General features: G+C 47.8%; 4 protein-coding genes across 14 annotated transcripts in view; 2 read left to right on the forward strand and 2 right to left on the reverse strand.

Annotated features, from left to right (window-relative positions):
* Positions 1–6,334: 6,334 nt before the first annotated feature.
* On the reverse strand, positions 6,335–45,150 carry YLPM1 (YLP motif containing 1). Of its 6 annotated transcripts, none has more exons than XM_080396320.1 (21): positions 44,010–45,150; positions 38,395–38,637; positions 37,277–37,471; positions 35,297–36,027; positions 29,097–31,505; positions 26,262–26,367; positions 23,963–24,206; positions 22,698–22,790; positions 22,176–22,350; positions 21,890–22,035; positions 21,350–21,537; positions 20,650–20,712; positions 20,228–20,347; positions 19,771–19,947; positions 19,475–19,558; positions 19,130–19,213; positions 17,571–17,657; positions 14,485–14,536; positions 9,114–9,244; positions 7,123–7,302; positions 6,335–6,757 (listed from the first exon to the last, which is right to left on the reverse strand). In XM_080396320.1, exons 1-20 carry the CDS (start codon positions 45,063–45,065, stop codon positions 7,156–7,158), a joined length of 6,531 nt encoding a protein of 2,176 aa, XP_080252446.1. In that variant the 5' UTR covers positions 45,066–45,150; the 3' UTR covers positions 6,335–6,757; positions 7,123–7,155. The 6 variants fall into 6 exon arrangements, with proteins under 6 accessions (XP_080252446.1, XP_080252444.1, XP_080252443.1 ...); XM_080396318.1 differs by having other exon boundaries at positions 21,350–21,504; positions 23,963–24,443; XM_080396317.1 differs by having other exon boundaries at positions 23,963–24,443.
* Positions 45,151–49,430: 4,280 nt separating this feature from the next.
* Positions 49,431–54,001, reverse strand: FCF1 (FCF1 rRNA-processing protein). Its single transcript, XM_080396329.1, has 8 exons — positions 53,913–54,001; positions 53,757–53,824; positions 53,568–53,639; positions 53,218–53,366; positions 52,706–52,778; positions 51,710–51,797; positions 51,169–51,263; positions 49,431–50,062 (listed from the first exon to the last, which is right to left on the reverse strand). Exons 1-8 carry the CDS (start codon positions 53,913–53,915, stop codon positions 50,014–50,016), a joined length of 597 nt encoding a protein of 198 aa, XP_080252455.1. The 5' UTR covers positions 53,916–54,001; the 3' UTR covers positions 49,431–50,013.
* AREL1 (apoptosis resistant E3 ubiquitin protein ligase 1) lies at positions 53,974–93,168 on the forward strand. 5 transcript variants are annotated; one of them, XR_013929621.1, is made up of 22 exons: positions 53,974–54,084; positions 58,319–58,566; positions 59,714–59,773; positions 60,433–60,656; positions 62,319–62,556; positions 63,557–63,726; positions 63,806–63,986; positions 64,704–64,951; positions 66,483–66,560; positions 67,074–67,215; positions 67,623–67,744; positions 69,495–69,570; positions 69,940–70,049; positions 70,492–70,671; positions 70,844–70,969; positions 71,160–71,289; positions 71,371–71,429; positions 71,620–71,709; positions 72,676–72,851; positions 73,037–74,086; positions 87,760–87,893; positions 92,852–93,168. XR_013929621.1 is itself a non-coding variant. In XM_080396325.1 (20 exons), the coding sequence occupies exons 3-20, from the start codon at positions 59,758–59,760 to the stop codon at positions 73,137–73,139; spliced, it is 2,469 nt and encodes an 822-aa protein (XP_080252451.1). In that variant the 5' UTR covers positions 53,974–54,084; positions 58,319–58,566; positions 59,714–59,757; the 3' UTR covers positions 73,140–76,224. The 5 variants fall into 5 exon arrangements, 3 of the variants coding, with proteins under 3 accessions (XP_080252451.1, XP_080252452.1, XP_080252453.1); XR_013929622.1 differs by lacking the exons at positions 87,760–87,893; positions 92,852–93,168 and adding an exon at positions 77,641–78,541; XM_080396325.1 differs by lacking the exons at positions 87,760–87,893; positions 92,852–93,168 and having other exon boundaries at positions 73,037–76,224.
* A 3,489-nt stretch (positions 93,169–96,657) lies between these two features.
* LTBP2 (latent transforming growth factor beta binding protein 2) overlaps positions 96,658–141,038 on the forward strand; it is a 73,201-nt gene continuing 28,820 nt past the window's right edge. Inside the window, exons 1-8 of one of the 2 annotated variants that reach the window (XM_080396323.1) lie at positions 96,658–99,067; positions 107,252–107,322; positions 110,776–111,019; positions 129,973–130,154; positions 131,436–131,606; positions 133,198–133,398; positions 133,753–134,021; positions 135,686–135,788. In XM_080396323.1, the coding sequence (XP_080252449.1) occupies positions 98,622–99,067; positions 107,252–107,322; positions 110,776–111,019; positions 129,973–130,154; positions 131,436–131,606; positions 133,198–133,398; positions 133,753–134,021; positions 135,686–135,788 (1,687 nt within the window). In that variant the 5' untranslated portion in view covers positions 96,658–98,621. The remainder of the gene's footprint in view (positions 99,068–107,251; positions 107,323–110,775; positions 111,020–129,972; positions 130,155–131,435; positions 131,607–133,197; positions 133,399–133,752; positions 134,022–135,685; positions 135,789–141,038) is intronic. The other variant, XM_080396324.1, reaches the window with a different exon arrangement.

Here is a 141,038-nt window from a genome sequence, read left to right on the forward strand (position 1 = left end):
ACACAATAGCGCAATGTTAATCCACTGAATTTTTTTCCATAGAAAAGTGGTGACTTTTTCTTTTGTGAAATATAACTTAAGAGTTTAAAACTGTATTGCGCAATATGAAACCACAACAATTTAATTATAGTGGAAACAATTTCAAGCTTTTGTTTTTTCTCCAGTGTAATCCTCCCGTGAAATCAAAGCTTTAGTGCCATCTGCTTGTCATTACCTGAAAAATATTGATTTCTGTGTGACTAATTGAAGAGTATAATGAGATCTGCTACCAGACGAGTTAATCTGTCCACGTCTTCTTCAAAAAGAATCTGGCAACTTTGGTTCAAAGGAAATGGAAAACCAAACACCTCAAACAATAGCAGTACAGACTCATTGCTGGCACAAGAGTTCTGAGCATCCACAGATGAGTAAGTTGAAACAGTATAGGTGTTTGTTGGTAAAGCTGTGTTTTCTATGCTCCAAACAGTAACACAGCATTCTCAAAAACCAGAAGCTACGTGTACAAAGGCTAGCAACAGCGGTCGAACAAAACTTTTATTACTACCTGCATCAGACTTACCAACAGAGAATAAAAAGATAATTTTTAAACGCTGCTTAAGATACCTTGTCATCCACATATGGTGTAGTGCCAAATTAATTGCCTGTATTACCTACCTGTCAAAACAAGTATTTAGGTTTTTGCATTTTAAGGCCGTTTACATTCTGAAGCAGGCAAGAACTGCAGTTCTGTTCTCTTTCTGTGCTAATTCCCCAGAGAAAACTAACATCCTACAAGATTTAAACAGAAGAAATCTTGGTTTTTGAAAGATGCTTGTATTTTTGGGGGGGCAGTATTTCAGTTTACATGCAAACTGTTAGCGGCTTGTACTTTTAAAGAGAATTAAAACATACTTTCAAATCACCCTTAACAGGCTTTTTCAAGAGGAACTGCTTTCTAAATCAGTTTGCTCAACTGTACTTTTGACCTGCAGACAAAAACCGGTAGGGATTAATTTCAGATTCTCCTCCGTAAATATATATGCAGCCAGTTGCTAAAGCAGATACCCCAGGCAGTGGAATTGCTAGCATATTCTAGTCACACAAGACAGAATCCAGCTCAGGTAATTAGAGTAAAACGAACTGAATTCCTATTTTTCATTTCTTTCACTTTGTTTTTTCTTCATTTAGATGGCGAGTTTTCACTTCTTAGGAGTTCTCAGGTTGGTGGTCCATGCCCCACCTCCTTGAGCACTACAGTTATGATTTCTCTCCAAAGACAGCAACATCACAGGAATTGGGAAAGTGGTGACAACCTTGTAGTCTTCATGTGCTCCCCCGAGAGTACTAACTGTACAAACACAGCAGCTTCATACATAAATATACTGGTCACAGCAGTCAGTTCAGATGCCATCCTAATAAAAAGTATCAGGAATTTCTTGTGTAAAGCTGAAGATCCATTCATGTGTGTATATCTTCAACAGTCAGGGAAACAAACTTTGTCCCTTGTACACACACACAAGCGAAGCAGTATGGAGAAATATTTGAATGACTGATGCTCCAGAGCACAAGCCCTAGGGAAAGGCCTCCCCTCCCAAAGAGATTCCATGCTCGAGTTCCACATGTCCAAAAAATATTAGGAAAAAAATAATGAAACCATGCCATTTCCACCCATGCAGCTTTAAGGTTTTTCACATTCAGATCTTAAATCCTACAATCCAAAGAGACCAGAGCCTCCTGGCTAGAAACCTAACACAGAATGGAAAACGTGAACGACTTCAGAACACACTTATCTCTCCATTCCCAGTACTGTACTTTTTGTTAGGTAACCGGACTTGCGCTTACCTGGTTTAAGCAAAACCATGAATAAAAGAGCACATTTTGCTGCCAAACAGCATTAATCAGCTAGAAAGTCATAATCCACCTGAACAAAATTGCCAGTTTTCCAACCTACATGCACACAGAAGATTTAAGGCTCCAGGTCCATTACCATCCAAATCTGGCAGTGGTAGAAAGGGACACCGAATTGCTGTAACACTCCCCTGGTAAGAATGAAACAAAACAGTTCCACCGTGAAGAAAAAAGTGATTAATCTTGAGCAGAATCCAGTAGAGTTACTTGGTGTTCCTTTAGCTGGTTGAAAGATTTTGACTCGCACCTGTAGGAACAGATGAGCAGGAGAAAACAATTTTGACTCAAGTTCTATGAGAGAATAAAAGATGGTTGCTCTAGACACCCAAAACAGAGAATTGTGCCATTCATATTTTGAATTTGAGGAATTTTCTGTTTTTCTCATCATTTCTACTATAAGAAACCCAAGTATAAACAGTCTTACACCACCACATTGTAGGAACTTGAATTTCTTTTTACCCCCTTATAGTTCATGCTGCACATGGGCAGATCTCAACTGAGATGGCCACATCTGCTCCTCAAATACGTTATCTCATAGTATCCAGGTTGTCCTGGTGCAGTTTGATCCCAAATTGTCAGTGGACTTCAGGTTCAGTATTGAAACCTCATTTTCCAGAAGTAATCTGGGAAACATTAAATAACAAAGAGAAGCATAATAAGAAGGAACCATGCACCCATCAGTATTTGACTTCCTGAAGAGGCAGACCATGTGAACAGGTCCACAGGTTCCACAGGCAAAGATGCTTTCCCTTTTTAGTCCATGTACACCAAGTCACAATATTCCAAGAGAGTTCCTGGTTTTCAGTTCAGTCAACTCATGGTTAGCTAGCTGCATGCTGACAAAGACATTAAGAACTTCATAGCAAAACCCACAGTTTGCCTCCAACTCAGATAAACCACGTTTTCTTCAAGTCCCGAGAGTCTGTCCAATATTGTGCGGGCTTCCCAAATTTGGTTGCAGCAGTATTAGTAATAAAGGGGCACAATCTGCCAAGGGAAATTGTGTCTGAAGGGCATGAAACGATCCACCGTGACAGCTGCATTAAATAAATGGACAAAGAATATTTTTTTCTTCTGGTAACAATAAATTTGTTTAGGTGGCAACAAGCTGTTCCACAGGCTGAATGACTTCATTTCTTTGGTAAGGAATCTCAGAGCATTCCAATGATGTTGAAATCTCAGATTGGGAAAACCTGATTTTGGCTGGTGAAGTCATGGTGTTCTCTCTCATTTAAAAGCACACTAATGACAGATTATTCTTCTGCAGGAAGCATACTTTCTGATGTGACTTGCAAATCACGATTCTTCATAATTTTTAACTATTCAATTGGATTATATGTAGGCTTTTTGGGGATAAGTTAATATATTTGTTTCAGTGTAATATTACAACTCTACTTTTCCAATTCAATCCTTTCATAAAAGCCACTGCTGAAATCCTAATCAGGATCTCCACAGTATCTAAAGGATTGTTCAGAGACTAACAGGTTTCAGAAAATAGTTAAAACAATGCCTTACAAACAGACAGTAACAACCATGTATTTTGTTGACCAACAGAGGCGAGGAACAATTAATGGTCAGGGTTCACAAAGCCGACTGAAGCAAAGTCCAAAAAATACCAAATCCTACCTGATGGGTGAAAGATACAACCCTAGCTTTTACCAGCACCAAATCTTCCCTTCTAAAGACTGGGAATTAATAATGCAAGTTAAGTCGTTTATCTATGTCAACGTAAAGATATAAGAAAAGAAAAGCCATGGCATTTCCAGAACTGACTTCACATTCTACGCTGCTTTCACTCTTTCACACCATAGTCAGACCACCATGCTTAATGAGCAATCCTACAAACAGCAGCAGCATGTCTTAGGTTACACACTCCCTTGCAAAAAGCATGTGTACTTCTACTGCAAGACAGTTTCAATATTCTTAAAAACAGCAGGCCATCTTGAGAAAAACTGAAGTGCCATGAGAAATCATAATTCACAGAAAATATTAACAGTCAACTCTGCTCAAGAGGTAGCGGTTCCATCCTGCAGCAGCTGAAGATTTTTTCCGAGTTCTATTTTTAAATGTGATGCACTGCACAGAACAGTCCAACTTACGACTCAGCACAACTTAGAGTTAGCATGGTCAAAGACAGATCATTATCCGAGCGCTGGATGCACACTTTCCTATTTAGCCATCAAAGAAAGCGGGTATTCTTTCTGTTCAGTGCTGTGAAAGATTCTACGGCCAGTATCGGCGAGTAGATGATGAGTAAGAACTAAATCAAGATCAAAACTTAGTTGATTCTGTAGTGAAGGCTTTTCCAGACAAAAGCAAAATCACTGATCACCAACCTCTGACTACGAGCCAAGCATGGGACTACCCAGCTACTCTCAGTTCTGTCGGCAGCAATGATGAGTCTTTCCTTTTGGCTCCATTTCTTCATTCACTGAAGGACTAGAGTAACTGTTACAGGCTGTAGTTACGGCATAAGTTACTTCGAGAACCACTTCCCATCAAACAAGAGGAGACCGACCTGCTAAACATTCAAAGCAACTGCAACAAAAGGCAAAGATTATGGAACGATATTTTTGCATTACAGAAATGGGTAAGTTCTGAACCTTCAGGGAACCAGGAAAACAAAAACAACAACAAAAAACCCCAAGGCCTTCAGCCTGTTCTGATCAGTCTGACAGTCTGAAACACTATATTTTTGTAACTGAAAATTCTCCTTAAAACTTGAAGATTCATACATCTTCTCTCTGTTCTCACCAAAGTATAACTTTACATGTATTCTCTGCTTATCTCTAATTCTACATGCACCATGGAATGAACAGTGTGACCCCTCCGGGTGTTATCTACTAACGTAACTTTCAAAATCGTTAAAACCAATAAACAGTATAATCAGTTCTGCAACACACTCTCCATTTGCATGCTGCAGAAATATTACTTAGCCTGGAAAGGAAAACGTTAGAAAAGCATCTGGTTCAGGTGCATTACCAAAAATACAGACAAAATCATTATCAGTTCTTAGAAGTCAAGAAACAGCATCAACTCGTAACAATGGTGTGCCACAAGGACTCCCGTTTTGTTATGGACCACCGAGGATAGGCTGAAACCCATTTTGCACATACCTGAGAGAGTAATTTCTCCAAACCAAAGCTTGCCTGATTTCCACAGCAATACACATACTGATTTCGCGTTAATTCGTTTCCCTTTGTGAACAATTTTCAGTCAGAATTCAGAGAGTACTTCGCAACATTAAAAAAAGTATATATGCTACATAGTAGTATGTATGCACAGAAAATGCACATTTATTACCTTCCATTTTAAAACCACTGCATTTGGGGAGCTTGACTTTCTTGTATTAAACACATTCAGAGCACAACACAAGTTCAGCTATTCCCCTCGTTCACCAGTGGGCTTTCAATCATGCATCACAGACGAGGCTGAGAAACATCCAGTAAATCAAAATACGAAGAGTGACAAACCAAACCATCCATTAGCACCACGGCTCTCCTTTAGCAGCATGAAGTACCACCAGACCAGAACTAGTTGATTTGCCAACCTAAATGCAAACCGTACTGCAATCACTCAGCAGAGCAACAAAGAATAGCAGAGAAGGAAATTCAGGACCTCATTTTCTTCCCTCAGAAAGATCAGGAGAAAAAATTTAGTTCACCAGTAAAACGGCAGCCATTTTCGGATTTAAACACCTTGCCTGGTCACAACATTTTTAACACAAGGCATTTGCTTCAAAACTCGAGAGGACAAAAGAACGTTCTCACCAGCAAACCTGATGCTGTGCAGAAGCCATATACCAGCACCTATGAAGAATTTGTACCACTTTTAATAGTATGGACTGCTATTCATTTATATTTTTTAGCAAGCTTAAACACATTTATTAAAGGAATAGAAGGGTATAACTTCTGGTCTTTGCTGCTTCTTTTCATGATGTTTCTCTAAGAGACAGTAGACTTAGGAATGGAATGAAATACCCTGATAGGGATCAGTGTTGACTAAAAGACAGAGTAAGACCAAAATGAATTTTCTAGGCTACTCTCCAGAAAACTGTGCAATACCCGTTTTCAAGTTGAGCATTAAATAAATGTTTTTCACACATTACTACCTTGAGTATTTCAGAGCCATCCAACAGAATTTATACTCACGTAGTAATGGAAATTTGACATAACTGAGAAACTAGGATCCAAAAAAATAACAATCATTCCTGCTCTCCAGGAGGAATGAGAACGGTATGACTCCTAAGAGCCAGCAAAACCTGGGGCCTTAATGGAGCTCTCTCTGAGAAGAGCAGAGGTGATAAACCTAGAAGACAGGACACATTCCAGAATATGAAGCACAGCCTCTTCCAGGTAAGGACGGTTCTGAGTACTGCCAACATGTGAACACAGACCACATTTAAAATGTCAAAACAAAAATCATGCTATATGGTCCACCAAGAACACCGAGTTTATAGTGAAATTTATTGTTCTGCTTCCTAATACAATAAGCTACAAGGTACATACAGTATAAAACGAGAACGGCCACGAAGCAAAGGTGATAAACATTCTGTGATGGTACAGTGGAGGTAACATCTGTCTAGTCCTTCCATTTTATCCCACAAACAGCAGCTAAAACTAATGGCCCTCCCCCTCCCTCCCCTCCAAAAATATTAAAAAGTAAACTGTCTCTCTCACTTAGGAGCAGTGGGATTCGGTGTGGGGTTTCTTTTTTTTTTTTTTTTTTTTTGAGAGCACTGGTTATCTGCCAATATCTCAAGAAAATTGCTGAAACTAAAGTAACAAAGAAAAACTGTGAAGGTGGGAGTGACATGACCCATGCAAGATGCTCATGACACCTTGGTTGACTTCTCCTCAGAGCAAATGGCCTGTAAAGAAAGGAAAAGTTTGTTACACCAAGTAAAACAGCAATTAATGTGGTCAGAGTTAAGATACAGTAAGCCAAATCTGAACTAGGTAGGACTAGGCACGCAGTTAAACTACTCTTTTAATGAAAACATTATTTTCCTGATAATAAGGGTTGGAGAGAGCTGACAATCCTTCACCTTTTATTTTTAGATGCTGTACAGGAGGGTGCACATTGAATGGGCACAGCTGATGCCTATTACACAAGGTACCAAATCAAATACTCTTGTCTGGGAGAACTCTAACAATGACAGGAACTGCAACCTTAACTCTTAAAAAATCTAAACCCCATGAAGGCTATAAACACGCAGGAAGAGTGAATACTTACCTTAAAGGCACAAAATTCCATTTAACCACTTTTTCATATATACTTGGTGCGGTTGAGGGCTCTCTCAGCAAGATGACCACTTTCATCTGTTATCTTCTCCCAGTCTGTTTGTCCAACAACAAAACCAATGGCCCTTTTCCTGTCTGCATCTTTTTTTTCTTCTAGATCTGCCCACCGCACCTATGGAGAACACACTATCAGTAAGACAACCTCTTAAAAAATCCTGAGACAAGTCTAGGCTTTCCACTGCAGATAATACAAGAATTCTCTAATTTGTACTCATTTTCCTTTGAACATGTAAATATTGATTTGTTTTCCAATCGGTAAGGATGCAGACTACAGGAGTTATATTATTTCTAATTTAGTATCTCAGGTGTTTCATGGGGTAGAAGAAAGGTACAGATGATGAGCCTTTTCCATTTCAATGCTATAATTCTGAGAGCTGAAGCGTAATTACTACAATTATTTCTCCGTTCAAAGCAACGCTTTCTGCAGGAAGAACGATCAAAGATTCATTTAATGTCCTCATTTTTTGTACAACTTATCTTTCAGTTGCACAATGGAAACATCTAGAAGATGACTAATGAAACTACAGACAGACAGTGTTAAAGAGCAACTCAGCACTGAATGAGTGATTGAGGGACAATTTTCTTCTCTATCTTCTGTGATACGTGTCTATTTACATCTTCCTGCTATTTCTTTACACTAAAAAACTTCATGTGTTTTTTATCTCCCATCTTTACAGGTGCAGCCATCTCCTCTGTGGCTCTTCACGGTCACACAGATGACTTGCATTCCTCCCCCTCAGACATACACTCCCTCAACCCACAAACCCAGCCAGCAATGGGAGGGAGTGCAAGAGGGAGGAGGGAGTGAGGGAGGTGATGATGAAGGAAAACAGTCCAGAAACTCAGCTGGAACACACAGTTGCAGGACGAGAAAAAACAGTAAGTGAAGGAACTCTTCCTTGACATCCTAACTGGTTAGTCTCACTTGGGCTGACTTCTTATTTGGGGACATAGGCTTGTCACCTTTCTGTCAGCACCTCCCTATTTCACAGTCTACTTGGATCTCCCCAGGCATTCCTGCTGATAACTAATGTCTGCGTTCTTCCACCAGCACTTTCTCTGCCAGTGCCTTAGTATTTCCATTTCCCTCACGCATGCTGTTTTGTGTTTGACATTACAGAACAAAACAAAGTCTCAACACCAACAGTTAACTCAAATTACTTTTAGTAGCAAAAGCTGGTCTTTCTGTTTTGGAGGAGAAAAAAAAAAAAAAGGCATTACCTCTTCCTATTACCTCTCTCATCATCTTCTGATTTTTTGCCCGTTTTTTCACAATGGTATTTGAAGAGGTAGCATTTTGTGTTCAGAACAGAAATACATATAAAGTGGTTGAAGCCAACTTCTTATACACCATCCCCCAAGCTATATGTAAGGTATATGCAGGAGGTAACATCTACAAGACTTAACTGATATAAAACCTACATAGCTGATACTTTCCTCAGCTGAACCTTTTTGAACATAAGAACAGCCTACCATTTCTCTGCCTACTTATTACAAAACCTGACAAAAAATCAGCTTAATAAATTCATCACCTTATCTTGGAATCTGCACTGTATATCACACTATCTCATGACAAAACATACAGCATAAGAACAGGACTCTGTGGGTTGCTCTGAAACAAAGCGCATCATCTCCCCTGGCAAGAAATGGGACATGATTCCATTCTCAATCTCAAAAGCCATATCATGCATAGTTAATCTTTACTATTTACAATTCCTCACTTCGTTATAATGAATCTGTTTACCTCTGGAAGACCCTACCCTCAAGAATATTCTCTTACAGAATCTAATGGAATAGCAAAATGAAAAGTGAGTCAGTGAAATTGCCATATTCATAGACACTGAACGACTTGACACAAACTCTTTTTCACAGAGACCGTTAAATGGTCATATACAGACGGTAAGTCATTTGAAAATTTATTACCCTTTTCTTTCCAGGTTCAGAAGCACGTGTATCATAGTCATCCGGAAGCTGTAGATAATCTTCCATTCTGCTGGCAATTGCTTCCCAGTCACGTTTCCTTTTAGTGCCAGTCCGCAAACCATCCAGCTTGTCTGAGAACAAACACAGAGCCTCAGAGTTAAAGGAGAATTTTTTTTTCCATTATTCACACAAACAAGACGAGAGTGGAAAAATTTTCAAAAGAATGAGCAGCAGAACTTGTACATCCAGCTTGTCTTGACAGGTAGAATGATGACAGTTGAAATAAACTAGAGAAGACTCAACAGCATTTTCAAGTTTTATTGATCTTTCACATTAACTGTGTGGCAATAACACTCAGTCTTGTTATTTGTACGAGGGAAAAAAGCTTGTTCTTCTGGATATTCACACTATATGGAGTCTGTCCTTACAGGTACAAAGTAGCCACAAATAGCTAGGAACCACATATCCACCTTTCTGTATTTGAACACAATACTAAAGCTGCAGCATTTTTCCCAAATTTGGGGTTTAATACTGTGTCAAACACGGCATACATGCAGTATCAGGGAACAAGTGACGATCATAGAAATTAATGCATCAAAGACAAGTTTTTTGAGATACTGTTTCTGCTAAACAAAAAGCTCCTTGGAAACCCTGATCCCCGCCCCCCCCCCTACTTTTTCTCTCCCCACAAGGAAAACACACTCAAAAAAATCCTCCAGGATCGGAAAAAACCCCTCTCAGAATCTTTTGTTTCATGGTGTAAGAGGTCAGTCATGAATATTTGAGCAGTATGTTTGTCCCACAGTCATAATTTTCTTCTTTTTCTTATTGAATCGATAAGGCATGAGAAGAAACAATTCCATTCCTAGGTTCTAAAATTTTGTTCCTCTTTGGACACTTATTTTCAGTGAAAAAACAACACATTCTTGAAATAATGTGGCAAACTGCTTTTAGAAAGATGAAGTATTCATTGTAATATTACGAACAATAAAGCCTGAAAACGAAAATCAGCTTTACAAGTCAGAGGAAATCCTAGTACTTCTGTCGATGTATGCTACCATTTTATAAGACAACAATTCAAGTATATGCAGAAGGAACACTAAGCTTGGCAGTTATATTCTGTAAACCATTTCCAGTGATGTCAGTAACATTGTTTCAGAAGTCACTGATGTAATTAAATTCACCCACAAAAGGCCTCAGAATTCAACCAAATAGAAGGCAGCATATTTTCTGGACAGCAGAAGAGGATGTTCAAAGGTATGTATTTAAAGAAGCTCAGTTCAGAGATGAGGTTTTTTTTTTTTTTTTCTTAATATGAGAGAGAAAAGAGCAACAACGGAGATAATGTGAGGCAATGGTGATGCAGACATGCCAGTATAATTTAAATGCCATAAACTAATGAAGTAATTTCTCCCTCATACAACTCTAGAGTTTTTAAAGACTCCACCTTTGCCCCATTTCCCTGGAACAGATAAAGAATTTCTGCTAAGAAAACGTTTTAATCCCCCTCTGCCTTTTATAAAAGTCAACATAACAGTGCAGGATATTTGTATCTGTTACGTGGTATCTTGTGACACAACTCAGTTAAGGTTCTTCTTTTGCTCTAAGTTATATCTGCCAAATTCGAAGCTCAATCTCCACAGAAAGACGGCACTCGCTCTAGAAGACAAAATTAATTTATACAATATTCCCCTATTACTCCAGCATGTAACATACTTGCACTGCTCCTCAGTATTACTCTCAGAACAATCAGCACAGACCATTCGTAGCATAAGGGTTTCCAGAAAAAAAACCAAACAACAACCCAACCCAAAACATTGAAAAGGAGAGCAACAAACGCATTGGGGAGCATTTAGGAACATGAAGAACTGAAAATTCAGGAGCTCTCTCTTGGCAAGTATCTGTACAGAGACATATTCCTGTTGGAAGGCAATGTGCTATGATGCAAGCTCATCTCGTCACCAGTGTGGAAGAAAAGAGTTCGGTCTCCCCCCTCCCTGCTGCACACAGGCCAACTGAAAATATCGCCAAGAAATGTGTAGTTCTCACACATCAACAGAGGAGTTCAGGAGGCATTCAGGGTGTGAAGTTCCCCTCTGTTCCTTTTTGTTACTGCTACACAGAATTTATTTTAAAATGTGATCTCCTTCCATGTATGAAGTTGGATTGCCTTTCCAGAGGGATCTGCTTCCATCCATACTATCGTGGTTCAAAGCACAGGTGCCATGCAGCAGACACACTACAGAAGTGTCAAAAGCCTACCACAAAGCATCATTTCAGAACATTCTTTTCTGAAAATAAGACAAGGTGTCATTTTGTAACAATGGTACTTGTGAATATATATGGAGGATGATTGTTGTTAAACTATCAAACATCATTTTACCATTTCAATTTTAAAAACAACGAAGCAGCAGCATTTCTAGAAACCCGCAGAAGTTAAAAACTCACCTTTAGAATTTTAATAATAAAGCATCAGAAAGTAACTGACTTAATTAGCTCCTTCAAAAACTAAATGAATCTTTTGCCCTTCTTATACAAAAGCCACAACATTTTATGTAAAAAGTTATTTGTGTTCTAGAGTAAATTTTACAACGGTATCAAAACTTCAGCTATGCCAGAGCTCATTTCTCCTTTCCTGAAATTTCGGAGAACTCACCACTAAGCCACAATTGGAAACAGAGTATTGTGCTAAACACTTTGAATACAGTCAAATTTTTAAAGTGCGAATCCACTTCTGTAAATGCAAGAACCAGTGTGCATTATGCACTGAGACAGACCAGTAATTAGACTTTAGAATAAAAATGTGGCCGTGCACTCACAGCACTTAAGGAAATGATATACCACACACATACTCAGGGTGAGGAATGCATCACCTCTGCCAAAGTAAATCTGAACTAAAACAAGAGCTCTGGGGCATACAGTATGGCGATTGTCACAAGTCAGTGTCACAGCTAAAGAACTACAACTTTTCAGAGGCTTATTACAATCAGTAAGATCTTATTGTGATTTCCTGTAACAACGCTTACTCAGAAAGAAAATAAAAGCAGAACAAGACTTAGTGTTGTTTTTGGATTCTGCACTTAAATCACTTCTGCAAATGTGTGCCTTCTGGGACCAAGGCAAAAAACCTAACGGGAAGGCCAGCTCCCAGGAAATAACAAATGCATACCACAGTTTACATGCCTTTCAGGAGGTAATTTTAATTGGTAATCTACAACAAAGTCTTATTGTGAAATAAATATAATAATTCTTACTCACAGACTGCAAGCGCTTATAATGCGTACCTTGAGCTAAAAGTTGCCTGCCTTTGCAGAGCAATTTCTCAAAGAAACATCATTCTTTCTATATGAATGCCTGGCTTTTAAAAAAATGTATGTTCTTTCAGAATTTACTTTTAATCTATGGTTCTATATATTTATAAAAATTAATCTAGAAGGTAGTTATGAAAGCAAAACAGTGAATATAGATTTAATAGAAAGACCTTCTTGGCACCTGTATCTGTGTCTTGCAGCATGCTAACATCCAGTTTGTTAATGGAGTTTTTGATTGTTAAAGGATTATTGCGACAGCCTTGCAAGTAACTTACATTAACATAAAACTGACCCTGCTACCTGCTCCTCCTTTTTACACTTAAGTGGAGACCATATAAAAATCCTGCGTTTTATATTACAGGGTTTTCATATGCAAAGAAACACAACACAGTTCTTCATTTCTATTTTTTAGCAGTATTTGATCATGCGAGAGGTCAATTTTGAAAGCTATCTACTGTAAATTTCTACTGCAGTCACAGTCTCCACACTGCCAGAAACTACACACAAAACTTCAGTATTTTTAGAACACACTTTGGACTCCTGTGATATCTGTAAAACACACGGGATGACTTAAAGTTCACTGCATCCAGTGCAATGCATCTGTTCCTACTACTCAGTATTTAAAGTAGTCTATGTTACTTGGAATACAACACAATGTATCAGAGCATTCTTCAACAATACAGTTTTCCAGTACCATGATTTCATACATAATTGGGATAAAAATCATTACAAACTTGAGAAATAATCTTAAGATATTAAAACAATCAACTCTTAACAAAAATGCAGAGCAATCCTGAATTAATTCTAACTGCCTAGCTGTTTGATATGCCAGAATCATTGAGTACAAGGCTCCTCCAGTGGTACTGCAGGTGCCACAGTGTCAATATATTCCACTAATATTTAAATGACTTAAAAGAGAGCACAGCAGCAGAAGAGATGGTGCAACTAAGCAGTTAACAGCAAAGGACGAAAGGCTGCTTTACGTAAGGCAGAACTTCTAATACTGTTTCTATGGTGCAATTGTGGTTTTGGTTATTGGAAAGTAATGATACACAGGGCTGTACCACACATGCGGAAGCAAACCTCAAAAAATGTTAAGACATGCTGTGTCCCATTCATATATTTGTTACTTCTCATAGATGTGACAGAAAATAGCAGTTTTATGCAGATTGCACTGATAAAATCTTCGCTTAGAACCATTACTATTCAGTTGGGAAAAAAAACCCCAAACCAAACAAACTCCCAAACTGATCATAATGACTAAAACCCCCTTTCCATGTGTAGACCTTCCATCACAGACATAGTGCATGCATTTCAGCCTGAAAGTTGCTTTTGACTTCCACAGAATCCTAATATTAGCACTTACATCTAACGCGACCACCAACACTAATCAGAACAAAGAGTGCAGCAAAAATAGTGCCCTTGTGCTCCTGGAAAGTCCATTTTGCATCCTACTAAGAAGGATTATTCTACTATTCTGGAACTGAAAAGCATAACGCACTTTAACTTTTCAATACCCAAGTTGTTGATAGGATACACGGAGGCCTAAACGTTCAGAACCAGCTTCAAAACACGGCACTACTTTGTCCTCACACGTGTCTATTTTGGAAAGCGAGAAACATCTTCAATACAGTTAGCTACTAGGCATGTCTCCAAGAAAGTAAGTTACTGATGACATTAAGGCTTGAAGAAAAGGTATGCAGTATGAACAAGAATGCAAGTGCAATGTAAGTTGACTCTGCTTTTTATAATACGGAAGAGATGAATAAAGAACAGAAATACTGCTTTTTTTAAATTTTAAGACAAAGTACGTTCCTTGAACAGATGGAAGAACAATTAATGAATATATAAAAACAGTGATGGTTAGAAAGTCATAACTCCCTTGCCTTTGGCAGAAGACACATTCCTTTTCCACACAAATGTTTTTGCAGTTTCAGACACATGTGAAATCAACACATTTATTTGGTTTTGGTAAGGAGGCACAGTAAAAATAAAAAAATCAGGTTTTGCAAACATCATCAGATACCAACTATAAGAAACAGGAAAAAATAAATACCCACCTAGCTTTGCCTCAGAAGTGTCCATCTCCCATTTGCTTTTCGGAATGTAACCCTAAATCATACACAGAGAGAAGCTCGGAGGATTAGAGAGAGACACACATGCATATCACTTTTGAACTGGAAACAGCATTATAATGGGAGCTTAAGGTATTTCTTTTTGTAAGTCACAATTCTTGTTATCAGATGAAGGAAACAAATTACTCAGTATTTCAGAACTTCTGCATCCATTTCCCATTCAGTGATTTTAGCAGCCCTTGCAAATCGTTACAAGAGTGCTGCCCTCTGCAAACACAGAACTCCGGAAAGAGTCTAAAGACAGCAATGGCACTGTATGCACAGTTACTATATTACATTTTCCCAGGTGGCAAAGTTATTGTAACGCAACTTATCAGGCATAAAGAATATTCAAAGCTTTACAAATACAAATGAAAAAGTTACCACAGTCATGAACTTTTAACATTACATCCGAGATTTACCACATACAAACTTTACTTAATCCTTTCGAAGGGACATACTAAATTCATGTATGAGTGGTTAGTCCACAACTAAACAAAATTCTTTCCTTAGTTTAAATGCGAGTATCTGTGAATTACTAAGATTTCAGTACTATTTTTCATTTTAATATAACCCTCTTAGTTCAATGATTTTTTTAAAACACTTTTTTCCTACAAATAATGTCATCATGCATTTTACATGTAATGATCTTTAGCCAGTTTATTCCTTGTAAACGAGCATAGTGATACTAAATTCAGTAAAAACTTATTTATTTTAGATATCTTCTTGTTATCTTTTCATTTTATACTCTTGGACAAGTGAATCCTTACTAAGCACCCCTTAAAACTCATATCAGCTGTTCAGATTCAGTGTAAAACTACTTATGTTTCTCTGGAATCACATAAAAAGTTCAACGTAGTGAAATGGAACCCCTGTGAGAATATCATTATTTTAAGAATGATTTTTAATAGAGAGGGAAAAGAACTACTCTAGAAGATTTCAACAAGAAAACAACAATCCACAGACCAGTTTTATTACACTAACTTCTTTCCTGCTCTATTTATAGGTTGCCTCAGTGTGTAAAACGTGTATTTGTTCATGCTAAAGGTTACTCAATCAGTGTACTACTCCAGAGAGCTACACTGCTTTTGATTACATTCAGCACTGCTGTTCCAAAATCCCTGAAAGACCTCTTTTCTATCAAGCATATATCAGTGACTTATCAGATCTCTGTATTCTATTGTTTTTAATCAAGTCTGTAATTAATACAAACTACTACAGTTTGTGCTGCAGTATTTCCTTGTAACAAATAAACTTCATGTATATATATATGCATATTCATACTTTTTAAAAAAGTTGCACATTAAAGTTTGCTCAGTAAGTTTACACCACAGCTAGAAGCTTGTATTGAACAAAGTGATGTGATACACTGGTGAGAACACTAAGTTAAAAGCATCAATAATTCATACCATCAAGCACAGAAAAGCAAGAATTGTCTGAATGCTAGAAACAACCCTATGGGAGTTGATAATAGCAACAAAAGAGTGACTTTGATGGTGTGAAATGGCCTATTGTGTGCTGAATCTGTACAATATCCCGGTCCTCAAATAGGATAAGAAAAGATTCAGACTTCATGCTTTGGTACGAGACAGTTGGATATTTCAAGGACATCTGCCAGATAGCAGGAACTGCAGACCTCTCTTTTTTCCACAGGATTAAATGCAGCAAAACGAATTGAAGAACCCTTACCAACTGCTCTCAAGAAGGCATATACCAAATACAGTGTACTGTTCCACCTTTCTGTCTGACATAACCCTCTCCGAGATTAGCCATGTGACTGAACAGCAGAGATTACATATGGCAGGTATTTCTTTGCTATTTTTCATGTCTTGTGAATCTGAATAGAAAACGTTCTTATAAGTAGATTACTTTTAGTTATGAATAATTTGCATAGTTTTCACCACCAAGATTTCTCCTTTGTCTCATAAAGAAAAGGCCTATTGTTTTATTGGCTGTACATTAGGACACTCCCCAGAGCCCATAAACACACACATACACACACACTCTCTTGTGCACAGATGTCTCAAAAACTAAAGACAACCTTCTCTTCCAGGTATAGCTCATTTCCAAGAAACGAGACTAGCAGCCATATTCTTGTAAACATGGATGCGCCTTTGAAATGTTCTAACCACACTTTATGCAGTCTCATACTCTGTGCCAAAGAATAACGTAGTAAAGAGAATAAATAAGTCATGTTGCAAAAACCCAGATGTTTATTAAAATCCACTCTTCCTAAGCTTAATTTTTTTTATTCTGTACCTTCAACTGCTTTCTAAACTGTCACTCCTGAGGAATACTGAATTTCCATCAAGAAAAAGGACTTGCTCGTCTCAGACATTTTTGGTTACTTCCTGTTTATTGGAGTTTAACTGCTTGGTTGTGGGAACCAGGGTTTGACACGTTCAACTCATCAAGCACTGAGCAGCTGCAGCTCCAACACATACCAAGAAGTTACATTAGGAAGCCTCTCGTAGCCTTTTAAATACATACCTAAAACCACCAGCCCTCAGGGCAATTCTCTAACCTTCATTTACCCAAGAGACCTAATCCCTCATCTTGGAGATACCTACTGACAAACAAAGTCAGCGAGCCTTGGCAGAGAAAGCATTCTTCTTCAAAACTGTTGTCATATACTGTGACAGTCAAGAAGAGGTCTTTAGACACGTGAGAGGAAATAAGCTAAATTAATCTTTGCCCATTCTTCCCATCCTCAACTTAGTGTAATTCTTAGATAATCTGGAAGACAGTGCTATAGTATAGTGCAACTTATAAATGGCTGTAAGAGGCATGTTGCCACTCTCCACTGATAATGGTTTGTGGCATATACTCACAGATTCTTAAAAAAATCAGTTAGGAATAGTATGATTTAACATTAAAGTTCTCCTAGAAGTGTTTAAGGAATAAACAACTAGAAATGTGTGTATTAAGATCACACTGCTAAGAATGGCAGTGGGTTGGCGTTTGTAAGACTGAGATTCTCCCTCAGACACATTAACAAACATTTTGTTAGAGATGGTTGATGTGTCTCCTACCAGTTCACTTTCTTCCTCCTCTGCTGAATCCTTCTTGACTTCTTCTTTCTGGTCTTCAATATTTGCATCAAAATCCTCCATCTCCACCTGTTCCAAAGCACAAACACAGACTTACAAGGCACTGCTTGACTTGTAATCTTCTACTTACTCTGCTAAACCCCCAATATTTACAAGTTCAAATAAAAGAGGAAAGAAAGGATTCATCTTGGAAAGTATGATGATGCAATATATATGAGTACTGGCTCCATTTTAGCTTCCCTCAGAAGCATGCTCTGCTCTAGCTAGTGACAAACTGTGTGGGAAAGTAGCAATTGTTTAATCTCTTTTTTCACATGCTTTCTTTGTGCTATCAGTGTCTGTAACAGTAAGATCCTTCTCTTGCTTCCCATGTAATCACATCTCAAAACTTGAAATCTCAGAAAAAGATCTTAAACTTGCCATTTACATATCACTGGAATGGCGTGTTCTGCATAAAACATCTCTAATCGAGCTCTTATCTTGTATATATTTAAATATCACAGTGAAGAATAACAACCACAGAGGTTAAAGCATCCATTTTCTTTGTTATGTTAAGGCATACATCTAACCCTACCCATCTAACAGAATTCTTTCTGGGGTCCACATCTCTAATAGGGATTCATGTGTATACCATAGAATACCTAAAACTCTCCAAGTACGTACAGTTCTTCATACCGTTAGTAAAACCTCGATACAAACAGAGTAAATCCCAAATCTGCCCTTCTCCGCGTCTACATGAGAGCTGAGCTTTTTGCTGTCCTCTTGAAGATTACTATTTTCTGACACGAGGAACTTGGAGATTCAAAAATAACCTGCTGATCTCACCACAAACTGCAAAGAGTAAACTCTCTTCCTACTTCAGCAGTTCACTGCTTTCTACGACCACGGCAAGAGCTGTTCTGACAGCAACATACAACTATGGTACATTTTCAATGACCATACGATTAACATACTACTTTATTCCCAGAGCACCTGAAACACCTGCCAAAGAAAAATGCAACAACAGAGAAAGCCAACACACCAAAGATGCATGTCATGGCAAACTGCAGATGGAATAAAAGAGAGGCAACCGTCTACAGCAAGTGTAATTTTCTGCTACAAGTTATTTCTTCATTCTCTGCTACAGGTCTGTATGTCTCAAAGCAGGGATTGAGAGTAGTTCAAATTTGTTTATTTATTTTATCAAACTACTTCTTCAAATTATGATCCAACTAATCCAGTAATCTGAAAAAGTCCTGAGTTTCATCTGAGAGAGCAAAGATCCTCTTTAACTGGTACTCAACAGTTGCTAAGAGCAAAGTGGCTTCAACTCTTGCTCAAAGATGTGTAAGTCTAGTCTCCAGAAAGGTAATATAAATGTAACATGTACTTTCATGTTTGGGTAATTGGTAGGAATAATGGAATACACTTGTCTGACACAGTGATTCTGGCTTTCTACAGTGCCAAGTATAACTGCCCTGTTGTGATCACGCTTTGCTTTGTATTTTCAGTATAGTCACATGTACGTAATTTGTAATTTTAATGAGCACAGAGATTCTCACCTCTTCAATAGCAGCATCTTGCAATAGAGAACGTATGTCCAGGCGCATCATGTGACGTGGTGCTGCCTCCCAGTGATCAGACATCTAACAAAAAAAAAACAAAAATGAAGCAACTCTAAAAATATAATAGATTCAATGGAAAACTGAGTTTCTATTAATGAACAAGATTTATCTGTATTTAAGAAAATTAATTTCAGTAAATCCCATGAAATAACTACCAGCTCTTCTTAGAGAAGTGTGAGCATTACGTAGTCTAAAAGAGGTCTACAGTTTTCCAACAACAGCAGGGCTAAAAATACAAGGAAACCTATCATTAATCCTATGACTCCAGATGTATACAGTTACCCTGCTGATTTCCTTTAGCTTGCGTCCATGAATATTCCTCTTGGAACACGTCTGGTTATCTGCACTCATTTCAGCTAAGTACACCTAGAAAGAGAAAGACAAATGTTGTAAATCAGTATTTAGAGCTATTTTTCTACCTGGCGATACACTCTGCAGTTGCACATTCTAAGAAAGGCAAATTTGTAACTGTAGACCACAGCATTTTTCCTGAATGAGGGAGGGACTTTGCATTCAAAAGTTTAGAAATACCAGCATATGGGTGCTAGGAAGTTCAAATGCTTTTTAGGCTCCATTACCTCAAACCCCTTGGTTTTTGCAGCACTCCAAAACTGTTCAAAATGTCGCACTCTATCATTGATAGCATCAAGGATAATGAAGGGAAAGAAGCCATCATCCAAGGTCTTTTTGAAAGTTTTAAACATGCTGGTACGATAGGTCTCTTCCATATCAGCTTCATATTCGTACTCCATCACCTTTATCAAGGACAAAAGCATTTAAGAAAGAGGACACCTATTAAATTGCTAATGTTCCACTGCTGAATGTCATGTCCACAAAGTACACTGGTATAAGAAACACATTTTCCAGGTCAACGTTTAAGAAATTGCCCATACTGCCCTTCAGTTACATTGACTTGTTTTGAAAAACAGCCCACAGATCCCTGCACTCTTACAAAGCCACAGACTGAAATCCTGATTGCCACTGTGCTTTTCCAGAATGTTTCTTTGTCAAGATAAGCAACTGAACTAAGAGTACCTTCTTTTTCACTTTTTTCCCTGTATCTGGGTCTCTCTCTTCTTTTTCCACTTCAGTGATGAAATAGTCGTCAAGGCTGAGGACTCTTGGTGCAGGTCCTCCACACTCTACTTCCTTATCCTGGAAAGAAAGCAAAAAGAAAACATGAACTCTTGCTGTAAAAATTCCATCCTGCTAGAGATGATCTTCAAAACATTTTTGGCAAACAGCAGTCCCCTGCTCTATATTCAAAACAAGAAGCAAGCAGCATCGTTCATGTTTGGTAATAGTGCAAGGGATTCACAGGCCATATGAAGACACAGAACACTGAAGAACAACAGGCTGAAATTCCAGACAAACAGAAAGCTGTTTTCCTCTGCTGTTTTGCAGAGGAAGCACGTAAAGGACAAGCAGCACTACAGACTGAGCGGTTGTTTACATACCCTGATGAGTTTTGCTACATGTGTCTTTCCACTGCCAGGCAACCCTCTCATTATGATTACAATCTGAAACAAAGAGCACGTAAGAAGACATGATACTGTACTACATTTAACAGAACTCCTTTTGCAAAAAATTTCTTCTAGAAAATTATTTGCTCTGGGCTTGCAGATCACCAAGCAAAGCCAGTAGCATACCTTATTGCCAATTTTACAAGCCAGGGCGTGAGGAGTGATAGCAGTTCTACAGAATAAATTACACTAATCATCTCAGCAGCTTATACCGTGTAAGACGTTACAGATCTGGTTCAGGTAAAATTAACTGACTGAAACTTGTCTAAATGTTTTATAGCCTGAATCTTGTTCTTTCTTATTTTATATGGTGCGTTGCCAAATTTCTGATTCTGTGTAAAGCCAAGTCTTTCCTCCGCTACATCAGAAACCCAAATGAAGATCTCAGAAGAGTAAAAAATACATTAACGTTATCCACTAACAGGAATTTTATCATAAGAATCCCAGGAAGTTTACATCTCCTGTAGACTCCTAATAGCTGTGCTACAACACTGTAGGCATTTGCAAAGGAACCAAGAGAATTTCCAGAGCTTCCTCACATATAGGCTTGTTCCCAACATATTCCCCTTGTGAGCATTTTATCTGAATAAAGACCTCACAGAAACCGATCACTGCTTTCAGAATGCATACTCACCCTCTCTGGCCTGCTATCCCGTCCTGGTGGCTTCAAAATATCATCTACATTTTTAGATTCTGGCTTCCTCTCCACTCGTGGAGCAGGTGGTGGCTGACGGGGCATTGAAGGAGCAGAAATAGGAATCCTTTCCTCAGGGTAATTTCTACGATCACCTTCAAATTCCAGTGTTTGGACAGAAGAATTTTCTTAGTTCAGTAAAATAGAAAAATTAAGATGTTCATACCCAGCTGAGCTGATTTAAACAGACCTTCATTATTTTAGGATAAATTCACAGATTTGTCCTCAAAAGAATTCAGATTTCTTATCTTGAACATATTACAATCAAAGACATTTTTTAGCAGATTATAAAACTGTTGTGCTCCTGATCACATCACCAAACAAAACTACATGACACTCCCTAAATAAATTTTCCTGAATTATGTATTCAGAACAAAGAAATACTGTAAATAAATTAATTTTCTCCTGATTAATATTCACCTCTGTGAGTCCATATTTTTCATAATATTCTAGCATGGTTTCAAGACTGAGAAACTGTACCTCCAAACATGGAAGGACCATGATCATATGCTGGACGATCTGTCTTTCGTTCATATGGTGGTCTTTCAAAACCACCCCGCCTGGAGGAGGGATGGTCTTTCTTGTCACGGTAAGACTGAGTCCTTGAAGGTGTAGGAGGAAGAACCCTGCCAAAAGAGTATCTTGCATATTTCTAGAATTTCTGCTATGCATTCCAGAGAGAAATGAACATGTATCTCATAGGCAAAATGGACAGCCTGATACTTAGCACTGCCTGAATTGTATACAGTGTTCCAAAACCACATACCTATCATCTCGGGGATGCCGCTCTTTTTCAAATCTCTCTCGTTCATAGTCCACAGGACCACGGTCTCTGTGTAATTCCCGGTCTCTCTTGAAATCCCGATGATCTGTGTTGGAATTACCTTGACGCTCAAAATAAGGCTCACGATCTCTTTCTCTGTTGTAACGACCAGGGTGCTCTGAAAGGAGAAACCCAAATTACTAAAACTTACTCTGAATTTCTTACTATTTTTGAAGGAAAAGCAATAAAGAAGAGTGCAAGAAAGGTATACAGAATGGACTTAATCAGCCACTGAATCTCTTTCCAGACTGTAAGAGACAACCATAACATACCATCCTACTTAAAGCTACGTTGCTTGCATTACTCGTCTTGAAAATACGAACCATTATTTTTATGGGCCTCTGAAAAGCAATGAAGCAGTTCTAGCTTAAACAAGAGTTACTTAGTTTAAAATACTCTTTTAGTGCCTTACAACTTTTCTTAAGAGCTAACTAACTTTCTGAGAGCTAGCCAAGTGCTCCCTACCTTTTTGAAATGTTTGTCTCTCTGGTAGAGGTTCTGGTCGCAGGGTCACCCTCTCCCCATATGGAATCTGTTCCACTTTACTGGTGGTTATATCTGGTTAAAAATAGTAATAAAAAAATTAAGGTCTTAAGATACCCCTCTTTCATTGCCTTTCCTCTGTCATGAAAAGTAATCAATGGCATTAAAAGTGACTGGAATCATTTACCAGAAATTCTTTTAAAGGATAATGCAAAAAGAGCTATACATAAATACACAACAATACGGTTTTGAAAGTCTGAAGTGGGTTTGTGTGTTTAAGTATGTATATCACTGCCTTAAGAATGGGACTTCTGCCTTCTTACATGAGTTTAGGCAGCACGCATGGTCACAAGATTATAAACATTAAAATGCTCTGAAATTTCAATAAGTGATAGAACTACTGTAATGTCAAGAATATTAACTGAAACGCTCACTTTAGATTCCTAACAGTGACGATTTTTCTAACAGCTTTTACTAAAACATCTACTTGATGAAATTGATAGGGCTTCAATTCATGTTATGGCACCCTAGAGAGAGAAAAAACACTCTTTAAATGGCAATGCACAATTTAAGAACTTCTTTATGACATGATTTCACTCCTGTTAAAAAATGAAGAATGAAGGAAATTAATTCTATTAAAAAACTAGTGTTGAGTTTTAGCTTTGATAAGCTCAACACTAAAAATCAGAGCCCTTGACTGTTTATATGTTAAAAGCTTATCTAGGGCACACACTCTTCAGAACTAGGACTTCTTCTCCCTCCCTGCCTAGAGGGTACCTCACACTCATTAAGCACTATATAAATAATGCAAACATCAGTCAGATTCTGCTTTAAGTTACAAAGTCACACCTAAGAACTGTAACAATCCAAAGTACCTTCTAGCATAGTTATTTCCATACTCAGCTGCAAAGGTATTAAGGGAAAGTATCAATATCAATCTAAATATAGCACATCGATGCCATCACGTCAGTTGGTGTTTATTAGAAGCAGATGTAGCTATACACCAGTCAGTTCACATGAAGTAGCTCATTATCACAGCATTGAAGAAAACATTGAACTCAAGACTGGAGGTTACAGACTCCTTAAAACTGCATGGCTTAGCATTGGATCGCAATGTACACAGCCTACAGGTCAACTCCAGAACATCTAAAGCCTGGCCTGCTTTGTGTGGCACACTCCTTAGAAAGAAGCTAGGAGGACTAGCTAGCCCTCTGTCACAGATCGAACAAATACACTGTAATACCCACCTCGCCCGTGGCCGTAATCCACAGTCTGCTGAATTACAGGTGCTTTAGGAACCGGTGGAATAACTGGAGGAAGGGACACTGGTACGGCTGACGGAACAGGGGTGTGAACAGCAGGTACTTTCACAGGCGAGGAGACAGGTGGAGGCATCATTGACTCCTGTTTACACAACTCGTACTCCATATTTGCTCCTTTATCCTCATTTGTGTCCCACAGTCCGTGGAAAGAATCCTCATCCCAGCGTTCCTGTTCCACAGTAGAAGGTGATGGTTTTAAAGACTGACCATGACTTGGGGTTGTAGTTGGAGTAGAAACTGGAGCATGTGGCCTTGTCATAGGTGTAGCAGGCCTTGTCAGTGGGGCACTTGGTCTTGTCACAGGGGTGGGCTGTCTGAACAACACGGGAGGCTTTATAATAACAGCAGGAGAAGGTTTAATAGCTTGGGCTTCTACTGGTGCCTCTGAAGATAGCTGAGAAGAGACCTAGATGCAGAAAGCACTTTTAATGTAGATCTGTAAACTAACCTTCTCTCATCCTCTGTAAGTCAGTAAGCACAATGGCAATCAGTAATCAAATCATAAGCATTTTCTAGTACCTCCATCAAGGTGCTATAGGTAGGAGGACAGTATTTCAAGAACGGGTGGCCTGAATTAATTCAGCATTTGTTCACTATGTGAAGGCTTAAGTACCATTTATTTTCTCCTTCAAAATAACCTTACCAATTTAAGCTCCAGTAGGCCTATCTCAGTTCAAAAGTGTCTACGGTTTTATGCCCAAAGACTCCTGCTGTCTGCAAAGATTCCTGCTGTCTGTGAGGAGGCTGAAAAAGTCTGAAAGTAGGGCAGCTTGGTGAGGCACAAAAGGACTGATAAGGCCAGCTTCTTTCTGGAAGTCACTGGAAAAATTCCCAGAGAGCAGAAAACCTGGAAATCCCTTAATGAGATCAACATCAGATCAATGTAAGAAATGGGGAGGTCTTGCCTAGTGGAAAACCAGAACAACAAAAAAAACCATCATGGACCAAACATCCCTGTGGAACCCCGCATGCTGCATCACAAGAGTTTTCAGCATCGCAGCAGATGCCAAGTTACAAGCAGCCTTGTTAGTAACATGCAACAAAACTTGAAGAATGGTTGTAGATGCAAAGCTGAACTTCGTAAAAACAGTTCAAAGTCACAGCAGAAACCTGAAGGCAGGAATCCCAAGAAAGACAAGAGTTATTTGAACACCTTTAGGCAGATGGCTGAAGTAGTCTGAGATACAAAATATCAAAGCTGAGTAGAGTCACTTCCTAAAGGGATCCACATACCTGCAGTTCTTGGTAGTATATCTGTTCCATTATTTTACTCTATAGACACTATAAACAAGGTAGAGGTTGGTTACCCAGGCAAAAAACCACAACAACTTGCAGTGCCTCACTCACTGCATAACACGTCTCTGGAGGGAAGGACAAACGAAGCTTGGTCTGGCTAAATGTCAGACCCAGAGTTCATTACGGCTAAATTCATTAGTAGCAGTAACTTTGGGGTTAATATGGGATGAAGAATAAAGACTGTGCATCGATCCAGGTGTCTCCTCCAACAAACATTTAAGAAAATTGTTTGTTCTAGGAAGGGTTTATAAACCTCAGTTAACTGGACTGCAGAAATTTAGCTGGTTTCTGACTGGGTATGAATAATCAAAAAAAAAAAAAAAAAAAAAAAAAAGAGCTGAGAAGAGTCCCCAGAACCAACCAGGAGATTGCAGCAGAGGAATAACTTGCATCACAACAGGAGACGAAGTCACGGAAGAACACAAATGTGAGCTTCCATGCACTTTTATAATGTTCCAGAGGGTAATGAGAATTCCCAGTAAAGACAGCAAACAGAAAGCTAATGCCCACTCTGTGTTGAAATATTTCACTTCCGGATGGACCTGTCCTCAAATTTCTCTAACTTCAAAGAGAAGAGTGCTCTTACAGTAGGAAAACCAGAGCAAGATGTCAGAACCTAGGCAAGGAACAGGAGGGTGTTCTCATAAGCCTTACGCCCCTGTTTTGGAAGAGCTCACCTCTTCTTGCATGTGCTACTGTCCCCAGTGGGTCATGCTCAGAAGACACGGTGGACTGGAGGAGTAGAAAAGGCTTTTGAAAATCTAAAGAAACTAAGAAGTTGCTTTGCCCCGACAGAAGATTGATGAGGTCGTAAGAGCTGCTGGGGAGGCATTCCACAGAGAAGTTTGACCATCACAGCATGGAACTGATTGGACATACACATTAGTAGTAATTACTAACATCATGTTATGAAGTAAGATGAATTTACCTGAAAGGCACCTGGCCTTGTGCTCGTGTTCTGTGATCTCGGAGAGTCCTGCGTGGAAATGTCAGGTTTAAATTCTTTCAGCTTCTGTAGCTGTTCTTTTTGCTCTCTGCACATGAATCACAAGAAAGCATTATCAGTCTGTAGTTTAAATGAAAAATTAAAGAAATCAACATTCACGGTGAAAACTACGTATTACACTAGCATCAGGGGCCAAGAAGAAAGAAGAAAAGGACACACCATGCTTTGCATGGTCAACACTGTGATTCAGAAATCCCCGTTCCATATCCACCTAACCATGGTGGTATTTAGTGTATTAGCTGCATCCTTTTTTGATCAAAAGTTTCCCCGAGAGATGCAGCTATGCTTCTGCGCTTGGCCAGAACCACTCCAATTTGACAGCAAAGAGCAAAGCTGGAATTTTGGCTTCTGCCAACACCTGTTGTAACAGGTAAACAAAAAGCCCATCGGAAATGTGTGCATAAATGCTCTCAGGGATTTGCTCTGGTTTGCACACTAACAGGATCGAGGCCAACAAAATACAACACAGATTCCAATATTTAAAACCAAATGGTGATTTAAACTTTTGTTTCCTTGTTTTATATATCAAAATGTTATTTAATATACAACCAATACATAGTATACGAAGCAGAGACCAAGACCAGGAGTGAATACGACAATCACCGGATGACAAAGTTGTATTCAGTATGATTTCCTTTCCTTCCAGTTTTTGTTAACATTTTTTAATCTAGTTTTTTTTATTGCTAATAACTTTGTTCATATTAATTGTATGCATTAAATCAGTTCCCAAAGACCAACTAAGAATGGGATCCCTCTGTACTAGGCACAACGGAGACCATCCTGACTAGTAATGAATCTGTTCAGCATCCAGCACAAGGGGAACTTGGCTCAGAGAAAGGGATCTCAATTGCTGCATTAGTACAGAGTAAAGTGAACAATTGCTACCATTCACATCTTCTTTACACCTGGCTTAGGAAAAATACACCAGATGACAAATACAGAACAGCATGCAACTCAGAGTATGCTCTTTTATACACAATAAAAGCAAAGCCAGATGAAGGCTTTACTTTTGGAGATGAAAGCAGTTAGGCACCACACTATCGGTATAATAACTCTTTGCTCCAAAATACCCCAAAACATAAGCAGTCTCCTTAAAGTTGTTCCTGCTGTTCAGACTGGAGTCATCTGCTTATCAGAACCTCAGGAGAAGTACCAGTGCAGCTCTTTTTAAAATTACCCTCATATTCAACTAAAATATCAGTTATCAGTATCATGTTTATATTTCCCCTTCTTACTGTCTTAGAAAGAGGTGTATGTGTCTACTTTCTTACATAAAACATTTTAGTTCCTATGTTTCAATATTTCAGCCCTAATAAGGTAGTCACTTTGGTAGTGATTCCCAAACTCTGGTCATTAGCTTAAAGTCTACTGGCTTGCAGCTAGTCACATAAAACAGCAAAACACATGCCTGGCAAGCTGAGGCAGTGGGGAAGTCAGGAAGCTGAAGATTATCTGTTGCTCCAAACTTTTGGCAAATATTGCTTTATAACACAGATTTCACCATTACTAACACCTGTTGAATTAATCCAATTGCAGTGAAAGATTAAATTATTCAGAATAAAAGTTCTCCGGTTTTAAATTGATTTTTTTTTTTGGCATTTTGGCATGCAACTAAGGCCTTCCATATGGGACAGATGCTTAGCAATCTTATGAGTCTTAAAAACAACAGTTTAAAGGAAAGTGCAAAACATCTCTGTATCTTTCAGCATGGTTTGATGTAAATGGAATAATGATAACCAAACATTCATTTTAATTGCCCATTATTTTAGCAGATCTTGTTTGTGAAACTAAACCCCTGTCTTTACTAGGCACTAAGCCTTAGCGCTCTCTCACTAACTCATGAATAGGATGAACCGCGTGAACTCCTGTCTCTAAGATTCTTCCTCTTTTCTCTACAATCTCCTCAAAGATCCCATTCACTGGAAATAGTCAAAAGAAACTAATCTTCCAGTGTTCTTTTTTTTTTTTTTTTTTTTTTTAAATATACTTAATGCACCTAAACCCATGCACCACATCACAAAGATAGCATTTGGATAGATGACATGTACTCCATTCATTCTAATATTACTAAATTTACCGAGTCCTAGGATGTTTGTGATGTTTAAGAGGATATTCCATTATTTAGTTTGAAATAAACACCTATTAAAGCCTTAGGGAGTCTAGTAGCTGCTTTCTAAAATGTGGTCTTGGTGACTTTTGCATTCATATCTTCCTGATTGTTACCCCTGCTGTTATGCTGATCCTCCGAACTGAGATCAACTGAACTTGACAAAATTATTCACTGACTATGCTGGGTTTCAAATGAGGGAGCATAGTAAAAAGAAAAAACCCTCATATGCTTTAATTAAAAAGTAAGCAGTATCAAAAAATTAAATAGGTCCTATTGTGTGAATTAAGAACCACACTAATGTAAATCTTGACAGGTAACTATTAAAAAAGCAATTATCAACGAGCTCACTTGAGGATAACAGTAAGACTGGTCAGGTGATGTGGACAGGCGTCTTCCTGGAAAGTAACAAACAGGGAAACTCCATACTCAGGGCAAAAGGAACAACCACCTATTTAAGAAAAAAGTCCATCCACAAAAGCTGTGATGGAGGTACTCCAAATAACTTCTTCCACCTGAGTTCCTACTATCATGCTGTGGTGAAAAGAAATTAAGCCATTACTGCGTAAATCAAGGAACGAATTAGGAAAGGAGCACCATTCTCCACAGAATGGGATTCCCACCTACAGTGACAGAAGCAGGCAACTCACCTAAGCATTTTGAGCTCCTGGGCAGCCTTCAGAATTATCTCATGCTGTCTTTGGCTAAGGACCATCACTCCTCCCAAGGACTGGTCTGAGTCCAGGTTTGAATCTGCTCCCAGCATATCAGAGGAATGTGAAGGTGGAGGAAGGGATGAATCTGAATGATCATCCAAAGACCGCATTCTGTCTCCATCATCTGGGTACCACCTATCTGACAACCGTTCCCTCTCCCAGTCAGTCCTTTCAGGAAGGTAGTCTTGCTTCTCCCGCCATGTGTCGTATCTTTCTGGATATTCTCGAATCCTCAGCTCCCCCCTGTCTCGGAGGTCTCTGTCATAATGATCTCTGTTCCGATCCTCCCTCCACCTATCTTCACGGTATCTGTCCAGAGGTGGAAGAGGTGGTAATGGTGGTAGAGGGGGAATATCCAGGTCACGATTCCCCATTTCTCTGTCATCCATAGGTCTCATGTCCCAGTCTCTATCCCACTCTCGGTCTATATCTTGATCATACATATCTGAGGATCTTCCAGTCCTATCTAGATCCCTCTCTAGTTCCCTCTCTCTTGGCCTTTTCCAGTCATCCCACCAAGAATCTCGTCTGTCACGATCAGATGATAAAGGAGGTAGTGGTGGTAGGGGAGATAATGGAGGCAATGAGTGGTGGGATTGCAACCTGTCATCTCTGTCATATGTATCTACAGAATCATCCTGATAATCAGAGTTGTGATCTCTCCAGTATCGTTCTCTTTCCCAGTCATCCAATCGTTCATGCTCCAAAGAAGGGTCATCTTGACTATCTAAAGGAAATTCCTCCTGCATTCTATCATCTTCATGACCCCAAGAACCTCTGAGCGTCTCATCTCGATGGTATGGAGGCAATTTGTCAGGGTCATCTCCTAGGTGAATGGGTTTATCTATGTTGCTTGTGTCCGATCTTCCCGCTTCCCTCTCACAGCTCCTGATGGGACCCCTCTCCCGGTTACCTGCCTGCCTGACCGGGCCCCTCTCCCGGCTACCTGCCTGCCTGACAGGGACCCTCTCCCGGCTACCTGCCCGCCTGACAGGGACCCTCTCCCGGCTACCCGCCCGCCGCATGGGCTCTCTCTCCCGGCTACCCGCCCGCCGCATGGGCTCTCTCTCCCGGCTGCCTGCCCGCCTGACGAGGCCTCTCTCTCGGCTGCCTGCCCGTCCCCTGTCCCGGCTGCCTGTCCGTGCAGCTAGCTCTCTGTCTCGGCTACAGAACACCCTCTCATGGCTATCTGACCGTCCACCCAGTCCCCTCTCTCGGCTGCCAGACCGCCCGTCTGGCATCCTCTCCCTGCTGCCTGACCGCCTATCTGGCATCCTCTCCCTGCTGCCTGCTCTCCTGAACATCCCTCTGCCACGGATGGATGCCTGCCTAGCCTGCCCTCTGCCTCTGTACACGTATCCTCTGCCACGGCCATCATCCATCCTGCCCATCCCCCGGCCATGGCCATCGTCCATCCTGCCCATTCCCCAACCACCATCCATCCTGCCCATTCCCCGGCCACCATCCATCCTGCCCATCCCCCGGCCACCATCCATCCTGCCCATCCCCCGGCCACGGCCCATTCCCCAGCCACGGCCCTCCCCCTGCCCTCTGCCACGGCCATCATCCAGCCTGCCCTGGCCCCTTCCCCTGCTTACTGGTCCCTTGCCTCTATCTTCATGTATAAAGGGCCCTTTCCCTCTGCCTTCTGGGCCGGGCAGACCCTGCGTGCTATCTGAAGCAATCAACTGGTCATCTGGTGAATCCAAATCCTGATTTCCTGTAACGGGGGTTACCGCACCGCCTGTTCTTGCAATACCTGATTGCAAAGCTACAGGGTTACTAGAAAGGGTTGCGGATTTCTGGCTCTGAATAGGTGAAGTAGGTGCTTTGGACTCTTCTACTTGCTGGTTAGGATCGTGAGAACTCCACGTCCACTTTTTGGGCGGGTCTGAAATAGTTTCTTTAACTTCGGGTTTGGATGGCTCCTGTTGAGTGCTTGTCAGGTCCTCACTTGGCTCAACGGAACCTGCACTCTGTGCATCTGGAGTAGACTGTGTTCTGCTTACGGACTGCTGGTTGCCAGCTACATCTGTAAAAGGTTCTTTGTTTTCTGACTGTGAGTCTGCCTGTGACTGCTGCTGCTGTCCCAAATGAGGCCTGGGCCCCATCCACCGTGGGCCGCTAGGTCGGGAACCATGTCCGTGTGATGCATTTGTTGAAGTATAAAACTGTGCTGCTGGTCCTCGTGGGATAGTCCCCCACCTACTTGAAGACTGTCCATCTGTATTCTGGCGGTCAAAACGCGACCGGTATCCTTCTGAGCGCTGGGAGTCAAAACGAGGCCCTCTCTGTCTGGAGCCTTCAAATTTGTCATATCCTCTTCCTCGAGGTCGATCAAACCTATAGATGACATAATGGCCATTTTAGTCACATGAACACATCAAATTCAAATCCTCTAAAAGACAGTTTCACCCCTCCAAAAGTAACTTCTAACTGATGAATCCTAGCGTGCCTTCAGATCAGTCCCTAATGAACCAGTGCAGGAGCACAGAGACACGGTCTCCAATTCAATATCGTCCACTGAAGACCCATTTAAGCCATTTGCAGATGATGTAACCCTAAAAGGAAATTTGGTTTAAATACCTCAGGACTGAAACCTGACTGACAAAGAAAGCCAGCAAACTCATTTGAAAAAAAGTTTCAACTTTTAACAGAAGTTTTGTTGCCGTCAACAACTCAAACTTTTGTTTTGACAGTATGCAACAAGCCTACTTAACTATGGTGATGAATGCCTTCTAAACAAATCTGTAAATATGGATCCTTTCAGAAAGCACAGACTGTGATAACTGGTCAGTTCCATGCAAGAACATATGCCTAAAACAAATATATTTTCATTACATCACTTCTAAAATTTCTTTTGAGAGCACCTGCAACTGTTGTTTGAATATGAGGACACAGGTCAGGCAAACTAATGAAGAATAATTACTGTGATCATATTTAACAAGGCCAATCTAGTAAAAAAATTCAATCTTTAAGCATATGCTCAAATACTGACTCACATAATAGACTCGAACAAATCAAAATCATTTTACACAAAATAGAGAACTCATGTCCTAAGTCAGGTTGCTTGGACGTTTGGGATTCATGGTTGTGTCTCACTGGATGGTGCCAGAAAGACTAAAGTGTGGCTGAAGCTGAACTTGGCAAGGGACACAAAGATCCTGCAAGGTCCTGCACCAGAGCTGGGGCAGCCCCTGGTATCAATACAGGCTGGGGGATGAAGGGATTGAGAAGAGCCCTGTGGAGGAGGACTTGGGGGTGCAGGTAGACAGAAAGCTCAACATGAGCTGGCAACGTGTGCTTGCAGCCCAGAAAGCCAACCGTATCCTAGGCTGCATGAAAAGCAGTGTGGCCAGCAGGTCGACGGGGGTGACTACCCCTCTACTCCACTCTGGTGAGATCCCCCTGTACAGTACCGTGCCCAGCTCTGGAGTCCTCAGCACAAGACAGACATGGGCCTGTTGGAGCAGGTCCAGAGGAGGCCACAAAAACGGTCTGAGGGATGGAACACCTGTCCCATGAGGACAGGATGAGAGTTACAGTTGTTCAGCCTAGAGAGGAGGCGGCTCTGGAGAGACCTTATTGCAGCCTTCCAATACTTATGGAAGTATGGATATAAAGGGGGCTTATGAGAAAGAGAGGGACAGACTTTTTAGTAAGGCCTGTTGCGCTGGAACATAAAAGAGGGTTAGTTTTAGACTAGATATAAGGAAGAAATTTTTTACCATGAGGGTGCTGAAACACTGGAACTGGTTGCCCAGAGAGGAGGCAGATGCCCCATCCCTGGAAACATTCAAGGTCAGGCTGGACGGGGCTCTGAGCAACCTGATCTCATTGAAGATGTCCCTGCTCATGGCAGAGGGGTTGCGACTAGATGACCTTTAAAGCTCTCTTACAACTCAAACTATTCTATAATTCTATGGATATTAATTCATTACTGCCTAGTTACCAACAGCAGTTGACTTGTAGAATTTACTGTTTCAGTAAGCAATCTGGCAAATAATTTATACAACCTCAAACAGCTTTAATAGCCCTGGTAAATTAACACAGTTAACTCTTTTTCTGGGGTAGAGGGAGGTCAAGATGAACAGGAAGAGAAAAAAGAAGAAATTAAAAGCATAGTGGCAAGATAAATTAGATTCGAAGGATCAACTTTTACAGGGAAGCTGCAGGTAAAAGGTTGGATACTGTAAGACACACTTATCCCCAAAATTCTGAAAACTAGTTCAAGACAGTTCTTTAGAGTTTCTTGAGAAAATTGCTGAAAATAGGGGAAAGGTGTGTGTCTTTTCATATTTCTAGTCATTACCTGGGACATTTTAGCTGGGATGGCAGCAGGTAACCACAAAAAATTTAATTTATCTCAAGTTCAGTTAAAAATTTATTGGGACTCTCTTTTCTACTAACTATATTAAGAAGAGACAGTAAACAGATTTTTGGGAAAGCTTTGATAAAACACTAGAATGGTCATGCAATCACAATATAGGAATGCACAAAGGTTACAGTGTTAATTAAATACTGTAAGTATGCTCAAAACCAGAGCTCCTGTGTGCACATTGTAGAGGTTTTTTGATTATTCATAGCCAATCATCACACATCACTGAGCTCTAAACCAGTACACATAAAAGACATGCACTAGCAAATCATGAAAGCAGTCTGTTCAGAACAGTACATCCAACAAATCCCCAGCACCAGAAACAACACTTTTTTTTTAAAAAAAAAAAAGAGGTAGAAAATTATTCAAACTTACCAAAAAATAATCGACATTGCTAGCAATTAATGAATTATTATTCATGAACAATAACTTTGGAAGCAAAGAGAAGGGAAATAAATACCAAGATACGATTGTAAAGTCTAGCAGGGTATGCAAGGATAGAAACAATTGAACAGAACACCACTGTTCTTTGATTCACTAGGCATCACATCAACCCATCTTGAACTAATGACTGGACAGAACAGATGTGGTTTTGCAACCTGATATCACGACAAGTATGAAAGAAAAACATTCCAAAACCAAGGTGTTGGATTAAACAGTGTGGCAGGTATAAAACCGCATAAGAGTCACAGAACACTGGCTTTTAGAGTAGCTTTACATTAAGACAGCAGGCCATCCACCTGATAAAAATGAAGATATAAATTAGAAAAAAATCCCATATCTTACCAAAACTTAAAGGTACCAACCTTCAAAACAAAGACCATCATGATGTAATGCAAAAGAAAAAGTGGCAAAGAATCCCAATGCTAGGATCCTAAGGCTCAAATCTTCAATTCTTTCCTTCTCGCTTGTTTATAACTGTTTCAATGCTGAGTAATGCCACATGTAGAAAACCACTGATTTGTACTTACGACAAGCGCTACCTCTCTTATCAAACAGCCACTTTGAAAAATGCATTGAGTAGGACAAGTGTACAGCTCAGAACTCTCTCACACTAGAAGTTCAAGTACTGAACAGTTTTGAACCTTCATTTCTTTCTGCAGTAAATGTTGGATTACAGAGTACTTTTTGTCATTTCTAAAAAATAAATAGCATCTAAATTGCCAGTAAGCAGCTACGTTAGTACATTCATACATCTGAATACTTTCCTGAATGCCTTCCAGAATGCCCACATTAAAGTGCTACCATACATAGCAACACCTTAAAAAACAACCTTTCAACATTTTTGCTTTAAATTTTCCTAAACTGTGTTCCAAGTACCACAGAGAAAATGCTGGGAATTTAGATCACTTCTCATATAGGATCACTCTTTCAAGTGCGAGTTATCTTCAAACTAAGGACAGCAAAGACATATCAAATATTCACAAGAGCTTTCCTATTTTCACATAAAGGGATATTATGTCTCTGGGAATGAAAATGGTGTGGTGTGCCCAAGCATTTTACTGGGGCGGGGTGGGTGGGGGGGAAGCATTCTACTCTTGATAATGCTCAGGTGAAAGGCACCTATCTATCCTTGCTTTAATAAGATAAATACAGAGCATGGTGTACATACATTAAAACCAAAACCTTCACCAAAGACAAAACACTTCAAGTGACCTCAGAAAGATTTAAGAGTAAGATATAGGTTTCATTTCTTAACATACCACTGAACGTCTTGTAGCCTGGAACATGTAGAAATTAACAAAACCATCCTTACCTAGGGCCTCTGGGGCCTTCAAAACGAGCTGATCTGGGAGGATCTGGAAGCAATCCACCCGACCTCACTGGCTTATCCTGCATGGTAGGTGCATGTGTTGAAGACACTGCAGAAGTGCCTTTCAGATCCCCACATCCTTGCTCAGATGAAATATTCTGTTTACCAAGATGAACTTGAGACTTTCCATGGTCTGAAGAGCCAAAGGATGAACCTACTTGAGAATGGTAAGATGAATAGACAGTTGAACTTGCTATTTTTGATGCATAGGTACCAGGGGTTGGAAGCAGAGCTGGCCTTGGTGTTTCAGTAGATTGACTGCTTTGAGAACTGGATCCTGAAGGGGCAGAGGAGTTGGGTAACTGAGAAGAGAGAGGTGGGGGCACCAACGGAGGTGTAGTTGAAGGTAAAGTTGGAGGCATAATAGGAATGCCACCTTGAGTGGTTTGAGAATATGGAACAAATGGAGGTGGCAGCGAAACATTTGCAGGATATTGGTTCTTCAGATTTTGGAGTGAGCTCACTTTCTCCTGCAGGTGGGACTGAGTCACCTTCATCTGTTCATCCCATGCTTTCCACTGTTTCTCATACTCTTGAAGCTGGTCTTTGTGAGGGTAGGTTTGAAGCTGATGCTGCCACTGTTGGTTCATTGATCGCTCCCAATCTTTATGAAGCTGCTGGAACTGTTTTTGCTGTGCCTCATAATGTCGCAGCTGCATGTCCACTGACATTGTCTGTAATAACAATAATACAAGAATTGCTTCAAAATACCATCTTAGTTATTTTCAGAGCCACATATTTCAGTATCACTTGTGCTATCACAATTTCTGACTTGGGCAGAAGCTTGAGGAAGAGCTGCACTGAAACAAAAGCGAACGCCAGCTGTGATGTCTAAACTCATTGTGACAATTTACACATTTTTATGACCAGAGGACTTCTATGTGTAAAAGGCTTTTTTTTTTTCCAGACAGATCAGCTGAAGAAAGCTATAATCAAAGGGCTCCAAGCTGAATTATTACTGGACAATAACAATGGCTAAAGCCCAAATCATTCTTCACACTTTCAATATATACAGTACACGGCTATTTCTCAAGGTTTCAGTTTCTGCTATTAACCTGCTCAGAGCTGCTTCACTGTCAGCAATTATTCTTCTCTGAGCCTTTGCCAGATCATCTTATTAGCACAATGAAGCTTCTTTCAAGGAGGTACTCCCTTTCATTATAGGTAGATACAGGTCTTAATATCCATGGCTTGATCTTGTCTGAGATTTTTAGGATTCAAGGGAATTCTAAGACTTTTTTTTAAAAACAAGCAGACAGCCCAAGCTACAAAGAAATCCTTAATGTACAAACTCCCCCACTCCAGAAAAAGCTGACTCCATTCTCTAATAAAGAAATCAACTTCTACTTAAAAGCTTAAAGGTTGCAACACTGATACAACTATCTGAACTTGTTATTAAGACTCTTTATTTTATTTCACTGATTATCTGAGTCAAAAATAATACAAGACAGTGATTTTTTAAATTACTTTAACTGCATTTTTTGGGCATCTGTTTACTTATCATTGTACATATTTATTTTTGTACTACACAGTGTTATAAAGAAAAGCAGCCACCAAATTACTCCATGGAATCATCTGTTTATCTGACCTTTCTTCTGAACCGTTTCACCAGCAGTAAAACATTCAAAGCTGAGTAAATTAAATATTGTGTTCAGCTTTGCTCCTGTAACACCCAGGTACGTCTGAAAAATCTTACAAGTGTAAAATCGTGTATTTCTCATCCTACTGAAGCTTCATTGCCATCTGTCAATTCTTTTTTCATTCTGAAGTTGAATGACAGTAGGAAAAGGGGATATAGACTTCTACCCAAGCAGAAAAAGTAGCTAGACAAACGAGACAACCACGAGAAATTATTCAACTACTTGTTTTTCAGTAGATCACGAGTGTTAGGTCACCCAGGAAGTATATTCCTTAGTGTTTCACCTGTAAATGTGGAGGCTGTTGCATAATCTGTTGATACTGCTGTACTATCTGCTGCAGCTGGGCATGTTTCTGCATTATTCTCTGATACTGAAATCCAACCCGGTGATGGGGATGCTGCTGCCACTGAGCTGCTGCTGCTTGCAGTTGCTGTAATCTCAAATCTTCCTCAGGGTCATCAGGAGGTTCAATATTGAGCTAGAGAAAAAGGCAAATACTATAAATAAAAGAAAGCTCCTTCTGTCAAAAGAGAAACACGCTTGGCCACTACCCGCTTCACCAGAACTTTCTCAGTGTTCGTTATTTTATCACTCCGTATTTCAGTGTTCTGGCCACCCACAGCTTCTGGAAGGCTGATGTTTATTTCGTTTATTCTGAATGTGAATAGTCTAATCTAAAGGTTAGGTTGATAGCAATTAGGGTATTCATACATACAGAAACTACCTACAGGAAAGAGATTAATACAAATCTGTCATCTGGTGCTCACAGCATAATGAGACAACATTGCTTTTTTGTGATGAGGTAAAGTAACTCTGCATTATTTTTGCCACTTGGTAGGAACCCACACACCTTAGGTTAACGTGGAGCACATGCTGCAGGTCAATTTACTACCCTACAGCAATCTGTTCAAACTTTGATTATGATCTCCATCCATTATATACTGTAATTAAGCATGCTGACAAAAATACTGCATGAAGAGTTCTTGGCTTTCAGACAAACTGTAACACAGAGAGAAGGGGAGCCCGAACTGACAAACTGCCAGAGAGGAATTAAGGAACAGTGTCTTAAAGATAGTATTCCCTACCTACTGAGTACTCGATTTTGCACTTAGGTACCACAAAGTGTATCTCACAGATAAAGATGACAATGTTGGGGAAGTTGTAAGCGAGTCAAGCTTGGACTTACTTGGTGCATGTGTGGGTGACTATATAAGTCTATATACAAGGAGTGTATTTTTATTTTTTTTAATTGGTGCAGCCTTAGCAAATGTTCTTTTAAGATTGCTTTGCCATATTTTGTTATTGTTACATAGTATACATGACAATTTGATGGCATTATTTTCCTGTTTCTTTGTCCCATCTAGCACAACAAATGGAGTGGCATGACTTTACAGAGCCTACCTGGGTTTCAGTGGATGTAAGAGAAGACTCATCGTCTTTGGAAGCTGGAGGCAGGGATTCATTAAGCGGAGGAGGTTCAGACTGTTGAGTTGAAGCACTCATTTTCCCTTCTTCAGACTTTGCTCTCTGCTCAGATGAATTCTTCACTACTGGACCTTTCATTTGCTGCTGTCCCTGAGCGTGGGCTTTTGCTCTTTGCTGCAGGCTAAGCAGGTGCTGCTGGTACCAGTATTGCTGCTGTTCCTACAATAGACAGAAATTTTCTAAGACAAGTTTCATGGGAAAAACCATGAAAATCAATTCATGATAGTCACTAGAATTATACTCTAAAGAAGTATTAAAATCTGAGGGAAAACTCCCTTCATCATCGACAGTATTACAATGGATGTCAGAAGAACAAACCAAAATTCAGAAACCACTACATAAGGCACAGCACCTACAGCAGAATTTATTTCCTATCTCAAAAAGCTTACAGCTAAAGAGAACAATAATGAAAAGCAGAAAGATGGCCAACAATAAACCAAATTACTACAGATATGGGATAAGTACCATACTTTTAGTGCTTTTTATTCCTAACAACTATAGGTACTTACTATAAGACTAACTTAGGTAAAATGAAGGGAAAATGTAGGATAAATATGAGTAAGGGAGCAGTAAAGAGAAAAAGGAGGAAATGTACAAGAAAGAATGAAACAGAGAATGCACATCAAGTAGAGCAAAAATGACAGCTGAGAAATTGTGGTGGGGACATTTCAATGAAGCCTGTGACAGAGAAAAGCACGATCAGAACCCAGCATACAGCAAAGATTATTTATTGTCTGAATTCTCGTTAATTCTTATTCATTGAACAGCTGAAGAGGTAAGTAGAGATGGTTGCACCCCAAAAAAATTTTCACTTAAGAAGTGACCAAGCTTTCAATTTTAAATATTTCAGGCTAGAATTAGAGTACTCCAGGCAGATGACAGTAGATTCAAAGCACTGTAAGCTGCTACCAGCATAAAGAACAAAACACTGAAGGTATGTATCTCAGCACCTAAGAAGTGGTACATCTTAACAAGACCTGAACAGGAACCGACAGTTCTGTATCTCTCCCAATGCAAGAAATACCAGGCATCAAACCAGACTAGCAGGACACAGATTTAAAACACGTGGGCGGCAGCTGTTCACCTGACATGGCCTTGTGCTACCAAAGTCCCTGTCAGAGACCACTGCAAGGGCTACAATTTTGTGGATCCAAGACACAGCTCCATAAGCTCATCGAAGAGAAGTCTACAGATTTTAAAAATAAATGGCACCAACTGCAGCTAAGGCAGCTCCTATATTTTAGGGAACTACCACTACACACTTGATTTTTAAGTTCTTCTCTTAGCATCTGCTTTTATTCACTGTCAAAGACAATGATAAAATACCATACTTTTGGTCTGACCTAGTGCAACCATTCTCATGCTCTCATGTCAGCCCCACGACCTCTGAGAATGTGACTGCTTTTTCTTTCATATATTCTGTTCTTCCCTCTCATCCAGGCATGCACAATTAAGAAAAGACACCTAGATAAAGCCCACTCAGAAACAGAAGAATCGAAAAGATGCAGGTATTTAAAAATACAAGTGTGACAATAACAAAGCGGTAGGTACTGTCCGATGAGATTTCTCAGAACTGAACCATTCTGCCTATCTTAAAACAGGTTTAAAAGAAGCGCATGCTTCCTCCAAAAGCCTACTTTACTCTCAAATAAGGAATGATGTTTTCTACTGGTAGTAATCTAGCAGGCGCAATTAAACACAGAGCTGTATTTTTAAAAAAGTACTTCTGTAGAACTGTAACTTGGAGATGAGGTCAATGGAAGGAGAGGCTATGCTTCTTGGACTTTATGTTGATCCTGCAGCAATTCCTGCCAAGAATCTTTTTAACAAGAATATGACTCAGAAGAGCTGCCATGGCTCTGGGTGGAAGATACACATCCACACTCCAGAATTCACACTCAGAAGCCTTCAACAACATGCTGTAGTAAGTGCAACTTTCAACACCAGGGAGGAGTATACATCCCCAGCTATACAGAAGCTGATTCAATTATCCCTCTCAAAAGGTGGATTTACCATGACAGTGTTGGATGCTGTGCTTGTTGAGCACCCGTTCTACTGCCAAAAAATCGTTGTCTCCGCAGATCCTTGGTTTTTTCTCTTCGTTCTACCAACTGGACAAAGGGCCAAAACCCGTAATATGACCAGGGGTTCACACAAAGAGCTGTGACAACATCCTGTCACCTACTGTTTGTAGCAGATGAAGTCAGTGACACATGTATTGCAGATTCTATCTGAGAAGCACAAGAAAAGTGGAAAGGAAGATTTCTACAGCTTAGTCTGAGCAAAACAGAAGTGCTAGTGTAGAAAATCCCTGATGGTGAAAAGCTCAGTTATTTGAGCGCTCATCTTCTCACGATGACTGTCTTTTTCAAGTCCAGTTGCAATCCTTAAACCCAAGTAGCACAGCAGCATCAACACTTGCATTTTTCCATCTTTGGCTGTCCAAGAAACTACACCTGCTGCATTCTACAGGGAACACTGAAACCAAAACTATCAGCTCCTGACCGCAGGACATACCACTAAAAATATTAACGCAGAGCCTGTGCCAAAAGACTACTTTGAAATTAATTTAGGTGACCCTAGACCATAACATAATGCCTATTTTGGGGAACACTTGGTCCTTTTCTGGTAAAGACGGCAAAAGAATGGCTTAGCACCCTTTATAAAACAAAGGGGGGATTTCAAAGAGTGCAGCAGACTCCTGAGAGGTAACGTGGTAAAGCTAAGGTAGTTTCAACAGATGTAGATAAATGCATATTTATGGGTACAGTGGCACCCACACATACTTGTTTACTACTGCAAATAAACAGCAGCATTCAGCACCCGAATATTAGATGGAGCATACCACAGGTTTTTTATCAGGACTTGACAAAAGATGCAACTGATTGTAGAGAAACACAAGAATCCAGCAAATTAATTCAACTGCACACCCATGTAAGAAACCATGCTAAACTCACAATATTGTCAAGGCAAAGAGTGGTATCTTATTTTTAGACAGGAAAGAGAAATAATAAAACACTAACTCATGGGAAATTGCATAATATTGTCTATGTTAAGAGAAAAACACTGATCTGGCTGCAGCCACTGTTACTGTGGGATGAGAATAGAAAGAATCGTTTTCTATTACCAGTTTAAACAAAGGCTTAATAGGATCTTATACATGGCAACTTATAGTATTTCCCTACTTGGATTTTAAGACCATTAGCAAGAAAGCATCACTATGCTTTGCTTTCCTACTCCTGTTGCTTAAGGACTTGTTGCTCCAAATCCTGTCTTACTTTACAGCCCAAGACAGCCAAAATTGTATCAATCTGTTATACGATTTTATGATCAGCAAAAGTACCATACTCCTTTTGCATTAAGACTGAATTGTGCATGACAGTAATCCAATTAGTCAGGATAGAAGTTGTTTGTATAAACACTCATGCACCAGACAACATAAACTTCAGCAGTATTCTGCTGCTTCTATGTGCACACCACAATAATGCATTACTTGTGACTTCTGGAAAGGAGAGAGTGGTTAGAACAATTAAATAACATTAATGAAATTGCAGGCTACGTCAGGGGGGAGGAATTACAGTTTACTGTTCAGCCTTAAGTTCAGTAATTTAAGAAGTCAGCAAGTGGCCTCAATACCAAATTAACATCACTTTCTACACCTGATTTTTCAAGGTTTTGTCATTAAAAAATTTAATGAGTCTCATTATCATCTAAAACTCCTCAATTCTTGAACTCTGATTTAGTGCTTAACTACATGTGCACAGAGTTTACGTCAAGCTGACCCCCAGAGTCATCAAGAACAACTAATGACTGGGCTTCTAATCAAGCGAGTCAGCTTTGGGAGAAACAAAGAACATGCTATCTTCCTGATGTAAGCCATGCACATCACTTAGACCACCTTATTTATGTTAAACTCTGAGCTCTTATGGTCTTTAGCCTTGCCCTAGAAGCGAATTAGCCTCATTATAATACTAAAAGTCACACTCCTAAGGGAAAGACCTAGGCTCCCTAAAAGACCCTTCCTCAGCGAGCATACCTAGTAGTAAGTTAGGTAATGGATATGCCAATGTGTAGTCAATCCTCTAGATGGACCTGCCTTCTTGGCAGGGCAAGTGTGATAAGATTTTGTATATAACGCCTGTAACTTTGTACAGCAGTATGCTAGCTTGGTTTGTTAGCATCCAGACCTGCGCATCTGTAATAAAACAGTATCTCGTCTCAATGTGTAAGATCGGTTTGTTGCACACCGGTCATTTTAGAGACAACACCATTGGTATCACTGTAAAAGATCACCTAGTTCTGTCCAAAACCTTCGTAAAATTAAATTCATGAACTGAAAGCACCCCTTTGCTAGGCAGTGATTAATTATATAGTGCAAACTTAACTATTATATATTCCCAAACATACTCAGGTATTGGTATGGAATTTTAATGGACACAGTTAAAAAGGCGTCACAACAATTAACAAATTTAAAGTGTCAGTGACTTCAGGATATCTGCAAACTTTGCTTCAAATCAAAATCCTAAGATCAATTTGCCAAACCCAAAAGTTGTCTTTTAAAACTTTAATAATCTCCATGCAAAGTGTGCACTTCAGCTTTGTTCCAGCAGCCGGATCTCTACAACCTGACCCTAAAACCATGCAAAAGCTTCAGTCAATCTGCCTGACCTGCATACATAGCTGAGGACCTCGCCACATGTGTCTCCTTGTGCATGCTTAACCTCAAGCAAGTGGCCTGTCCCTAACTCAATGCACATGAACAGTAATGTCAAGCTCAATGGAGCTGCCCACCTTTAAGAAGTGAAGCATGCCGACATTTTGCAGGCATTTTGGCCCTTGTGTACACAGAAAGCACACAGCATGAACAATATTTTTAACCTCAAAAGCATTTCAGAACATTTTCCTGCAACGCCCCATACAATTTTAGACCAGAAGATCAAGCACGTGTAGCACAAAACATAGAGGTCTAAGTGACGGGCAACAATGTACCGTGACAGGAACACTTTTGCAGCTTTAACAACGTATGGCAAGATTAAAAGTCACGATTCTGACATCAATCAGACAACTGAAACACAATCCCATGAGAAAACTAAATGAAGGCAGCACTGAAGACAGGCAGCACCCATCCCGCAGCGGGCGCTAAGCGGAGTGCTGCATCTCACAACAGGTTGGATGAAGTCAACAAAGGTTTGGTGCAGGTTGCCCACACGCTGTACGCTGGAAAACAATTCTCCAGAGACTAACAGAGACTCCCTCAAAAAACCAATTAAATTTAATTCAGCTAGGAGTCAGACTGTCCCTTAAACAACTCATCCGCTCTGGAGAAACGATAGTTTGTTACATCCTGACAACCACCACGGGGTAAAGAAGAATTTAGGGAGCCTGGCCAGAGCCATGTCGCTCCCGGGCTTCCAAGGCAGACTGAATCCTTCAGGATTACGTGGACCGAGCGCACCCGCGGGGTGCCCTTACCGGGCCCCGGCCCAGCGACCACCGCTGCCCCGGTGAATGCGGGGCTGGCCCTGCCTTACCTGGGGAGTCATGGTGGAGGGGTCCGGCTGCTCGGCGCCACCGGCCTCCTTGGTGGCGCCCTGCGCGGCCTCCGGCTGGGCAGCGGCGGGCAGGGGCAGGGACGGCTGGGGCGGGGGGAAATGGGCCTGCGACGGCTTGGCAGGGGGGGGGATGGAGGGGGCCAGGCCGGGCTGCGCCCCCTGCGAGGGGGAGGCCTGAGAGGGGAGCAGGTAGGGCTGGGGGTGCGCCATGTAGCCCTGCGCAGGGGGCGGCAGGTAGGGCTGGGAGGCGGTGGCCGGCGGGGGCTCCAGGTAGGAGGGTGGGGGCTCGGAGAAGGAGGGGGGCGGCTGGGAGGCCTGCGCCCGGGACAGGTACGGCTGGAGCGGCGGGGACTGGGCCGACGGCGGCTGGGCAGGGGGCGGGTAGGGCTCCGCCTGTGGGGGCGGCAGGTAGGCCTGGGCGGGGGGCAGGTAGGGCTGGGCGGCGGGCTGCGGGGACTGCGGCGGCGAGGACAGCTCCATGTCCATGGGCACCGGCGAGGAGGGCACCGGCTCGCCCCAGTCGCCGTGGCCGCCCGGCGGTTCCTGGCCGTCGCGCTCCCGGGCGGCGGCGGGCGGCTTGCGGGTCGGCGGCGGCGGCTCGCGGTGGGCGAACTGCTTCTGGTAGCTGCGGACCGGCGGCGGCACGGGCGGCGGCGGCTGCTGCCAGTCGGTGAAGGAGCCGGGCAGCGGCGGCGGCGGCAGCCCCGGAGGGGGCGGCCCCGGCGGCGGCGGCGGCCCCAGCAGCACGGACTGTAGCTGCTTCTGGTGCATCTGCTGGAGCTGCTGCAGCTGCGCCAGGTGCTGCTCCTGCAGGCTCAGGAACCCCGAGGTACCGGCGGGCGGCGGCGGCGGGGCGGCGGCGGTAGCGGCTGGTGGGGGCGCGGGGCCCGGCGGCGGGTAGCTGGGGAGCGGCATCGGCGGGACGGCGGGAGGCGGCACGCTGGGGGGAGGGATGGGCAGCGGCGGGGGCGGGATGGAGGTCGGCGGCGGCGGGTAGTGCCCCGCCGCCCCGTACAAGCCCCAGGCCGGGTACATGGCGGGGCTGCGGGAGCGGACCGCGGCGCTTCCACAGGCCGCGGCGGCGGCGCGTGCGGCCCACGGCGCCTGCGCGGGGGCGCGCTCCGCCCTCCCGGGCAATAGAGCGCGCCCGGCGCGCTAGAGCGTCGAGCGGCGTCCCCCGCCGGGGGCTAGGCGCCGGCACCGCGCCACCTAGCGGGAAACTGCCGGCACTGCGGGGGGGAGGCCGCTAACGAGGCGGCAGAGAGTATAGAGAGGGGCGGAGGCGAGTGCAGAGCGCCGCTCCCCCGCTTCCCGCTAGCCCCGGGTCGGCTCGGGCGAGAGACAGGCAGCGGCGGAGGGCAGATGGAACGCACCCCGGCGGGCGGGGCGGAGCGAGGCTCCATTTTGTGTCGGCGGGCGACGAGCCGGCGGGTGCCGCGGGACTGCGAGCCAGGCGGTGCGTGGCCGGCCCGGCGGCCTCGGTTACCCCGGGGCGGCGGCCATGTTTCCGCGCCTGCCCGCCGTTCTCCTCAGGGGCTGCGCCGCGGCCGCGCCAAAGCCGATGCTCCGGTGGAGCTAATTAATTGCCGTAGTGACTGAAGTGTGAAACGAGCGCAACCACAACCCGGCCGGGCTGGGCCTCGGGAGTCTGCGCGCCCCGAAGGGCGGTGCGGGGGAGGGGGCGATCCAGGGGATCTGCCGCCTGGAATCGATGCGAAGGATTTTGTGTTTTCAGTGCATACGCTGAATATACGCTGTAATAAACGCGAGGGGCAAACAGAGCAGCGGATGTGTGAAACTGCCCCATCCATTCCAGAAGCAACTGTCCCCCGAGGAGCAGGGAAGAATTTTTCCTCCTTTCTCTATTCCCACACTGAAGTAACAAGTTAAACAGAGAGATGTTCCATAGGCGGTTAACAAAGGTTTATATCCGAAGTGCTGAACTCCCATTGTAGAGAATAGACAGGAGCTTTTGGACATACCAATTCTAGTAAGCTGAGCAGCAAAGCCTAGTGGCTACTGTTCTGCTCAGCAGCACACCAGCGCTGTGGTGCCTCGCTGCTTGCCCTCCTTCCCGAACAGAAAACCCGAGCAATTACTCATGTTCCGTCTCTAGTTTGGGGCTGGTGAATCAAGGATCCCTGGCCAGTGGAGAAAGGCAGGTGTTGGAGGAAAAGTCCAAAGCCTTTCTAATCAGGAGGACAATCAGGAAAAACAGATTGTTAGGTGTATAAATAAGCTTTGTCCCAGTTGCTGGAAAAGTCGGACTTTTTTGTTCATTTATAGTTACAGGGAATCTGGAGGTGATGCACCATGAATCTACAAGAAAAGCTTCAAGTAGAGCATGAACTCAAGTTACAAGATGCAAATCTTTAAAGAAACTATTTTAATTAATTTAATACATATAGAACTGTCTTTTCTGTTCTTTAGTACCCTGTTTTTTCTGTTCTTCAGCATCCTTTCTTTTCATCTAATCCTTTTCTGTGTAGGGTGGTGCAACTCTTAAGATCTCTCTTGCAGTAAATATGACTTCCAGATAGCATTTGTGCTTTTAGCCCCCATCTCCTCCACATCATACATGTACTTGACACCTATATACCCAAGCTTTTTGGACCAGTTTACTCACTAAGCTTTTGAAAGCCCGTTCTTTCAAAATAAGGAATTCCTGTTGCAAACATCCTTTGACTTACCCTCCTGACTGGTTCACTGAAAGCGAGTTGTCTTGTCATCAGTTTACTCAAGGTTATTTCCTGCAGGCAGGTCTCTCCTGCTGTTTTGCTTGTTTCTTGCTGTTTATTGTGGTTATTCAATATTGCAAAGAAACCTTTTACACCCCTTATGAAGAAATACATGCACTCAACCACCTTCAGCAGCAACTGTTTTCCAGCCTGTATCAAGGAGGCCAAACTGTGATTTCCAAATAACTTGACAGATGCTTTTGTCAATACCCAAATCTGGTTCATGCCGCAGTAGAGTTGCCTCCTGCCAGCCAAGATACATTGGCTTTACCCAACATTACCTTGTCCTAAAGCAACCCTTTTAAGTCCACATTATGCCCTTTTAGTCTATTACAGTCTGTAACATTAATATATGTCATCATGCTAGTTTTAGTTCATTTTTTAATAGTCTGTGCTCTTCCTGCTTCTAAATGCTATTTTACCACATTTCACTTATCCCTCAATTAACCACTGTCACATCTTGGATCAGCACCTTACATCTCTTCACATTACCCAGTGGGAATGCTGCAGCAATCCTGGGCCTTCTGGTGGCCCCCAGAAAGGAGCAGAAATTGTTTTTTCCCCATCCCTCGCATAACTTTAGACCTTTTTTGTGGCTTTTCTGATTGTTCTGTCCTCTGAAGCTATGGAAACTGGCTACAGCAAGAGACAGGATGTTAAGGGGGAGGCCGGATTCCCTGGAGTTACCAAGAAACACTGCAGGCATCTGTTTGATATCTTAACTCATGTGCAGGTTTAAACCAACTGCCAGAGTTGGGTCAGGAAAGAATTTCTTTTCTGGTTTGGACTGGCAGAGTTCTGCATTTGTAGGAACATCAAAGCATTCTCGCTTACCAAACTCTTTCCTGTTATAATCTTTCCTCCTTTTGATATACTGTAAGTTGGATCTGAGGTTGGGATGCCATGGTCTGCATGGAGTAAATATTTTTCCTCTGAACCAAGTGTCTGGTACTCAGGTTCCCTGGGACTGCAGGGGAAGCAACTGATTACTCTGGTGGTCCTTTCCTGTCCTGTTTCTCTTCTGACTAGGCTCTTTCGAGTTAATCTGTCTTGCCAATTATCCTCAATTAATAAAAATTTCCTGATGGGTTTTCTCACTGCCAATACCTTCTCTCTGCTGCTAATCCTCCAACCCTCTTAAGACTTCCTTAGCAATTGCCTTGTGCCTATTCCTTGTAATCTGCCTTTTTAGCAACAGGAGGCAAAACTGGAACATTAATTTAAGGAGTAAAACACTTCAGTAAATGGACACATTTGCTTTGACTCCTACCCACAGTTCATGCTACATACATATATTTTCATGAAGTCCCTCCAATAGGCATTCTGCTGGCAGATAGACATCCTCCAAATTCATCATGTTGCTGTGCCTTTGACCTCCTCTCCAGTGCCAAAAAGACTTCTATCAAATATTACCAGGAGCGACCGTTTCTCCTCCAGCCTCCTTCCATTTGGGCTAATTCTAGTGAAGTTATTTGCACAGGAACAATTCTAGTTAACTCTGTACTTGAAAAAATCTTTCAAACCACCAGAATTATTCAGAAAACAAAGTTACACAGATCTCATTCTACAACTGTTCCTCAGTGCTCATTTGACTAAACATGGTCTTCAAGTGTTTGTGACAATACATTTAGCTTAAGGAAATGTGACTTGGATTGAGAAGAAAACCAAGGATATTATTTTTGAAATGTACAATTACACACCGAGTGTAAAATCTCAGGGTTGCTGGCTGAAGGTGGAGAAGATAAACTTCAGTTATGATAGCTTGGAAGGGGGTTTGTTTTGCAAGTGTCAGTATGCTGTTATTTCAGGGATGAGTTTAGTAGGTGAGCCTGCAGCAAGCAAAGAGACAATATGAAGGGTGAGTCTGATGTGTTCCCAAAGTTTTCTGCAGTATCTGTAGAGGCAGAGTGCTGGCAAGAAAGTTACCAGCACGCATTATCATCACTGTATGGTGTCCAGCATACAGACAGCTGAGTTCAGCTAGTCTCTACAGCCAAACCAGGCACTACAGGATAAAAAGCTCTCTTAAAGTTTGGAAGTTTTCTTAATTATACCAAGAATATAGATTTTAATTCTCCCCCTTCACTATAGCTCAACTCCAGCATTTTGGCCAGGAAGCATGATTTGGCACGTTGGCTCCTTGTGACCCTCATATATTTTCTCTTGTCTCTCAGTCATAAGACAATTCTCTTCACCGCAGAGATCAGAAGAGCAAATTATATTGCTAAAAATTAAAAAGTAATGAAGATACGAGAATGCAAAGTTATGGCTTTGAAGTATTTTTTCCCCTGCATTTTTCCATGTGGCTTAACCACTTCTTTTTCCTCCCTCCTCTGACCACTTCCTTCCCTGCAGCAAATGCTGCAGGTCTGTGTGACTCTCTTGGTCCACTGCCATTGCTCTGATTCCCCCTCCACCCCCCAACTCTGCTTCAAGCCCACATTAATATCTTCCCCAGTTTGACACCTTCCTGTCACAGTCTGGTACCTTCCTGCTCTTCCCTGACACCTAACAGAAGGGATAAGGCTTTGAGGTGCATTAGGTGCCAAGCAAACACGAGGGAGAGATCTGTCCTGGCCCAACCTTGCCCTCCTGCCAGCACTCTGCATGCAAAAGGACCGGTCTGCCAGCTAACCCAGTACAGACACAGGAATCTGAGCAGGACACTTAACTGAACTTCATTCATTGTACAGTTGAATAAGAGCTTATCAATTCTGAATTAAAATCTTCCAGACCGCTGGCCCAGAGAAGGCACACCAACTGGTGCAGATCTGATGCCTTTTCTCCAGAATGCAGATTCTGATTTGCTCATGGCACAGGTGTGAGGGAGCTTCCCAGAGGAGTATTAGTCCATCTACAGGTGCAGCAATAAAAAAACTTCTGAAGTATCTGTGGTTTCATTCTCAGCCAGAGTTGCATCACCAATATTTAATTTAGAATGCTGAAATCACTTTTTCCAATGATCCCAATGAAGAGAGAGTTAAGTATGTTCCAGACACTGCTGTCCTCTATTTCTCATGTGCTTCTCCCAGCTGTAGGTAGTCAGGCCAAGTCAGAGCAAGGATGAATAAAACCAGACTCTTCCAAGTAGCTTTTTCTTGGAAGATCAAGGCTATGATGTCAGTCCAATGTCACCCACAGTCCTATGTGCAGAGTCCCAGCAAAAAAAGGAAGCAGGAGGGTTGGAACGAGAGAGACCCTTATCCTGGCTCTGAGTCCTGGCATTGATGGCTTGGCTGAACAGATTAGAGTCGAGGTGCTCCATAATCATCTGGCATTCTCTCAATGTTGTATCTGAGAAAGAAGGAGGGAAAACCTATGAAGACAACCTGCTCCACATTTCTACTCTCCCCATGCAGCAACAGGCTTACAGGAGACTGAACAGCAACAAGCTTTGCCGCATTTCTATCTGCAGTTCAGATACCCAGCAAGAAAATATTACTTCCAAAAGTGAAAAACTTTCATAAGGCTGCTGTTATCCTTCACCTCAAACTCAGAAATTGGGCATCTCAAAAACTCATTGTCTCCAGAGAAAGAAAAAAATTGGTGGTAAGATCTGACTTAGGATTCAAGAGCCAGCCACCATGGCGAATAAAACTTTGGCCATTCAACTTATGATTTGTAGCCAGAGTGAGTTAAGAGGCAAAGACGTTTTGAGAGAAAAATCTTCTGAGCCACGTTATAATTATAGATCAGTTAAGACTTTACATATTTATGTATATTTGTACATTTCTGATACACTGCTTTGTCTGCATTACTAGACTCATTGTCTCCACTGCTAGCACACTGCCTCCTTTCCAGTATCTCTCCCATCCAATCTGAAGACACTGGCCCTTTTCTCTCCACATCCTGACTTACCTCCTTACCATGCTACCGAACAGATCTACCATACTGTGAAACAATTTGGCATAGGCTTGATGCAAGATAGATCTGCTGGGCTGTACATTATGCAGAGGAAAAATTACAACACTGTATATGACAAAGGTGAGTAAAGACTTCTTAGTCTAGGTTTTACGAGTGCTTTGGAAGGAACAGATGAATTTAAACAGATGTTTTTACAGTAGATCACTGGTCCTACTGCATATAAAAAAAAAAATAATAAAGTGAGCCAGTACTTGAAGGTACTGGAAAAATCTGTTGCATTGAAATTGCTGCACTAGTATCCTTCTAGGTTGTTTTAGTTTTTTGCTAAGAAACAAATTACATCACATAGCTAAGGGTACACAAAGCTACCAAATAGAATGTGGAAGAAGAAAGGTTCTTTTCCTCACGATTTGTAGAATGCGTCTGCCTGGTAGTCCTGCTGCTGGTAAGCAGAACTGATCTATGGAAACACTGGCCTCACCCTGTCAGACCAAGATCGTACCAGGTGGTGTTCCTCCCTGTCAGAGGCCCCTTACCTGTGCCTGGAAATGTACATTATAGGCACTCCTGGGATTTTTCGTATTCTCCGCTTGAGCTCTTTATCCACTGTGGCCACAATGTAACATTTGTGCTGCAGAGAAAGAAGCCAGTCAAGATTCAACACCAGTGAACCCACAGAAAGGAGGCAAAGCTGAGCAAAAACTCCTATTGGGTGGGCTCGTTTAACACAAGAGCTACGAGCCCTTCGCAAGGTGTAACTAGGACTTGTACAGAATTCCATAGCAGACTAGTAATGTCCTTCTGCTGATCCAAACACACTCGTAGAAACATCCAAAGTCTGTCCAGCCTTCCCAGCCAACAGCTCTCCCACCCCAAGTGCTTCTTGGTGCTGTCCTATACAAGAATGCTCAGGGAAGACTATACCTTGCTTCAAATAAAGTTGTGCTAGGGACTGAAACTGTCCTGTAGTGAGATTTTACAGTTACTCTGTGAGAAATTTAAGTCATCAGTAACTAGGAAGGTTCAGGAATTTTTAGTATGTTAGCACAGTAAAGAAAATTTCGGAAACAGAAATACCTGAGTGACCCTCTGTACCAAGCAGTCATCTGCGTAGGTCCCTTTGTGCATACACGGCAAGCGTTCAAACCGAGGGTCCTTGGCAATTCTGTGGGGACACATAAGGCAGCATCACAGCAATTAGGCTGGAGTGTACCATAACACAGTATGGAGGAACAGGAATGCCCCTTTCTGTGATATACAGCACGTTACTCTCAAAACAAAGGCTGAAGGGATGGAGTGAAAGGTACACAACAGGTCAATTGAGATAAGGAGCAAAAAAAGAACGCAATTTGTTCAGCTAATTCTTATAGGTTACTTGTTAGTTGGATTCAAGATCCCTACAATGTTAGGCTCCTGCCTAATGAAGTCATTTGAAACAAGTTATCTGTGAGAAGAACTAGAACTTCTGGTATCTGACCGTTCATATCATGCACATAGGAACACTTCACTTGCTCTCTGAAAGAGAACATCAAAGCTGTTTAAGGGACGCACTCAGATACTTTACAACACAACGGGCCAAAATAAAAAGTAAAGAACAATACATGACTGGTACACCGGGACAGCATGAACTACATTGGACTAGTTTTGTACAGATCATGCAATAACCTGGCTCTAGATTATTAGTACACGCTACCTACTCCTACAAGAATAACATGAGGCATGAGTGAAGGGTTCCATAAAACTTGGGTCACTTCTTAATTTTTAGAAATTTCTGTAAATAAAAAAAATATAATTATATATATTTTGAGAAACAGGAGAAAGTTATTTTGAAAGTCATAGGAGTAAAAAATATTTACAGATCAACATTGTGCACTCACACTTAGCATTCAGGTTTTTTAAAAAAAATCTAAAACTCACACCATTGTACTGATCTCATACAGCCAGAGAAAGAAAACCTAGTTTGGGACTCTGCAACACCCTCTACTGCCAGAGCACCATCATGGAAAAGTGCTTTTCATTTGTTTATATTAAAATATTAAGTTCCACAAATGGAAAAGAACACCCTGCACCTACCTTAACGCCACACGGTACTTCTGCCCTAACTTCTCAATTTCACCCATTACACAATCTGTGATACATGGAATACCTACATGTAAAAAAAGCCTGTATTAAAAGCAAGCAGTATTTCTTCACAGACCCCTGCATATTGCCCCCATGCCCAGGAACTATCTACCATGGAATTCTATAACATATCACAGTTTTAAACCTATGAGAACAAATAACACTGCAAAGTGATGAAATGTAGAGCCACTGAGTTTGCCCATGCCACAGCAATTTTAGATTTTTAAGTTACTAATGCTTTACCTTTGTTGAGATTAGCATTTAAGACCACTGTCTGACTGAAACCACAAACAGTTCCAGGGTTACCACTGCCATGAACAGTGAGCTCGATGATTATGGCATGTATCCCTTTTTTAAAGCTTTCCATTATCCTCAGCTAGTGGCGTGAGGCCGATAAAGCACATCACGTGCACGCCATGGTGCTACATGGTCCAGAAGAAGCTGCGAGCGCTGCAGACACTCACACTTGGCATAGAGACAGTCCATCATCGACTGCACTAGGTCCAGCTTGGCCTTGATGGAGAAGTTGATGAAGTTAGTGTCAACGAGGATGTGGTAAGGGGGTCCCAACTGGGTATTATACTGGAAGAACAAGCAAGAGGGATGCTGGGGGCTGCCAGGAAAGCAAAGAATTCAAATCAGTTAGTTGCAATTAAAACATCCAATCCTAGAACTTGCACAGAATAAAGGAAGGGTAACGAACAGAAATAACACACGGCAGCGTGGTACAGTGACCTATCGGGCCTCTCACCACCTCCCAACCCCCTCGGTTTGGGGCACCGTGGCCGGCCCCCCCGAACACCGCAGCACTTACACCTCCCGCTCCTTGATGGCACTCGGGTCCTCCTTCTTCTTCACCGGGCCTTTCGCCCGGTCCTTCTCGTTACTGCAAAGAAACAGAGGCACTCCTGGGGAGCGCGACAGGGAAGGGCGGCCACGGCGAGAGGCCTGGCCCGGGATGGCCGCCCCGCCCGGGAGCGGGCCCCGCCGCAGCCACACTCACATGCGTTGGTCCCGGAGGCTGATCATGCGCTTCATGGCCGCGTACTTCCGCACCTTCTTCTGCTTCCCCTGCAACGAGACAGGCACGCAGCCGTGACGGATCGGGCAGAAACCCCGGCGCCCCCCGCCCGGCGCCCCTGAGCCGCGCTCCGCTCACCATGCTGCCGCCGCTGCCGCCGCCACCTCCGGTGACGTCACGGCGCGTTCCCGCGCCCCGCCCCGCCGGGAAGGCCCGGCAGTGGCGTCACTTCCGGCCGCCAGCACGGGGCAGCGGCAGCCTGTGCCGGTCGCGCACAGGAGCGGGTCCGGCGCCGCGGCCGGGGCCTTCGGTAATGGCTCCCCTCCCGCGCCTCGGGGAAACGGGAGGGCGGGCTCCGGCGGGGAGAGTGGGGCGAGGCGGGGCAGGCGTGTCCCGGCCTCCCCGCCTCGCCCCCGGGGTGCCGGCCCGGCCGCGGGTGGCAGCGGGGGATGCGCGGGCGGCCTCGCTGCCGGCTCTGGGGCTGCTGGGCGGGTGGGCGCCCCGGGAGGGCCGCGGCGGGGCCGGGCGGCTCGGGGTGAGCGGGAGGGGCTGACTGTGCCTGCCCCGCCGCGGCCTCCAGCTTTCGCTTTCCGTTGGGCTGCGCCGCCTGCGCGGGGCCGTCGGTGTAGCGGGGCCGGCGGAAAGGCCGCGGGGTTTGGTGGCCGGGCCGGGCCGCAGCCAGTGCGGGCTGGACGGGAGCCCCAGCGCACCGGCCGGCCGCCTTCCCGCCGGCTGTGCCGCTCTGCGGGGCTGGCGGGCCATGGAGGTCTTCAGCCCGCTTTAAGCTGGGCTGGCGAGTTCTGAAGATTTAACGTAATGCTGGCTTTGCTGCGCCCTGGATCGGGAACTTCATGAAGAGCAGCGAGTTGCCATTATCTATAGATCTTATCAACAGTTGTGACCCGAGATCATCCTAGCCAATGAGCGTCACTTCAGCTGTGCATGCTGCAGCTGTAATAGTGTAGGCTGGCTCAAAATACCTTTCCTGCACACGTAAGATGTTCTCCAAGTTCTCAAACTAGTCCTGGGCACTTGGTTTCTAGTGCCCTGTGCAGGAAAGGGTGAGAGAGGCCTCCCTGTTACCATCTTTCTCATGCAAGATTCTGGGATTAGTGGGAACTGGTAGCTGTTGGTATCTTCCAAATGCAACCGGTTTTATCTGCTGTGCTGGTCAGAAAAATCAGCCGTGCGGCCAACGAGGTACTTAACACGCGAGAGTTTTTTCCTGAAGTGCTGGCTTCAGTAGAACTGTGAACTGAGGCTCTGACAATGAGGAAGAAAATTAGACCTAAGGAAGGACTGGATTCATTAGGGAAACTATGGCTGAGCTGTCCACCCAGGGGATTGTACCAGGCTTAATTGGTGGTTGATGAAATGTAGTTGGTGGAGGAGCTCCCCTGATGCTGCCTAAGTTATGTAAAAGGTGTGGGTGAAGGAAATAATCAAGGATGAGGGGAGTGATATGCTTTCCTCGTGGGCATGTAGGGTGGCAAGTGGCTGAATGTTCTGGTTTGGAGACCAGATCTGGTGTCAAGATGAGACTGGCCTGAAAGTTGCCATCTGGCTGGCTGGCTGTGTTTGAGGAGGATGGGAGGAGCTGACAGCGCTGCTGGTGGTTCAGTTGCGATGAAAACTCACTAGACTTAGGCAGTTGGCAAGTCTCCTATATTTTTTTTCCTCTTGCCGCTATTTTATTTGGCTTGTGTGTAAATGCATATGACAAATTCCAGCCCTGATGAGTGAGTGACTGTTCTGTGTGGACATTGGCTGTTGATGTGGCTTTTGTCCTTGACAGCTGATACTGGAGCCTGCTCAGCGCCTTTTGCGCTGACTCTTCAGACTCCTGTAGTTGTATTTTAAAGTTGGGTTCCATGGGCATTCCTGTCCATTGGTTTGTGCAAGCTTTACTTCGTGTGAGAAAATACTGTGCCTTTTCATTCAGAAGAGAATTGTTGTGTTGTGCGTGGCATAAGATGCATGTGCTGTTGGTGGTGGACATCTGTGCATGTGGATTGAGAGGACATTCTGCACGGAGATGAAATGTTCTCTCATCTTGATTGTATGAGGTAGTATCAACCTGCAGAAAGGTTTTAAAGCCATCTTTCTTCTTAATTTTGGAGCTTGTCAAGGGAGAGAAGAAAGGAAGCTAAATTTATCAAAGCACCAAAAAACCCAGTAGGCACAATAGATTTCCAATGAGCTCAGTAAATCAGTTCTGTACAGCGTGCTCATGACTGCCTTTGTAGCTGTAGCCATGTGTGAATGCGTTATATAGTTATTTTTGTATGTGCAGCTACGCTTGTGCTTCCTTGTGGAGCTTTGCATTGTGTTCCTCTGGCTTTGCAGAGCTGTAGTAGAAACAAGACATATTGCCCATTACTGGATTTCTTTTTCTTGCTGACTTGAGAGAAGCAATGGCACTAATATAGTTTACTTTATGATTCCATGCTGTCTATCCTGGTTATGCCAGTACTTCTCCTTGAGTCAAGGTGAAGCTTTCCAAATCCCCATGTTCCCTGCAGGTGGCAGGAGACCATTGCTTGCTCTGTCCTTGGATCAAGATCACTAAGGCTTGTCGGACAATTCAGCATTTTTTTTTCCAGCTTAGCTATGTTGGCACCTGATATTGCTGATTTTCAGAACTATTTTCCCAGAGTGTAAGCTGACAATTCTTGACGCGGATATTATTTTAATTTAGATCTGTATTCTGATACACGAGTGGCAACATCTCTTGGATACCAGCTACTTGCCACTAGGTTCTTTACCCCGATGTATCCCAGCTGCAAGAGCATCCTTAAAGCTGCTGGCAGCATGTATGTTAGAAGGAGGTTGATTGTATGACAGGCACTTCATCTCTGGTGGCTGCCTCATTTGATGTCTTGTTTACCACTTCATGCAGAGATAATAAAATGAGAAGTTGCTGTGCTGGTTGAGGGATTCAGTTCTAATTCCCTGTGTCCAGCGAGCTCTGAAATTCTGCAACCCTGATCAAGACTCAGGCTTCAATTGACTTAAAAACGCTTGTAACTGAAATTATGGGTCTTTCTCTTTTTATTGCTTGAGAGAGAGAGAGGCTATGTAACTTGTGGTATGCTTTACAGAAGGGAAAGAGTTACCAACTAGAGGCAGAAATAGCTTGGGTGGTTGAACCCACAGGGCTGGTTTTGTGTCACGTTTTTTTGGTGACATGAAGAGACTGGTTCTGTAAGGTGCTGGAGGGAGATCTCATAGATTCCCAAATATTGATAAATTTCTGTGAAATTCCTCAGCTGTGTGGGAAGGAGCCACACACCTTCCGCAGCCAGGCCAAGCTGGAGTAGAATTTCAACCAGGCATTTGTAGCACATCTTGGGTATGTATTGTGAAAGAGCTAAAATAGCAAGGAAATTGCTGGCTCTGTGATCCTTAATACTCAGAGATAAGAGTTTAGAAACCTGAAACTTTGTCTAGGAGGAGAATGAGAATTTATGCCCTGGGGACTGCAACACTGTTTGCTCCAGCAGAGGAAAGAAGAAAATAGTTGGGTGGGTGGGATTTTCCTTGAGATGTGGGGGATGAAAAGACTGTGAGAGTCTGGCTGCTTCTGCAGTGCAATCAAAGAGCTCTGCACAGGCTTAGCTGTTGGTTTTCATCTGTGTTAGAAAGCTTAGTGGAAGTGTACGAAGGCAGCCAGATCTGTATGATTATTGGGATGGAGGGACATAAGAGACATCTGAAGAGGAAGGTAGATGAGGGGGGAGAAGGGAAGAAGTGGCAGCTGAGGTGGTGGTATGGCAGGCAGGAGGAGCACATCACATCCCCAGAAGAGGTGACCGTCTTTACAGACAGCTGCTGTGATGAGCCTGGGTCTGCTCATTTCATTCTCACTCCTTTATATAATTCTGCATACCAACTGTGTAGGCTCTATGGCTTTTCTTCTGGCATGTGTTCTGGGTTTTGTATGCTACTGTTAGATTTTTATTCTTTTATCTCACTCCTGACAGTGAACTGTAATTTAGTGGATAGCAAAGTGCCTTATGAGGATACTGGTTTCCTGAATACCTAAAACAACAGCAAAAAAAAAAATTACCTAGTTTGATTTGGGGTCCAAGAATTTTCAAAGACTTCTTTTTTTTTAAGCTTTACTATAAATAGCCCTCTAAATCTGGGAAAAATCAGTCTGAGAATAGTACATGGCATTTTGTGGGATCTGAAGTCTTGAAGTGGTACCGATCCTTAGCACTCCTCATGAACAGCACAGGTTCTTAGCTGTTCCATGAAACCCATGAGCCTGATGAAACCTATGGAGGAGGACATACTTTGTTCCATCTTGAATCTGCTAGTTTCAGGGGGTCATATAATGAAATGAGATTGTGACAGGGCAGGGTTTGAGGATACGGTGAAGCCTAGGACCTCATCAACAGCGATACCTGTATAGCACCTCTCCTATGGATACGATGTCTGGTGATACTCTTGCATCTTGCAGCCCTCACGTGTTTCTACTTGCTAGACTTCTCCACAACAATGGAGAGATCTAACTTTTCTCTCTCCTTTTCCGTTTCCAGGGAACCTAGCAAACAAGCTACAGGGAGCAGCACTGCAGGACAATCCTTTTTCACAAAGAGGAAGGAATTGCTGTGCTCAGGTCCTCACCTTTCAGCAGTGATTCTGTGATGCAAGTTCCAGGAATTTCATCATCTTCTCTATGGCCTCTTCTTGCTGACATTTGCCCCAGTGTTGGGCACAAAGAGGAAGGTTGCTGAAGAATGGGTACCCCCCTTTTGGCTTTTAGAACATGGGCACTTGTGTAAAGGTATGTGGATCCTCTTTGGTTGGAGCGATGGAATATCTGTGGAGGCCAGCAAAGGGGATTTGCTGGGCTGGAAAGTCATGGCTATTGTTGGGGGGGAAATACCTCTTTTAAGCTTTCTGCATGCTGATGTCCATTGCTGCTGCTGTTGAGATGACTGATGAATAACTCCCCTTTTGTGTTTGGTTAAAAAAAAAGAAAAAAGAAAAAGCAGCTTGAATGCACAATGTACCTTCTCACTAACTGAATGGTGACATGGCGAGCTACATTGTATGCATTAATGTATGTGAAATTGTTTGTCTAATTGCCACACATGTTCCTTGCTGCTGCTCTTGTTCCATCTGTCAGCTGTGTCTTACCAACCAAACAGCATGTTGTTGTTCTGGGTGCGGTCTTTTCACTCCATGTTTGTTTAGCAGTCCCCTCAGTGAAAACTTGATTCTAGGTTGGTGTCTCTAAAAACTGCGGTACTCTTAGTAGCGTAAAACCCCAAGGTTTTAGTTTATGTGTTGATCAGCAAGAGTTTCAGCAGAGAGCCTCCACTTTGTGGAAGTGAGTAGGAAAATACAAGTGGACTGTTGTGCAGTTGCATTCGTACTTTCTGTCGTAGAGTTACAGGGCAAAAACTGGATTCAGCTCCACCCTAGAAGGATTTTATTTGTTCCGAACAAATGGGGATGTCCGCAACCCTTTTATTCTATAGCTTTTTCTTCTAAGGTTGCTGGTTGAGGGCCAAGTTCTTTCCATTTCGGTGGTGGCTCTGTGATGTGCAGACTGGAAGTCAGCGTTGCAACTTGTAGAAGCAAGTGGGTGTGTTTAGATGAATGGCTTTTAGCTGCTGCTGTTGAAGTTGGTGATCCTGCAAAAAGCAGTTCCTTCTTGCTGTACCCAGAGCCTGCTTTCACTGTTTTCTGAGGGTAATATGTTGGCCCTATAGATCTCTGAATCTGTGATGGAGGGAGACCCATTTCTTGTAGCATGCTGTGCTATTTGTCTATTTCACAGTCTTACGCAATAATGTTTTAGGGATGTCTTTGGAGAGGAAGACAGATGATCAATAGGTACTTGCCTGAGGAATCCTAGATTAAATTTAGGCCAACGTGTGTGAGGAAGAGTCATTGGACTGGACTTGGCCTATTTTGTGTTCTAGATGCAGCTGTGATCCTCGGCTGTGTGTCTCACCGAAGGGACCTGATGTTTTACATTATTGGTAAGTGAAGGAAAGGCTGCCATTGTATTTGTTGACCTCTCCATAGGCTTTAGAAGGGTTTCTTGAAAGCCTCTGCTTTCATGATAGTGCAGAGTCTACCTAACAAACATGAAGTTACTGTCACCCCACACTGTGCCCTCCACCTGGCAGACTTGCCTCTCCATCATTCTTCTTGTTCCTAAAATCCTTCCATTGACCTCATTCCCAAGCCATCCCCTTACTTTTTCTTTTGAGAACTAGTGCAGGGTTGTTGCCTCCATGGTGCTTCTTAATTCAACCTTAATGTGATGTGCAGGGGTTGTGTGCTTATATGACTGTTTCCCTTAAAGGAACCTCTGTAGTTCTGATTTGCAACTCAAAGGAAATTCCATGCTTCTGTTGGGATGTCTGCTAGCCATACCTGAGGCTCTGTACCACCTTTACCTATTTCCTCTGTTTGCAGTCATTTGCAGGGTTTCAAGGGACTTGCTACTCTCTAACCTTACTTGTAGCATAACACAAATGATAAATGTTCACACAATAGCTTCTGCCTTAAACACCTAATTTGCAGTAGAGTAGAATGTCATTAATAAAAGGCATCTTGGGCTTATGCAGAGGGGATTTTGGTGCCTGACTCAGCCACGCTGCTGCAACCTCCCTCTGTTCTCTCCTTGCTGCAGGTGGGATCACGGTATCTGTGGTAGCTTTCTTCACCATTAAGTTCCTCTTTGAATTTGCCGCACGTATAGTCAGCTTCCTTCAGCATGAGGACCGGGAACGCCGAGGGGAGCGAACTATTTATGACTACGTGCGAGGCAACTACCTGGATCCCCGGTCCTGCAAAATCTCCTGGGATTGGAAGGACCCCTATGAGGTGGGCCATAGCATGGCCTTCCGAGTGCATGTAAGGGAATATTTCTGTTTCCATACAGCTTTGGGGGCAGAAGCAGAGGTCTGAGGGGTGGGATTTACAGATGTGTTTTGTTGGGCCCAAGCTCCAAGCAAGGAGTAGGAAAGCTATCTGTTTGTCTTCTGCCCCCGTAACTGTGTTGCAGAACTCTGTAAGCACATATCTGAGGTTTGCCCTCCTTAAAGTATTATCTCCCTCTGATTAGAATCCTCTGAAGAGCCGGAGGAGACCAAGCTTGTCCTGTCTAATGCTTCCTTTACTGGGAAGTGAGTGGCTGAGCCTGTCTTTAATAGACTTGGTGCTATCTTTCTTTTGGTTGTGCAGCTGAAGTCAGGAGCGTGGGAGTGGACATTTTACCAACCCAAGAGCTTTAGTGCTTTATGGCCGCTCCCCGTTCCTCCAAAATTTATTGTTATTCTGCCTGACCTGGAAAAGCCTGCCAAGGAGTCTTGTTTCCCTCCAATCCCAAAACGCCAAGTCTAGGGGAATGGGACAAGTATACAAGTGAGATGGGTGAGGGGCCTGAACGCTGGGAGTTCGGCATTACATGGAAGAAGTTTGAACAGGTTTTGTTGGGCTCATGTGCCCACCTTTCTGCCTCACCTTCCCTACCCAGAAGGGTATCAAAATAAGAAGAAAGGTTCATCTAAGTTGCCATACCTATCCCTCTTGGGAAGATAAAGAAAACCCTTCTGCTTGAGGATGAGTGAGGAGTTCTAAGTCCAAAGCAGGCAGCGTAAAAGAGCTAAAGGGAAAGGGTCTTGTTCTGTTCCTGCTGTTTAAACATAGTCCCTTCACCTTACTGACTCTCACTCATGGCAGCTCCAGAAGTGTGTCCTTCTGCTTCATGCTTGTCTCCCGTTTGCTTAGCCCTTTATTCATCAACAGTAGCTGTTAGGTGCACTGATTTCTCTCACTGACAGTCAGGATACATACTACTTCAGGCCACCCACCCTCCCTTGTTTAGAAACAGGGAATAATAGTAACCTTTTGCTGACTGCAGGCTGATTGCAGGTGGCAGGCAGGATCTGGCCCACAAGCTGCTGGCTCTTGAAGAGCCATGCACACAGGGTTTCAAGGTGTAATTCTTCCCTTGGAAAGAAGTACTTGTTGAGGTGTGATACCTTCTGAAATTGTCTGGCAGATCTGTGATTGAGCTGCCTGTGATTTTTATCTAACACATTTTCATGCTGATGCTTCTTATCAGTACACACTGGGTCAGCTTCTTATGTCAGCATCTTCTCCGTGGTGTTTTCTGTAACAAATTGGTGACAGCTTTTCCACAGCTTAGCTGTACAAATGGGCAAGACCTGCTTGTTTCTCTGAAAGCATGTAGCTTTCCTTTTTGCTTTTCGGTAGTGGGTCCTCTTGGTTTCTGCTCTGATATTGCACTAACAGTGCAGAGAAGAAGTGCCGAGAGATGTTCATTTCAGGGCACTCATTTGAACCCCAGCACAAAAGAGCATGAGGCTGTTAAATGCCCACTTGTGCCCTGTTTGCTTTGGAAAACACAGCCTGTGTGACAGAGCTGGCTGTTAGTTTTTTTTCCTTTACGGAGCTGGGATTCTTGCCCTTGTTGCCCCAAGGCAATTTGCTTTCTTTTACTCTGTGCGCTGCACATTTTTGCTTACCTGGACTTCTCTATTTCCCATGCAGTTATTCTATAAAAATGGGCAGCCCTTCCCTGCTCACCGAACTGTGGGGCTGCGAGTTCACATCTGCCATGTGGAGCTAGCAATTGATATTCCTGTAACCCAGGAAGTTCTTCAGGAGCCTAACTCTAATGTGGTGAAAGTGGCCTTCACTGTGCGCAGGGCTGGGAGATACGAGATCACTGTAAAACTTGGTGGCTTGAATGTGGCCTACAGCCCTTACTACAAGGTGTTCCAGCCAGGTAAGGTCTAAGTGGCCCTCTGATGATTCAAAGTAGATTTCAAGGTATTGGAGGCAGTTAGGTAAATGTGTTTCCAGCTAAAATAGGTAAGTTACAGGGAAAGAGTTGCTCTACACCATTTTCCTCTTGCCTTGTGTAGATCCCAGCAGTAGACCCATGATTAAAACGTGCTTGTGGCTGCCAGTACGTGGTAAAATAGAAACTGTCTTACAGAACAAGTCATTAGTGCTGCTTAAATACCCTAATCACTTGTGTCACGTTCTCTGTTCTGTAGCAAGTTCTTCGTGATCCATCTAGTAGTCAGAGAATGCCTTTTGTGAGTGTTGAGTTCATTTGTATCTGAATTAGAAATGCTGTCATGATTTGACTCTTCCTCTTTCGAATACCTTACTTTATTTCTTTAAGCTTCTGAAGCAGTTGATACCTTTGGTTATACACTTCTTTAAAAACACTTCCTTTTTATCCATTTTGAATTTGTTCCCTTCTACTTTTGTTTATTGACCCCAATCAGCATCTTTTATATTTTTTGTGCATGTTCATTGAAAGTAGCTCTAATATCATTGCATTGTGAATAGACACAAAGTTTGGTGAGATACCCCTTCAGAAAGAAGCAGCTCAGGTTTAACTCAGATGCCCTCCAGGCTAAAGTTTGTTTGGTAAGCTGAATTTGCAGGTTTCCTTGGATGTCAGCCGACTTGTGTTTTATACGTGCAGTGGGATCAAGTTCTTGAGCTGAAGGTTGGGATGATGGAAAAAAGTATTCCTTAGAGGGCTACTAACTGGGTTTGCTTTATCAGTATTAAGTTTCTGATCCAGGGCAAGCCCTGTGCACCACACCATGTATTTCAGTGCTCAGATACTTTGTCTTTTGAATTTAGGGGCATGGAATGTGTTTAGATTTGATCCATTTTCAAGGGTATTGTGCCCCTAGTTGCTTTTCCTTTGTTCTTCGTAGCTTCACCTTGCAATTTGTTTGACTCTAAACTGTTGTCTGCTTCAGGGATGGTGGTTCCCTCCAAAACCAAAATTGTCTGCCATTTCTCCACTCTGGTGCTGACCTGTGGGCAGCAGCACACTCTGCAGATAGCTCCCAGAGATGAGTATGACAATCCCACCAGCAATTCTGTGTCCCTGATAGATGAGCACAATTACAGCCTCTCCATCCATGAGGTGAGCGCAACCTCATCCCTTGCTGCTTGACTTCAGGTGGGCTAGAGAGCCCCCTATTATTAATTTGTTTTCTGTTTAGCTGGGTCCTCAAGAAGAAGAGAGCTCTGACGTTGTGTTTGAGAAGTCTGTGGTGTCCGATCGGCAGACTTGTGAAGTGTTCTTCCGACTCACCTTGCACCGTAGGGGATGTTTCCATGCCTGCATCTCCTACCAGAACCAGCCCATAAGCAATGGTGATTTTGATATCATTGTTCTAAGTGGTGAGTCAAGAGCTACTCAGTATTCTTTGTCCAGGTGTCCTCTTACAAGGTGCTTTGCACATTTATGTAGCAGAGCAAATGTGGCTTCCCTACAGGCTAGCCATGCTTTATTGCTCAAGGAATGCCTGTTCATTTAAAAATGCTAAGGTAAATGAATTTGCTGCTGGCAAGGGACGTCTCTGAAGGCTGATACACTTGTTCCATCAGCAGATAAAATCACATGTGTTTTTTCCCCTATCTCAGGTGGTTTACCTCTGAAATGAGGCAATTTTTATTGCTTGCTAATACTTGGCATCTGAGCCATGCTGGAAGTGAGCCAGTCATGTGTTGGATGTTAAGCTATATGGTGTAACTTATGTGCTTTTTCACAATTTCACAATTCCTGGTTTCTTCAGGAGTGAGCCAGTCCGCAGTGTGGCTGTCAAGTGGCTATCCCTTCAGGCTGGTGCTCTGAGAGAGAGGTTCTGTATGCCTTTTTCCTTTTTTTATTCAACCAGTCACTGTCTGAAGCCAGGACACAAACTGCTGTTTGGAAATCTTTTCATCTCACTCCTGGGTTCTCTTTATCAGAGTTTATTTGATGAGGTTTTCCTTTGGATGTGTAGCTTTTTCTTTAAAATCATAGTAACTAATCTGGTGGTGGTCTGTGGACTCTTTACTTTTTGATTCTGGTCTCCATTAAGATTTACACAACTCTTTTATATCTGTTTCCCACAGAGAATGAAAAGAACATTGTAGAACGCAATGTGTCCACCTCAGGTGTCAGTATTTACTTTGAAGCCTACCTTTATGATGCTCCTAGTTATACCAACACTCAGTGGCAACTTCCACCAGTGCATCTGAGCTCCTCCCAGCGCCGTCCTTCTACTGCAACTGAGGATGAAGATGAAGATTCTCCCTCTGACAGCCAAACTCCTGAGAAAGTGAAGAAACCTAAAAAAGTGTACTGCTATGTGTCACCTAAGGTAGATATCACAAAGTTACCACTCTTGAGTGCACGTTTAAAGTACACTGCAGCTGAAGAGCTTCCTTGTGCCCTGTATCTTAGCTCCAGATTTAGGCGTCTCAGATTTGGTTAAAAAAGGTTTGCCTCAGGCTAGAGAGCAAACACAGAGCTCATGACTGAGAATAATGTTAAAATCCTCCTTGAAGTTTTAGGACTCCATGCATCTTTCTAAGCCTGATCTAAAGTGCACTAGGAGTTTTCTTCCTGATTGTTCAGTAGATATTCTGTTTACCTTTCCTTTGTTCTGGTCAGATCAGACCTGCAATTCACTTTCTTAATTTCTGGTACCTGTAGACTGGAACTTAGAGATTCTCAGACTTCATGTCTTTGTCCTGTTTCTTGACTGTTTCAGGGAAAAGAAAAAAAAGTAATCAGAGGACAAAGGATAAATGTATAAGTAAAAGAAACAGAATTCAAGCAAGTCAAGAGAAACTGAGAAACTCTTATAGTAAGAATATGTTAATGGACTGTTTCCCCTTATTATTGCCTACGAGCATTTAGGGAAACTAGAAGGAAAATTCCACTAAATCTACTAATAAATTTAAATTCATTTTGTTAATCTATCAATCTGAATTCATTCTGAAAAATGCAGTGGTAAATATCAAAATGAAAGACTAATGTAGGAGTTGCTGTTCTGAGAGAGAGAGGACTGTGAAACAGTTACAGGATGGAGGGTGTTGCTAGAAATTTAGAAATCTGCTGCCTGCTTGCATAATTGTATCCCTGGATATCTGTATATGTACCTAGAGCATCTGTCCGCTACAGCAGATAACTTACTATGCTGTTATTGCTTTAAGGGATTGCTTTTCATATTTGCTTTGTTTCTGGAGAAATGCTGCTCGTCATTTTTTCCAGTCATCGCAGCTAGAACAGGCTTGTGCAGGAAATGGGTTTTTGTTTTGTCTAAAGATGCTAAAATTTCATTTTAGCTTGCTCTCCAGAAGGCCACAGTTCCAAAATTGGTAGTTATTTGTCCTGGAAGAAATATATTGAGAAGAAATTTCTCTACATCTCCTGGATTTAGCAATTGCAAGTGCTTTTAAAAAGTTGTTTGAAATGGTTCTGAAAATTAGGGACTAGTAACAGCAATAGTTTTGTTAGTGTGACTTTTTCCAAAACCTTTTTGTCAGTACATTACAATCTTGTCCTGAATTCAGCCTCTCAAGTGTACTTAACATTACCTTCCTGTTAGACTGGTGATGTTCTACTGAAAGCAGCAGCTTACTGCTGTAAAATCTGTGTTGTGCTGGGATCCCACATGCATCATAAATGCAGGCAGTAAAGTCTTACTGACAGGTAATTTACAGTTCTGTATAACATAAAAGGTTTTTATGTATCATGCCAGAAGATGTCACCAAATGTTGCATAAACCTGTCCCTGGGGGTGGAGGGAGGTCTGGCCTTGTGGATCTGTGCTATGCCTCATGTTTAAGGGACAGCCCTTAACAGATGTATGACCTTTAACATTTTCTTTTCCTTGTGGTTACTCAGCAATTCTCAGTGAAAGAATTTTATCTGAAGATCATTCCATGGCGCCTTTTCACCTTTAGAGTATGTCCTGGCACAAAGGTGAGCCTCCTTCCATGTAGCTGTCACTGCACCTCTGTGTCGTTAGCTCGTGGTCCTTGTGAACGACAGCGTTTTTCCTTTTGGAGAGTAGGGCTTCCACCCACAGAGCAACATTTTGTTGCATAAAAAAATCAACACTGAAATCCCCTCTCGGTGCCTAAATTCTGCTAATGTTTATGAATAGGAGCCTATTGTATCACTTCTTCCTGGCTTTTGTCCCAGTGCTAGGCAAAAGTCTTGATTCTTTTTGCATTTTTTGGTTGGTTTTTTTTTCTCCTCATAACCTTGCTATAAAAATGCTGTGATTGTGTCCACTGAAGCCCCTAGGCTAGGGTGTGAAGTTTGAAGCAGCCTCCTAACTGGAGTCTGAATGCTTGAAATAGTGTTCCTGTTAGCGGCATCTGCATGGGTGAGCAGAGAAAGTCTTAGATTGCAGGTGGTGTTGCTCTGCGCTGAACATACTGTGTCTTGTGCATGATGGGTTTACTCTTTCTTGCATCTTTTTGCTGCTAGTTTTCATACCTTGGTCCTGACCCTGTGCACAAATTACTGACACTGGTGGTGGATGATGGGATCCAACCCCCTGTGGAGCTCAGCTGCAAGGAGAGGAACATCTTGGCAGCCACTTTCATTCGCTCTCTGCATAAAAACATAGGTAAAGGGGTGGTGAGGTGGGTACAGTAGTCAGGAAATTAGCACTTGAGTCTGGTACTTTCCCTGGGGAATGAGGATTTCCAGCACTCAATGACCTCTGATGAAAACTCTGATTCCTGGAATATCATGTTCTATTCCTCTTGGTCCTTCCAGTGAATGTATTTCATCATGCCAGCTGTTCCTTTCCATATCATGTTTTCTGTCAGGCTCTTTGAAAGAACGCCTGTGAGTGTCTGAATGTGAGCAAGACTAACTGCAAAGTGCCTTTGGAGTTCTGTCTCCAAACCGTGCTGTAATAAACTCATCCTTGGGCTGTAAAGCTGATCTGTGCAGTTAGTCTTAGGAATGCCTTCAAGATTTTTGCGGTGTTGACATCTCAGGCCTGACCCAAATTGCTGCTATTCTCAGGAGGCTCGGAGACCTTCCAGGACAAAGTGAACTTCTTTCAGAGAGAGCTACGTCAGGTGCATATGAAAAGACCTCATTCGAAGGTCACGCTGAAGGTCAGCCGTCACTGTCTGCTGGAGTCGGTGAGTGTATAGGTCACTTCACTTAAACCCGGTGCTTCCTTCATGCTTTTCCTTCTGCTTGGTGCCTAAAGAAATCCGAACTGGCATGTGCTAGGGCAACCATGCTGAAAATGATTAGACCTTCTGCTTCAAGACAGATGCCAGTAGATGGCTTGAGATGGGAGCGAGGGGGAACCCACATAAAAATTTTCAAGGTAGCTCCTCTGTGTTCAGGTTTGTTATTGTGTGGGGTCCTGCGTTACTTCTCTACAGCCAGTAAGATCAGATCAATTTCTTGAGTAATTAGGAAACTTCAGCTTTGGTAAGGTTCTAAGGAGCTCATCACAGAGGAAATCAAGCCCTGAGAGATGTCTAGGGTAAATGCATGCAAAGCCTGTAAAGGCAGGAATTCTGCTGGTGCTGTTCTGTCCCCGCTTTACATTGGAAATGAGGCCTAGAGAGAGATGACTAACTGGACCAGATTTGGGTGCAGAACCTAGAGCTTCTGAGTCTTTATTTACAGTTTTTCTGGTACAGAGCCATTCAGTGAGATAAGCTGTCAAATCAGGTCTTGCTAAGCTGCATGCGTGAAACTCTGCATCAACAGGCTTCTAGTAGTGGTTCAGTGTGGTGATAAAATATTCTGTAGAGTCCTTGAGTTAAGGCTTCACTGATGCTGACCTGAGCTGCTGTGTTTCTAAAATCGAACTTGAGTCATTCATATAATACAGTTTTTAACTGACATTCTAAATACGGTGTACACTGACTTACTGTTCCTGCATCTCACAACAGTAGCGTTGCAAAGATGGAAAAGAACATAGAAGGGAAAGCAGGATTGGCTGAGATTTCCATTGATTTATACTAAGTAACCTGGTGTTTTGGAATATTTTCTGCATGTATAAGCTTGAAGTGTTTGCAAGATTGTTTCTCTTAATAGCTTGCTACAAAATGACTTCACTTCTAAACAGTATTTCCATGACTGTTTTTTCCCCGCTATTTTGGGAGTTCCTGCACGGTCATGAGCATTGGTGTTACAGCCTAGTAAGACAAAATAAATTTAGTGCTGTAATAATGGATGTAAGCTTTAGTGTCCAAGGTTGACAGGCACAATGAATGTGACCAGTGTGTTTAGTGCAGAGGCGTGACTAGTGTGATGCTCTAACCTATTTGAAGACAAGCTAAGACAAAGTTACCTGTATGACTGAGGACTGCTGTATAGCTTGTTAAATTTTCTTCAACTGGAATCCAGAAGTGGGATGCAGGAAGTTCTAGACACTTCAAATATTTTGTTACTTTTTTGCATCGTGACTTGCTTTAAGTATGAACTCAGTGAAACCTTCAAGCTATTTTCTAATGCTCTCTGAAACATTCCTTTTTTAAATCTAACTCGTGGGCTGAGAGTGCTTTACAGAAGTTGCTTCTTCCCACAGGCACTTTCATACCTTAAACTATGGTACTGCAGCCCTGAGAGGGCTATATCTGTGCTGTGCTAAGACCTCACACTGGTTTTAAGATGAGCTGTATTTGTGTGAATAATGTGTCTCATAATAGGAAATGAGGAATTGGCTTATGTGACCTTAGACAAATAAGAATCAGACCTTAGGAGTTCCTAGTTCTCACTGTTATACTTTAGAGTACTAGACTGTTTCTTGGGTTTTTGTGTTGCTTAAATTGCCCATCAACATGTGCAGGATTGCATATTGGTTATGAGGTGCCAAGCAGTAACGACTGCTGCTATTTTCTTTTTTTCTTTTTTTTTTTTTTTTTTCAGTCTTTTAAAGCAACACGGAATTTTTCTGTTTCTGACTGGAGCAAAAACTTTGAAGTAATTTTTCAGGATGAAGAAGGTGAGTTATCCTGTGAATATATGTGGGAAGGAAATGAAAGGGATGCTGATGAACTAGTTTTAGTCTGAAGTTCTGGTTTCTTGTAGTATGTCTATCCTTTGTGGCTTTCCAGCCCTTTCACTTTCTCACAGATGTTAGTCAATTATCCTGCTGCTGCAATTCTATCCCTACTTTACATGGGGACCAAATAAAAAGTATTAGGATTAGGTTTGGGAGAAGAACCTAGAGTGCTGGTGTCCCTGTCTACTGCTTTTTTGCTATGGAGCTGCTCACTGTCATGAGCTCTCGTGTCAGGTAATACTAAGCACCATGCATGAAACTCTTAAATTAATGACCCATGAATGACCAAGCTTTTTTTTTATCTTGTAGCTCTGGACTGGGGAGGTCCACGAAGAGAGTGGTTTGAGCTCATCTGTAAGGCGTTATTTGATACCACCAATCAACTCTTTACCCGCTTTAGTGATAACAACCAGGCCTTGGTGAGTCTGCAGTTCCTATGCTGAATGCACAGAAATGTGTGCATTGATGTGCTGATGGTTAAATGAAGCTGCTGCTATTAAGCGATGTGCAGCCTTACCCATTCTTTAGCTTGCCTGCACAGCCACTTCCAGTGCCTTTCTCAAAGCTTTGCTTGATGATCTTAACACATTAAAGTGTCAAAGAACAGGATAGATGAACAGGGAAGGGTGGACTGGGCAAGAGGAGTTGATGTCAGAGTGTCCAGAGGTTATGTTGGGTTTGAATGTTTCGGAATCCTTTTCTGGCTCAGGTATTTTATTTCTCTTGCTTGGCTTTGAGGATAGTACACTAAAGCTCCTTGGGGCAGCCTGAGAGATGTAGTGACTTGAACTGGTCCCATACTTGCTATCTGTGCTAGCCTTGTCTGATATTTGGATAGTTCATTTCGCCTCCTTTTCACAGGTGCATCCAAATCCAGGGCGTCCCACATATTTACGACTCAAAGTGTATGAATTTGCAGGCCGCCTAGTAGGAAAGTGTCTTTATGAATCATCTCTGGGAGGTGCTTACAAACAACTGGTTCGAGCTCGCTTCACCCGATCCTTCCTGGCTCAGATCATAGGACTACGTATGCATTATAAGGTAAACCTTCCCAGCCTCGTCTGAAGCCTGTATTGGTCTGGGGAGAGGTCGAACGTTAGTGTAGTAGAAGCAGATCCAGAGTCCTGGTTAACAGTGTATATATTTTTAACAGTGTATGTATTTATTTTTTTTCATTCCCTCCATGTCCCTGCCTTCCTTTTCTTTCACACAGTATTTTGAAACAGATGATCCAGAATTCTATAAATCCAAAGTTTGTTTCATACTGAACAATGATGTGAGTGAGATGGATCTGGTCTTTGCTGAGGAGAAGTATAGCAAAACAGGACAGCTGGAGAAGGTGAGGGAGGCAGTTCCTGAAGGTGGGACAGTTTAACCCCTTCTGCCTATAGCAGTGGAGGCTGAGAACTCTGCTCAGTGCCCCAGAAAACTGAGCTTACTCTGGGCAGTAGCTCCTTGCCTGTGGTTATTTTGGCTGGGAGTTGAGGTCTGGGGAAGGCTGCTCATGTCAAGTGTTCTCCTGTTTTCAGGTAGTGGAACTGGTGACAGGAGGGGCACAAGTACCAGTGACCAATGAAAACAAAATCTTATATCTAAATCTGCTTGCGCAGTACAGGCTGGCCAATCAGGTTAGAGAGGAGGTGGATCACTTCCTGAAAGGTAACATGCTGTCTGCTACCCTCTCCTTTCTGCCTTTACGTCCCGGGGGATAGCACTTGCTGCTCTGCTCTTCTCTTCCAGGTCTTAACGAACTAGTTCCCGAGAACCTCCTGGCTATATTTGATGAGAATGAGCTTGAGGTAATTGCTGCCTCCCTAAAGATCTCTACTCTTACTTCCCCTCCTCTCTGACAAATAAAGCACTTCCTGGATCTGGAATAAAGTCAGAATGTTTCTTCTCTAAGCATTTTAAATGTTTGTAATTTGCACAGTAGCTGTTACCTTGTTTCCTGGGCTCCTGACTTTCTGATTCCAGTCTCTTGCTTTTCAGTTGCTGATGTGTGGTACTGGAGATATCAGTGTCTGTGACTTCAAGGCACATGCTGTGGTTGTAGGAGGATCTTGGCACTTCCGTGAGAAGGTAAATGAAAGGATTTCTCCCTCCTGCTTGCTGAAACCCATTATCCCAACTACAGCAGTGGCAGATTGCCTCGTTGGAAATTAAGCTTCCAGAAAGATGAACTGGAAGATTCAGGGGTCAGGAGTAGGACTCCATGCATTATGAAATAGTGTTTCCCCCTAGAGAGATCTTTCAGCCTGGCTGAGTGGAGATGACGCTTAGTCAGTTACCAGGAGGTAAAAATCAGCGGCAGTGGTCTTTGTAAGAACGTGCAACAAAATACAGTTCAGCAGGGAATCGGGAGGAATTGATGGGAATTCTTGCTACTGAAGGTGTTAACGGTGATACACTGATCTCTAAGGGATGCTTGAAGATCGTGATTGCAGCCCACATGGAGTGTTTGCAATTCAGTGCTGTGGTAAAGGCTACTGATGTAGTAGCCTAATTTTGTACCCTGTAATTGTTTCCATCCCTCCCTGCCTTTCCCGGTGGGAGGGGTATGGTAATGGTAGCAGCTTCATTTAGAAAAATAATGGAAGCTGCCAAAACACCCAAGATGAAAAGAGACTGGGAATACAAGCTTCTGGCTGTAAACATGGATGGTTCCACCTTCCTACAAAAGTACCAGAGGACGTGATAAAGTAAGAGATTAGCATAGTGCATGAAGCAAAATGAGCTTCTGCATTGTAGACCTGCCTCATTGCCTATGCAGGTATTTCTAAAAATAAAATCTCTGTGGGAAGAGCAGAAGCCTTTCTGCTTTAAGAGAAAGGAATGGTGGGAGGTAGTAGCGTGGGACGTTTCTTAACTGATAAGAACAAACTATCTAATACTTGTCTCTGTGTGTCATCCTGGTAAAACAAAAAATTGTGACTATTAGTAGAGTACTTGCTTGCAAGGGCAATTGACTGATCTTCCTATAAATCGTTTAAATGCTTATTTGATTTGCTTGGCTGACCTGGTTTTACCTTTCCTGTTCCCTAACAGGTCATGAGGTGGTTTTGGACCGTGGTTTCCAGTTTCACACAGGAAGAGCTGGCCAGGCTCTTGCAGTTCACAACTGGTTCCTCCCAGCTGCCCCCAGGAGGTTTTGCTGCACTCTGCCCATCTTTCCAGATCATTGCGGCTCCAACTCACAGTACTTTGCCAACAGCCCACACTTGGCAAGTATCCTGGGACAGTGGAACATTCTGCATCGTGCTTTTGGGAATGACTAGCTAGTTGTGGTGGGCAAGCAGTGTGTAACATGTAATGTGTGTGATGCTCTTGTCAACTCATCTAAAAGCCGCTGATAGAGATGGTCACCTCTCATATCTGGTCTGAATAGAATTTTTGTTTTGTTTTACAGTTTTAACCAGCTGTGCCTCCCTACTTATGACTCCTATGAAGAAGTGCACAAGATGCTGCAGCTAGCTATCAGCGAGGGTTGTGAGGGCTTTGGCATGCTGTGATTTCCCCTTTCCAGGAGACCACTTAGCCTCCTGGCTCTTCGTGGCGAGACCCAGGTTCAGTCCTCTGCTTGTTCTCCTTCCCTTCACATGGGCAATGGAAGCAGAGCAAAGACTCCATGTAAAGGAATTTGTTATCTAGAAGATGTCACGTGGCCTTTCTGTGTCCCAGATATGTCATCAAGAGCTCATCTTTTTCCTTTCCCTCATTCTCCCTCTGGGTCAACATGAAACAGCGAAAGGACTGTGGTGCATTCATCAAGAAGATACTGCATTTGATTTCTGTGCACCCTGTACACCATCCTTCTGTGACAAGATGAAGTTTATAAGCAGAAGTTACAGTGAGGTGCAGGATGTCTGCTGAGCTGCCTTTATTGTAGCTCTCTGGCAGGAAGAGGGAAGACCAGCATGGAGCTTTGTTGGAAACCTGGCTGACGGGAAGCCTTAGTAACTTCCCATGTCTTGGCTCAACTCCCCCAGTGATGTCTCCGATTAGCACATCTAACTCTATGACTCGTGAGGAGTATAGGGTTGTCCATCCTTCCAGCACCTGACCCAGAAGGGTTTCTGGTGGTTCTTCTCCATCTTGCTCTGGATGCTGCTGTTGCCTGTGCCACAGAGAAAAATGGGCAGTGTCCACTGGAGGGAATAACCCAAGGGGGAGAACAATCTCACTGGAGCACAAGTGCTGGCCCTGACAGTGATCCTGTACTACCTCCACCAGGGTCCAGCAGCAGAAGCGTCCTTCTCCAGCAGCGGCTGGTAATGAGCCTCTGCAAATGAACTGGAAGAGGAGTTTCTCCTCCACTGAATGTTTCTGATAGTTGATGTTGCACAGGAAGCTGTCCCATGCCCTTGCCTTCTTTTCCCTTCCTCAGGAGAGAGAGTATGGGCATGGGTGTGATCCCTCAATGCTGAGCACCAATGCCTATCCCACGTTCACCTTCAGGGTATGTACGTTCTGTAGTAAGGGACAGGTCAGTAAGCAGCTACAGTGTGCACTGGGCTTGTGTTTGTTGTTGGGGTGATGGTACCGGGTAGAACATGGTACCTCCACCCCAGCATCCCACAGGGTCTTGGCTTCTACCTCTATCATGCAGCAGCCTGAGGCTTCTCTCTCTCTCTCCTGCATTTCAGGCAGAGTTTCCAGAGGGGTGCTGGTGCCTGGAGAGCAGCTGGCTTTCTGTCTTCCCAGTCTTTCCACCTCCTTCTTCAGCTCTCCTTTCCTCCTGTTCCATTCAGTACTGCAGGCTTTCCAGCACAAAATGTTAACTAGAACTTCACTCAAGTGATCACTCAACAGCCTGCGCTCACTATTGTCTGGCTTGTGGGGAGAGGAGTGGGCAGACCAGCGTGAGAAGTGAGCTTATGACTGGGTTGCGTTGTTGCTGGCAGTCCATTCAGCCCTTCCCAGGGAAATAAAGGGAAGGGAAATCTGAGAATCTTGATGAGTTCTTCAGTGAAGCAAAATTCAAGATATTTAAAGTTCTCAACAGTTTTTTAGACGTTTCAGGTCAGGAGTCAAAGGCATGCAGGAGTGTCAAAGTATGAGAAATCTGCGTTGCTATTACCTGCAATGTAAGCTTTCCCCGGATTATGGAATTGCTGGAATTCTTCCAGAATGGAGTCTCAGACTGGCCTTCCTGAGCTAATTTTAGAACGCTATTAGATAAAAAGTCACATCATCCTCTTCAGTCCCCTTCTGCTATCCTCAGGCTGAACTGGGCAGACTTCTGCGCAGTATGGATATTTTAAGATAACTGTGTGTGCTTTTCCAGTATAGCTTAGTTGAATTGATTGAGAATTCGGAGGAAACATTCTACATCTAGAAAATGTTTTTAAGGCAGCATCTTAGCCATTCTTGGGCTGAGTGTGTTACTTCTGTACATTAAAGAATAAGCCATTTTGGTGCCAAAAAGCAGCCAGCTGAACATTGAGACTACTCAGGGGGATTTCTTTGCCTTGTGAATTCATTCCCTCACTGGCACCAAGGTGCTGGGAGGCTGCCAGCGTGAGAGTTGCCACTGTCGCGCTCTGACGGATCACTTCAGTAGTGGCTGTTCTCCCTTTTTCTAGTGCGGGCTCCATTCTGCAAGGTCCTGACCTCCTTTGGGTGGAGAGTACGGTACTATTTTATTTATGCTACAGGTGGCTTCCATGTTCGGTAGAGGTACAGCTCCTGTGTTCTCCCTGCCACCACTTCACTGCTTTCTCCAGGGACTGAGAGAAGGTGGTGGTGCTTGGCTTAACTCCTGTTTGTTGAGAGGCATAGCTTCATGCTGTTCCCATGTTGCAGCCTTGTCTTGCAGTCTCACCTGGTGAGGACGTTTCCAGACTTGTAGCTATGGGTAAACTCTGCCAGTGACATCTTCCTCAGGAATCTTCTCCCTTCTTCTCTTGAGCTGGACTTTTTTATTCTGAGGATAAAGTAGCTGGATGTTGAGCAGTCTTCCTCTGCTGGAAGGAGTTCCTAAATGCTTCTCATCACATTGCAGCCAGCACCCCATGCTTCCTAGCAGCTGTGCAGATGCCAAGGACTTCTTAACACAAGTGCAGTCAGAACTGTGATGGGTGCTTAGTCAACTAAACCCATTCCCATTGTTTCCACGGGCCCCTAGCTGGTCCCGTGTTCCTGAGATCCATCATAATGTTTCTAAACTTGTCTCTAGCTTTATACCCTTTCCCAGTACAGTCACTTTTTATGCTGCCCTTAACACTGGCAGTGGGGATGTGCTTTGGTCACCTGTACTGTACGTTACTTCTGGCAGAGGCTTGTTACTTTTCTTTTTACCCACTCTATTCCCACTTAATAGAGGCCCTTCTGTAGAAATCTTTAGGATCCTGGTATCATCTCAGACAGGTTCCGTATCTCCTGAAGCTGCTTTGAGGTGCAGAGGGCCTGGCTTCAGCCTGTGCTTGCAGGCCACGTTGCGTGTTTTTAGAAACCAGGAGCTGTGGATGATACAGGTCGTATGCTAGTTCCCTCTGGTGAATTGCTGGCAGAGAACAGCCAAAATTTGGAAGCCTGCGGTTGTAGTAGCTGATTTTGTAAATAGTTTGTATAATAAATAAAATATTTTAAAAACGCTGCCTTCTCAGCTCAGTGTTCTTTTGGTACAGAGGGAATCAAACTGGTTAGCGCTGTCCCTAGGCAAGGGGCCTCTCCAGGTCTTCAGGTGTCTCGCTGAGGTCTGCTGCAGCCCGGGGGAGGACGGTTCTCTACCTGCAGCCTTTCAGGATGCCTGACTGAACCCAGGACCTGTGAGCTTCTGGGAAGAGGCAGGACTCTGGGCTGGGGGCTTACAGACCACCGTGAGGCTTCTCTGCAGTAGGCTGGAATATGGGCTGAAGCAGCTGGTAATGCCAGAAAGTATTTTAAGGACTCTTATGTAAACTAATAATGCAGCTGGTGCCATTACTTTTCCATCTCGCCATGTATTTATTACCTGACTTTTTGAGCTGCAGGTATTTGTACTGCTGATGCTTCACTATAGCGTTAAGAGGGTTAGATGAAGCCAGGAGAAGAGTTTTAAGTTGTATAAAATACTTTCCGATTGCAGGGTGGAAACAATGTACCTGCAAGTACGTGCTAACAAACAACGGAGTAATGAGTAAATTAGCAGCTTGTTGCCTTCAGGGGCAATATCCAATTTCTGTGATTCTTTGAGCTGTTGCTAGCTCTGACAAAAAGCATTCAATTTATCGCTGGTTTTCCTTGGATGAGGTTGGTTTTTTTTTAATAGCTAAGGATTTAAATCATAACTTTAACACTTGAGAAGATTCTGCAACGTGATTCTCTGTCCAATAGCATTGTTGCCTTTAAAATGGTGAAAACACTGTTTCCTGGGCTCTGTGTTTGGTGTCGGAGCGATGGTACTGGGCAGAATGTGGTACCTCCACCCCAGCATCCCACTGGGCTCCCAGTTTAGCCCATCTTCAGCCAGTATAGCAATGGCTGGCTGCGTTGTGTTCCACCACGTAACTAGGGAGATGTTACGTATTATGAAACCGGCATCTAGCCTTGACTCTGCCTTTCAAGCCATGAGCACTAGCTATAGAAGAGAGCAAGTGGTGCATGCGCATCTCTGGGATTGCCTCTGTAGCATTGTGCTGGGTCATGGTATTTTTTAGAAGCTCCAGTGGGAACAAAGTTGTGTTACGCTGAACTCTGAGAAGGCGGAGGTTAGATAAAGCAATGAGGAATCCAGAAACTGAAGTTCCAGTGACCCTTGCAAATTGCAGAGGTTGTGAGTCTAGGGCAGCCAGAGTTGGGGTCAGGGCGCTAAAAGGTGGGTGACTTTGCAAACCTGGCATGAGCAAAATGATACACAGTAAAACATGTGGACATATCTTTGCACGCCATGACCAGTATTACTCACGGGAAGGGGGCCAAGTCGGGGCTGGAGTTTTCAGAAACTATCTGTTTGGGTGTGAAGGAGGGAGCTTGACATGCTGGATTACTGTAGCATGAAGGAGGTGCTAAAGTTTCTGCCTCTCTTTGCAGGATGTGTGCTATCGGCTGGCTGCCCACATTGTCCGTCCTGATCGCCAGTTTCTTGTGATGTCTTGGAGAGGGAGTGGTGACAGTGACTTGTTGCTGACTGCACAGCCTCCATTTATTCTGGCACCTGGCACGGACTTGTGGCTAGGAGAGAAATAATGCCTGTGCGCTTCGTGCTGGAATCCTACATGCCTCAGCTTGTGTGTCCAGCAATAGCAAGGAGTTGCCTAATGTCTTAGGATCCTTGCTTCCATACACAGCCACTTGACCTCAGATGTGTCAAGTTGTGCTGCTTGGAAAAATTGATTTTTGTGCATTGTTTTGCTGCTCAGCTGTCTGGTTGCCTCAATTGTAGAACTAACAGAGAAGGACTTTCTTTCAGATACCTGAATGAGAAAATTGGAAAATTATGCTTGATTTGGCTAAGATCTCTTCTTGCTCTCACAGTGTTATGGCTCAATTAGTCAGTTGAACCAGGCTGTAACATTGTGAATTGCTGTGTTTTGTATGGATTTGGCTGTTCTGCTACCATCTTGTGTCTGACTGACCTGACATATGGCAGCAGAAATAGTTTGAACTTGTGATTGTGGGAGCTATAAAAGGAAAACACTTACGGGAAACAGCAAAGTCCACCAGGACCTTAGCCTGTCTTGGCATCAGTTGTACGGTGCAAAGATCTGAGACTTTAGAATCTTCCTCTTAAGCTCTTTCCTTGTTTGTTTTGTTGTGTTTTTGGTTTTTTTTTTTTTTATTATTGAATGCGTGAGAAACCCTAATCTCCGCTCTCCAGAGCATGAAACTTGATTGTAGGAGGGAGGTGTTACTGCATGAATGTGTTCATTTGTAGACATCATTCGCTATAACTTTTTCTGCAGTAAAATGAAACAGCTGTAGCTGAAGTTCACCCAAAATTCCCAATCAGTGTTTTCCAGCTACCCTTCTGCAGGGATGGCGTGCTACAAAGTCTGTTGAGGCACGGGCAATTGCACACGGGGCTGGAAGTGGAGACTGAGGCCGAGAGCCAAGCCTCTCAGCCTTGGTATAAAGCTGCAGTGAGTACAGATGAAGGAAGTAGAGCTTTTGCACCATATGAGGGATGGAGAAACTGGAATTGGCCTAAGGCTGCTTCAGAGAAAACTCTGAAGCATGTGAAGGCCGGAGTGAGTTTGGGTGGTTCTGGGGGGAGTGACTCTGCTGTGGCCAAAACCAAATTCTTTTCTCCCTCTTGAGGCAATTTTCTGATAAGCTGCAAGAAGTGCGTTGGCCCGTACCCACCGCTTAATTTAGGGAATTATGCTAACATAATTCTGAAGGCCTGTAAACTCGTGCAATTTTCTGAGTAATCTTAGAAATCTCATCTCTTACCAGGAGGAACAGCTGCCGGGGGCTCTCTTGTGCTGCAGTAGCTGAAGTGTAAGGTTGCCTTGAGGTGAGATAGTGCCGCTTACGGCAGTGGGTGAAGAAACAAGGAAACGCAGTTCTGTGCACTCCTCTTGGAGGATGATGAAACTGGCTCCAGGGGTTTCAGATTTGTCTGGAGAAGCGGTTTGCTGTGTAGAAGCTAGCTCAGGTTTGCCGAGGCCTTTATTGCTGGTGTGGAACAGACTCAGGCTCCTTTTTAGGGAAAACTGGCAGCCCAGTTGTCTGTGACTAGAGCAGTCAGCAGCAGTATGCAGCCTTCCCTCTCCTAGGCTTTTTTGTACTGGGAACAACGTGCGATACACCGGTAGCAATTGTAGTCATTGCTGAAACTAAAAGTGACAGCGCTAAAATGTTGCCTTGGTGTCTTCTAGTAAGACATTGAACTGTTGTCTTGCTGCGTTCCCTCACCCACTGAGAGCATCTCACCGCTTGCTCTCTCTTACACTGACCAGTTTCCTTCAGCTGGCTTTCTTCCTGTTCATCTCCTGTCCTTTCTCCCCATCTCATTCCCCATCCCAAAGAGCAGACAGTCTCTCTGTGACCAGATGCTGTATAGCTCCTTGCACAATAGGGCCCTATTTCAAGGTGGGGGCTCCTAGTGCTACACTATTTTGCTCTTAAAAATGGAGAGCCTAGTTGTAGATAGCTCTAAGGCTGCCAAGTTGGAGGGAGCGGGCAGATGCTGCCTGTTCTGGTAATGAACCTTTTCCTTTTGTAGAAGACTTCCGTGACATTCTACCCTGATGCCCTGGTCTGCCATGCTCCCTAACTCAGCCCTGCGCTCTGAAGTGCCGCTGCATGACACTGCCCCGGGCTCAGGGATGCTCCAGGTGCCGCGGTGCAGGGACAGGTACCCGTGTGGCAGCCCTGTTCTGCCGACAGAAGGTGACTCCGGCTGGTTGGCCACCAGAGGGGGACCGATAGTCGACTTGAGCTGGTCAGGTTTAAGTGGCCAGCTTCAGCTCTCTTGAAACGCTGCAGGTTGGGGTTTTGTGTTTTTTGGGGTTTTTTTTGTTAGTCTGGTAAATGGCTGTTAGGCTGGCAGATTCTCTTGCTGCACTTCTAATCCCCAAACTGGAGCATATGAGACATGAGCATCTCGGAAATGTTCCCTGTTGCACCACTCCCCCTTGCCTTTTTGTTTTCCAATAGGCAACACATGTAAAATGCATGAAGGGAAGCTGGATTTACATATTTATGATTAACCTGCAGCACTCTCTCAGGAGATTCAAGACAAATAGCTTAGGAAGAATAATGTGCTTAATACAAACAAACAACATCGGTTAACACTAACCAGATTAAATGTGTTCCCTCAGGCTCTGAGATGCAGATTAGTCATTGGTTTGCGAGGGGAGAAAGAGTTTTAATGCATGAACCAGGAAAGCAGAATTGAGCTGATGCACAGAGAGAGACCTGACATTCTTTTTCTAGGACTCGTTATAACAAAATGGACTTTTTTTTTTTTTTTTTTTTTAAATTAACTGCAGGCACCACTAGCCTTTCCAGAGAGCCTGGGGGAGTGGAAGGTGATGTGAGCTTGGATGAGTTGCAGTAGGTGACTGAGGCAGTGCAGCCATTCCAAGGGCAGGAGGGAAAAAGGACCCTGTTACCACCTTCAGAGGGCAACTGTCCTGAAGTGGTCCCTGCACAGGCCTCACTCTCTGCATCAGGTGGTTTTTGAGTAGAGGTGGCTTGGCCCAGATGGCCTTGCACTTTGTAGTTAGTGGTGTCAGTAGCCTGTTGGAAGTAGCTTTGGAAGGCGCTTTGGGAATGTCTTTCTAGGAGTTGGCTCTGCTGTGCCTCAGCCCTGCTCAGGAGGAGGAACCAGAGGGGCTGAGCTGCGATGGAAGTGCGAAGTGGCAGGGTTTCAGAGGAGCCACATGCCAAACACATTAGCGAGGTGTAATGCATTTGGTGCTGCCGAGCCAGCTCAGGCCTGAGGCTCTGACCTTGGACGGATCTGTTCCCCAGCAGCGTAAGGAGCAGAGGGAAAGGCACCAGGTCAAACAGCAACAGCAGAGTGGGAAGAAGGTGGTAGAGTCATGGGACTGGTGGTGCTGGACCCGAGAAGCATCTTTAGATTCTAGAGCAGAAGTGCTCATGGATCAGAAGGCATCTCTCTGGCTGCATTTCCCAGCAGGATTCTTGCTTTAGGATTGTGTGAAGAGGTAGCCTATGGAGACTGATGGAGGACCGGAGTCTGATAGGAGGTTGTGGTGTTGAAATAAAAGTTTATAAAAGGCTGAAAGGTCCTGAGGAAACACACAGCTTCTCCTGATTTCTTTGTCTTGTCGAACAAGGTCAAAGCGACAGCCAGCAGGGATTGAAAGGCAACAAGCACGTGGCTAATCAAAGCTGTCTGCTCCGCAGATGGACTGAGGAAAGCAAGAGCTTTCCTCCCTGTCCTCCGAAGGGTGGATAAAAGTGTGACATGGATGTGGATAATGAAAACAGCCACGGTTAAATAAGATTTAAAGCAAACAAACCTTCCTGCTTCAGGGCCAAAGCCTGCCTCTGACAGACAGGAGTTACAAAGGCACTTTCTTTCTGCTTCTCCTGCTAGCCACCCCTGTGCAGGATGCTGACCTGGAGGAGTGGTTGGTAACTGGTGGCCCTAGGCAGGAAAAGGAAGAGAGAATCCGCTTTAATCCTGTCATAGATGTCATGCTAATTACGGTTGAGTCGATTTAATACTTGAATAAGGAACAGGCAGATCCTTCACAGAAAACTGGGTGTTAATGGATGTCCAGAAACCCTCTCCCAGCTGGAGGAGGGCCACCCTCAGCACCCTGCTGTGTTTGTAGGAGAGGCTGCACAGAGAAGGGGCTCTCCCTTGTGCCCTGTGGTCCCAGTGCAGCATCTACTGCATTCCCAGTGGGTGTATCAATGTAAAGCCCCACCAAATACAGTGAGAGGTCTTTGACGTGTTTCCAAAGTGTCTGGGTGTCTGCCATTAGCCAAATTTTGGTAGTGTGGTTTTGTTCCCCGGGTAACTTATTTCCCTTGTACTCTTCTCTGAGCTGTTGGATGGATGTGAGGTGATGACAAAGCCTGAGCTTGGAAGGGAGCTGTGTTGCAGTGCTGGGTCAGGAAGCCCCACACTTGTGTTCTTACTTGTCCTAGAGCTGAGAGACTCATGGCAGGAAGAGTGTGCGCTGCTCTGTGCGGGCAATACTTGCCCCCTCCCCTTCTTGAACCACGAACCCTGCTCGTAGACACAAGAGCACCTTTTTTCCTCTGTGGCCTCAGCCTAGCACATGTTCAGTGGGGAGGAGGAGGGTTGTCTCCTGAAGGCCACCCTTGGTGAGCCTCCCAGAGAGGTAAGATGCAGCTGTGATTTCTTCTTTGCTTTTGGTGAGGACACCTTCATCCCTCTCCCTGCATCCCATTCCCTGCTCTGCTGTCTTCCACTGTCGCTCCTCCGCTCTGGTTGGCAATGTGGCGAGATAAAGTCCCCTGATGCACTCTGGCTTGGTCTTCTCCAGAAAAACCTGCACAGGGAGAGCTCCTCCCCTAGTTTTCTCTGGCTGCCTTTTGCCTTTCTAATCAGTCATGGTAACTTACCCTGGCAATGTTTGGCAGGGACCGTACCTTGGCATCATGAGCAGCCAGGGTCAGCTGTCAGTCTCTGAGCCATGAGCCTAATGCAACAGAACAGATGTAGGTATTTTTTCCAAGTTTTCCCTGGGCAGCAGGATTAAAGTCTCTGTTCTCAGCTGGGGTCCCCGGTGTAGTCACTTCCCTCTGTGTTACACAACACCCTATTAAGAACAACAGCACAAACATGTTCATTGGGATCCCTTCCCCCAACCCTAGAAGGCCAAGGAACAAAGGCGAGGGAGGTTTCCAAAGGCTGAGGAGCTGCCTGTTTGGTCCAGGACCCTGGGGTAATCCTGCCCAGATACCCCCATGTGAAAAAGGCCCTTGCCGCTCTGCTCTTCTCCATCCTTGTGGTGCCAGGGGCAAGAGGGAACATGGGGGTAAAAGAGCAGTGGGGCCACCTTGTTCTTACACCGGCTGTGTGCAAACCCGAGTGAGCACTAATGAGGAGGGAAACCAGTGTGGCAGTCTCACTGGTGCCTGTGCTGGGCTGGAGGCTTCCAAGCGTGCGTGAGCAAATGTGCAAACAAAAGGGAGTGATGAGAAACCCGGAGGGGTGCCTTGGTGCTAGCAAGGGAGACGGGGAGACAGCGTGCAGTGTATGATCCAGACAAAGTTTCTTGCTTCAATTCAAAGGGGTCATGCCCTGAGAAGACTCTGGTGTCTTCTGATGGCCACAAAGGTGCTGAGAGAGCTTGCAACAAACAGGGAGGCAGCGTGCTTGCTCCCTACGGAGGATCCTGAAGTGGTTGGCCATGCAGGGGGGCTGCGGGCACCAGTGGTGAGCAGGAGAGGGCTTCCCCAGCAGACCAAAGGGAGCAGTTGGGTCCATGTGAGCACACATGAGGATTTGCTGCCTCTGTGCGCCAATTACTTGCTTTAGTGACAAAAGACCACAAATGAGCAAGGGAGTTAATTAAGTCTGCGGCAGGCCAGGGTTGGAGGCCTGCAGGGCTGAGAAGTCTGGAGCGGGTTCACAGGCACGGAGGGAGGAGAAGGCTCTGGAGCTCGGTGTAGCAAAGGTGCTGCTGCTTCTCCCCCTCAGGGAATGCTGTGAAAAACCGTGTCTGATCAGAAGGACGGTCCCCACCTGGGGAGAGACCAGGTCCTGGCAGTATTTGTTTGCTCAGGCTTCTGATGAAGGACTTGAACAGCTTGTTAGTTCACTCCTCTGCCCAGCTGCAGACCCTCCGTCACTGCAGGCCAGCCTCCAGGGCAGCGTGGGCCGTCCTGAGCCAGCTCCTTTGGCCCCGGTGCTCTCCGTGTGCTGGGTGATCCAGTGAGCCATCAGCAGGGCTGAGAGGCATGCTGCAGCTGTCTGGCCCATCTCTAGCAAAATGCTCACAGCAGGTCCTTTCCATCTGCTTTGGCCCAAGAGTGACCCTTGCAAACCTCCTCTCCCTTGCAGTCGCCTCAGCAGATGGTGGGTGGGAAGGCAGATGGAAAGAGGGAAATCGCTGGAGCTGTAGCGACAGAAAGGTCTGACCCCACAGTACGTTTCACCCCAACGCCCCCAGGTACTGGGTTCCTGTAGTGCCACCTAACCCCTGTGCCTTGCCTTCCCTGTCCCTTCTCCCGCCCCTCGGAGCAACAGTGCTCCCTTCTCCGGACCTCGGTGGAGGCTCTGGATGGCATCCAGTTGGAAGAGAGCCTGCCCCAGCTCTGCAAGCAGAGTAGGAAGGGGCACCCGTCTTCTGAGGAGAGCTCACAGCGCGGTGTGCGCTGAGGAAGGCTTGTGCTCTGGATGATGTGTTGCTGGGGTCCTGGGACCTAGGAGTTTGGGGGTGGGGGGATGTTCAGTTGTGGTAAATTACTACAAACAGCTTTAGGCAGCTGCTCTCTAGGGCTTCAGCTTGCCTTGCACGCTGGATGCATAGCCGGCTTTGGGCGGGGGGCAGAGGGTCCTTCCCTTACCTGTAATTTTACCAGACTGCAGGAGTTTGAGGTGGAATGGTGCGCATGGCCCACGCTGGAGAAAGTTTCAGCTCAGCAAGGGTGTTCGGGACAGCTGAGTTGTGTATCGCCTGCCAGGCTGCACCAGCTGCTCTGGACTCAGGGCTCAAACCACGACCAGACTTGGTCCCTGTTCCAGACTTTTCCTTCACCTCATTTGTTAGCGGCTTCAGATTCAAATCCAGTGGCCGGTACGTGGAGGCCTGGCTGGCTTGCAGGGCTCCTGTCCAGCTGCCCTCCTTCGATCCTGCTCCCTGGCAGGCCCGGTGGGATGCGGGCGCCGCAGAGGTCTCGGAGGGAATGTGCGGGGTATCCAGGTCATAGAGCTGTCACCCTTCCTCTCCAGGTGACAGCAGTGGTTGACTTGGACAGAGGCCAGGCCGCTCCCATAACACAAGCGAGACGGATGCGTCCAAGTACAACATGGAGGTGCGAGGTTTGCCTCGCAGAGGCGGTTCACCCTGCCTTGCATAAGGTACAACGCAGACGGCTCGTGAAACGACCTTCCTCCTGCAAAACAGCTCGTGCAGGCAGTATGGACAAGGAGCAAGAAACAGCCTGAAAAGAAATAGCAGGATGGTGGAGAGAAGCTTGGAAAGGTCGCCAGGCCTGCAAACGCAAAGATATCTAGGGGCCATGTAGAGGGGCTCCACTGTAATGTTTGGTACCATGCCCAGCCTGAAGCTCTAGCACCATTTAGTAGGCTGGACCAGCCTTGGCCTCGGTCTTGTTTGGCTGGATGGAAGCGGTTGTCATCGTGTCCCAAGTACGGTATCATTGTTACTCTTTAATTCCTCCAACGAGGTGTTGCGAACAGATATACATGTGTTGTAGCTGTACTTTGGATTTGGATTCGCCTCTGGGGGCAAGCAGTGATAAGTGTTAAGGGCTGTTCAGACCCCAAACCGTTGTGTTTCTGAACTGGTTTCTAGCAAGAGCAGAAGACACGAGGCTGGGGAAGAGGCCGTTTTCCCTGCCAGAAGCATCCCACTGGGCTGGGGAGGGACCCCAAGCCCGTGATGCCCTCCCAGCAGCTGAGGTTAATGACCAGGCTAAGGTTATTGGTAGCGTTACATGATGACTGCTAATTGGGTTTACCCTTGTTCCGCTCCTGCCCCTGGGATTTCCCCTGGCAGCTGCAGGGGCAGGTCTCGGTCTGTGGAGGCAGGTCCCCCGTGGAAAGAGGCTGCTGTGATTAATGACCAGTGATGAATGAGAGGGAAAGGGATAGCAGGAGAAAACTGCCAAGGCTTTAACTCCGGAGGGTGCAGAGGGTCAGCCTGGTTCGGATCTGCTGGCGGGTGGGGGAAGGTCCTTGGCCAGCCAGGGTGTTAACAAGGCAGAGGTGAGCCTGGGTGATTGGGAAGGCCATGGTTGCATTGCATAAATCAGGCTTAAAGTGCCAGAAAAAGCCTCCAGGGAGTTGAAATGTCTAAGTGTCATCAGCTCTGCAGAGATAATGAGAACCAGAAAAGCACCGGGAGGTAAAATGGCACAGATCCGTGAAAACAGGCTTATGGGCTGGGGATCCTCATGGATCCGCGCTGACTGCAGGGCCGGCAGGGAGGGTGGCCATGGGGGAGTCTGGTCTTTACAGAGGGGCTGTAAGGTTAATCCTCCTCAACCTCGGAGGCAATCAACTCTGAAAGAAGAAAGTCTTCCTGTCAAATGATGTGTGTGTCCCCCCATGCTTCTTCGGTTGCCTTGAACAGAAAGCAAGAAGTGGAGCGAAACAGCAAGGGCTGGATCTGCTGTTGCTGTTTGCATGGTCAGTGCGAGTGATGGGGACACCCCGCTTTTGCTCTGGGCTTCACCTCCTGAACCCGGCCCTGACTTGGGGGTTGGAGGACACCCCTGGGGACTGGAGCCAGGCGGCGCAGCCAGGAGTGTTGTGCGAGTCCAGGGATGTCATGTCCCCAAGAGAGGCACCCCATCTCCTCTGGTGGTGACCAAACCCATTGCAGCAAAGATGGCCAGTGGCCACCTGTGTTAGAGGTCAGACGACAGTAAACAACGCTGGAGCAGGCTGTGCAGGGAGGCTGCAGAGCCTCCATCCTGGGAAGGGTTCAAAAACCCAACAGGATGTGGCTCTGAGCACCCTGGTCTGAGTAGGAGGCTGGATGGGGACCATCTCCAGAGGTCCCATCCCACGTCAACCGGTCTGTGGTTCTGTGGAAGACTACCAAGGGATGCTGTCCACTGCCAGGACCACCTTCTTGCTTGGTCATGGCTGAGAGGCTTATGGCTGACTGAGACAAGGACAGTAGGAGCCTGTTTCCTCCTCACCTCCATTGTGAAACCAGCGTGATGAGGTCCTTCACCGCTCCCTTGCAGGGCTGTGGCTGAGCCCTGCAGGGTAGGACCACTCCGGAGCGCTGTTGGAAGCTGCCTGAGGTGCTGCCTCCAGGCATCGTGGTGGTGAAGCTGGCTGGCTTCCACTCCTCCCCAGAGCAGGCAGGGCTGTAAAGTGACCTGCAAGTTAGGCACTGACTCTTTGGTGATCGACCTGAACCGGTGGGGGCAAGGGCAGGGTTATTTCACAAAACAGCGATGAGGTATCTGGTGGGGAGTTGTTTTTCTGGCATCCTCCTTGCTGCTGCCCTGGAGGCTTGTGGTGAAGGGCAGATGCTCGGTCTCTCGTGCCCCAGGCGTGCTCCCTCCTCTTCCCACAAAGGCTGTGTTCCCGGCCTCGGGAGCAGCTCTGTGCCGGCTGTGAGATCTCAGCCTGGATTAAGTGGCAAAGGCAAATCCTCAGCTTTGGGAAGAGCACACTTGACCTTTGCCTCTGTGGAGTTACACTCTCCCTCGGGAGGAAATGTTGGCTCAGCTGCTGAACAAAGCGCTGGCTGTCATGGGCAGGACCTGCCTGCCTCGGGGGGGGGGGGGGGGGGGGGGGGGGGGGCATGGGGTGGGGGTCAGATTTATGCCCCAAGGGGGAGGAAGGGACAGCAGACCCAGTGACCTGTAAGCTTAGAGGTGACCAGCTCAATTTACTGAGAAATGCAAAGCTATATTGCCTCTGTCGGTGAAAACACACCATCTGGGATGGTCTGGGCAGATGGGCCCACCGGCCCATCCAGTTGCAAGAGGCAAATTTGCCTGGTAAGATCCAGATGACAGTTTGGATCCCCTTTCCTTATTTTCCAGGTCATGTCTTGCAGAGCCTCTCACCCTGAATTGCGGCTAGCAACTTTGCACGTTCTCCAGGTCCCATGGAAGAGGTACCCAGCAGCAAATGCGGCCCTAGCATGCACTTCGGACAGCGTTACACGTGCTCAGGGGTAGGTGCAGCTAAACAGGCTTGTTTCCCCTCAGCGGTGGCGTGTGTGCAGCTCTCACATGAATTCAGATGTTTTCTCCTACAGTATGCCCTTTGTTCTGTGTAATGTGGCTCACTCTAGTGCCAGAGGGCCCAGCATGGGATACGGGCAAACGGGAGAGTGGGCGTGTGGGGGAGGTCTCCTTCCCACTTTGTACCTGAGGGCTGAAGCTCGATGGTTCATCTGAGATCACAGAAGCAGCTTGTGTGAGAGCCAGGACTGAACTCGGGTCCCAGCATCAGCGCTGTGGGGCAGTGCCCCGGCCCCCTTGTCACGGGCTCTGTTTAGGCATCGTCAGGTCTCTCTATGCTGCTGCTCTTCCACGTCAGGTCGCTCTTATTTCCAGGATATTTTGGGAGCTCTGCAGCCCCAGCACAAGGCTTTTGAAACAGATCCATAAGGCCAAAGAACCTGGCCGAGTGCAAAGCACTAGAGAAATACATTTGCGTTTCCATCACTGCAGGTGTAGCGTTTGAAGGTTTGGAGTTACCCCTGGCCTTCACAGCCTCATCTCTCCCCAGCCTCCTGCACCAGAGTGCTCTGAGCTTGGAACCATTTGGAATTAGTGCCTTTAAAGATGTAGTTCAATATTACTGAGAACATGTGGGTTGGAGAGGGAAGAGATTCACTCAGGTGGAGCTGATGCAGGAACCTAGGTCTGCCCAAGCCCCCAAAGGGCTGTAAAATAGGTATAAATGTATAGGCTACTGCATTGCAGAGAAGCGAAGGGATTAATCCAGCTTGAAAGAAGTGTTTCCTTTTGTGCCGTATTTGCTGGTTCCTGTAGATACTTGTGCAGTGCTCAGCCACCAGGTTAGCAAAAGCGGTTTCTCCTTCAGGGGTGAGGAGAGCACAGCATGGCGGGAGTGTTGCCTTCACCTGCAGGTGGACCGGCAAAATGGAATGAGATGAAGGGAGACCATGCTGGCTGCCAGCTAGGCTATTGCAGCATGAGAGTGAGGGGAGGAGCAGTTTTGGAGAGCAGCGTATCTGTATCTAGCATTGCTTTGCTTTCCTGTCAGGAGGAGGATTGTTAGGCAGCTGCTGTGAACTTAGACCTAGACCACCTGAAGATCTTGTGGGAAGCAACCACCACCACGTTACCAAAGCTCTCCTGCACGCTGGGGGCAGAGCTGCCTCCTGCTCCACCAGCTTTACAGGTCTTGTGCGACTCTCGCCTCTGTGTCACTCACACGCCGAAGTATCAGCTGTGTTTCTGTTGGCGGGGGATGGCTGGGTAGAGACCAAAATCAGAGTATGTTACTGAACGCTTACGTGGGAGGTCTGTTGTTAGCACGGGTGTGAGAGCTGCACATCTGAGGAACTAATACGATGAGAGGGGCTGCGCACGTGAAACAGCTCAGGGCAGCGGGCCACGTTCCTCCTTTAGATCTGCTTGGTGCTGACAAACCCATTAGTGGCAGCTTGACGCTGCTGCTGATCAGGACTTTGCTGAGAGCGAAAGCCCTGGAGGCTGTTGGCGGCTGAGCTTTGCACAGGACCAAGCTGATGGAGTCAGTTATCCCCCCCAGCGCACACGCTGCAGATTCCCAACCAATTTTCTGAGCAGGCGGTGTTTCTAGGAGATGTTTGGCTGGAGTCTAGGCTCAGCGCAGCTGCGTCAGCGGGTTCTGGGGTGGGAAGGGCACTGGATTTCACTTCCCCGTTTCCCTCCTAGAGCCTTGCTGACACGGCTTCCTGGACCACGAGTGTCAGGAAGAGGCACTTTGGTTTCTGGGGTGTGCATGTGCGTGTGGGGCTCAGCCCAGCCTGCACGGGGCGTGAGAAGGACACTGAACCACCCTTCCAGTCCAGCTGCTTCCTCCACTAAAGCATCGAGACAGAGCCTCTGCCATACCCAGACTGTTTGGAAACATGTTGATAAACTTCCAAATGTCTATTTTGCAATCCAGATGTGCTAGCCTTGGCTGTAAACCCTCATCTGAAGAACAGGTGTGCTATAATGTTTCTAGCAGTGGCCCCAAAGCCAGCTGGAGGCTTGAGCTGAGCAGAGGCCAAGGGGCTGGTGCCATATAGGATATGGATACTGGGGCAGGGACAGGTGAGGCACAGAGCTGTGGGTCAGCCGTAGTTCATGGCAACCCAGAGTCAGACTGTGAGGGAAGAAAGGGGCAAGCCAGAATATCCCTCAGCTCCCAGCCTCCATTTAGCAGCACTGGAGCCATCTCAGAAGAAGCTGTCCTGGTTGTACGGGCGACATGGATGCACCCGGGGGGTGCATCAGCCTTGGTTCAGATCTGTCCTGGTGAGGAAGCACAGAGCTAGAGCTGGCCACCAGCCTCTGTGGTATTTTCTGTGGTTTGTCTCAACCCCTCCAGCAGCTCTGCGGTCTGGGAGGCACTGCAGGTCGCAGCAGCTTCCCACCGGCTTTGCCCAGGGAACTGAGATGGGGCAACTGCTTCCCTGGGCCAAACTTCCCATGTGCCTTTGGCCTGAAAAGCAGGCATCCCCCCTGGGCTGGGGAAGGTGTCCTGCTGCTGGCCCTGGATCAGGCTCCCAAAAGCTGTGCTGGGGAGAAGCGCAGTCCCAGTGGGAGGACCAGTGGCAGCAGTGAGCTGTCAGAGAGGGGGGCACCAGCCCTCTGGGGTAGGGAGGACAGCTAGCCCTGGGTGCAGGAAGCCTGTGGATGGTGGGGATGAGGCAGGGCACAAGGTGCTGATACCACACCACCTTAGCTACACATGGTGCCTGCAGGCTCAGAGGTGACAGCCAGGCTGATGGTCTATCTCCCTACACCTCAAGCTCCCCAGCTTGCTTTCACACAGGATTTTGGCTCCACTGGTACTGCTGGGTGATTCGTGTAGCCTAAAGGCTTTGTCGGTGATGCTCACACCCTCCAGAGCCACCACAGAGCCAGCCAAGCTTGCAGGGAAGCAGAGCCTGACCAAAAGCAACAAGGTAGGCAGCACGTGCTGTAGGGGCAGCTGCCTTTGCTGGAAGCAGACAGTAAGGCAGGGGCAACTCGGGCCAGGGGCAGCACTGAGGAAAGCCGGGGTCCATATCAGTCCTAACCGCTCACGGAACAAGAGCCCAAAGTGGCATTGAGAGGGGCCCCCACAAACAGCACTTTCTCCTGCACCCGGGGTGGCCCTGGCCATGCTCTGTGCCGAGCCAGGAGCCTTCAGCATCCTTTTGTCCCCTCTGGCGGGCATAAGGCAGACTGGTGCTGTTGCTTCATTTTCATCTCTTCTGCACAAGCACTCCTGGCTTGTGCAAGTGCCTTTGCTGCTCCATACCCCTGCCTGCCTTCCTCCTGCTCACCTGCAGCAGGAGCTGCCTGTAGACCCACCTAGCTTCACACAGCCTCGGAGCAGGCAGTTCTGGCCTGATGCTGCTGCTGTGGGGACATTCCCCAGGGACATTGGGAGCTCCCCACCTCCTTCAGCCCTGCGACCCTCCAAGACATGCTTCGCTTGGCTCAGGGATGCGTGGGGCCAGGCTCCAAGAGGGAGGAAGGAGAGAGGGTCTCTCCCACCTTAGCAGTGCCAGCTGCCATCTCAGCCACCACCCCTGCCATCGGGGCAGCCACCTGGGCTGCTGGCGCTGCTGCGTGGCTGAGCTGTGCGAGGTTGCCTTGCCTGCTCAGCGGGGCTGAGAGAGAGGGGAAGGGGAGAGGGAGGGAGGGCAGAGGCATGGCCTGAAAGTGCGTGCCAGAGCTCAGCACGCACGGGGCAGGAGCAATCATCGGCAGAGAGGGCAGGCTTGCATTGTCCCTGTTTCTCCCTGAGCTCCAAACCCAGTTCTGGGAGAGGCAGGAAAATCGCAAGTGCCATCTCTGTAATCCTGCTATAGATTTTTTTTTTTTTTTTTTTTTTTGTTCTGCACTTGGCATGGTCCCTGCCCTGGAGGGAAGTGGATGCTTTCCCATCCCAAGCTCTTTGCTCTTCTCAGAAGATGACCTGATGTGGTGTGGCATGGAAATGGGCTTTGCTCATGTTCTCTGCAGTTGCCCTGCATTTATTTCCTTGTTAAATTTATTCTTCATTATTCTTTTTCCTGTAAGAGTCTGGGCCCTTTCTTAAGGCTGTGTGCCATGCCTGTTTGTAGAGTGGGTGACAGCAGAGTCAGTGTGGCAACTGGTGAGGGAGACTTCTGGAGCTGTGATGTCATGGGAGAGCTGGATTCCCAGCCTATGAAGTCATAGCTGGGAAATTTGGGTACTCAGCCTAATCCCAATAATTACCCAGTGGGACTGTAAAGTGTCAATGAACTGGTCTATTGCTCGACTTTAGTCCTAACACACGCCACCTAATAATTGCCACTTTTTGCAGTTCCCTAAGATTCACTCATTAATAAGCTATTAAACATCCACTTGAAATCACTGCATTGTAATGAGCTGAGATCACTGCTCATGCAGCCATTCCAGCGCCCAAATTGTTAGGAAAGCACCTAAAATACTGCGATGGGGAGCAGGCCTGCAATTTCAGGATGGGAGAGTAACCAAACTGAAATACAGATATAATGTCAGCCCCACTGATCATTCCCATTTCAGGATCTATGTGGCCATCATCAGTTTTCCTTGGATATGCAAAGCTGATGGGCTGAAGGACTTCCAGTCCGAGTTCCCCATGCCCTGGGCAGCCAAGGTGGGGGTTTTAAGGGAAGAACAGCAACTTGAAGGAAATGAGTGTCGTTGCTTTTTAGGAAGATTGCTTTGGAATCAGAAGCAGGAATGAAATTGCTTTAATCCCAGTAGAAATCAAAATTTGATTTAGGTTTGGTTTTTTTCTGGTCTTTTTGTTGTTTAAAATAATGCAAAGGAAATGCAGCACTTTTGAGAAGTTCAGTGCGGGAGGAATTTCTCAGAGAGACCTTCTTCAGCACAGTCTGGGGATTGCCTGGTTTCTTCCGTCCTTGCTGCTGGGTCATCTTGCTTAGATCCCTTATCTTTTCTCCAGGTTGTGGGCTAGTTGGGAAGCACTGCCTCTGAAGTGGTACCAGACACCAGGAAGGGAGACTTTCCACTGAGGAGAGCACCCCACGCTCCCTGCGTATCCTTAAGTCGTTGCTCCTGCTTCCCTGTTCCCTTTCAGTCTGTGACAAGCTGATGATGTCCGATGGCTGCCTCAGGAAAAGCCTTCTTGTGTTGACCCCAGTGAAAAAGGGAAGAGAAGAAAGATGATGGAAATCCATGCTGCCGGGGCCCTTTCCACATTCAACACTGCCACAACCACGTGGGGAATATTCTCGCTTCATGGGTCACAGCCCTTGAAAATGGCAAGAGGTTCTGCTTCCTTCTTTCCTTTCCTTTCCTCCCTTTAGTGAGGACAGCTGACTAATGAGCACTCTGGTTGGAGCCTCACATCAGGTTGATGTCCTGACCAGGCTTGCTGCCACAGGGAATGTGTGATGGAATGGGTTTCCTGGTCAGGGCAGCCTCCGTGCTCCTCGGGGATGCTCAGGCTTTCCTGGTTTCCAGGCCCCTTTCCCCGCCACGTGTGGTTCCAGCCGCAGGTATCGAAGAAGCAGAGAGGCCAGACCAGGCTCCTGGGGAGAGAGGAGATTGCAGTTGGATCATTGCAAACAGGACTTCATTAATTATAAATGGACAGGTTCCCCTCAGCTGCTGTAGCTCTGCATGAGTCACATTCTAGCTGAGGGTTGGTTTTTTGGGTTTTGTTTTTGGTGGTTTTTTTTCCCCCTCTCCTGAAGGGTTGCTGAAGGGGCTTGAAAGAATGTGATGGATAAATAAGGAACCACTTGTGCTCTGCAGCCAACCCCACCAGAGCCTTTCTGCTGCAGTAGCCTACGGCAACCTCCTCACTGCCTCACTCTGCACCCCCATCCCTTGGGTTCTGCCATCTGGTCCTGTTCTCCAGGTTTCTTCTTCCTAGCGGCATGTTTTCGTCTCCTGCTGTAACCTCTTTTCCAGCATGTGCTCAGCCACAACCAAGGATTCCAGTTGTGGGACACCCACTTGGCTGGTCTGAGCCTCCTTCCTCCTTCTCAGAGATGGCCCTGGTTAAATCAAAGCAGAAGGAACAGTAAAACCAGCAAACTTTGGCTTTCGACAAGGAGCTGCTGGACAGTTTCCCTTCTGTTTTCTGTCAACAAACCGTGGCTTACATGGCTCTCGGCTGCCTGCTGGCGGCTTCCTCACAGGGAGAGGCTGGGATGTACCCCAGGGCTCTGAGGGACACACCAAGAGTGGGTGGAGGTGGCTGGAGGGCCAGGCTGTGTGTCCGACTGGAGTGGCTTGTCTGTCCACTGGGAACGTCTCCTTCCCTGGGCGCTGTAAGCATGCATGTCCTGAGCTGTGTGTATCTCATGGCAAAGGCGAGGGGTGGGAATGCTGTCTGTGGAGGATTTGCTGGATGTGTTTGCAAATTCAGAAGCTGCTTTTCCTGCCTCTCTGATGCTCGTGGTTACAGAGGTCCCCTCCAGAGGTGTCTCTGCACTGCTGCCTCTATTATTTCTCCATCCAGCTCCCCAGGGCTGCCGTGTCCTCCCTCCTGGTGTGAGGTAGCTCTGTTCAGAGCAGCTGTGACTTGCACCTCTAAAAGGCTGGCTCCACACCCTGATTTTTAAGCTGGTGGAGCTGGCCAACCTTCCCCTGCCCTTCAGCCCCAAGTAGGGGGGAGTGCTCCTCCTTCCTTTGTGGGAGCTGCCGGCAGCTCCTGAATCCGTGGAATGTGTCCCATCTGCAGCGTGTTAGGGTTCTGCTCACAGCGGAGGAAGAAGCACATGTGGGTTGTGAACCCTTCTAAAGAGGAAGAGAAAGGGGGCTAATTAATCTAAGGGATACAGTGCCAGGAGCCACATCTGGGGGCCAACTGGCCCTGGAAGCATGGCTCCCAGGTGCTACCCCCCAAGGGAGTCATGCAGAGCTGGTGTGGAGCAAGTGGGTAGGGGAATGAGAGCATTGAGGGGTCCTGCCACAGAAGGACCCCCATCAGTGCAGTCCTGAAGACCCCCTTACCTCCTTGTCCTTTGAGAGGGCTCAGGAAGATGTGACTCGTGCTCATCTCTCAGCCCACCTTGACCCTTCTGCCTCTGGCCCCGTGGCTTTGATCCTCAGCTGCCCAAGCACCCCTTGTCTCTGCCGTAGCAGTGGCAGGTGAGAAGGGCTATGCCATCAGCATAGTCCACCTTTGCTGCTCTTCTCTGCAGGATCTGATAAGCCCTTTGCTTTCTGTGCTGGCCCCCAAGTCTGCCTCATTCACCTTGGTGCTCTGGCTCTGGAAAGCATGGACTTAGAGAGGTACTGCAGCTGCAGCTGCCCTCAGCCTCTCCTCTGGTGCCATCTCTGCTGCCTGGAAGCTCGTGCAGTGAATTAAGGGGAAGTGAAGGCAGTGAAGGGGACTTCAAGCTGCCCACCTGCAGCTGGCCCCTTGCGGAGGAGCCCTGTGCTCCCTGCTGATGGAGGCCAGGCTGTCAAACCATGCTTACCAGCCCGCTGCCCCATCCTCTCTCTGCTGCTGATCTCCTCCTGGGCATGGGTTCGATCTGAGCAACCAGCAGCCTGACTGTCTGCATTCTGCCTGTGCGAGTTCCTAAGAAATGAGGTATTTCATGTTTGCCTGCTGAGCCCCCACTGAGCGGCACGCAGAAGCCCAGCCTGCGCTATGACTCCCCATGTGCTGTGCTTCCCCTTTCCCAAAGGGTGTGTTTTCAGGGATGGCCAAATATGAAACGAGCCATAGGGCCGAGAGGCAGCGAGCCCATGCCTGAGCACCTGGACATCACCCACCTGCACTGGGGATGTGGTCGCTCCCCTCCCCAGGCGCCTGAGCCTGTGCCTGCAGCCCCTTGTGCCCTCAGCCAGCCCCGGCTCTGCCACAGCGCTTAACGTGGGATCAAACGGCACCAGCATGTCCCAGCAGAGCACAGGGGTGTTTGCATGTGTGAGGCTGGAAGGAGCGCAGTGTCCAGCTGTGGGGAGGGTTACCGTAAACATGGAGTGAAGCTGATTTGAGAAGGGATGCCAGCTCCCTGGGCCAGGCTCCGCTACAGCCAGCTGCAAAGAGGTACTGGAGGGCCATCGATGGCTTCCTTGGGTTTGCACGTCTTGTTTGCCAGCTCTGTTAGTGAAGCACAAGCTCCTGCAGCCCTGCCACCGTCAGGGCTCCAAGTGCAGGCTCCTGTGGAGGTATGGTCTCCTGGGGGTGCCGTGAGTCTCCATCTTCCCTGGGGTGACCCAGCACCTCCAGACAGGAGGAATCCACTTGCATCCCAAGTCAGTATGCTCCAGGGTTGCCTGCTCTAGATTTGAGCACTGCTCGGGCTCTTGGCTGCTTTGTTTATGGCTTTGTTTATGGTGTTGATAATTTTCTCGTGTCAGGTTTAGGCGCAAGCATTCTTTCCACTGCTGCATAAGAAAGTAATTAGGTGAGGATGGAAAGGACATTCCTCTTCCTCGGAACAAAGAAATGAGCCATGGCTGTTATCGGGCACTCACTGCTCACAGCATCCAGGGCCATGCAAGCTCCTGGCCAAGCAGCAGCTCTGCCCTGGCAGGGTGGGCTGGTGAGCTGGTGGCATCCCAGGAAGTGCCAAACCACCCGCTGGTATTTCCTCTGACATCGCTGCCCTGTAAGCCAGCTGCCAGCGCCAAGGTCAGAACCCGAATGCACTCAGCCCTATCGCTTCTGTTGCGCTTGCTCACCTGCCGAGTCACCTCGCCTCTCCCTCTCTTACAGGACCCCAGTCAGAGGGGATGTGACCCACCTGGAACTCCGGTCCAGAGCCAGTGTGCTTTTGGGGGACTCATTCCCTGTGCTTCTACTCCTTTCCTGGCTTCTGTGCACCCTGGAGGGCAGGCAGCAATGCTCTCATCCCGAGGAGGTGGGATGGCTGCACTCCGAGAGGGCCTAAAAGTCAAGGGGCAATGGGAAGAAGGGAGCTGAAGCCACTGGTTTCAAGTGGGAGAGGCTTTAGGAGTGCAACTGTTGAAGGCCAGGGCGGAGGCAGGAGGTGCTGGGGGAGCTGGACATCTCTGCCACAAAGTCTTTGGGAAGCAGATGGCTTGGTGGGGGCTAGGGGAGGCAGCACCAGCAGTGGAAGAGGCTGGAGGAAAAGGAGCATCAGTGGGACTGGGTGCTGTAAGGGGCTGGGGGTGCAGTGGGCAGGGGACAACAGCTGGTGCTGGTATGACCATTTCCCTTTTAAACCTGGTGACTAAGCTGCAGCATCTGGCTGAAGGAGCCCCTACCCTGTGGGCTGCTGAAAGACATGAAGGGTACACCTAAAGCGTCACTCAGTGTGCACGCAGAGTTCCTCGTGTTCTCCTGCAGGCATCCAGACGCAGCACTCAAGGTTGGGACATCAGGTGAGCTGCACCATTTGTCTGCCTGAGCTTGGCATGGGTTGGTAAGTGTTACTGGCCACAAGACCCTCTGCAGGGACACAGGCCCAGTGAGCATCTCCTTTCTGCGAGCACCTGCGGTGCCCTCTGCCTCCTTGTGTGCAGAGATGCCGTGAGAGGTCTTTAGCCACCCACCAAGCTCATAGATGATGCTGCTGTGGGCCAGAATGAGCCTACTCCAAACAGACAGAGCCTGCACTCCTCTGGGAGGACTTGCTCCCTGCCCGAGGTGGCCAAGGGCAGAAGAGAGCAGCAGAGATGTGGCAGAGGACAAGGCCAAGCTCATGTCTGTGGCTGAAATGGGCTGTGTGCCCCTGCCTTCGCCCTCCTCCTACCCTTCCCTCAGCCTTTCTCAGTGCCTATAAAGCAGTCATTTGAAGTCATCCTTCAACTTCCAGGTGCCCACGCAGGGGGAGGGATGGACTTCTACTCTAAATTGGCTGGATATGTCTCCTGAAAGATCTCTCTTAGCTGAAGGGCCTGGGGCTTCTAGGTGGGTGCTTGTCTAGCCTGCACCTACACAAGGAAGAGCATAAAGCCCGGAGTTGGCTTGAGGGGATCTGAGAGCTGTGTAGTCAAGGCAGGATGGCAAATAAGGCTCTTCCCATTGCCGTGGCTTTCTCCTGTGAGATGCCATCAAGCGCAGCAAGAGGGCTAGCGGTGCTGATGCGGCTCCAGAAATCCCCGCTGCGGGGGGCAGCGGCGTATCCCCCCAGCAGCCGCGTCCCCGGCTCCCTGTGCCCCGCACCCGGGGCCGCTCCGGCTTCCCGCAGCACTCCCACTGCGGCGGCAGCCGGCGGCTCGCTGCGGGCCGAGCGCCGGGGGGGCTCCGCGGGCGCACGCCGACTGCCGGGCAGGCGGCGGCCGGGTCTCCCCGGCCAGGCAGGCAGGGGTTAAGGCTTCTCTGTTGTAGTTTGTTTCCCTTTGCCAAAGTGGGTGTTGCTGGAATGTCTCCTCTCCTAAGGAGGGGGGCCGAGCCGTGTCCTCTGGAGAGGGGGGATGTCAGCATCAAAAAGACACAAAAGGGGGAGGTTTCCAAAAATAAAACCCTCCATCCCCTCCAGGCGCTGCCAGTGCCAGAGGCAGGCGCGAAGGTGCTCGGAGCTGCCTGCGGAGCTCGCTGGCAGCCGGGCGAGCGGGGCCGGCCGCCTTCCTCCTCCTCCTCCTCCTCTCCCTCCTCCTGCGGGGGCCGCCCGGCAGCCCCGCGCCCCCGGCCCCGGTGGGCGGCGGGTCCCGGCGAGCCCCGGCGCGGGATGGGGCGCTGAGCGCGGGGCGAGAGCCGGCGGTGCCCGCGGCCCCGCACCATGCCCGCCGGGCGCTGAGCGCCCCGCGCCGCCCGTCCGCCCCCGCCGCCGGCTGACACCATGCGGGGCGCCGCCGCCAGCCTGCTCCCGCTCACCTTCGCCGCCCTCCTGGGCTTCGCCGGCTGCCGGCCGGACTCCGCGGCCAGGCTGGAGCCGGGCACCGGGGGCGCGGCGCGGCCTCGGGGCCGGGGGACTGCCCCGGCGGCGACGGGCACGGCGCAGCGCCTGTCCCCGGCGCCCGGACCCCCCCCGCCGGTACGGCCCCTCCCCGCCGCCCTCCACGTGGACCGCGGCTCCGCGGCCGCCGCGGGGAGCCCGAGCGGTGGCGAGGGCCGGCGGCAGCGTCCCGAGGGTGGGCTGCCAGCGCCCCGCGGCCAGGCGGGTGATGCTGGGCTCGGGGGGCAGAGGAGCCGGCCGGACGCCCCCCGCCAGCGGCAGGGCAGCGGGCTGAAAGCCCGGGTCGTGGCCCGGGCGAAGGAGCCAAGCGGCAGAGGGAGGATGGCAGGGTAAGTGCTGCGGCCGGGGGTGGGGACTCTGCTGGGGGTGCGTGGCCTGAGCCCCGGTGGTCCCGGCGCCGGGGAGCCCCGGGTGAAGGGGCCGGCTGCCCGTCCTGAGCCCCGTGCTGCATCTCGCTGCATCCCACCTTTCCATCCTCACGAGAGCTGCCCCACTGCCTGTGCCGGGACAGATGCAGGGGTGATGCGTGGGGGGCTTGGGCCATGCTGCCCCTCGGCTGGCTCCAGCCCCGGGCTGTGGAGGGGAGCAGGACCCCCCTCGGTGCTCGTTCCTGTGCCGCGCATCTGTCCCGCACGTGTGGTGCACGATCCGTCGGGCGCATGTGTATCCGTGTGCGGGCGTGTGTGGGTGGGTGTGATGCTACACTGCCGGCTGCCTGTCGCATGGGGATGTGTGGCTGACAAGCGTGTTGGATGTGATGCCCTTGCGCTGACCATCAGGACTTCGGCAAGTCCGGCAGCAGCGGGCTGTCGGTCTGCTGCTCTCTGGGGCTGCCCACTGCCATCCCGGGAAGTGTGTGGGATGGGGGCTGCCAGGGTAGGGAAGCGGGTTGGCCATCGTATGCGTGTGGAGAGGCTGGAGGTGCTCGCTTGGCTCTGCAGGATGGAGCCTGGTTGCTGCCGCTCTTGCTGCAGGTACCTGGCCTCTTGGCTCCTGCCTCCCGTAATGGGCCCCTTGTAAGCACTCCGCGCGGCAGCTTCCCATGGCTTCAGCTGGCTCAGCCGGGGGAGGCTTCCTATGACTTGCCTGGCAGGGCCGCTTCCAGCTCCAGTCTCTGGCTACGGCCCTGTGGAGGTGGAGGGGAGATCATATGGCAAGGCCAGCTGCTCTGCTGCGAGGGGAGCTGCGAGCGGGACGTTTGGCGCAGTGCTGATGTGCCCTGGGGGCCCCCTCCTCTGCAGTTCCCTCTCTGCTCCCCCGTGGCTGATGCCCTTCGTGATGAGCTCCTCGGCCAGCTGGGAAGGGCTACCGAAGCTGTCACGCAGGCAGTTTGGCCAAACCATGCGGCAGCATGTGTCTGCTTTCTGCTTAAGCCCTGCCAGGGGGATGCCGAGGGCCAGATCTGAACATGGGCTGAAATGTCTTCTGCTAACATCAGGTGGGGAGCTTCGCTACAGTACAAAAGGCGGCTCCATCTCTGATGTTTTTCTCTCCCTTATACACTTCCTTGAAAAATTTCAAGAGATGTTCTCTGTGCCACTCTGTGTACTTTACTTCAACAAATCCACAGAAGCACCAGACTTGCTCTACTTTCCATTACGTTTGATCCCTAAAGTATTTGTCACTAATAGCTAGTCAATGGCAGGTAGGCACTGAGCAGATTTTGGCTTACCCAGTCCATTAGCCTTGGTTTGTCAGCCACCCAGAACAAGAGTCTTGGGAACAGTCAGTCCTGCTCAGTCAGGTTTGGGTTTTTTTGGGCTCAGAAAAATTTTGTAGTCGGAGTGTTGTCAGCATTGCTTTGGGGTCATGTGGCAATTCAGTTAGATTTGAGTCATCTGAGATGTAGCCTGTTTCTTTTCAATGACTACCCTGAACTGTCTCCACCAGGTTTTCAGGCTGCAGCTGCCTCTGGTGACAACAGCTGGCCCGCGCTGCTATCGGGAGCAGGCGGGCAGCCCCACGGTGCAAGCTATGCTCGAAAGAGTGCTGGACCTCTTTGCAAGTAGCCTGCTTTCATCCCTTAATCAAGGGTGTAAACGGGGATGGTTGATCCAGCACTCACACGCTGCTGACCTGTTACCAGCTAGATTTGGCTTCCTGGGGTATCAGAGGGTGCTGCTGCCTCCAACTTAGGGGAAGGAAGAGCTGTGCCTTGGTGCTGTGCTCCCCACGCAGGCTGTGCTGTGCTGTCTGCCACTGCTCTTCCCTGGAAGATGAGGGCTGGGGATGCGGGGCTTGCTCCCATCCCCAGGAACCTGAACTCTGGAAAGCGCATATAATGGTTTGTCATCAGTAGCTTTCCATCTCCTCTGGAGTCCAAATCGGCACTTTTTAAACTTCTCTATGACCTACTGTCTTTGGAGCTTATGAGAAAGTCTAGCTGAAATAATTGTCCGTGAGTAACCACATGGCGTTACTCCTCATGGAAAGCTAACTGCTGCTGCCTCCAGCCATTTGGTGAGACTCTGTCCTTCCACCTCATCCATCTTATTACGCCCCATGCTGCACCGGACACGTTTCCATCCAGGAAATTCAGGGCCCCTAAAAAACTTCATTTCATGATGTTTCATTTTTTTGCCAGGTGGGATATTTTCTGTTCTGCTATTTACACTGAACTCTTACTACTCTCTAGTATGACAACCTTCATTTTCCCTTACTCAGGTAGCTTTGCAGGCTGCACTAAACCCTGGTGCTATTTATTTATACAGTTACTTTGGCTTAAAATCTCAACTTCTGCGTGGGTTGCTTTTCCTGATTCCCCAGTCAGAGTTCTCTGCTGGTACCTCCAGGGGCCTTTCACAGTCCTATGGTTAAAAAAACGGTTTATTAGCACTATATCCTTTTCTGGATAATTACTTTCTCACTTTGTTTGATAGCGGCATACCCAAAATGGAGTTTCTTTCCTGGGGACCATTTGGATGTGTCTGCCACCCTGCTCGCAGCTGACCTTGTTGCAGGTGGGACCGCTCACACCCTTTCATGAGTGCGTCCAACTGCAAGCCTTGCAACAACCGGATTTTAGTATTTGCTCCTGGAGGTTCGTTGTGAGGCGACTCCTGACACCCAGCAAATACTGCAAAAAACGACCGTTTTCTAATACTGAGTGAGGAAATCAATCCAACCCCAAAAGCATCTCTGCTTTGCTGTGCTCTGCTTAACTTGCCTGTTTCCCCAGCCAGGAAAGATTTTCCTTGTGAGTGTGATGGGGTAGGGAGCTCCCAAGCCCTGCCGCGTGCCAGCTATGGTTTTACTCGCGTGCTGGATGCATCCCTGATTTGGGCTGTCCAGTCCTGCTGGGAGGATGCTGTAGGGATCTCCCTCCACCTCTGTGTCTCCCAGGATGTGACCCACCTCATTCCTCTGCCCCGTGGCTGGAAGGGTGGGTCCCGGTGATCATCCTCAGGTGATGTACACAACATCAGGAAGGTGGGTAAATGGGGGAGTGGTTCGGGGAAGTCTCCGCTTCTGGTGCCTGGGTGGACAATTTTCAGGGGCGTGTGAGGCTCCCCAGGTAACAGGCTGGGAGTCCCATACTCTCTCCTTCTCCCTCCCGCTTTCTAATTATGCATTCGGCACCCCAGTTCTTTGCTTAATTGCTGTTGTAGACACCATCTGTGGCTACATAGTCCTGCTTTACCCAGGCTTCGGAGGACATAGGTTCTGGCTGCAGTGTGTGTATAGGACTTCTCAGGAGTGGAAGCAGTTAATGCTGATGTGGACTTGGCAGAAGATTTTCAGTGGTTCATCGATGCCAGCAGCCTTTTGCTAATGTTCTTCATTGGGTCTGACTGCAAATATTTCATATGTAGTTGGATGAAGTTCACTGTCCTGCAGTAGAAAGGCAGACCTGATGATCTAATGGTCCCCCTGGCCTTCTGTGAGGGTGCTGTAAGTGACCTGAATGGAGTCAGTGTATCTGGCAACGCTGCCGCGTGAAGTTGGAAGATGATGCATGGGTTGCTGTTAAAATAAGTGGTGAAAAAAAAGTGAATGCTTCAGAAATAGTATGTGATCATCGCTGGGGCTGTGCACATGCTGAAACTATGTGAAGCCATGATCTTACTACTGTTTTCTTGTTTTCCATCCCCCTAGTGCTTGTTACAGTTGCTTGGCTCTGGTTTTGGATAACACTTGCAGACTCGAAAATCGTGCAGATTGTTCTCATCTTGGGTACCACTTTGCACAGCGGGGGCCTGATCCTGAAGGTGGTCTCTGGCCGCTGTAACAAAGCAGGTGGTGAAGGACTGGCTTGCTGCAGCTCCTTTGCTCAGCTGCAGGTGGTACAGGCACACCCAGTCAGGGCCATGAATGGTTCATCGGGATGTAGGGAGGCTTCACGGCGCTGGCTTCAGCTCTGCAAGGAGTGTCAGGGAGATGTCTGTCCCAGCAAAGGAACAGGCCAGTGAGTACTGCCTGACACCTCCTGCGCACCAAGCTCTCACGACCTGCTGGGGACTATACCCGGGCACGGATGGTGCGTGCTAGCTGTGGAGTGAGGTGCAAGATTGGTGTGCTGTTGCTTACTGCCCGTGCTGTTTGGAGACCTCAGGGCATACCTGGCACTTGAAACAGGGGCTGAGATGTGGATCCAGTGCCTCACCCCGCATTTTGTCAGAAAGGCAAACCTGAAGGCCCATGCCTGCACTAGTGAGCTATACCTTAGGGCTTTCTCTGGCACTGTGGCTATTCAGCTGGCTGAGCTGTTCAACCCCCTTTCTCTCCAAAAGGGGAAACTGGCTGTTGGAAATGGTCTCTCTCTGCGCTGGTCTGAGCTGGGCTGGGAACTATTTTGGAAGGTGCTAAGTGGCCCATGAGCCTCATAGCAGTCCAGTGTTACAGGCAATCAAGTCCCAGCACCTGGGAACTTCCCCAGCAATGTTTGTTTCATTTCCTAGGAAAGAGGTGTGCTAGCTGACCTGGCCCTTGGGAAGGTAAATACGTTAATTAACCCATTCCACTTGTAAGGAGACAGAGACAGGAAAGACAGACAGTTTGCCCAAGCCTTGTTCTGGTATGAGTGGCAGCGCTGGGAACAGGGCATCCCCATGCAGCATGACATAGTGTGAGTGTTCAGTGTGACTTCAGCTTGGAAGACCTGTGTGAGGACTTGTCTTCTGCTCTGCTCTGCTCTGGGGCTGCGTTGAGCTTCTTTCCACCGGGAAGAGCTGCTGACTCCTCTATGTGCCCACCCAACCTTTGGTCCCTCTGCACCCCAGGCTGCCTAGGATGAGGGCAAGGGTCCTGTTCCCCTCTCCCTGCTGCTGTGCTGCCAGTCTCGAGAGCTAGGTAAGCAGGAGGCAGCCTGGGTGCTCAGCCTTGCGCAGCTGCTGACTGCTTCAAAGTTACGAGCATGGCTTTGGCTTGGTGCATCATGGCACCCAGCAGGTCCCCTTGCTGGGAAGCTCTGCCTGCTGCCTTGGAAAGCCCTGTGTGATGGGAGGTGGCCACCAGCTGTCCGGTGTGTACAGGTAGCTCCCCAGCAGCCACCCCTGGGACGGTGACACCAGACCTGTAGGGACCCTGCCGCTTGTTTTGTTCTCCACAAGTGGCACTGGATGGAGAGCCCCAGGGCTGGATGTGCCCCACAGGTGGCTCACACCTGAGCTGCGTTTTTGCCTGAAGTGTTGGTGATGGCACGTGCAGCAGGACAGATGCAATTGCAGGCTGCCGCTCTCTGGGGCACTGTCCCTCCGTGCTGTAAAGGTGCCATGCTCCTTAAAACTCCTGAGATTAATTCTGAATTCTTTGTAAGGAAGTGAAAGCCACATGGTGTTTGAGACATGTAAATGTCAACTAAAGGCTTTAAGTAGAACCACATGTGCTCAGGACTGGGTCCTACGCGGCAAAGCCCCCATAGCTCTTTTCCCACTTCTGATGCTCTTGCTTACCTGAGACCCCATGCTCGGTGAGGTCCTGCTTACTGGGCTTTCATCAGGAAACAGTTGTGGTCCTTCTCTGCCTTCCACTCCTACCTACATGTTGCTCCTCCCAAGTGCTCGTGCCCAGTTCTGGGGGTCCTCCCTGCCTCCATCTCTGCCCACCCTCTCATCCAGAAGGTTATGGAAGGAAGAGACATTCCCATCCAGGCACTCCCTCTGCCCCTGCCTCTGAGGGCATCCCTGCCAGGCTGCTCCCCTCTGCCCATGCTGGGCTGTCCTCGCTCAAGAAGCATCGCCCTGGTGCTGGCATCTCCCTTCACCTGGGGGTTGGCAACTCATCCTGGAGCTGGCAGTGACACAGAGTGACTCTGAAAATGAGAGGTTTGTGCCAAACCCAACAGGGTTTTCATGCCTTCAGGAGTGATCCTATCCAGGCTTGGGCCCCTCTCTCTTTTAGTCTCATACCTTTCTTCCTATAACCTCTGGCTTGCTGTTGGCATTGAGAGCAGCTAGCAGCATGCTCCCTCCAGCATGCATGTGAAAGATGTAGATAAAACTTGAAGTTTAATCCCATGAAGAACTAATAGCGTGATTCAAGGCCAAAACAGCTTCTCTGGAGAAGGCAGTTATTTTGCCTTACAAGAAACAACCTCTGATGATGGGAGTAAGTTGAGGTGGGAAAGGGCAAGGGCTTTGCTCTTCGAACAGACTGGCTGAATATGATTTGCAAGGTGTGTTTCAGCCATGCCGAGGAAAGAATGGGAGCTGAGACAGTCTAAGCAAAGATGCTTATGCTGCTGCTTGGAGTGGAGTCCCTCAGCAGACCTTAATTACTTAAAGACCTATTCCAGCTCAGTGGTTTTCTCTCTTCACTGATCTGGGCATCTTTGAAAAGTTTAAGGTCTTTGGTGGGCTCTTACGCAGTAAGTGAAGGAAAGTTTGCTTTCCTTGGATAGTTTCTGGGGATGTATTATAGAAGAGACCCATAGATCTCTTTGGGCTGATGGACAAAAAACTGGAAATTGGTGCTGTAGCCCAGCCAGAGCAAATGTGAGTGGATGCAAGAATTACTTTGGCTTGTTCTGTTTGCAGGAAGTCACTCTGAGGGATTTTAAGTGCTTTCTCCCTATAAAAATCTACCCAGGTTAATAAAATGTTGATCCTGAAGGGCTGGATAATGCTTTAGGAATGATGTGGCTTCTCAGACCACTTCCCCTTCCCACATGGAGAGATTGTATCTCTGCAGGCAGCTTCATTCACGAACACCAGAATAATCCTTGGCAAACTTGCTACACACCATCTTTGGCTCTCCTAAAACGTGAGCCCCACAGCTTGAGCTCTGGCATTTATGGAGTCTCATCTCATGCCATGTGGATTCAGAAGTCACAAGGATGCTGGTTCAGAGCAGGATCGTCTTCTGACCCTGCTGTGCTCATGTTAAAGTCAATCCAGAAGACAAATGTGCATGTTTCCATGGTTCCTGTAAATTCTGTCAGCAGCTCTGTCTGCCTTGTCCAGCGTTAGAAATAAACCATACTCCCCACTTGGTTTCCAGAGGCTTTCCAGAGTGTTCAGGCTGCCTGTTTCTAACTTATTATCTTCTGATGACTGTACTCTCCCATCTACTTAGAAATGTGAAAGTTACATATTCCCAAAACCTTCCCTCCATGACGAGTAAAGATGCTTGGAGAGCAACCTGCAACTTGTTATTCCTTCTTGTTAGAGACATGTAAATATGAGGTGTGACCAGAGGAAGGTTTAGCTTAGCTGCCTGCTTGGGCATTGCAGAGCCCCTCTTGGAGGCACAGCACTGTCTCCAATAGCTATATGTTGGCAGTGATCGCCACCTGAAAACACGTAATATGGGAGAGGTGAGGAGGACGTCATTTATGTAAAGGCAGTCAAAAAGTTGCTGCAGCAAAATGCTGGAATTAACAGCCATGGAAATTATTTGAGCATCCTGGAATTAGTGTAGCACTGTGCGTGTTGGGTAGACACAAATTTCACAGCATCGGAGAGTCCCCAGCCCTGGGGTCGCTGCACCAGAGGCAGGTAACAACCGTGGGACCGGAGTGTTCGCAAAGTTGGCGAGCGGCCGGTGCGGCTGCTGGCGTGCCATCCCTCCTGGGGTAGGGCTGTGCAATGAACAGCAACAGGCGGCAGCAGTTAGGTGGAGAGTGAAGCGTTGTCTTCGGCCAGAGCAGCTCGGGACATTTGCGGAGGCGAGATGCTATGACCAGGGTTGGAATCGGGCCAAACTTACACCCCAATACCACAAAGTGCCATGAGATCTTTAGGAATTGCAGGCTGCCGGCTTCCAATTGCCCTCAGGAGGAAAATGGTTCCTCTGAGTGCGGTGCCAGGAACCCAGGCTAATGACAGTTCAAAAGGGAGATACTCCCTGAGGGATCGCTCACACTGCAGCATTCACATCGTCCTTAGGGTTTTCTTTTCCAAGCACTTAAACAACTCAGCCCTTGTCCCATTGGTTTTGATCTCAGCTGCTGGTCCATCTGGAAGGAAATATCAGATGCTGCAGGAAATAATTTTACGGGTGACTCAGAGGTGCTGGCTGCAGAAAGACCTCGGCTTCCCCTTCTCTTAACCACACTGCTTTGTCTCTCTGCTTAGGCCAAATGTCTGCGGCAGACAGTGTTGCCCAGGATGGACCACGGCTCCCGGCACAAACCGCTGCATCAAACGTGAGTATGACAGTCTCAGCTGGTGCAGGTCTTGCAGTGCACCCCTAAAAAGTGCTCAAGTATTGCTGTGATCCCGCACACATCCCTTGCACCACGGCAGGAGATGGACTGTGGGGTCCCCAGGGACAGAGCTGCAGCCTCCCCATGGGGTGCTGGGCTGTGGGTCAGCAGTCCTCACCTGCTGGCAAAGTCTGAGCATGCTGAATAATTATGGCTTTACTTTATTATCATTATTAGTGTCCATCCCAAGCAGGGTCTTGTTGAGGCAGGGCATTGCAACGGCATGTTTGCGGGTGAGTTTCGAGCCCTGGGGTCTCATCGTCTTGCTTGGAGCAAAAGGCAGGTCTGTGAAAATCCCAGGAGGTGGGAACAAGCAGAATGGGGCTGTGCTCATGTGGGTGAGTGTGGCTCATGCTGAGGGGGAAATCAGGGCTGCAAGTTACGAAAGTGCTATTAAGGAAAGCAATTAATGGGCTTGGCACAGCGGCTGGGACAGGTGGGGCTGGAGCATGGTGCAGCATGTGGGATGTGTACAATGGCAGGGGGCTGTGGGGAGCTCCTGCAGTGCAGAAACTGTGCGGCCAGGGCCCTCCTGCCTGCCCACGGAGGGGTTAATAAGGGATCTGCTCCTTCAGACAGCTTTGCGACAGCCCTGGGGACTGAGATCATTTTGGGCTCCCTGACACAGCACTGGAAAGGAAGGGGTTTGGGCAGGCACCAGTGTGACACGCGCCAAGGGCAGCTGCACTGTCATCTCCATCCCCAAGTGCTCCAAAACCACAGCCCTGTCCTTAAAACCATACCTGCCTTTAAACATCAGGGTTACACCGCCCAGCCCACCCGTGGGCATTCCGGGGGCGGCTGCTTGCCCCGTGCACCTGCCCGGTCACAGCCCGGGATGCTCGGAGGGCAGGGAGCGCGCAGGCTATCCGGGTGGGAATGCCCTGCCCAGAATAGCCGAGAGCATCTGCCTTCACTCGAGTGGCAGCAGCTGCCCAGATGTTCAGCGGGGAAAGAGGCTCAGCTTTGTTTGCCGCAGGATCTCCCAGTGCTTTGGCCGTGCTGGGATAATTGCATTAGCGATCGCTGTTCGGGAGCAAGGGGCCAAGGGCTGACTCACCTCCCTTCTCCCGCTCCCCCCCGCCGACAGAAGCCAAACGGTAGAGAGCGTGCTGTGCTGCCAGACAGCGTCCGTAAACAGCGCGGGGCCAGCCATGGCAGCATCTTTCTCTCATTAGGGGTTTTCATAGGAGTGGTAGATCCTATTTATTTATTTATTTATTTATTTATTTATTTATTTATTTATTTATTTATTTATTTATTTTAGATATATATTTAACCATCTTATTTCTTCTGGTAACGCTATCGTTTTTGGGGGTCTGACTTGTGCTTTCACACACTTGGCACTGGCAGTACTTCCACGAATGATCTGCTCTTCCCACATCGCATAGCTGGACTAGGTGAAAACCAGTGACTTTTTAAAGCTCTTTCAAGCTCTTCCTGAAACTGCAAAGGCAACTGGGAGGGGGATTAATCCTAGAGCTGGAATACTTCAGCTAGAGCTGTTCCCCACCCATCCTGCATGGAGGGACCAGAAGACTAATCCCATTCCCTTCCTCTTCTCTGTATCAGCTGCCTTAGGGGCTTTTTAGAATGCCTGGTCACTTATCGCTGCTTTCCTGCTGAAGAGCACAGTCTAACGTGACTACAAACATAGCTGGTGGGTGAGGCTGTGAGAACTGCTGTGGTCCCAGGTCCCAGCATCACGGCTCTGCAGTATTTCAGCACGTGAAGCGGTTGTTTTCAATGGCAGCCTTCCTGGTCTGGTGGTGTGTGTTAAAACAGGCATTTATTAAGAGATAACGGTAGGGACTGGCAGTCTATTTAAATCACAGCTGAGTTTTGTATTATAAATCACACCAACTTTTGGAGTGCCAGACTTCCCAGAGACGGTTAATTCCTGCCTGACTAGGACCCTGTCTCTGTTCCAGGGTCTGCAGTGGTGGCTGATTTATTTTACTTGGGGATTTCATCAAAACCTCTGGCTTTAACCTATACAGCCCTACGTGACTTGGGTTCTCCCTTTACTTGAGATCTCCCTCTCTTCCTGAGTGTTAACATGGTAATAAAGGTCAAATGAAGCATCCCAACCAACATATCCCTGATCTAGTTAGGAAAAGGCTGATGGCAGTCCAGTTTTGGGGTGAGGGAAGGGTTGTGCGGGCTATGCTGCTGTGGAAGGACCTCAGAGTCTGCACAAGGACTTCTTGTCCTGCTTGGTGACAGCAGGATGACGTGTTGATGGCACTCGAGGAGAAAACTCTCTGTATGTTTGTTGCCCAGAAGCAGCGTTTCTCACAGGCGTGCTTGGATCTCATGGGGACGGAGAGCCCAGCCAGAGAGGGAGGGATGTGCTCGTGAAAGCCCAGCAGCTGTGTGCGAAGGTGGTGGGATGTTAGATGCTCTGCAGCCTCCCTGGGGCAGTCCTGGGGAACGGGCCCTCAGCAGGAGCGGTGGCTGCATGTTTCAACCCATCCACAGGGTTCCCACGTGGCTGGAGGTTAATGTCCACCTTGTGTTGTACAATGAGGTTTCATTACCTTTCAGCCAGCTGGCCCTTTCCTGCTTTGAAGGACGACACTGTTTTCTGGTGCCTTTTCAATTACTCTTGCTCAGAACAACAAGCCTGGTCCTACCGGAGCGAACTGTGGTTTCCTGGCTCTCGCTGGCTGGGTTATAAACCCAATTTGGCATCTGTTGACTTGGGAAGTGTTAGGGTCCGGCATATAATTAATAGCACTTTCCTCCTAGGGTGCAAACTGAAGCTGATGTGCTGTAATTAGGAACACACACAGGCTCAGAGGGTGATTTGGGCATAAAGTTAATGAACTGTAAGTCCCCATAGCTGCACCCATCGCTGCAGAGGAATTTGAGAGCAGAGACTCCAAAATCATCTGTAGAGGGAGAGCTGGAAAGCTCTGCAGGGGACAGACAGGGGGGGACCATGCAAATCAGACCCCAAAATGGACTAAAGGTAACAGGCAATCCTTTGCTTTGGGATTGAGGTCCTATTCAAGCCCAGAGCGCTATGGGCAGTGCTGGAGGCCATACGCTCTCTGCAGACCATGCTGCTCATTTCTGAGCTTTCTGAAGCGAGTGTTGTTGGGGAAGAGCTCTGCAGCGGGGAGAAGTGGGAACAGAAACAAGTCTCTGGTGGTCACCTTGCATTAGGGACCCGCAGCAGAGCTCTGCAGCGGGGAGAAGTGGGAACAGAAACAAGTCTCTGGTGGTCACCTTGCATTAGGGACCCGCAGCAGCAGTAACACCGAGACTTTGAAGGTCACCTGTCTGCAGAGAGGAGATGGGACCGCTCCAGTTGTGCTGCCCCAGCTGGGTGCTACCACCATGGGAATAAGCTTCGTGTCCGCTAACCACCTTTCTGTGTCTCCACAGCTGTTTGCGACCCACCGTGCCAGAACAAGGGCTCCTGCAGCCGCCCCCAGGTCTGTACCTGTCGCTCGGGCTTCCAGGGTTCCCGGTGTGAAGAAGTCGTTCCCGAGCAGGAGTACCACCCGCCTGGTGCTGCCGCCGCCTTCCAGACCCCAACAAGCTCCCTGCGGAGGAGGACCAGCATGGCAGGGCGGGATGCCTCCCTGCGAGGGGCTCAGGTGCCTGTCCTGCGGCACGTCCCAGCTGTGTAAGTCAAACCTGGTTCCCGGCAGGATGCTCCCCCAAACCCACAGGCAGCTAATGCCATGCTCAGTCAGGCCACAGCCTCTGCTCCATGAGACCAGTCGCCTTGGCTCCCGGTGGAGGCTTCTCCCTGGGCTCTGGGAGCTTGTAAGGGGGTCAGGTCCTGCTGTCCCTCCAAGGGACTCAGTTTGTCCCCAGCACTGTGCCATGGTCCCCAGGCACATGCAGGAACAGGACAACCTAGTGATGGTCCTGTGGGGAAGGAGGACTGGGAAGCTCAGCAGTTTGCCCTTGTCCAGCTGTTGAACAGCCTTTGTGGTAGCGGCAGGGTGGATGGAGGAGCGGCTGTTAAACTTCTTTCCCAAGAAGATGTGTTTAGTGCAGTATGTCCATGTAGTACCCACAGAAGAGTACATAGATCTGAGGTGTGCTGTTAAGTGCTGGTATGAGCAAAGCGATGATACTCAGAGATGTCTGCTGGCAGACTCTAGTTGTTACTGAGCCATTTGTTCCATATTTTTGTGTCACCTTGCTGTGGTATTGGCCATTTTAGTACCCAGCCAGGTGCCTGCTTATTGGGTACGGAAGCAAAGATGCAGCTGTTGGAGCTCACAGAGGCTCCGTGAGTACATGTTAAACTCAGGGTGACAGCTGTGGCATCATCTGGTCCTTTTGGATGAGGAAAAGCTTATGGCTTCAGCCAACCTGCCTCAGGTCGGTGCTGAGGTGCTCTTGTACTCAAGGTGCAACTCCTCCACACTTTGTGTTTTGCAAAGCCCCACTGGGGTTTTTCTGCTGAAGGAGGTAGTGAAGGTGGGAAGGGTGGCTTTCGCGGGCAAGCACCGCTACTGTGCTGGCAGCTTGATGGGGATAGAGATGAGAATGATGCTTGCTGCTTTGCAACAACCTACACATGTTATTTTTCTTAAAAATCACCTCTGCTTTCCTGTAAGGGTCCATGGATGCAGGAGTGAAGTGGCAGGCTGCACCACCCCTAAAAGTCCATGTCTTTCTTGCTGCTACTCACTCAGTTGCTGGGCCAGGTAGACTGGCTTTGTTGGTAGGCACCACAGCAGACAATTTGCACATGGCTTCCAGCAGAAGTCCCTCAGTCATAGTCAGTAAGTCATTACAGGGAAAAAAAAAAAATGTTAGGTGCCTAACCAGGAGGTAACTTCAGTTTCTTCTTTTCTCCTCAGAGCTGTTTTGAATTTTTCTGTCAGCATCACTTTGAACTGCCTGAGAGGGCAGTTCAGCCTTCGTTTTTCTGTACTCCTGCAAGTTGCTTTTAACGTGCCTGTTGCACCTAAAGTAGCTGTTGCCTTTCTGCCTCTTCTGAAGCAGAGGCAATGCATGGGCTGGAGACATTTCTAGACACTTACTCTCAGCCATCTACAATTTTGGAGGGGTTCAGATGACTGACGAGGAATTGACTGACACGAAGCAGTTCACTGAAGCCAGCATATCTTGGTGCCCAAATGAAAGACTATCTGATGGGAACCAAATTCAGGCAAGGCAGAGGTGATGCTGGCAGGGAGAGGTGGCTGAGCCTCTGTCATCGCTGCCCGGAGAGAGGCTTGGTGCCTGAGCGAACATGCAGCCCTTGCATGTGCCTGCAATCCTGGTCATTGCTGACGAGTTTCCCCGCAGCAATGCCACCGCTCTGTGTGGAGGGCCTGGAGGGGAGGGAGAGCAGTGCCCTTGGAGATACAGCACCTGTTGAAGGCTTTCCCAGTAAGGAACATGACCTCAGGCTCTGCACAGAGGACAGGGGGCTGTGCAGGCACTGGCAGAGCATTCCTGTCCAGAGAGTCAGACACAGCGTCTAGCGATCGCTGAGCTGGGATTGCTGAATGCCCAGCTGCCTGCTGTACCTTAAACCCTCTGGCACTGTCCCAGGGAAATAGGACTCCATTAAGGACCATGCCGTGCCCTTCCTCCTTCCCTCCCCATGGAGGCCATAGGATGTCACCTTATCCCATGTTTCAATGAGAGCATTTGATGTTTGTCCTTTGCAATAGCTGCAGGTAGAACCCTGGGACGTGTCGACCCCTGACTGCCTTCTGGAGCCATCCTCAGATTCGCCGAGACCGCTGTGCATGTCTCCAGGAGTGAGCTCTCACTGCCCCTCTGGGTGCTGTGCTGCGGGGTGCTGCCTTTCCTGCCCAGGCAATGCTTTGCAGGCAGGTCTGGGGCTGCCTGCACCCTGGCACTGGTCTGCATTGAAATGCCTCACTTTAGCCCCTGGACATTTTCCCGTACAATTCAGTTGCTTGGGTTTTGCCCACGGACCATATAACATATGGCGTGCAACTGGCATGACCTAAAAGTCTTGCTGCTGTTAGATGGGTTGTTTCCAAAATACTGTTGAGTGGCCGCTTCAGCCTGCCGACTTCTGGGCTAGCTGTGGAGCCTGCTGGAGTGAGCATCCTCAGCCGGAGGTGTGCTCTTGCTGCCATTGCACCTGGGCGTGCCTTCCCGCTGCTTCCCTTGCACTGGTGTTAGTCTTCGTTTGGCCCCCCGGGTAAGTTGGCTCGGTTTAATAAACCAGCAAAAAAATTAACACAGCAAAATGAAGGATAATTTTTTTTACCCTTCACTTCAGTGGGCTAAATTGGCTTTTTGAAAGATGGTGAGGACCGGGAGAATTGGCTGGAATCACAAGGCTCGTGGTGGAGGGAAGGGAAGGAGTGGGCTCCCTTTTGGGGGGGAAGCCTCTTATTAGGTTGGTCATTTGTCTAATGAAGCCATACGCTCAGACTTGTCTGAACTTGGAGCCTGCCTCTTGCAGTTACAACATCATCTCTTTCTGTGCTACCGCTAAAGTACACTCTGTGTTTCTGCATCGGGCTTTCTCTGTACAGCTGGGCTGTAGCAGCAAAAGCAAGGAGCGGATTTGTCTTCCCAGAGCTACGTAGGTCTTGCTTATACTTGCAAGTATGAGGATCTGTTTAGGCAATGCAACCTCAGGGTCACCTTCACTGGAGTTCAGTTTGCTGCCAAATCTGAGAGGAACACCTTGGGCTTTCCAGTCCTTGGTCTTCTCCTGGATAAGGATGGGTTGTGCTGGTGAGACACTGACTTTTTCTAGTCAGCCCACCACGATCTCACAGCAGCTGGCTTGCTTGTCTGATTTGTCAGTAAGGAAGAGGTAGAAGAAATTCTTCGTGGCTCCGTGGACAGAGGACATTGGGTGGTTCCAGGTCAGTGGTTGTGAGAAGACTATGAGATCCAGGACAAACAACCAGTCCCCGATTTCCCTGCACATTCGCATTGCTAACAAGGAGGAGTTGCACAAAAGCGGGAGCTTATAGACCTCTAAACCTCGTCTTGCTGTGCCAAGACAGGAAATCAGTTCTCACACGAGTGAATTTGCTTTCTCCTTTTGTTTACTTGTGTGTATATTGGCTTTATTTGTGTTTGTTTGTACGGAGGTAGCAATCGGGAGCTCTGAAGTCATGCACTACAACAGTGCTGTATTAGATGCCGTATAAACATGCAACAAAACCCATGAATCCTTCCCGGAGATCTGCTCTCTAAGCAGAGATGCCTTTGGTCTCAAAGTGTTTTGAAGCGAGTCTTCACAGAGAGTCAGGAGAGCAGCCTCCCAGGTTATTCAGGAATTGCCCGGACCAAAATATCCCCCACTTGCCTGAGTGATGGGTCTGCTTTAGAATTATTTATCTGCAGCTAGATGGACTTACTTATAATGACTGCCCTTTCACCATGGAGAGTAGCCTGGTCTGGGGGTAGGAAGTCTTTAGAAGTCTGGAGGAGCCTATAAAGCCTTGGTGAAGGGCATGACCAGGCAGCTGCCTGTTTTCATGGCCCCATCTCTGGTACATATGCTCAGGCTCTCCAGAGCTCACGCCTGGAAACAGAAGCAGCGATGCCTTCTGTGGTTTCCCTGCCAGGAGAGCCCGGGAAGAGCAACTGTGACAGCAGGAGATAAGTTACTGTCTTCTGCCCTCTGCCTTGGTGAGAAGTAGCAGCTTCTTGACCAAGGGTTGTACCAGTCATACACAACTGGTTGTATGGGCTGATTTGTATTTGCAGCTGGTGGATGTGAAGGTTAGCAAATGGAAATGTGGGCATTCCCAGTGTAGCTGTCATAGATGCTTTTCCAGGCACGCTGGCAGTCCTGGGAAGATGTGGACGTGGACATCAGCCTGAGTGTAGTGCTAGGCACAGATATCTGTAGTGCTGCAATGTTACACGTAGTCATCAATGGCTCTGTTTGGAGAGGTACCGGGGAAGAATTACTGCATCCTTGGCTTGCCTATATGGTGCACACTATCTCTTCTTCCTGGGACTAAAGAAAAAGACTTGCCCAGCCTTACCTGAGCTCAGCACTTTCCCAGGGGAAGACATGGCTAGGAGAAGGGCAGCACCAGGTTTACCTTGCTGACATCAGAGCTGGTGATGCTCCAGCCCTCATCCCTTCAAATACAGGCTGAGCAACGAGTACCACTTCCCGAGCCCCTTCAGCAGGCCATGGCGCAGCAGAGGTTTCAACTCGGGTGCCTGAGGGAGCCTGCGGGGACTTGTTAGCTGCTGCAGAAGCCGGGAGGCCCTCACGCTGTGCTGCTTGGAACAGGGAGTGCTCCGGAGAGCAGAATCCTGGGGGTGTTAGAGGCCCTCCCAGCATGGACTAGCTGCAAATCCTCCCTCTTCTTGATCTCAGCCTGAATCTCTGCCCGGAGAAGCAAAGCCCCGACAAGGGATGATTGTGCGGGTGGAGCTGCACCTCAGCCCAGAAGCCGAGCTAAATGAAAACAGCTTTGTTTTCCTAAGGCTGTAGTATCAGCAGAATTCCTGTTTATTTAGCAGGGAGTGGAAAGGGCTTGCACCCCTGCCCCTCACCGTCAGGATGGACAGCCTCTGACCCCAGGCAGCATGCGAGGAGGGTTCTGCTGCTGCCACCTGAGCAGGTCCCTCCTGCAGGAGTGCCAGGCATAAACCTGCAACCAGCGTCTATGCAAGGGAGCCGTGCTGCCCCGATGGGATGTGTGCACTGGATGGGGGCAGCCTGGGGAGCAAGGCATCCTTCCTCTTCACAGAAAAGAAGAGATGACTGGGACCTGCAAAGCATTTTCCCAGCATCCCAGGCAAGGGAAAAGGGCATAGCTGTGGTATAAGGTGCTGAGACACTGTGAAGGCAGCTTAATGTGGCTAAGCTCTTGAGGGCAGGGAGCTTCCTCTGAGAGGGCTCTGTTTAGGTGGGGCAGTTGCTGGGAGTTGCCTGATGTTTTCGGGATGGAAAAGGAAGAAGGCTGAGTTGTGACATGCCCACCCCACTGACTCCTATCTCAGAGCCTCCTCTCCAGCACCCTGGAGGAAACATCTCCTCCCTTCCTGATGAGAGGAAGGGCTATATGCAGCCCTCAAGGAGTTGTGGCAAGCACTCCTGGCCTGGGGACACTGGGAACCTCATGCCAGCAGGGACGTTCTGCCAAAATCTCTATTCTCTCTCCTGGAAGCAAAGGATGAGGAACAGCAGAAAGCAAGCAGAAGGCAGGATCTTGGGTGTGCAGCAGAGGTTGCTGGATGAAGTATATTTCTTCCCTTTTGAATATTGGCTGAAACCAGCTCCTGTTCTGATGGCAGCCAAGTATCTAGCATGGTCCTTTGCAGAGGAGAGCAGGGCCCATGGCTGGATGTAATCCTCTCCACCCTCGGGTGGCCATACAAAACATGGTGTTGAGAACTGTGGCTTAGCAAAATCAGCTTGATTAGCTTGTTGTCATTGAGGACTAGCAGATAAAATGAAAGTTCATTGCAAGATCACTTGCTTTTTAAAGATGCTGCTCCAAACAGAGACAGATTTGTCTGAATTGTTAAAGCAGGATCTGGGGCCTCTTGTCTTGCCAGCTTTGAACTTTCCACATTTATGAGAAAAAGGGGAGCTTTCTTACTGGCTTACTTGGGTTGCTGCCAAATGTCCGGGACTGTTTGCCCACAATATATATGTAGTACTAGAGGGAGGTCTATACTAGCCACATACTTCCTGAACACACCTCTGTACACTTCTGCTGGCTTTACATTTATGAGGGGTACAATTTATTGATACCCAAACAGCAGAGAAACTAAAAGCTGACCCTGGCTGAGAAGCTCCCCTCGTGTAGGTGCATTCTCACGGCACGGGCTGTGCCAGGTTTCCTACTTTGCTTGGGATGGGTCCAGCCCAGGAGATCCATAGTGTGTGATGTTGAATTCCTTGGGTAAAACACTGGTACCAGCCTTGCCTTCTGCCACTGCGGTATCTATATGCTCATTACTTGAATGACATATTTTCCCAATGCAGATAAGCCCTAACTGCAGCTTTCTACCTTTGACAATATATTTTTCACAGGATGGCCAAGCGTTTACATTCCTTGATCCAGAGCAAACTTTGAGTAGATATCCAAGATCTTGTTAAAAAATTGAAACTAAAAAGCTGGTGCCAGTCTGTGTGAGAATATGTGAGAAGAAATTCCACTCAGGGCAATGAGATCGCCATAAGCTCTAGATCTCTGCCCCCCTCCTGCCTTGACATAGTTGAAAGCCCTTGGCAAGCTGGCTGGGAAGCCTAAAGGAAACACTCAAGCTACCCAAGAGGAGCATAAATGTAATTTTTCTTATATAAAAATACTTCTATTTTTAAATTACATGATACACCTTCTCTAGCCTGGCACCAGCTACAGTTGCTCTACTTTCTAGTGTTTTAAAGCTGTCAGCACCATTCTGGTTTATGTGTTTTATGTATTTACTTTCCAGGGGGTTGCGTACGCTTCAGAGCAGCAGGAGGATAGCTGGCTTTTCAGGCTCCTTTTAAAACTCCAAATATGGGCTTTACATTAGGCCTGTTCATCTGCACCTCCTTGGGAGCCATTCCTATAGCTTAATTCAGCCTCTAGGCTTTGCGAGAAAACGGTCAAATGCACTTTTCCTTCTAACTGAAAGAAAAGTCCTGCTACTGTCAGCTTAGCTCGAGAGTACATGCAAGAGAGCAGGGTGCAGGGCAGATGCATTGTATGTGTGGTGGGTGAGGTAGTACAGAAAATCCAATTTATAGCCTATTTTATATACTATACATATAGCATTTGGGACCTTTATGACAATACCATTTATAAAGCAGTTGTATAAAAAAGAAAGATGTTAGAAGAGCGCTAATACCACACGATCAAATGCTGGAGAGCTTTTCCCCAATGCCTGAATTAGGATTGTCGTCCAGCTTGCTTTTAGCTCCCTTGTGCATATGAATTACGCTGCACTTTCCCATACCTGACTGTGTGCTGCCTTATTTGGTTTAAGCTGGTACTTAAGCAAAATCAAAGCTGTTCTCTTTGGTTTCAAGTGCTTTGCACAAATCACCAAGTGCTGGCAGGACACAAGGGATGAATTGAAGTTGATCTGGTACAAGGAGCGGTTGAAATGCAGGTGTAGAACTCTCCATGTAAAATATGCTCGCTTTCTTCTTTAGTCAGAAGCATCCTGAGAAATGCTTCCCTGAGCGCTTGGTGCTGGATGGGATTGGTATCCAGTTCTCCGCACCACCTCATTATTGTCTCACTTGCGTGGGGACTCTCTTCGGGGACATACAGAACCTAAACATATAGGCAGGCATTAAGAAGAGATTCAGACTGGAAAAATATTATCTGTTACAGCTGAAGGAAAAAAATTCTCCATGGGAGGAAGAAATATGGAAGAAGGAGAGGCTGAGATTTTGCAGAGTAGGAGTGAACAGCAAATTAGGCAGCAGAGAGTAATGCGTTGCGGCTGCATGCTAGAGGCCGGTGGTGCTTAGGACTTTGGAGGCAAAAGCCCTGAGTCTCATGGGTTTTTTTCCTGTGTACCCTGGGGTTCTGCACTGAGTCAAGGTATTCTTTGTTGCTAGAAAAGATCTTGACAAATTGGAAGGAATTCTGAGAACTACAAAAGGAGGGAGGGAGGGAGCTGAGGGGAATGGTTAACAGACCCACATCTGCAAAACTGAGCCAAACGCTGGCCTTGGAGGATGGGGAGCATACTTGGAGGCTGAGGCTATCTAGAGGGGGCAGGTAGGGTGTATTAGGTTGCCTGTGGCCTTGGCAGGGTGGCCATGCTAACTTTTCAGCTACGAGGCTTTCTACGACAGCGAAGTGCCAAACTTTTCCAGGGATGTAATGACAGGTTGATAACGACACTGGAGCTTTGCCTTCTCCATCGCTTTGGAGCTGTGCTGCTGAGGAGCTGGAGCCCCGGCACTGCCAAGGCAGGCGCAGCCCTTCTGCCTGCTCCAGATCCCTTCCCACTGGGGATGCCATAAAGCCTGCTCCTTCCTGCTGGTCCTTGGTGTGGCTACTGAAGGGCACGAGGGAGAGGTGTGAGAGCAGATTTGTGGTCACGGTACTCTGGAGGCACTGGCTTTGCTACCAGGCATCATGCACACGTGGCCAGGAGCACTCCTGGTCCCCAGCCAGGCTCTGACTGGTGAGCAACTGGAGAGATGGAGCCAGTGCAGAACAGTACAGAATAAAAATCACCGGGATGGTCGTTCCCCGTTCCCTGGCAGGGCTAAGACTTCAAGAGAGGGCGGCAAAGTGTCACATCCCAGCACAGCTCTCATGGCTGGAGGGCTTCAGGTGAGGGAATCCTATGTGTGGCTGGGGATGGAGAGATGTGAGGGGACCTAACTACATTGAGCTAATAGATCCGAAGGCCAGGGTGTCCTGATGGGTGTTCAACCATTGTTTTAGCTTAAAATATGTCTCAGATCCGCAGCGTTCCCAGGGTGAGTGGGAGGCTTCCCAGCACCTCCTGCTGCAGGTGGAAAACCTCCGCTTCTCCAGATGAGAGGACTATACACATCTCTTCTCCACCCTGTTGCTCTCATGCCCTCTGTGTGTGTGTGCAGCCACCAGCTCTTCGCCCCCCTCACGCGCCTGCGATGAGAGGCTTTGCCTGCCCTCTCCATGTCCCGTGTAACGCAGGGGGCAGGCAGCTGGCTCCCCTCGCTCCCCGGGGTACGTGTGGGCATGAGGATGAATAGGATAAAGTGTTTCTTAGGGCTTTGAAGCTGGCAGCCCAGTGGAGGGGGTGAGTGTTTCTAGTCGACAAGATGGAAATGAAACTCAAGTGCTTGTTTGCTCCCTGCTGTAGGGGGGAGGCGAGTGACCTCCCCGCAGCTGGCGGGCGGCTTTTCTCTGGCTGTTGTCTCTGCAGCAGGTTTCATTAGATGGAGCCTGGTCCTCAGCTCGCAGCTGTTGTGTCTTGTGGAGACAGAGGGCCCTTTGGGCTGGAGACCTCAGTGTGCTTGTGGGCACAAGGGCAGGTTGATTTGTTGCCCTCTCCTCTTGCATGCCTCTGCTCTAAACACAGCTCCCTCCCTTGCCAGGCAGGACCCTGCTGCTCACTGTGCTGGAGAGCACAGGGAGGAGCAGAGGGGCAGCGAGGACATTGCTGTGGCCAGTGCTGGTGGCTGAATCCTCTGCGGGGTGGTCATGTTGCACAGCAGACAACTCAACTCTCCAACTGTGCCAGCATCTTACGCCCAGTTTTGTAATGGTGCAAAAGCTGTGGCCGTGGGGTGATGCCTGCAGTAAGATGGTGCCACTGATGGAGACCTTCATCTGATGGCAGTTGTTAGGACAATCCTGGATGGGTCTCTTCTCACCAAGGTGTGAGAGCGGCTACGCGACTGCCTCTGGCAGCAGTGCCGTGCCTGTTGATCACGGTGCCGAACACCAGCTGCTGCAGGCAGGCAGGGGAGCCAACTGGAGCAGCTTTCTCGCTGTTTCAGCCCGAAGGAGCGTGCGGCTGAGCTGAGGAGAGCAGGGCTGCACAGCCGCCCGTCTCGCCTGCCACTCACCGCACACGCCGCGGGCCAGCCTGGGTGGTTCTGCCAGAGGGGTGGTAGCTCGCCTGGCCTCCCTCCCTGCTTTAGTCTATGGAGTGTGCAAGGTTTGGCCCAGACGTGGCATTTGTAATCAAGTAGCCTGGCCTGGTTCCTCTGCTGGCTCCACTTGAAACTCAAGAGTGGTTGCAGGCTGCATTTTGATTTTTCTGGGAGGCATTGGCCCGCGCTTCAGCTCCGGAGACGGGCAGATTGCAAACAGCTCTTCATCATGCTTGGTATTTGGAAATCACAGTTCTGGTGATTTTATGGGTCAGCACTAAGGTCTGATGGATCCAACCAGGGGTGCGATCTGCCGCTCCTAGTGACAGCCTGGTGCCGTGCCCTTGCTCAGGGCATGTTCCTGCAGCCTCGCTGGGCCAGGCAGATGCTGTTCCCATGCTTGGAGAGCTGGACTTCTTCCAGGGAGTCAGTTGCTCACTCCCTAATACATGAGAGCAAAGAAGAGCACTCACAAAGTGGTGGGTGGCATGTGTGGCACGTGTGACAGGGGAAGGGCATTTAATGTCAGCAGAGAGCAGTGTGGAGATGTGTGAGCAGCCACTTTGGCTAAGGAGAAAATTAGACCCCCAGAGACTGGTTAAAAAGAACCTGTTAGCTGTCTGTGTGCTTAGAGAGGTTCACTTATGTGGTGTCTGGCAACTCCTGAGCAGATAAAAATAGAATTCACAACCCATCTCCTTCTCCCTCTGTGTTCTCATGCACTACATGGTGGGCTGGGAGCTGGCTCGGGTGGCCCTAGAGCACTGGCACTGCTCTGGGGGCCAGAGGAAGGAAGATGCCAGGGTGACGGTGGTGGAGAGACTGAACTCGGTGGCATGGGACAGACACTTGGTGACTTCACTGTCTCACAGACTTGCACATCTGTTGCTGCGATTTGTAGCGAGAGATCCAGAGAGATATCAGCCAGCTACTGGCACATATATCAATCAGAGCAGGGAACTGGTGTTGCCACTGCAAGGTGGCACAAGAGACAGCCCAGAACGAGAGCCATGTGGGCTCTGGGGGAGCCCCTTGCTAGCCATGGTGAGGGATAGTGGTGGCATCCAGCTGCTGGAATGACATGGCTCCTGGGCTTGTGCCAGCAGCATTGAGTGTGCATATGGGGCAGGGAGTCTGACGTGTGTTCCTGCCTGTGCAAGCCCCGCTTTAACAGTGCTCTTTGTGCCCAAGGCAAAGGGTGTTGTCGTTGGCATGTCTGTCCACAGGAGCTCTGGAGGCATCCCAGGGGAGGGAGGATTTCCATGACTCCCTGCTTGCCTGATGACCTGACTGTGTGTGAGTTGTGCCTGTGGCACTACAAGGTGTCAGGTGAACATTCCAGGGGACACCTTGGCAACTGAGATCTGTTGTGGTAAGCAGTAGGGTTGCCACTGGCTTGCATGTCCCCGTGAGGGTCCATATGCCTGTGTCTGGTGTCCCATCTGGTATGAGATCTGGTTGCAGGTGAATGAACTGTGAATCGGGCACAAAGGTGCCTGGATGGTCATTGCTGTGGCCTTCATGGTACACAGGTCCTGCGTGGCTCAGCCACGAAGGTCTCCTGCCTGGGCGAGGCTGGTGGCAGCTTCTCCTGGGCAGGAGACCTTCCTTTGCCTTCCACCAAACCCTGGGGAACAGGGGGCATCGGATGCCGGTGTCTCCCTCACTTGTATGGAGGGTACCGGGGCTGAAGGCAGCCGCAGGAGAGACGGTGGGAAGCCTGAAGCGGGCAGGTTTCAGAGCTCTCTCTGCTGCTCCTGGGGATAATAAACTGAGCCAGGATTTATGGACATAATGTGGGTGGGCTTGAAGTCAGGTGTCTTGTATGGTGTGGTTTCCCCGCTCCTCCCTGAGTCCTAACAGAGCTGTCTTCCTTGTCAGCATGTTTGTGAGCTAATTGATAATAAACTCGAGTGGTCTCTAAGCAATGCCTCTCCTGTGCTCTGGGGCCTGCAGGCTGAGCCATGAATCCCATCTGCCTGCTGGGGAACCTGTTTGGAGTCCAAGAAATGGGAAGTTTCTGGTCTGTGGTCAATTTGCTGCTTTCCAAGGCTGGCTGCTTCTCTCTCCCCCTGTAGACACAGACGCTGGTGTTGAGGCTGCCCATTCTTCTGCGATGCTTTAGTGGAAAATCAGCAACTGCCGAGCATTACAAAGGGGGAAGTGAATCACTGATTTTGGTCCCTGTGGCCCCAAGCAGGGAGGGCGTCTAGCCAAAGGGACAGGCGGATGGACAAGACAGACACCGAGTATATTGTTCGACATTTTAAAACCAGAGGAGAACTCGCCTGTTGTCCTGGCAGGTTCTCAGGGGCTGAGCATGACTCAGCCCCCGTCCTGGCTGAGCCCTCTCGCCTTGGAGCCTTGTGTGCAGGCTGCGGGCTGGAGGAGCTGGGGTGGGCTTACCAGTGCCACAGCGGTTCACCTCCGGGGGACCCTGGTCCCAGCCCCACGGGCACATGCTGCCTCGCTGGGTGGTTAGAGGCAGCAGCTGCATCCCAGGCAGCAGGCTGGTTGTGTCTGGAGAGATGGAGCTTGCTAAGCTCCGGCCCTGGGATGGGCATTTCTGGACCCTGGGAAGATGGTTTCTTCTCTGAGGTCTGCTTATCTGCAGCTTTGCTTCGGCTAGCGCTGCCCCACTCCGTTGTTGCCCTCCTGGGAATTGCTGTATGGTCCCTGACATCTCTCCCTGGTGCTTAGCAAGGTGTGGGTTTGTTTCCAGCTGGGAGGGTGACTTTCCAATCCCCATCTGGCCAGTCCTTGCCTTGTCTGGGGTTAGCACCCCTCCCCGCTGACTGCCCCGTCCAGGATTCACGTTCTCCGCAGCGCCTCGGGCCGTCCACCCCGCCATGGTCAGTCAGGCTTTGGCTGGGGAGAGGGCGAGGCAGGTTGGATGAAAAACCAGTAATACCCCTGTGGCACTTGGCTCTGCGTTTCCTTTACGCAAACGCGGAAAAAACACCATTTCCCAGCTCACGAGCGATCTGGCCAAAGTCAACAGTTGGATGCAGAGCAGCCGATAGAAACTAAATCCAGGAAAGACTGAGGTGTTGCTGCTGGGGAGAGGGAAGTGCTTTGAAGACTTTGCCACCTTTGCCTCCAGTCCCAGGGAGGACGGCTGGCCTCAGGTCACTAAGAGAAGCCACAGCTGTGTACCCACCTGGATTCCCTGTGGTTTTTGCTTACCCAGAGAACCACGGTCACCAAAAGAGTTCAGAGGTTTGAAAAATGCTCTCCATATACAGTGGGTTAGAAAAACTGTATTGTCTTCCGGACCCTGTGGTCTCAGTGACTTTGTTATTGTGATTCTGTGTACTTAGTCTTGAAATGGCAGGCTTTTTAAAAAAAATGGATGATTCAGAAAACAGTGGTCCTCATGTTGACCTGTGTGGTTGCCAGGAGCCTGCTAGCTTGGTCTTCTGCTTGCTGTCCTCAGTGGGGTGAGAGATACCTCTCATCTCCTCTGGGCAGGGAACAGGCATCTTGCAAGTTCATCTGGGGGAATACAACATTTTTGTAACTGTCTCAGTAGTGCCCAGTGACAGGACAAGGGGCAACGGGCACAAACTGCAGCACAGGTGGCTCCACCTGAATATGAGGAAAACTTCCTTGCTTTGAGGGTGACCAAGCCCTGGGACAGGCTGCCCAGAGAGGCTGTGGGGTCTCCTCTGGAGATGTTCAAAACCCACCTGGATGTGACTCTGTGCAGCCTGCTCTGGGTGCACCTGCTTTAGCAGCAGGTTAGACTAGATGATCTCCAGAAGTCCCTTCCAATCCTGACCGTTCCGTGATTCTGTGTTTCCTCTAGCCTGCTGTCCCTAAAGCAAATGCAGTGCAGAGTGCAACTGATAACAAAACCTATTTAAAACAGAACCTTTATACACAGACAAAGGTGCAGTGGCAGGTGTGCAGATCCCTTGCTGGATGTCATACAGGTGTGTAGGAATGTGTAGCACTAGAATGTAAGGAACCAGGTCTCCCTCAGTTCTCCTAACTTCTGTCATGTGTCCTCAGGGGCTTATGGGGAGTCCAGGTCCTTGACCTGCATCTCAGAAGAGAGCAGCTACAATTGCTTTATTGAGTAGTTTTGAACGGCTGCAGGTGTGGGTCAGCCTGCTTGGACAGCTGCCTTCCAGCCCAAATCTTTTTAAATTTTAATTAATGCCTAATACCTATAGGAGTGAAACTTTCCACATGCTGGTGACTGAGGTCTCTCAGCCAGTGACCTTTCAGCTGTCAGCCCGCTAGAGATCGGCAGGAGCACACACATTCATGCACCTGGAAGGAGATCACTGCTCCCTCTGCCTTCCCTCCTTGACCTGTGTTTTCCCCGGACCGCTGCTGCTGTTAGCTGGACACCACAGAGGTGGGTGCCCCAGGACAGCTCAGAAGGAGAGGTGTCCTAGGAGTCTGCACACTGTTTCTGCCCCACAGGCTGTGCCTGACACGGAGAAAGCTGTCAGCAGCTCTGACAGATGAAGAGCAGGGAAACCAGCTGCTTGGCAGGCGGTCGCCCGTAAAGGAAGAGACCACTGCCTCTTTGCAGAGATCTGTGCTGGCCATGTGCCTGGCTGGAAGAGTGGAAGTGAGTAATACCATGCTGAGGGAGGCTGTAAGACTGAATGAATGTGAAGCCCTGGGACTATTAAGTGTCTCAGAACATAGTGCTTGAGGTGTCAACCTCCTCTGCCTCCTCCCCGAGCAGGTGGAGGCATGGAGAGTGGTAGCACAAGCTCCCCACTCTGCTGGTTTGGAGCTGCCCCATCTGTTTCCCATCCTCGCTGTTACCCCTAGGACAGCCACACCAGTCAGAGAACTTGTGCTAATGCAGATCCCTGGGAACTGGACAAGCTCCAGACAAATATAAAGATCCACCAAATGGTATGGGATTGCTAATGCCTTCTGGCCAGGTCTGTACTGATGTGGTGAGCTCAGGTTCGTTTCCCAAGACCCTTCAAGCAAGCCAGTCCCCATATGCCCGGCGTGGACTGACTGTGAAGGTTTGGAGAGGAAAAGCTCTGGTTTGCATTCCCTGACCATAAGCCAGCTGCTTGGCGTGACTTGGAGATGGATTGGGACTGACAAACTGAGATGGAAAGATGCCTTTTGCCATTGATTTCTGTGGCCCGGGGTTGGATGGTGTTACTCAACACAGTCCACAAATCCCAGAGCTCATCCGCCTAGAATAGAACCAAATAAACAAATTAATTCAAAGCAAATCTGCTTCCCCCTGCTGTGACACACACTAGAAAGCTTTGCCAACAGGATCCCAGTGGGATGGCTTTTCCTCAAGTGTTGCAAGCTATGGAGTAATGTTCTTCCTCCATTTTTCCTTTGGGAAGTTGGCACTGCCCCTCATAGCAAGCACACATAATCCACTTTTCTTTGTAACTGAAATGCTAATGATTGTTTTATTTAAAGCTGTTTATATGTTGGGTTTTTTTGAAACAAAATCTGATGATCCTGGGAATGACAGGAGTTGTCCCTAAAGCCAAAGGGTGGAATTCCTTCAGGCAGGCAATGGGTAGCATCCAGCCGAGCCCTGATACTTGCATGTAGCATGCTGCCATCCTCAAGGATAGATACGATGTACTTTCAAGCACAAGAGCTGCTATTTCCCTGTCTTATGCCACCAGTCACTTCCACCCAGTGACTCTTCAGAACTTGGGGCTGAAGTTGCCCTCAAGTGACCAGCACTAGGACAGTGAGCATTGCTGGACTGGGGAACTCTCACTTTTTTCCCTTGGGGTGCTTCCATCTATGCAGTAAAAGGCCTTGGAACCCCAGCCACGTTGGGGTCTGTCAGCAGACATCAAAGAACAAATGTGCCTGAGCTTCCAGGGTTTCATAGCTCTCATCTAGCCTCCCTAGAGCTCCACACGGCTTTTCCTTTGTCACTAACAAAACCAGCAGTAGCACACCAGGCAACAAAGCAGTAGGCAACAGGCACCAGAAGTTCCTTCACTGGCAGCAGGGCTGAACTAGTAGCTCAGAAATGTGTGAGCAGGTCATGCCTGACCCCCATGGCCATCAGGGGTAGGTGGTACTCCTGCAGAAACTCAGGAGACCTTCTGAAAGAGGCTGGCAGGGACTGAGGTAGGACTGAAACAAAGTTCACTTTTCTGCAATTATTCTGGTCAGCTTTGCAGATTACTGAAAAAACAAGCAACGTTTGCTTGCCCTCGTCTCAGTTTAGAGCTTGATTTTAACAAGACAACAAACACTTTTATCAGCAGGCATCTGTGCTCTTTGGCCAATCCCACTTGCTCAGTCTCCATCCCTGAATGACCAGACTCCAAACAGCGTACGAACCTCCAGCCTGCCAAGCTGGGTGTCTGCCCAGCAGCAGGGGTTACCTGTGCTGCTGCTTCTCAGGACTCCCGCTCGTGCCCCCTCCCAGCAGCTCAGCCCTCATTTTCAGGGTTTTCCTTCATTAGAAACAATTAGGTAATGCATGTCCAGACCGGGGACCTCTGTGTCTGAGATAAAACTGTTCATTCTTGGATTCCTACAGCTCAAGGCCAGAAATGATCAATAGATCAATACATAACCTAAAATCGCCTTCAGGACAGCACAGATTATGCATCTTTATCTAGTTATATTTGCCCTGTTCCAGTGATGTCTCATCTCCCAGCAGCATGCTTTCCTCTCCTGAAGCAATGATATGGGGAGCTGGGGAATCCACTGCTGGGGTGTTTTTTGCAGAAGGAAAACAGCTACAGTGCTGCATGTGGGTGTGAATTCTAGTAGGGAATCATTTGGCTTTGGTTTGCAGATGTTGTTGTTATATGACTTGCCTTTCTCGGTTAGATTACAAGGCTCTTTACACCCAGCATTTTGTTCCTGTGGAGAAACCTGTGCCCTGTAATCAGAGCACCTCTTCATCTTCTTTTTGCTAAATTGAAGAGATGGAATACTTTAGGTTTCTTGCAGAAAGGCATTTTCACCAACCCTCAAATTACTTTTGTCATGTTTTTTCCCATATCCTCTCCAGTTTTTCAACAACCCTTAGAAGATGTGACATACTTACTTCAGATCAGCACTAGATGCGATATTTTAGCATACATACACCCTGCTGAGATGAGGATGTGTAGGGAGGCAAAAATACCTCCCTGTTCCTGCAGTGTTTCACTGCCCTTATATCAGGGCATTGAATTGACAGTTCATATTTAATTGCTTGTCATTACCCCCCAAAATCGTTTCAGAATTGCTGTTTGCCAGGATTGCCTCCTTCTATCTGCAGCTGCTGCCTGCATTCCTTCTTCCTTGAAGTGCAATTCTGCATTTGGCTCTATTAAAATCCCATATTGCTTGGATGGATTTGCCCTCCGCAGTGATCCAAACTTCTCTGTGCGATTGCTCTGTTCTCATCACGATACACCACATTGCAAATTTTTGTGTCAGCCGCGCACATTATCAACGTCGTTTGTATGTTTATTTCAAAATGAAAATATTTATTTCCAGATGAAATCCTTGAATCTTGCCAGGCCTTGTACGGATCACCCTGGAACCCATCTAACTCCCTCCCCGGTGACAACTGCTTCTTGTGTTCTGTCACACAGCCAGTTTGTTATTCATTTCACATGTGCCTGATTGACATCGTACTGCCCTGTTTATTTTTTTATCGGAATAGCATGTCTCTCAGCCTGCCGGTGTGCATGCATGTATGTAATTCTATTGAACTATGAAAACGGACTCCTTTGACAAGTGGTTCTCCATAGACCCCACTGACTAGACCTCACTTCTGTGTGCCTTTCCTTTAGTTCCCAATTAATTGACCCGTGTGTCATCTTTTCCATTCTGTTGTTCAGAGCTGATTTTGGGCTCACTGGCTTACAGCTACCTTGTGTGTTGTGCTTGACCTCTTTGAATACCGGCACAGCATTAGATCCCTTTCCATCTCCCCAAATTTTACTGTTATTCCAAGCTATCCAAGCCAGGAATGTCAGTGAGCCAGAGCTGCTGTAGCCAACTCTCGTTGGATCATCCAATCCTGTTGGGTTTAGAAATCTGTGTTCCCTGTAGACACTGTAACACCTCCGCTGTGCCCACTGTGACAGGGAAGATTATAAAAACCATAAAATGGGATGGACCTCTCTGGGCACTTTGGTGGGACAGGGCTAGCCTCTTTGCCCCAGCCATTCCGTCAGAGGTGGAAGTGTTGGATAGGGTATGCAGAAGACCTGTTGGTGTAGTTTGGTTTCAGAGGCATCCAAGGCTGGGACTTTCAAAGAAACTCAAGGGGTGTACAGGCAGCCAACTTATTTTGGCCCATGGTGTAGTAAAGCCTTTTTCCTTGAGTGAGGAAGACATTTGCTGGTAAGCGCAAAGCATCTTCTTGGAGGTTTAGTGCTGCCAGTCAGTGAAAGGGAATGGGAGCAAGTGCAATGGAGCACAATGTGCTCTTCTGATGGTTTGATTCAAAGAGCTCTGCCTAGCAGTCTACATGGCTTTATAAAAGAGTGTAAGAAGTATGATCCTGTGAGCTGTTTTCCCCAGAAAACACCAAAAGCCATAAAAGCAGTTACTGCAGAAAATTGTACTCTGCGCTTACAGGGCTGAGTTCTTCGTCATTCTCTCATTTGTGACTCTCATGGGCCAAGTTTTGTTTATTTGCTTGGCCTGACTTCTCTTCTGAGTGCCTCACTGGTTCTTCAGCGTTCATTTGGGACCGGGAAGGCAGGCCCTGAGAAAGATCCCACCGCAAGAACAAGTGTATTTGGAGCTGCTTGTGTTTGCTGGAGAAGGGATGTGGTGGGGCAAGGAGCAGCCCTTGAGCGTGATGGGCAGGTGGAGGTTCTTCAAGGCAGCCTGAGTGTCCCTGTGGTGGGGCAGCCTGATGTGTCAGTACAGGGAGGGTATCTTGGTGAGTACTGTGCTCTGCCAGGTTCAGGGCATGGGGCATGGTCCTTAGAGTGAAATGGTGCCATTGTGATGACCGTAAGCAGGTGAGGAGTGGGACCCTGCTCAGGCGGGCAGAGGGCTGTGTCCAGGTGGTGGCTCAGGCAGTGAAGGTTGATGCAGGGTATCCTGGTGGACAGGCACTGTGGGTCAGCACAGTTACTCGTGAGGAGTATCAGTTCTTTTTTTCTCTTCCACAGGACTCAGAGCAGAATTGGCTCTCCTGTCTCCCCCCAGCACACAGGGCTGTCACGGACTGTCCGGCGCTACCCAGCCAGCAATGGCCAACTCACCTCTAATGCACTTCCCGGCGGGAATGGACATGAGCAGAGCAGCTCTGGGCCACACATGGTTTCTCAGGAGCATACCTTGTCTGCAAGGGGTAAGACCTCCAGGGCTGTTTTGGGGCTTCTTCTTGGGGTGCCATGGCAAAGGGCAATGATGTGACTGGGGATCTTCGAAAAACCCTGGACTCCCAGGACTGTGCCACTGGGTGGGATGGAAAGGGCGGGTCAGCGTGGGCATTGCTGGGGTTAGTGAAGAAAGAGACCCTACCGAAGGAGGACAGATCAGTGGAGCAAAATGCTGGCAGCAGGGGAGAGGATCTAGAGGGATGTGGCAGATGCCTCCCAGAGGTGTTGAACATCACCCCAGCATGCTGCCCTGAAGGAGGATTGCCCCAATCTGTAGGGACAGTGTTTCCCAGCTTCCTCCTCGGTCTGAGCAGCCCTCGAGGTCAGATTGTGCAACCAGTGTCTAGTTGTTCCCTTTGGCTGCTCCCTTGGCGCCTTCTGACATGAGCAGGGATCAGGCCAGGCTGCTGGGACGTGCAGTTGCTGATCCTCAGTGCCTCCCCAGCTAGGACAGATGCAAGTTGTCTTCTGCAGCTTGGCTCCCCCTGAAGCTGCGAGTCCCCAAGGAGGCACCATGTGGCATCTCAGCCCTTATGAGTAGGGCTGTGAGCCTGACTGAAGCTGTAATCTCAAAGCGGGGGTTGAAATGAGGAGAAGAGAGGCTGAGCACAGCAAGGGGGCTGTCTTGGTGGACCGGGCTGGAAGGCTTTGGTGTCGAGCCAGCTGGTTCATGGTTACACAATAGTTCTACCTGTTGTCCATTTTCCACAAGCCCCCAAGAGCTCTGAGTGTGATTTCCCCCCCGTATCTAATGTGAGGGTGGTGGGGGACCAGCAGGGGACTGCAGGTAAATGTAGGAGGTCAGGGGGTGCTTGTAGGGAGACACTGGTTTTCTCAAGCCCTGATGTCCTCTTTGATGGATACCAGCGTGTCTGTTCTTGTGGAAAGCCTTCCAGTGGTTTAAGGGCAGCCAGTCTCCCGGCTACTGATGTGGCTGGAGAAGAAATATTGTCTAAAGCAGAAAAACGCCCTTTATACTGGAGTTAGTGTGTGTTCACAGCGAGTTATGCCACTCCGACTGGGCAGGCAGAGCACGCTGCTTGCTCTGTTTTTCATGTGTTGACAAACCTTTACCAACGCTGGTGCAGAGGACAGGCTGGAGCAAGCAAGGGGCAAGGAGATGCACTACCCCGGGGAGGGACACGGACCCCTCCTTGCTCTGGGAATGCTTCAGAGCTTGACCTGTGAATTACTGGCCACCTGGCCTGGAGATGCTGTTTCCACTTTGCACTATCCTTGTTTTTTCATAGGGGCCAACCTGACAGAGAAGATTAGGAAGATAAAAATTGTCTTCACACCCACCATCTGCAAACAGACGTGCCGGAGCGGACGCTGCTACAACAGCTGCGAGAAAGGAGACACCACCACTCTCTACAGCCAAGGGGGGCACGACCACGATCCCAAGTCCGGCTTCCGCATCTGTGAGCACCCTGAGGCCCCCAGCCCACCTTCCCACCTGCTCCCTCACTCTCCTCCTTCTGCCTTTCCTGCCTTTACAGACTGATGGCTTGGGCTCCTGTAGGGATGGGAGGAGAGGGCCTCTCTCAGTGCCTTGGAAGACATCTCCTGGGGTCTTTGGGGCTTACTCCACCTCTGCCTCTGGGGGAGGAAGACAGACCGTGCCTCATTGCTCTTTCCTGGGCAAGCAACTTCTGTTTCCATCCCACCCCAGGTAGAGGGGACGCGTGTGTTTGAGTCAGGCCTGCGGCCAAGCCTCACCACCCCCTCCTTCTCAGAGCCAGCTCACTGCTTTCATTGGCATCCAGTCTTGGGGCTGACTTTCATCACCTAATTTCCTCCTGTTCTCTCCTTTCACTCACGTGGCAGCCAGGAGAGCTGGCTGCAGGTTGCACGCTGTTCTTATAAACAGGGCTGCTGAAACCTCTGCTCTCCTTTCAGAGCTTCTGGGATTGCTCATCAGGTCACTGGGATACCGAGCTTTGGGTTGGGCACATCCTCTTGGAGCCGGTTGGTGGGAGCAGCCTGCAGGACCTGGTGGGACTTGTCCTCTGAAAGCCTCTGTAACTCTCAAATTCTTCTAATGCTGAGAGAGTGCAAAGTCTGGCTATTGTGGACACTGACTGATGGAGGGTTCATGGGAATTTCTGCCTAGATCCCAGTCCAAAGATGCATCTCCTGCCCCCAAAACTGGTTGCTGGGCTTGAGCAAATAAACTTGGAGCAGAGTGGGAGCTCATCCCCTGGTATGAACCTAACAAGCCATCCAGGGATGTGCAGCAACAGCGTCTCATCTCACACTGAAATGAGTCAGGATGATCTGTCAGGGAATCCCGTGCCTTGCCCAACTGTTGCTTACACTGAGAGACGCTCTGGGTTGCTCCAAGCATCTGATGAGGCCAGAAAAGACGTGACTTCGGTTTCATCTGTGGATGCTTTTTCGGAGCCTGGGCAGATGAATTGCTCCTGGTTCTTTTGTCCCACTCCACACTTCTCCCACTTGAGCTGCTGGCAGGGCCAAGGCTGGCCAGGAGACAGGCTCTGAGGACGTGGCTCTCTGCCCGTTCTCTCCTTCTGCCTCTCCCATCCCCGCTGAGTTCCCTTCTGGGCTGGGAGTACAAACCCTGCCAAGCGGGGAGGGGGCGATGCAGAAGAGAAGGAATTGTACTGACTCAGCCACATGCAGCTGCCATAGCTCCCGCCCCACTCTGAGGGATCCTGCTGTGCCAGCAACACCACTTTGGCCCTGGGGGGCTGCCCTGCAGGGCCTGGGACCCCCAGGCTGGCTGTGGCCCCAGAGCCCACGGGAGGGCTCATCATCTTCAACCCATGACTCCGGTCCTGAGCGGAGCTTGGGGAAAATGGTGGTGCACAGCAGGGACCTCAGGCTGCCTCCAGGCTGCAAGTGCTGACCGTAGCCCAGTGCTGGGCCTGGTCCTTGGGCCACGGGGCTACTGCTGGCCCAGATCCAGGTGCCTGGGCTCCCACGGCCGCCCCTTTGGCTAGAGCCAGTGTCTCAGCTTCTCTGCTAAGCAGACCTCTCTTTGCCTTGCAGACTTCTGCCAGATCCCCTGCCTGAACGGTGGGCGCTGCGTGGGCCGGGACGAGTGCTGGTGCCCCTCCAACTCCACAGGGAAGTTTTGCCACCTGCCGGCTCCCTCTCTGGAAAAGAAGCAAGGAGGGAGAGCCCCCAAGACCCCGGCCAGCAGCTCCATGAAGCACTCCACCTACACCCTGCCCTTGTCCAACCAGCTGGGTGAGCGTGGCCGGCAGCTCCCGACCCCACATTTTCCTCCTGCTTGGGTGCTCCTCAGATCTTCATTAAGAGACCCGAGGAGGCCACTACGTCCTTATGCTTGCCTTTTCAGGCCAGGTGGTTAGAAAAGTGGTTCCTCTGGTTTCTGAAGGGCTCAGGTTGCTGGGGAAAGTCTTTGATGGGTTTGTCCTGGTTCTGGACTAAGTATTTTCCCTTAGATGCAGTTTTCCTCTAGATTTGCTCGTGGAGTTAGTCTACCCCTCCTCCCTTGTGACTTTGTGGATGACAACGATGCTCCTGGGGTGCCAAATTGCTGCCAGATTGTCACAACTGTGGTGTAAATTAATCTTTCAGCTTCCCTAAACCCTTCCCTGGTGAATGTCCATATCAACCACCCTCCAGAAGCCACCGTGCAGATTCACCAGGTGGCCAGGGTGCGGGGTGATGCAGAGGTGTCGGAGGAGAACAGCGTGGAGGCGGTCCTGGTGCCTCAGCTGGCCGCCGTGCCCTGGTACACCTATGCCAATGGGAATGGCAACAGCATCGCCACAGAGGGTGGCCAGCAGCAGCAGCAAGCCCCAGGGTTGCTGGGGAGGTGCTTTCGGGAGGCTCTCCATGGGCAGGTAAGGGGTCACCTGTGTGTAGATACCTTTCTTCTTCTGGGGTACAGATGCAGTGGCTTATGGGCCAGGGAGTGTGGCCTTTCATTGTGTGAAGCTGTTCAGCATCAGCATGGGCATGGGCATCACCCAGGTGCCATGGGCATGGGCATCACCCAGGTGCCATGGGCATCACTCAGGTGCCACGGGCATGGACATCACCCAGGTGCCGTGGGCACGGGCAGCAGTGTGTTAGTACTTGGGGGAAAAATCCCTTTTTTTGGCCCAACAGGGAGACCTCGCTGCCTTGCCCTGACCAGGCTGTGCCCTGGGGCAGTGCAGCTCAGACTTGATGGCTTTCACACACAGTCTCATTTGAAAAGGGTGCCCTATTTATAGCAACATTTACAGCCACGCTCTGCGATTATTGTAGGAAGCGTATAAAACATAGGAAAATTCCTTTCCCTCTCAGACGATAAATGAAAGTCTGATTTCCATGGAACGACGCCTTCCTGGGCAGCTCGGTTGGGGCTTGGGAAGCAAACGCACGTGAGGGGCTTTCTCACTCCTGTCCCACAGTCATCGTAATTTCTTATTTTGTCTTTCCCCATATGTTTCTCTTGCGTCACTGGAAAAGCATTGGAGGCTTTTGGCACCCACTGGAACACCTGTGAGCTCCCTTGGAGCAGCTTGTGCTGAGCGAGAACCCCTGGCTGGGCAGCCTGGGACCGAGTCCCCTCCCCACCGCTCCCCAGCCCTTTCTGGGGGGCTGATCCCGGTTCCCATCCCGTCCTTCAGTCACTCCCATCCAAGCCGTTTCTAGCGGGATAAGTTCTCAGCTATTCCCTAGTGCAAAAATAAATGAGATCAACCCCTGGGGCTGGAAAAGCCCCGCTTCTGTGTGGGGAGACAGCATCCTTTGACCCTGGGAAGGGATGATGATGCACGGAGATGCTTGTGGATGCCCAGACAGGCTGTGGGAGATGCTTTGGTAGGGGCGAGGTGGGTGGCAGGGGGTACCCTTGGTGTGCTTGCACCTCACACAGCTGGGGTGATGCCGTGCCCGGGAAAGCGAGGAGCCCGGCGGGGAGCACTTGCCTCTCCCCGCTCAGCCGCCGCCGAGCCGATCGGTATGTGAGCGCTGGGCAGGCGGCCACGCGCGCCTGGACTGGGGCCAGCTCCGGCCTGTGGGCTGCAGCAGCTCCGCTCTAATGGGGAAGCCTGTAATCCAGAGGGCCTTGGCGGGGGGGGGGGGGCGAGGGGGCCGGGAAAGAGAGACTCATTAAGCAGAGGAAAGTGCCTGACCGCAAGCTCCCCGCCGGGCTGGAGTGGTGCACCCATTTTGCTGGCTAATCAGCCAGCCGCGGGGCTGATCCCAGGGCTTTGCTGGGTGATATCATCTCTGGTTCATCTCCTGCTCTGTTTGATGTCCCCTTCCCCCTCCGAGGGGTGCAGTCGAGGGAGCCTCATGTTTTTCTGTCTGCACAACTGTTTACTGTCTTAATCTGCGTCTCTGGTCCCACCACATCCCAGTGGGGAGCTGTGCCAAGGGGGCCGTGCCAGCCTCTGACCCCAAACCATCATCCCCAGTGCTGGCTCTGCCACAGCCGTGCCAGCTGGCCGCAGTGCCGGCCATGCATCCCCTCCCCATGCCACAGAAGCCTCATCCTCTGCTCCTCTCTCCACAGTGCACCAACCCCCTGCCAGGGCTGACCAAGCTGGAGGACTGCTGCGGCAGCGTGGGGCTCTTCTGGGGTGCAGACCACTGCCTGGCCTGCCCGCCCCGGCCAGGTGAGTACCGCCACTGCCCAGCATGGCGTGAGGGATGGCCCGCACACTCGGCAAGCCAAAGTGTGGCTGAGGAGACATGGAGCGGAGGAGCCGCCCCCCTGCTGTGTGACTCTCCTTTGCCCAAAGCCCCTGTGGACAGGTCATGCAGCCCTGCTGCAGCCCATGCACCGACAAGCAGCATCCTGCTTTGGTGCTGGGTGCAGGCTCAGCACTTTCTGCCCAAGCTGCCCCTGTGAAACCCCAGTGCGGCCGGTGGCTCCCGGCGTGCTAGCCCCACTTGCAGGGAAAAGTGGTAAAAGAGAGCCGTGGTTTTAGGAGGTGCAGTCCTAGAGTGGTGGAGGAGGCTGCAGACTCGGCCCTATAGAGTTACGGGCTTGCTCTGGGCCCGACACGGGCTTGGCAGGGTCTCTGGAAATAACACTACATCAAACAATTGGCAGGAGTGCACCCGGGGTCCGTTCCAGGGGCACGGGCGTCCAGCTCCGTTTCTGCTGTGCTTGGGAGCTGCACAGACTGATCCAGCAGGAGACGGGGATTCCTTGGCCGCTTTGCTCGGGGTGCTCTGTGATGGGCACGGCCCCTTGCACTGCGGCCCCATGCCGTGTTGTGGTGGAGAGGCTGTGCTGAGGGCCTCCTGGCTGGGGGGAGGCAGCCTCGCAGGCACAGTGGCTCTGGCAGCTGGTGCTGGCCGAGTCTGGTGCAGGGCAAGGTGCCCATGTCCAACACAACGCGGGCAGGGGGCTGCTCGCCTCTCTGCTGCCTGCCTGCCCCCTTTCGTCACTGCCTGGCTGCTCGTTCACTTGCTTTTGGACCCCATGGTCCAGGAGATTTTGACCCCTGAGGAGAGTGGAGATGTCCAAGGCGACAGGTTTTGTGCAAGAAGTGTGGTGTTGGTGCCTTCTAGCTCTGCCCAGAGGCTGCCCCGCTTGCTCCCACACATGTTCCCAAGAGCTGTTTGCATCTCGTTATCCTCCCTCAATTCAGCTCCTCCTCAGCCAGGGGTAAGGCTGGCTGGAGCCAAATTCCTCACAATCACAGACGAGGTTGTCAGCATCCTGGAACCCAGTGCAGATCTGGGGAGCTTTGATTGCTGTCATTTTCCTGCTCTGCATGGCTCTGCTGTGGCCCCAGGCCACACTGCTCCTTGCTTGCCCTTATCCACATGCCAGCCCCAAGGGAGCCTTGGGCACATGTGGTACGGGGGTGACCATGGGGTCTCCAGGTTCAGCACAAACAAGGAAATGCCCCACACAGGTCTCACCCTCCGCCTGTTCATCCCCAACCTTTGCATCCCCAGTCATGGCTTTTTCTTCCCCACCCTGCAGGCAGTCTCCCTGTTTCTCACCTTGTCTCTGTGCTCCCCCCACTAGGAAGCAGGGGGGCTGCTTAACACTTTGGTTAGGCTACAGATGGCTGCAAAACCTCTGCACCTCCTTTCTCTTTCTCTGTACCAGGATGCTAGGTATCACTCAGTGGCTAGAGCTGCAGCAGTCGTTTGCTCTGCTGGACTTAGATCTTCAGGCTTCACAATGTGTCTCTATCACAGGCTTCCAGACATGAAAATAAGCATTAAATACTCCCGTGTGGTCCTTGCAATCAGCCAGCCAGTAGAGCATATGCACTTAAGAAATGCCTCCTAGCTGCCAGCAGGTCCCATTTCCACAGCTCAGCATGTCCTGTGTCCCAGCAGCAGCTGAAACTCAAGTGAGGTTGTCACTGTTGGTCTTCATTGAGTGGACATATGCTTCTCTGGCTTTTTTTCAGATTAATTCCATGGAGATATGAAAAACGTATCCCCATGGATCTTCTGTCTTCCTGTGCCACAAGAAAATCCCATTCTCAGTCCCGCTGGCTTTGGGTGATAAAGGTCCCCCTTGGAGACCAAATGGCTCTTGTTGATTTTGGCAGGGATTCAGGCTAGTTGAAGGGGCCGTTTTCATTCTCTTTAATCGTGTACAAGTATCTTCCTCCTTTGGCTATCTCTGATTGACTGCCCTGTAACCAGCCCCACATGCTGGAGACCACACAGTGCAAGTGAAAGGAGCTGTAAAGCAGACACTTGATGGAGGCAGCCTAAGAGAGCCCGGCTGTTGCGGAGTAAGAAGCCCAGATGGCTGGCATGCTTTCCTCTGGCACGCTGTTTTCACGCACTAAAGATCTCACCCCAGAATGGAGTAAGGGAAACAGTCCTTTCTCCATGATCTTACCGCTCTAATGGAGCCATCGAGCACTGTGACCCCTCATCACCCTGTGCTGCCGCTGCCAGGGCTTCCAGGTCCATGCCTGTCCAATGCGAAGGCATCGCTCCACGTTGTTCCTGCCTGTAGACCACATCCCACACTCACATTCCTTCTGTCTCCTGGTCTTGCTGGCTTGTGTTGCGCTCACTTAGAGTCACTGGGCTGTAGTTCAGTGAACTGGTGTCTCGTGCACAGAGATAACATGTCCAGTGGATGTTTCCAGCTTTCTTCTTGGCACTGTGGTCTTCAGAGAGAACTTCTCCTTGCACTCGTGTGTCCCGGGGAGGCGTGCACCCGAGTAGACTTGACAGTGCTGGGAGTTTAATTCCAGCAACCAGAGACAGAAATGGCAGAAGCTAGTTCAGTGTAAACACTTACAAATGTACAGAAGTGCAGCCAGGCAAGAGCTAGACAAATGGAGAACTTGTTTGGATTGACTGTCTGCCCGAGACACTGATTGTTAGTAGAGTCTGGATATGTCCGGATGTCTCCATCGACTGCAGCTTTCATGTTTGGGACGTGTTTGTGTGCGGAAAGACATCAGAGAAGAAGAAGAATCGGAGGCAGGCATCTGTCCGAGAAAACCTGCCATGACCAATCCCTGCTACTATTTGTGTTTTGCCCAGCGTCAGAAAAGCCAAGGCACTCGAATCCTTCCTCTGCATCCTGAGACCATGTTAAAAGCTGGGTTCAGAATTAAGGTAAGGTGGGCGTTGACCTGGCCAGGACTCTCTGTAGTGGGTGTTACATTAGTCTCAGAGGCTTCCTTAGGCTCTGCTCAGGCTTTTGGCTGTCTGGTTTGCTGCTGGGAGGGTGTGTATTGTTAAGCCCCTTCAGAGAACCGGGCATGGAGATGGGTGTTTGAGCAGGGTACAGCAGAAGTCATTGGGAGTTTGCTGATGCTGATGTGAGAGCTGAAGATGGGACGCTACGATATGTCAGAGACAGCTCCGGGAGAAGGGGAGAGCTTGCTCTGTGAGCTGTTGGGGTGAAGGCTGTCACCAAATCACAGAGAGATGACCCAGAGACAGGGCCCTGGACAGTGGCAGGACACCTGTATGCTGTTGTGTGGCTGCAGTCCTTCAGCTCCAGACAGAGACGGCTGGATGAAATGTGCTGCACTGCAAGATAGGATAAATCAGGTGGAGACATCCAATGACCCTCCTGCACCTTTAGTACTCCGAGAATGCAGTGGAGCACTTACTGAGAGGCTAGAACAGAGAGGTAGGAGCATATGGGAGCCGGAAGGTAAAACCTGGAGAAGACTGATAGTGGGAAAAGGCAATTGGAGGCTGAGGAAGCAGCTGAAGTAAAGACACTTGGACATGGCTGGGAGGAAGCTCAAGGACCGGCAGGGTATTTCAGCAGTGATGGAGAGGTAGCTGTGCAGAAGGAATGTCCTGTCCTGTGGCAAGCTCAGGATGTGCAACTAGTAGCAGGCATACTGCTGAGCAGAGCTACTCCTGCTTACCTTCCAGATCAGATACTATTTGGGGTATACAGTTGTCTGCGAAGAGGAACATGCTGGAGTAAGTTCAAGAGATAGTCTGTGGAAACTAAACCCAACAAGACCCAAGCTGCAGGTTGACACAGACGCCAGGGCAAGTGTGGATTTGGACACTGGTTTCCCTGAAGCCTTGCCCCCCCTGAGGCCCATGGGGATAAAGGAAACTGGTAGCAGAGAGTTTGCCCAGAGGAGGTCATAGCCCTCCTCCTCCACCTCCTCCCTGTCCCTGAGATCACACACCATCTGCGACCAGCAGTGCTCCAGGAGAAGCCCATACTGGTGATGGACACCACCTCCAGTACTGCCCAGGAGCTACAAGTTTCACCTTACTATGTGGGTTTGGGGAAATTTCTGGGTGCAGCAGCAAACCTGCATCTTCCAGGCCCTGGTTTGTCAGTGCCCCCTGTCCCTTATTTCAGGCTGCAGTCAGCCTGAGCGTGGGCTGGGCTGCACACCCACTGTCTGTGCTCGCTGCAGATCTTCCTGGGCTGCTTTCTCTCATCCTGCCTATGGGTTTTAACTGCATTAAGAAACAAGTCTTTGAAGGCTATTGTTTTGTTTTTATTCCCACTCCCCGTGTTTTTTCAAGTTTTTTGTCCTAGAGAAAAGTCTGAATTTCACTGGAAAGTTGGATCTCGTAATGTCTGGCTTGGCGGCCGCAGCACTCCCCAAACAGACCTCCCACCGTGAGCGGGGTGGCAGCTCACCCATGGAGCCCTCGTCATCAGAAACACCGAGCGAGCGGCTCCTCAAGCCGTGCGCTGTGCCTGCAGGCATCGGAACAGCCACAGGAAGCCCCTTGAAAATCAACCCCCTGGTCTGCTCTTGTTGCGATTGGATTGGGGAGGATACAGGGGAAAAAAAACCCTGGAAATATGGGAAGGAGGTTATGGAGGGGGCTGGTTCTGCCGCCACTACACCATGTGCCACAGGGAGTCAGTCCAGGACGGTAAAGAAGGGCTGGGGGTGGGGAAAGTAACTGAAACCTCTGCAAGGTTGTGGCAGTACCACAGAGAGCAATGCTTGACTTGGGGAAGTGCTGCATTTTCAGGACCTCCTTGTTCTGTAGAGTGCTTGTTTTGCCCATCATTCATGTGCAGCGCTGTGGTCTAGGCACGCAGCAGCACAGTGTTGCAAAAGTGAAGGGTTTTTTAGGTGCGGTGGTATCTTGTCCCAGCTGGAAGCCACTGTGGGACAGAATGAGGTTCCCTCTGTCAAAATGACCCCGAGGGCCGACAGTAATTACCAGAGTCTTTTTCCTTCGAGCACCCTTTTCGCCTTGAAGCAGAGGGCTTAGTTTCATATGGCACATCAGCACGGGTGCATGCCCTCCCCACCCCGGCTACCACAGCCTTTGTTGGGGCACTGGAAAAAGGCTTGCTGGAACCTGCCTGCCACATGCCACCCAGAGGAGAGGAGAGCAGTCATGAAAGATCTGGACTGAAGCATTTGTGTCCTTTCCCTCTTGTCTATTCTGCCTGGGAACAGCTTATCCCCACAGCC

Source organism: Falco punctatus (assembly GCF_963210335.1).
Source record: "Falco punctatus genome assembly, chromosome: 7".
Lineage (NCBI taxonomy): Eukaryota > Metazoa > Chordata > Aves > Falconiformes > Falconidae > Falco > Falco punctatus.

Coding starts and splice junctions, on each gene's coding strand:
- FCF1 (XM_080396329.1), bottom strand. Junction 52,779..53,217: donor GGACTGTCTCTATGCCAAGT/GTGAGTGTCTGC, acceptor TTTTACATGTAG/GTATTCCATGTATCACAGAT. Junction 51,264..51,709: donor TGGTACAGAGGGTCACTCAG/GTATTTCTGTTT, acceptor CTTTCTCTGCAG/CACAAATGTTACATTGTGGC.
- YLPM1 (XM_080396317.1), bottom strand. CDS start 45,065: ATGTACCCGGCCTGGGGCTTGTACGGGGCGGCGGGGCACTACCCGCCG. Junction 26,368..29,096: donor CAGGAGCTCAAAATGCTTAG/GTGAGTTGCCTG, acceptor ATTCATGTGCAG/AGAGCAAAAAGAACAGCTAC. Junction 20,348..20,649: donor ATGTAGCAAAACTCATCAGG/GTATGTAAACAA, acceptor CTTTCTTTCCAG/GATAAGGAAGTAGAGTGTGG.
- AREL1 (XM_080396325.1), top strand. Junction 60,657..62,318: donor GCATGGCCTTCCGAGTGCAT/GTAAGGGAATAT, acceptor TTTCCCATGCAG/TTATTCTATAAAAATGGGCA. Junction 71,430..71,619: donor TTGATGAGAATGAGCTTGAG/GTAATTGCTGCC, acceptor CTTGCTTTTCAG/TTGCTGATGTGTGGTACTGG.